The following is a 118,082-nucleotide window of genomic DNA, read 5'->3' as shown; positions in this document are numbered from 1 at the left end:
AGTGGGTCACTGTGGGGGGAGGGGCTTTGAGGTCTCTCTCTTTCAAGCTTCACTCAGTGTGACAGTCAGTCTACTTCCTGCTGCCTTCTGGTCAAGATGTAGCCAGCACCACACCTGCCTGCACGCCGCCATGCTCCCCGTCATGATGATAATGGACTGAACCTCTGAAACTGTAAGATGTTGCCTCATTTAAATGTTTTCTTTGTAAGAGTTGCTGAGGTCATGGTGTCTCCTCACTGCAATAAAACAAACAAACAAACAAACAAGACAGTGACCTTACTTTTAACAGCTGCTCTGAGGTCTTGAGACTGCTGCTCTCGGATCTGTGAACACGGCATTCTTCCCTCAACAAGCCAGTTGTCGCCTCTTACAATTCTGGCACCTTGCAGTATTGTCTTTTTTTTTTTTTTTTTTTTTTTTTTGGTTTTTCGAGACAGGGTTTCTCTGTGTAGCTTTGTGCCTTTCCTGGAACTCACTTGGTAGTCCAGGCTGGCCTCGAACTCAGAGATTCGCCTGCCTCTGCCTCCCGAGTGCTGGGATTAAAGGCGTGCGCCACCACCGCCCGGCTGCAGTATTGTCATTAAGGAACATGTTTCAGTGTCGTTTCAGGACGAGGCAAAACCATCTTTAAACCCTGATAGGAGCTGGGGGGTGGTGGCGCAAGTCTTTAATCCCAGCACTCGGGAGGCAGAGGCAGGTGGATCTTTGTGAGTTCGAGACCAGCCTGGTCTACAGAGGGAGATCCAGGAAAGGCACCAAAGCTACACAGAGAAACCCTGTCTTGAAAAACCAAAAAAAAAAAAAAAGCCCTGATAGGTAGGATCCCTGGGAGGAAGGGAGAGGGGAGGAGGGGGAGGGGGATAGGAGGAAGGGGGAGGAGAACTCACATCCAGAGCTGTAAGCCTAGAGCTGTGGGCCTTTCCAGGTAGGCATGGCGGGCTGGCTCACTCAGGCAAGGATAGGAGAAAGGGCTAGAAGGGAAGGGGTGGAGCCAGGACAGGGCAGTGCACAGGTGGGACCCTGCATCCAGACCTGGGACCCCATGACACTGGAAAGAGAGATTCTGATGAAGGAAAGAAGTCTACATTTTTTTCTTCATCTCAAAGACAGGTTAGCAGGCAATATGTGTGTGTGTGTGTGTGTGTGTGTGTGTACCACAGCTGAGTAAAACAGTATTGTTTGTTTGGTTGGTTTTGGTTTTCCGAGACAGGGTTTCTCTGTGTAGCCCTGGCTGTCCTGGAACTCACGTTGTAGACCAGGCTGGCCTCAAACTCACAGAGATCTGCCTGCCTCTGCCTCCCGAGTGCTAGGATTAAAGACATGCACCACCGCCCTTTGTCATGTATTTAAAACATGTCCCAGTCCCATAGCTGACCCTCTGAACATCACCTGTGAGATGCAGCTCATTATTGCAGAGATGAAGACACTTATATTTGGAGTGCCTCAGTTTCCCCACAGACACGCAACACTTTCTCTCAGGACAAATGGCCAGCTCCCCGAGTACTGAACCCTTTGGTGGGCTCTGCCTCAGACTGTCTCCCGCACTTCTCCTTTCTAGATAAAGAAGCCACAACACGATTTTTAAAAAGCACCCCAAATTACCGAGTGGGACTAGCTTATCGAGAATGCGCAAGGGCTTATGGGACGGTGGGCACCCACAAATTTACAGCAGGTGCGTTTTCCTGTTCCCTTCCCCTTAGCACAATAACATAATTGTGGCCGTCATTTTTTTTTTTTTTTTAATGCTTTTAATGTGTCCTACGCTTGCCTTAGAATTTAAATGCTATCTCATTAAATGAGAGGCAGGCCCTGTTTTTCTCAAGGACAGGAACCGGACCCACAGAGGTGAAGTGGCTTTCCCAGGGCACATCACTCCCAGAGATGTGCATTCTGGCATCAGAGCTGGTCTCGTCCACCAGCTGCTTCCATGGGTGCTACAACCATAACAGAAAAGCATAGCCTTTGTCTCTGTCACAACTAGCTTGCTGACTGACTGGGGGTGGGCCGGGGTAGGTCACCGCCGACTCTCTCACTTGAGCAGCCTTGGCTCCAGTCAGACATTGGTTAAGGTTGCAGCATTTTTCCTGGAAGAAACCTGTGTCTGTAGCCACAAAAAGCTTTTTGAGGCCTGGGAGCCTGAGGGGATATGGAACCAGATGGGGCTGTAGATTTCTTCCAGAAAGGGCTCATTTTCTTTGCGCTCCCTGGATAATTAATGTGTTAGGGGTCAAGAACATGGCTGGTATCTCCCACTGGCCTGTCGGGAGGATGGGAATAGAAGATGACCGTTTACTAATAACCCAGGGACTAGGAGGACCCCTGGCCTTTCCCAGCCCTGCTCAGGGTTCTCAGGGTTCTCATGGGTGTGGGTGACAGAATTAGAGAGGTGAATGAAAGATCGTCCCTGGAACCAGATGGCCAGTCTACCGTGGGGGCAAACCCGGCAGGTGGCTGCTGAGCCTCCAGTTAGAAAAGAGAGCCTGAGCTGGGTGGTGGTGGTGGCGCCCACCTTTAATCCCAGCACTCAGGAGGCAGGGCCAGCCTGGTCTACAGAGCGAGATCCAGGACAGGCACCAAAACCACACAGAGAAACCCTGTCTCGAAAAACAAACAAACAAAAAAGACAGCCTGGTTCTGCCAACTTTGTGGGGGGATGGGTAAGGAGAAAGCAGTGTGGGAAGACAGAGGCAAACGTAAAAAGTGACTGTTTTCTCTCCTTTGGGCCCACCCCGGGGCTCCCCGATCCTCAGTGTTGTGCTTACGGTGTGACACATACCCATTCATGGAAATCACCGTTGCCCAAAGCATGGAGATGGTGTTCCTCTTCTTCCTCTTGAGAGCTCCATGCGGAATAATCTTAACCTGTTATATGCCGTGCTAGAGTTAGCTAGGTTGTAAGATGCATTCCTGTGGCCTCTGTGGTGCTGGCTAGTTTTATGTCAACTCGGCACAAGCTAGAATCACTGGAGAAGAGGGAGCATCCGCTGGGAAAATGCCTCCGTGAGATCAGGCTGCAGGCGAGCCTGTAGGGCATTTTCTTAATTGGTCAATGGGGGAGGGCCCAGCCTATGGTGGGTGGTGCCATGACTGGGCTGGTGGCCCTGGGTTCTATAAGAAAGCAGGCTGAGCAAGCCATGAGGAGCAAGCCAGTAAGCAGCACCCCTCCATGGCCTCTGCATCAGCTCCTGCCTCCAGGTTCCTGCACTGTTTGAGTTCCTGTCCTGACTTCCTTCCCTGATGAGCAGTGATGTGGAAGTGTAAGCTGAATTAACCCTTTCCTCCTTGAGTTGCTTTTTGGTCATGGTGTTTTCATTGCAGCAATTGTAACCCTGACTAAGACACCTCCTAATTCTTCCTATTGAAAATCAAACTCCCATGAATATCTTTTTGCCTGAAACAGTCCTAACTCCTGCTGTCTCGTCTCTGGTGGTCTTTTCCTTTATATATTTCTATTTCTCGCCTTTCTTTTCTTTTCCTTTTCTTTCTTTCTTTCTTTTTTTTCTTTTTTCGGTTTTTCAAGACAGGGTTTCTCAGTGTAGTTTTGGTGCCTGTCCTGGATCGCACTCTGTAGCCCAGGCTGGCCTCAAACTCACAGAGATCCACCTGGCTCTGCCTCCCAAGTGTTGGAACTAAAGGCATGCACCACCACTACCTGGCTCTTCTTTTTCTTTGTGTGTGTGTGTGTTTTGTTTTGCTTTTGAGATAGGGTTTCAAGTAGCTCAGGCTAGCCTTGAATGTACTATGCAGCCAAGAATGACCTAGAGGTTCTAATCCTCCTGCCTCCACTTCCTAAGTGCTAGGATGACAGGTATTCACCATCATGCCTGGTTTATGTGGTCCTGGGAATCAAACCCAGGACTTCATGTGTGCTGAATAAATATCAACTGAGCCACATTCCCACCCCTCTGGTACCTTTACTAGGCAATAGTCTCAGAAATGGCAGCCTACTTTTTATTTTGTTTTGTTTTGTTTTTGTTTTTTCAAGACAGGGTTTCTGTGTGTAGCTTTGCGCCTTTCCTGGAACTCACTCTGTAGCCCAGGCTGGCCTCGAACTCACAGAGATCCGCCTGCCTCTGCCTCCCGAGTGCTGGGGTTAAAGGTGTGTGCCACCACTGCCCGGTGGCAGCCTACTTTTAAGAGGGCGTCAACAAGCTCTGCCCACTAACGTTCACTTCTAAGATATATGTTGTGTCTCCTGAAAATGCACCAGGTTAAAGTCCCAACCTCAGTGTGATGGATTTGGAGGTGGGACTTTGGCAAAGCAGTTTGGACAGGGTTCTGATGGTTAAGACCCTGTGATGGGATTATTGCCCCTGTAAGAAAATGAAGAGAACAGAGCACTCTCTCACTCCTCCGTGTGAGGATTCAGTGGGAAGGTAAATGTGTAAGCCAGGGTGCGTGCCCTCAGCAGAACCTGACTCTGGTGGCATCTGGTCTCCGTGTTCAAGCCACCCTCCTGTGGTACTCCCTTCAGCAGTTCCAGCTGACTGAGACACGTCCCTTGTGACGCCTTCCGTGTCGATCAAGGCTGGTCTGAGCACACGGCAGAGCTGACAGAACACTGCTGATGTGAGGTCATAAATGGTAGTGCAGCCTCCAGGTGCCGCCATTACAGGCATTCCCAGTCCCGCCCATCTCCCTTGGTCCCCTGAACCTCTCCACTTGGGAGAGGCCATGGGTCCCCATCAAGCCTCCAGCTGTCTACAGCCCCAGCTCTCAGCTGATGACAACCTCAGGAAAGACTTTACCAGAGACAAACCCATGAAGTAGATACTTCCTGATGATTCCCAACCACAGAAATAGAACATCGGCGTGCTGGTTTTCTGTCATGAAATGGTTCTAGTGGCGTCTTTTACAGCAATAGATAATGGATCAAAGACTGGAGTGCCTTTAAGATTTATGACCCAGCATTCCATAGTCTCCCCGCTTCAGTCACCAGATCGCTGCTTCCTGTTTTGTCCAGGGACTGGCCTATTTGTGACCTCGCATAACCTTCTGATAGGAGTTCCTGTGTCACAGGGCATGTTTGGACGTCACATCTGCAGCCAGGAGTTCCTGTGTCACGGGGTGTGTTTGGACGCCACATCTGCAGCCACTTGCCCTTTCTGCTCTGCCCCCTCTCGGAGATTGGGTTTTGATTTGCGGCCGTGAGCGTGTCCACAATAAGATGTTCACAGCTTGTTCCTCGTGCCCAGCTAAACCATCTAATAGACCATGCTGGGCAGCGAGCGAGCGAGCCCAGCCTGTTGTAAGTTAATGCTGCTTTTCTCTGCATCCTCTAGAGCAGAGTAAGCAAAAACATCTGGCTTCAGCAGCGGCCACATCGCTGGAATAAGCGTTACAGAAAGAAATAGATTTCCATTTCTCTGCCACTCACATTTGAGAGCTGCCCCTGTATGATGCACAGATCCAGGGCATTTAAAAACGTCCAGGACCTCGATTTGTCTCATCAGTGTGTTCCATGAATACTTATTCAGCATCCCAGGCACTGGAGGATTTGGAATATTTTAAAGGAGTGGAACTCATGTTGGTGTCTGACTTAAACTTGCTTACAGAAGCAGCAGATGGAATAAAACACCCACAGACACTGCACTTGGAACCGGGTTCAAATTCTAGCTGCACTACCTACAAGCTGTGTGACCCTGGGTCAGTTTTTGGACCTCTCTGACCCTTAGTTTCTTTGTCTAAAAGGAGACACTAATTGTAATTTTGTTTAAGTTTTTGTTTTTGTTGTTGTTGTTGTTTCAAGACAGGATCTCTCTCTGTAGCTTTGTGTGTCTGGAACTCACTCTGTAGACCAGGCTGGCCTTCAACTCACAGAGATCCGCCTGCCTCTGCCTCCTGAGTGCTGGGATTAAAGGTATGTGCCACTGTCACGCGGCTTTGTTTTAGATATCTTAGGTGGGATGCGCATGTTAGGACCTAGCCTAGCGTGTGCTAACACCTGCCCAGTTCCTAGACAATTCTTTGCTACTAGACAATCCCATGGCGCCTTGGCTATGTCACCAAATAAGACAGGCTCAATCTTTGAATCCATCTGTGGGGTGTGAATTAAAGGCCTTCACTCCTCAGAGCCTCAGTTTCTTCATCTGTAGAATAGGCCTGCTGTAAGGCACTCTGTTGAACCATGATACAGATTAATGAAGCAATGGATTCAGGTAGGTGCTGCACACTCAGGAGGTCCACAGTGCACACGATTTCTCTTTGTAGGGGAGGGCATCCAGGGATCATTTGCAGCCCAGTGTGATGCTTTAGCCTTGGCGAAGGCTTTGTGAGCTCTGAGTATTGATTCCGAACAGGGCAGGCAGCCATCCCCGGGGGGCACATGGGACCTTAAACAGCACATCCTCAACTTGACCACAGAGCAGGAACCCCCATTGGTCTGCAAGAAGTGTCCCTGGGTAGGAGGAAGGTCATCCTGGAACTTCCAGAAGGGATGAAGCTGTGGTTGTCTGTTAGAGAAGCTTCCAGAATTCCACCTCAGCATTGACTAATGAAACTAGTGGTTGAAGAAGTCATCTCCTGCATGCTCGGGCCGCTCCCGTGAATGACAGTGTTCACGGTAGGGACCAGCTGGCCCTTGTCTCAATTTCTTTCTCTTTTTAAAGGGTTTTGTTTGTTTATGGTCTAACGATGTAGCTTTGGATGGCCTGGAACTTGCTATGTAGATCAGGCTGCCTCATAGAGATTCACCTGCAGGGACTTAAAGAGGCCAGAGGCTTTGGATCCTCCCGGACTGGGGTCACAGTTGTGAGCCATCTGAAATGGGATTTGGTAACTGATTTCAGCCCTTCGGGAAGAGCAGACCACTCTCTTTTGTTGTTGTTGTTCTGAGACAGGGTTTCTCTGTGTCGTTTTGGTGCCTGTCCTGGATCTCGCTCTGTAGACCAGGCTGGCCTCGAACTCACAGAGACCCGCCTGGCTCTGCCTCCTGAGTTCTGGGATTAAAGGTGTGTGCCACCACCACCTGGCTCAGACCATTCTCTTAACAGCTGAACCATCTCTCCAGCCCCTTATGATTTTATATGGCTTTATTTTACTTGTAATCGTGTGCTGCGTGTGTGCATGTATTTGCCATGTATATGCAGGCTCCTGGATGCATGTGTCTGTGGAAGTCAGAGTCTTCAGATCATCCTGCACCTGGGATTACAGGTGGTTGTGAGCATCTTTCCTGCACCGAGTCTCTATGGATACATGAAGTCTTCCAGACAGCCCTGGACAGCCCCCTGGAGTAAGTGCAATTATGTCCCCATTTTACAGATGAGGACAGTGAGGTGACAGAAGGTAAGATGGAACACTGGTGAGTGAATGGCTGTAAGGATTTATAACCATGCATGCATGTAGATTATTATTATTATTATTATGTTTTTTTTTTTTGAGACAGGGTTTCTCTGTGTAGTTTTGGTGCCTCTCCTGGATCTCGCTCTGTAGACCAGGCTGGCTTTGAACTCACAGAGATCCGCCTGGCTCTGCTCTTGAGTGCTGGGACTAAAGGTGTGCACCACCACCGCCCGGCATAGAATATCATTTTAAGGTGTGTTGTTTTGTTTTTGTTGCGCTTGTTTAACTCTGTGAAGCTGTGTTACTGTGCCTGTGTAAAACACCTGATGGTCTAATAAAGACCTGAACAAACAGTAGCGAGGCAGGAGACAGGATAGGTGGGGCTGGCAGGCAGAGAGACGATATAGAAGGGGAAATCTGGGAGAAAGGGAAGAAAGAACAAGAAGAGAAGGAGGCGAACTCCAGGGACCAGCTACACAGCTACACAGCCAGGGCCACACAGGGAAACCCTGTCTGGAATAACAAAATAAAGAACAAAAAATCAAAAAGAATAGCCAGAATCGGGGGTGTTGTACAATGGCAGAGCATTGCCTAACTAACATGAGACCTTGGGTTCGATCCTCTACAACACAAACTACGCACACACACCATAGTATAAAAACAGCAAACATACCCGGTTCCTAATAACGTCTGAAACTTGCTACATGATCAGTGTGCCCAGGATCTCACAGATCATTTCTGGGAGAGCTGGGACTTGGGAGCCAGAGCAGCCTGATGGATTCCAACAAGCCACACCCACGGCTAGCCCTATGGCTTCCCAGTCCTTGTTGAAGTTCATTTCTAGCATGAGTAGGGGGAAGGAGAACCTCTGTCTGGGTCGCAAGCCCAGTCTGGTCTTGAACTTGTTATAGTCACGTTTTGGGTTTGTTTTTTTTTGTGTGTGTGTGTGTGTTGTGGTGGTGGTGGTGGTGGCGGTTTCTTTTGAGACAGGGTTTCTCTGTGTAGCCCTAGGTATCCTGGAACTCATTCTGTAGACCAGGCTGGCCTTTAATTCAGAAATCTGCCTGCCTGTGCCTCCCAAGTGCTGGGATTAAGGGTGTGAGACACCACTGCCCAGCTTCCATACTCACATCTTAAGAAAGTCTCACTACATAGCCCTACTTGACCTGGTACTCTTTATGTAGTTCAGGCTAGCCCTGAACTCAGAGTTCTACCTGTGTTAAAGGATATTTGATCACACTGTGAACCCCGAGATTGTGTTATTTACTGGAAAAAAAAACCTGTTTCTAGTTGTGGTGTGGTTTAGCCCTGGCACACACTTTCAATCCAAGAGCTTTCTGCTTGAATATTGTAAGCAGGATTAAATAAAGTCAGCCATAGGTCAAGAGACCAGTTGATAGGAAAAACCATAGGGAGTAAGAGGGAGTCAGGAGGATGGAGAGAGAAACACACAGGAAGTAGAAGGGAGGGACATTGAGTTCGAGAAGTTTTATTTCAGGTGGCACAGGAGAAGAGAAAGGCTTCTGGGGTGTCGGCTGAGGAGGAAGGTCAGCTGGGTGCTTTCTCTGCCTCTCTGAGCTAGCAGGCTTTCACCCCAGCATCTGGCTCCCAAGTCTTTATTGGTAACATCGAATGACTGAGATTTTGTTAAAAACAACATCCTGCTTCCCAGGCACTAGGGTTAAAGTCATGTACCACCATGCCTGGCAACACTTTCTTTTTTTTTAATTAATTATTTACTTTGGCTTGTATGTAAGCACAGGCTCATCCGTGCCACAGAACGTCGGTGGAAATCAGTTCTCTCTTGCTACCTTGGAGATCCTGGGATTGAACTCAGGTCTTCAGGCTTGTGTGCAAGCACCTCTGTGTGCTACGCCATCTTACCAGCTCTGCCATGTGATCCTTGATGGCACAAGATATACCAACTATATATTCTCAAGTCCTTTCCACGCTGGAAGCCTCTGTTTTCTTTTTCTGCCCCCCCCCCCCCCCGCCCCCACCAGAGGACCTCTGAGGACTGAACCCAGGGCCTTGCACTTGCTAGGCCAGCGCTCTACCACTGAGCTAAATCCCCAACCCCTCCTCTGTTTTCTGTACTGTAGGGTAGACATAACAGACCCCATCCCTAAGCATAGCTGGTGGGGGGAGGGGGTTAAAAATCTTTTCCTCAAAGTCCCTTACCCCGTAGGACTCAGTAAGGTTCCATACATCTGAATGGACAGGGTTCCTCAGTGTTTGGGGCCCAACACGTCTTTGTGGGGCAGTCCTTCACACTGTAGATTGTTTTGAAGAGCATTCCCAACTCTGCCCTCCAAAATCCAGGTCCACTTTTCTGCCTGCTGCAACCCAAAATGTCTCTAAATATCACAGGCTGTCCCTTGGGGGACACAGGGAGCAAGGCACCTGCAGTTGAGAGCCTTGGGCGGGCGGGCGCAAGCCTTTGCTGGATTAATTAGCATTAATACCCGTTTCACGGTGCCAGAGGCTTCCTATTTGAGTGGCGCTAGCCTGGCTGGGCTTTGGATGTGCCGCCGGCGGCGGGCACCATGACATAAAGCGTGGCCGTCTCAAGCTTTATTGTGGCCATAATGAGACTCTCGTGGTAAGCGAGCAATTTGGGCGACAAGACTCACATTCAAGTTCTTGGAAAATCTGGGGTACTGTCTCATCTGGAAATCCTCCCATCTGGCGCTCTGCTGGGGACTGTCAACTGGGCTTAGGGACCGTGGATTTATGGAATGCTGTTCCTGTAGGATGGCCAACCACTCGCTGAACAGGCTTGCGGGAAAATGAGAAAATACAGACCAGGAAGTAGGGACAGGAAGTTTACCCACCATCATGGTTGATCCTGGGTGTCTATTTGACGACACAATAGATGTCCAGGTAGCTGATTAAATATGATTTCTGGGTGTGTCTGGGAGTATGTGAGGGGGTTCCCAGAGGCAATGGGGGGGTTCAGGCTGCCCTGAAACTTATGAGCCAGCTGCCTCCCCAGTGTTGGGTGAAGAGTGTGAGCCACCAGCAAAAGATCAGCATTTAAATGGATGGACTAAGAGTGGATGATCTTCCCTACATAGGCACATATCCAGCCCACAAAGGACCTAAGCCAAAAGGCTGAGGAAGGTAAAATTTCTTCTCTATCTGCTTGTTTTTTGTTTGTTTGTGAGAAAGGGTCTCACATAGCCCAGGTTGACCTTATTATGTAGCGAAGACAACCCTCAGGTCTTTACCTCCCTTGGACTGGGATTATAGACCTGGGCCACCATGCTTGACTTCCTTCTGCTTCTTTGAGCTAGGACGCCTGTGCCTTTGACGCTTCTGATTCTCAGGACTTATCACTTGAACTTGAATCTGCTCCATTGGCTGGCTGGTTCTCAGGAGTGAGCTCTATCTCTTGCTTCCCCGAGTCTCCAAGGAGGGTGGCAGAGTGTAGGGCTTCTCAAGTTCCAAGATCAGGTGAGACAAACTTCATAAAAAAAAAAAAATCTATCCTGTCTGTCTATCTATCTATCTATCTATCTATCTATCTATCTATCTATCTATCTATCTATCTATCATCTACCTGTCTGTCTAGCTCATTGTTTCCCCCCTTAAGTGGAATACTGGCTAATATGCCCAAAATTCTATCCCTCAGAAATAATTGCCATTATTATTTTTTTTTCCAAGACAGGGTTTGTCTGTGTAGCTTTTGGAGCCTGTCCTGGAACTTGCTAGGTAGACCAGGCTGGCCTCAAACTCACAGAGATCCATATGTGCTGGGATTAAAGGTGTGCGCCACCAACACCCGTCTTATTTTGTCTTTTATAAAACAAGACTCACTCTTTCCTGACCCTCTTTTTATCTAGCACATCTGGAAGGTCTTTGTACATCATTAAGTAACAAATATTCCTCCACAAAATTATTTTGTTTCCTGCTTAAGAAACTTCCATAGCTTCTGGTAGCCTGGGACTACTTAATCTCCCTCACAAAGAGAGTAGCCTGAGACCACACTCCATGTTCCCACTGAGCCACAAGCCTTTCCAGGAGTTATGGACACTGGAAGGCCAGAGATATTGACTTCAAGAGGGGCTGAGCAGAGATTGGGTCCTGGGAGTTGTCTTTTGCCTCCGGGGTGAGGTGCCTCCAGCACCCAGCCACACCCTGTTCCTCTGATGACATCTCTAGCTGAGAGCACTGAGATGTATTTTCCTGTTTCCTCCTGTTGCACAGCGAAGGTGGTTTCCATGGCGGAAAGGAGTTTAATGTATGTACACACACACACACACACACACACACACACACACGTACACACGTGACTGATCCTCACTGTTCATGGACTCCACATCTGTGCATTCACATGCTAAGGTTCATGGCACAGTTGTGTAGGGGCTCAGTATAACTTTAAAAGGCAGGGGAGGTCTTAAGCCAGGTAATTAGGTCACGGAGGCATTGCCTATGGAGGAGTTAACACTGGTCTCTCTGAGTGAATTAGTTCACGTGAGTGTGAGCAGGGCCGGTCTTAGCTACATAGTGAGGCTAGCCCAGGCTGTGTGAGATCTTGTCTCAAAAATGCAACAAAACAGAGCTTCAGAGGTAGCTCAGTGGTTTAGGGCAGAGGACTTGAGTTCAGTTCCCAGGACCTACATCAGGAGGCTCAGAGGACCCGAGCACACATGTGCACATACTCTTACACACACATGCACACATACACATAATTTTATTTTATTTATTTATTTTCTATTTTTTTCAAGACAGGGTTTCTCTGTGTAGTATTGATGCCTTTCCTAGGTCTCGCTCTGTAGACCAGGCTGGCCTCGAACTCACAAAGATCTGCCTGCCTCTGCCTCCTGAGTGCTGGGATTAAAGGCCTGCACCACCATGCCTTTATGAATATGAATATATTTCTTAAAAACAGGCCAGAGAGATGACTTAGCGGTTAAGAGTATTGGCTGTTCTTCCAAAGGACCCAGGTGGCTCAAAACCATCTTTAACTCCAGTTCCAGGAGATCTGATACCCTCTGGTTCCTACATATACCAGGTATACAAGTGGTACACAGACATACATGTTTTCTTGAGACAGGGTTTTATGTAGCCCAGGTTGGCCTCAAAATTATTATGTAGTAAAGGCTGGCCTTGAACCTCAAGTACTGGGATTACAGGCTTGTGCCGCCATGCATAGTTTATTTACTTCTGGGACAGGATCTTGACAGGATGTAGCCCTAGTGGTCTGGAACTCCTATGTAGACCAGGGTAGCCTCAAACTCACAGGGATCCTCCTGCCTCTGCCTCTCAGTTGTTGGCATTATGTATGTGTCATCAACAGGCCGGGCTCCAATCTGTGTGTGGAGATCAGAAGCCGACCTCGGATGTCTTCCTCATTCTCCATTTTTTTTTATTGTTGTTGGTTATTTATTTATTTACTTACTTACAAGATCTCTCTATATAACACTGGATGTTCTGGAACTTTCTCTGTAGACCAGGCTAACCTCAAACTCACAGAGATCCACCTGCCTCTGGCCCCCAGGTGCTGGGACTAAAGGCACGTGCCACCACACCCAGCTTTTTTTTTTTTTTTTTTTTCCTGAGACAAGGTCTCTCACTGTGAACTGTTTTATTCCTGATTTCATAAATGGCAAGAACAAACCTCAGAGAGTTTAGGTAACTGGAATTAGAGATGGTTGTGAGGCACCCTGTGTGTGTTGGGAGTCGAACCCAGGTCCTCTGGAAGAGCAGCCAGTGTCCTCAATGGCTGAGGTATCTCTCCAGCCCCAGACTTAAATATATGTTTTTAACGTGCATGAATGTTTTGCCTGTGTGCATGTATATGTACCATTCATGTGCTTAATGCCCATGGAGGGCATCAGATATCCCGGAATTAGGGTTACAGGTGGTTGTGAGCCGCCATGTGGGTGCTGGGAACTGAACCCTGGTCCTCTGCAAGAACAGTTGATGCTCTTAACCACTGAGTCACCTCTCCAGCCCTCAAAACTAGAATGTTTTTAATATTTACACATTGAAATACATATATACAACAGAACACTACTCAACACTAAGAAGGGACACACTATTCATACATGCAAAGACTCATGTGTGCTTCGGAGATTTGTCCTGGGTGTAAAGGACCGGTTCCTAGGGGTTATGGATTATATAATTCCATTTCTATGATAGTATTGGAAAGCCAAAATTCTAGAAATGAGTGGTGGCCAGTGGTGAAGGGGGTGGGATGTAGGATGGATGTGGTTAAATGTGACAGAGGAGACCCTTTTGGGGATGAGAGTATTTTCTATCTTAATTATGTGGATATCAATGACAGATTCCTAATACTTTATTACAGTTTTGCCAGAAAACATCTGAAGGCTCCATGTGATTTGTTCATTTCATATTGGTTCTTACATCTACAAGTGACTCTATAATGCTCTACAAACTAATAAAAGAAAAGGATCTAGGGCTGAGTGTATAGTTACTGGTAGAATATAGAAGAATGCATATTTAACATGGGGATCAATCCCCAGCACTGGGGGTGGGGGAAGAAAGAAAAAACATCCTATGTTACTCATTCAGTGCTTTTTTTGTTTATGTTTTTGTTTTTTGCAGACAGGGTTTCTCTGTGTGGTTTTGGTGCCTGTTCTGGATCTGGCTCTGTAACCAGACTGGCCTCGAACTCACAGAGATCTGCCTGGCTCTGCCTCCTGAGTGCTGGGATAAAAGTGCGCCACTGCCTCCCCCCGCCCCTCCCCCCTGGCTGCTTTTCTTATTTTGCAGAGCAAAATACCCAAAGCAGAGATTTGGTCAATGTAGGGTGAATTTTAATAGACTGTAAGATCTTCTACTGAGAAATTAGAAAACATGAGCTCTGGGATTACTCAAACCTCTTGTCTTTCTGTCTGTCTGTCTGTAAATCATTATCATTATTATTATTTGGTAATGCTACCCGGGGCTAATCCATTAGCTTCCAGTTGCTCTGGCAACTTAAGACTCATGTCCCCATTTGGTAGAGAAAAATTATTTGCTAAGTCTCTGTATGCAGGTCCTGTGATTCTCCTTGGCCCATGAGCTGGCACCTGTCTATTTGTGGTTTGGGACTCACTCCTATCTTTTGTCATTTAAATATCTCTCAATTTGAGGTACCACCAGCTTTCAAGGGCAGCATCCTTACCTGGACCCAAGTCCCTTCGCACAGGGCTAGTAGGCACAGACTGAAGGTTTCTTCCAGGTCCCACGCAGGCCTTACTTTCAACTGAACCTCAGCGAGGTGGAAGAGTTCCCTCACAGCAAAGGGTTACACAGTTTTCTTTCTGTTCCTGATGGAGCAGCTGGCTGGCCACATGTGGGGCAGATGTGGAGGAAGGTGAGGTGGCACTGCATCTGGCTTTCCATGTTTCCATATGACAGTCCCCTCCCCACCAATCCAGGGACAAAACCAGGGACAGACATGGGCAGCGCGGAAGTGAAGTCCTCGAGACTGGTGCTGTGGTGGTATCTATCACCGGCAGGGATTTGCTGTTATCACATATCTTACTTCTAATTTCATCGTTCAAAGAATAGGGGGGAAGGGGAACAGATGGATTGCTAGCTCAGCAGGTAAAGTGCTCAAGCATGAGGGCTTGAGGTTGGATCCCCAACACCCACGCAAAACCCTAGGTTTGTGGCGTGCACCCAGAACCCCAGTGCTGGGGTATGAAGACAGGTAGACCCCCGGGGCTGGATGACCAGCCAGTCTAGCTTTTGTGTGACAGAACTTTTCCTGGGGAGGCACAGCACACATGTCTATGCACCCCAGATAGGGAACCCATGACATACCAAAGCACAGATACTGCCAAAGTCCAACTAATGAGTTTTATTGGGGTCACTTACAGGTGTATGGGTGAGGCATTGCTCACAGAAAAGGAAATGACTTAGACAGGTGTATCATCGAAGCCTGCCCCAGCACGGGTGACAGCTGATAAAGCTGGGACCTGGAGCACACTGCACAGCCTGCAGGCGGCTCAGCAGGTTGGAGGGTGTCCTTTCCAGGTGCCCCAGTTGGTCTAAAGCTCTTCCGGGCAGCTAGCTTGGTTTCTGTTTCTCCTAGGCAACTAGTCCACTCTCAGAGTCTCTCCTTTATAGCTCGGCTTCTCTGAGAACTCTCAGCTTTTATTGCCTACTCTGGCAGGGAGGGGCCAAGGGAATCTGGTAAGTTTCAGGGACTTCCTGAAACTATTTTGAGTTGTTTGTCTTCTTTCTTGAGGAGCATCCAGCAGAATGGAATGTTTCAATCTTGGGGGAAACTGTTACACAACAGTAGCCAATAATTGCTAAATTCCAAGTCTACTCAGAGACCTTGTCTCAAAAAACAAGACGAGCCGGGTGGAGATGGTGCACACCTTTAATTCCAGCACTCAGCAGGCAGAGACAGGCAGATCTCTGTGAGTTCCAGGCCAGCCTTGCAAGATCCAGGACAGGCACCAAAACTACACAGAGAAACCCTGTCTCAAAAAACCAAATCCCTCCCCCCCCCCAAAAAAAAACCCCCCAAAACAAAACAAAAACCCAAAGAAGAACCAAAATAAGACCGGGTGTGATCAAGACTCTTAGTGTTGTCCCCTGACACATACATATGAGCGCAACCCTCCCCCAACATGGGTGGGAGGGGTAATTAAATTGGGAGGGCTGAGGTGAACTCACTGGTAGAGGCCCTAGGTTAGATCTTCTGAGTCACAAACAAAACTCCAACCCTCCCACCCCCCCACCCACCCCCCTGAGACAGGGTTTCTCTGTGTAGTTTTGGAGCCTGTCCTGGAACTCAGTCGATCTGTAGACCAGCCTGGCTTCAAATTCACAGAGATCCACCAGCCTCTGCCTCCCGATTGCTGGGGTTAAAGGTGTGCGCCACCACCCCTTGTCATTTTTTTTTTTTTTCTGGACAAAATCCCAGACTCTTCCTTCCTCCAAATCACTTCCTGAAGTAAGCATTTGCATTTCCATATATAGTGTAGAAAAGAAGGAAATGGGACCATGGAAATGGCTCATCAGGGAAAAGCACTTGCTGTGCAGGAAGGACTTGAATTCAAATCCTTATACCCATGTCAAATGCTGGTGACAGCTGTGGTTTCCTATAACCCCAGCACTGTTAGAGCTGGAGGGAGAACAGCTGGGGATTTCTCAAGGTTGCCAGCCCAGTTTCAGGTTCAGTGAGATGCCTGTCTCAAGAGGATAAGGTGGAAATCGGTACTAGAGCGGTATACCTGGTGTCTTCTTTTGACTTCCCCATACACACACACCCTGCACATATAGGTGCATATATACCACACACACTCACACCAATAAATAAGATGAGGGGAAGTGATCTAATATCTGTCAGACGGTGACTAAATCTGTCTGTCAAAATCCAAAGTCCATATTTTTTCCCCGGTTTTGTCTACTGCCCCTGAGGCAGTTTGGGGTAATGACTAACCAGCTCCCAAGAGTGCAGAGGATGTAGTTAGAGTCATGTGGGTTTCACCTGGTCTGTGCTGGGCAACCTTAGGCAAGTTCATGTCTCCGATTCTCTGTGTCTTCACCTTTATAGCTGGATTTTGAGAATTCTTCCTATGGCCACAGGGTTGTTGGAAGAATTTCTGACAATTCTTCACGGCCAGGCACCCAGTGCCTGCTGTTGGAAGGGATGGGTAAGTGTTGGATAAGCGTCTGTTTCCAAAGGCGTGGTCAGTGTTCCCGGTACTTCTCAGTTCTCTTTCAAGCAGTCTGCTGCTCTTCATCCTCCCCGACCCACTCAGCCCCCAGAATCTATGCCCTCGTTTAACTAAATAAAGGATCATAACAAGAGCAACTGGTTTTTCCGCATCGCCATACTCCAGCGACTCTGATAGGAGCTTTACCACCTCTGTCTCACTTAAGTGGGGTGGCAAAGCTTGCTGGGTGTGGAATACTGAGTCCCCCCTGGTAGCATTGGCTGCTTAGAGACAAAACCCATTCTCCACACTATCAATGTCACCACACAGGTGCCACTTGGGTGTCACAAGTCAGAAACTAAGCACTGACCGGGAGGGGCCGTCATCATTTCCATGTCACGGATAAAGAAATCAAGCTTTGGGGCTGGAGAAGTGCTCAAGAGCGTTTCGCGGAGGACTCGAATTTGGTTCCCAGCACCCACCGTGGTTCTCCCACAACCCCCTGTAACTCCAGTTCCGGGCTCCTTGTCAGCCTCCTCTGACCTACCAGGTAATTGTAAACACGCACACAGGTGCACACGTGTAAAATAAATAAACGTCTTTAAAAGTACAGCATTGCAGAGTAAAAAAAACTTGCGGAGAAAGCTGTTTGGTTCTGGTAGACCTTGATTTACACAACACACACACACACTGCTTTTTTTTTTTAATTTTGATTTTTGTTTTTTTTGAGACAGGGTTTTTCTACATAGCCCTGGCTGTCCTGGAACTCACTCTGTAGACCAGGCTGGCCTCAAACTCCGAGAGATCCACCTGCCTCTGCCTCCCGAGTGCTGACTCTAAAAGCATGCTCCACCACACCGGGTCCCATTGCTTACTGTTTTGAGCTGGCAGTTTATTGCAGGTCCTGCAACAGGGAATTCAGGGCCTCTACCACTGAGCACCGACCCTAGCTAGATTCCTGGACATTTCTGAGGCTGAAACAAAGTGAAAATCCGTGCCCCCTGTGAATTGTAAAGATGCCTCGCTTTGGGAAAGAAACAACCCAACCCCTCGGCTGGCCCAGTTCCCTAGTCCCAGTTTCCTTAGACCTCGGTATTTCTGAAAGGCGTTGGCTAGGAATGGGATAACCTCACACTCAAGATTAGAAAACTGAGACCCAAGGAAGTGAGGAAACTGTCCCCTGGGCCGCTCCGTCCGATAGTAACAGGGTGGGACTGGAATCCGCCTACTCTTGACTTACGGAGGGACTTTAGCAGGGAGTCTCCACTGCCTCACCTGAGGACAGGAGTCATTAGCTCTCTCGGGTAAGGTGTGGCCGAGCCCAAGGGCGGCCACCCGGTCGGTCCTGGGCTGTGATTCAGGACAGTAGTGGGAGGAATGGGGCGTGGGTGAGAAGCGTGAGCCGGCCCTGACGGAGGCGGGGCTTCTAAGAATCTGGGGGCGGGGCGTCTAAGAATCTGGGGGCGGGGCTTGCAGTTTCAGGACCAGCAGGGCCGTGGGCGGGGCCTGGGGTGCAGCAAATAGGATGATGACGGGTTCCGGGACCGGGCTTTTGGATCTCCGAGCGGGGGATTGGCGGTGCTGAGCTTGGGGAAGTTAGGTTTGCGGGGGCCGGGCCTGGATCGCGGGCTCGATGGGCAGTTAGCGGCGCCAGAAGACCCAGGGCATAGGGAGGCGCCACAGGGCCGGTGGGCGGGGCTTAAGTACGCCCACTCAGGTTCTAAAGAACTGGGCGGGGCTCGAAGGAGCCCATGGGCGTGGCCGCCCGGCCATTCAAATGCCCAGGGAAGCGGGCGTGGGCTCGGAGCCTCCCTGCGCTGCCCCACGCTACCAGAGGGGGCGCGCTAAGGAGTCGCGGGGCCTCTTAACCCCGCACCTCCGGAAGTGGGCGTGGCGAGGCGCGTTTCGGCGGCGCTGATTGGGCGTGGCGCGGGGCTGGGGGGCGGGGCCTTGCGCGAGGAGGCCTGGGCAGCGGCGGGCGGCCGCGCCCCTCCCCCGCGCGGCGCTCAGTGCCAGGCGGGAGGCGGCAGCGGTTGGAGGCTTCGCGGGGCTTTGCAGCTGGGACTTCGGCGGGCGGCGGCGGCGGCGGCGGCGGCGGCGGCGGCAGCGCCTCGGGCACCCGGGCTCTGGTAAGCGGCGCGCGCCCAGGCGAGGCGGCTCGGGAGCGAGCCGGGGCGGGCGGGCGGGCCTTCGGGGGGCCGGCGTGTGAAGCTCCAGGGCTGACAGGAGCCGGCGGCGCGGAGTGTTGCGGCGGAGGGGGGGGGCGCACGCGCGTGCCCGGGTGCTGCGGCCGGGGAATGGCCGTCTGCGGGCGGTGGGCAGCGGGCAGCGGGCAGCGGGCGCTCGGCCTCGGGCCCGGCCACCGTGAGGCGGTAGCTGAGGGCTGCGGGGAGGCCCGGGGCTGGGCGCTCACGTGGGGCCGGGTGCGCGGGGCGAGGGCGCTCGCTCGCCCGCTCGCTCGCCCGCTCGCTCGCCCGCCCGCCCGGGGGCTCCGCCTGGCTCGGGGTGCATGGCCTTCCTGGACCCTGAAGAGCTGGGGCGGGGGCAGGCTGCAGCGGCGTGGCCCGGAGGACTAACCCTGGAGGGAGGCCGGGTGCGGAACCGAATGACCCGCGGGGCAGGTGGGGCTCATCCGCGCCGCGATGGCCAGGATGACATCAGAGGTGGAGGGTGGGGACGCCCAGCCCGGCTCCGCCGCCGGTCCCCCCGCGGGTGTACGCACAGCAGCCCCGTTCTTCAGGGATGTGAATGCGCTGGGGAGGGGGAAGTGGCCGGCTGCAGGGCTTGCCGAGAAGAAAGGGGCTTCCTCCCGGAGGGAGGTGCCGGCCCCGACGTCCTTTTTTGGGAGTGTTCAAAGGGTGTTTGGAGGCTGGAAAAGGAAATGCAAGCTTCGCTCCACCGTGGTTTAGAATCGCATCCTATATTTGGCCTTCATGTGGGCTGCCCTTGTTTTGTGGTGCCGGAACGGCTTGCTCTACACATTTCGGCCGTGGGATTCGGAGTGAGAAGCAAATTGCAAGTTGTTCCTCTCTCCCAGGATTGCAAGATCCTAAGGCCTTCCCTTCCTGTAAGCATTTAAAAAGAATTGACCGCAGAGCGTGTTGGTACACCGTGCCACATATGTTTAGTTTTGGGAATGGTTGGCACAAAATATTGTAAACCCCCCCTACCACGGCCCTCCTTGCCAGGATTATATTCTAAAACAGTACTTGGGAGGCTCTTAGTCACCCTATATAATAAAGCGTCTCATTGTCCTTGTCTGGCAGAACCCTGACACTGGGGCCTGCTAGTAGAGGCAGGAACACGATGAAGTACAAGCAGTTGCTTCCTGCCGCCTGTTCAGTTGTGAAGACAGATCGGTAGTTCATATTCCCTTCCGCAGCCTCCGAGGAGCTCCGAGGCCAAAGGCGGTTGAGTGTTTGGTTCTGCGTATGTCAGGAGACTGACCTAGGGAGCCTTGGAGGTGTGTTTCACACTCAGCAATGTTTGGGCAGACAGCCTGATATTAAACATCGGGTCTAAGAGGTTGCATATTGTACTGGGATAGTTTTATGTCAACTTGACACAAGCTAGAGTCACCAGAGAGGAGGGAGCCTCAGCTGAGAAAATGTCTCCATAAGATCCAGTTGTAGGCAAGCCTGTGGGGCTTTTTTTTGTGGTGATTCATGTGAGGAGGGCCCAGTCTATTATGGGTGAGGCCACCCCTGGGCTCCTAGCCCTGGGTTCTATAAGAAAACAGGCTGAGCAAGCCATGAAGAGCAAGCCAGTCAGCAGCACACTCCATGGCCTTTGCATCAGCTCCTGCCCCCGGGTTCCTGCCCTGTTTGAGTTCCTGTCCTGACTTCCTTTGATAATAAACTATGGTGTGGAAGTAAGTGTAAGCTGGATTAACCCTTTCCTCCCCAAGTTGCTTTGGTCATGGTGTTTCTTCACAGTAATAATAACCCTAAGACACATACATGAATAGAAAAAAAAAGATAAAGCAGACTTGCCTTGTACTATAGGTCTAGAAGTGCCCTGTCTTTTGGTAGTTGACAGACAGACTGTTATAAAGGTCAGATGCACACTGCTTTAAGAAATCAGAACATGGGGCTGGAGAGATGGCTCAGAGGTTAAGAGCACTGACTGCTCTTCCAAAGGACCAGGGTTCAATTCCCAGCACCCACATGGCAGCTCACAACTGTCTGTAACTCCAGTTCTAGGAGACCTGAAACCCTCACACAGACATACATGCAGGCAAAACACCAATGCACATAAAATAAAAATTAAATAAATAAATAAATAAATAAATAAAAGACACCAGAACAAGGTTTCTCTGTTTCTCTGTATGTATGTGTTACTTATGTTTTAAATGTGGACCATACATTAAAGCCTGATGAATTTAAGAGATCTTTATTATCATTTTAAGTTTTTTTTTTTTTTGGTGTGTGTGTGTGTGTGTGTGTGGTGGGTATGTGCATGAGTGCACCCAGAGACGTGGGATCCCCTTGTGCTGGGGTTACAGATGGTAGTGAGCCACCTGAGTGGGTGCTGAGAACTGAACCTAGGTCCTCTGGAAGAGCAGCAAGTGCTCTTAACATCTTAGCCATATCTCCAGTCTCCCAGTGTCATGAGTTTTAACATAATTATCGTGTAGAAATGTCACTGCGGGCGGCATTAAAGTTTTCATGGTTATTTGTTACTTTGACTAGATTATGTTAATCAGTATTTGTGTTTATATATAACTTTATATTCAGGATTGTTAAATACCTTTATTTATTTATTCATTCATTCATTCATTCATTCATTCATTCATTCATTTATTTAATATATATGAGTGATCTGTCTTCAGGGACACCAGAAGAGGGTGTCAGATCTCATTACAGATGGTTGTGAGCCATTATGTGGATGCTGGGAATTGAACTCAGGACCTCTGGAAGAGCAGCGCTTAACTGCTGAGCCATCTCTCCAGCCTGTTCAATAGCATTTTTAAACATTACTTCTGGGATCCACTCCAGCCGTGTGGGGAGTCGCTCTAATGCTTATGTGATAGAATGTTTGAAGGGGTAAGGTATTAGTTTCTTAGCTAAGTAAGTGGGGATGTGAAAAGCTCAGTTCTTTAGGAGAGCACGATGTTCATTTAACATTTTGATGTCACAAACTGGTGCTTTAGAAACAGTGATTGACCTCTCCTGGGTGGTGCAGTGAGAGCCACTTTGACACTCTGCCTACTGACCCATGTGGTCAAGGCTCTGGGGCTTGTGTTCCATTGGGTGACTTCCCTGCGTCAGCGTCTCCGAGTTATCAGAACTCTTCTGGTAGTTGCTTGTGTCTTTTAAACTAGAGACAGCCTTCTGTATTAAAACATGGAATTCTTCATGAATATTTCAGCATGGCCTAGTACCTAGATGTTGAGTAATGGAATCTCTTGGGTTTTCGTTGCCCTAGTTGAGGTTCTGAAGTTTACGGACAAGATTCTCTACTATTTTAGCACCTGCCTAGTCCTCTGACAGTGCACGGTGGGTTCTTTTTGTTTCATAGTGGCTTTATTGACTGTAATTCACATGCCATGCAGTTTAACTCACCTAAGGTACACAGTTCACCAGGGTGTAGGATTGTCACAGAGTAGTGCGGCCATTTAATCACTACACTCAATTTAAAGTATTTCATCACCCAGGAGAGAAGTCCCATGTGCATTCTCTGTTTCCAGTCCTAGCAACCACTAATCTACCTCCGTGTGGATTTGCCCTCCTTGGACATACTGTGTCTAGAACATTCAGAATGTGGATTTTGTTTCTCACTTTAAACATAGTATAAGATTTATGCCCTGGCAGTGGTGGCGGACACCTTTAGTCCCAGTACTTGGGAGGCAGAGGCAGGAGGATCTCTGTGAGTTTGAGGCCAGCCTGGTCTACAGAGTGAGATCCAGGACAGCCAGGGCTACACAACACAGTGAAAGCCTGTCTCAAACAAAACAAAACAAAACACCAACCAAACAAAAACATTTATGTATTCTGTAGTATATATGGGATATTTTTTTATGCTTGAATACTATTTCATTGTATGGACATACCATATTTTGTTTCTTCATTTGTAATTGGTGGATATTTGGGTGTTTGCCTTTTGGGCTAGTTACTGCAAGTAAGTCTGCTATGAGCATTCATTCATGTATAAGTGTCTTTGTGAAAATGTATTTTCTTTTCTCTTGAATATTGACCCGAGAATGGAATTGCCGGTTATCTGGTAAGCCTGTATTTAACTATTTGGAGGAATTGTCATGGTGTTTTCCAAAGCAGCTACAGTGTTTGACACTTGTAACCCACAATGAGTGAAGGCTACAGTTTTCTGCATCTTTACCAACACTTGTTATTCCCTGCCCCTTAGATTCTAGCCATCTTCTGAGTGTGAGTGGTACCGTGTGGGCCTGGTTTCTGTTGTAGGGCGATAGCGAGCATTGTTCTATGAGGTCCACCAGCACTTGCTTGTCTTCTTTGGAGACCTATTTATATTCTTTGTATATATATATTTTTTTTTTTTTTTGGTTTTTCGAGACAGGGTTTCTCTGTATAGCTTTGCGCCTTTCCTGGAACTCACTTGGTAGCCCAGGCTGGCCTCGAACTCACAGAGATCCGCCTGCCTCTGCCTCCCGAGTGCTGGGATTAAAGGCGTGCGCCACCACCGCCCGGCTGTATATTTTTAAAACTGATACTGTGTTTTAATTTAATTAAAAAAAATTTTTTTTTTTTTTGAGACAGGGTTTCTCTGTGTAGCCCTGGCTGTCCTGGAACTCACTTGGTAGACCAGGCTAGCCTTGAACTCACAGAGATCCACCTGCCTCTGCCTCCTGAGTGCTGGGATTAAAGGTGTGTGCCACCTCTGTCCAGCATGTTTTTATTTTTAAGGATATTTTTTTACACACCCTTTCAGTTACATTTGTGAGTTAGTTTTTTTTTTTTTAAATAGTGCCCATTGAAGCACCAGAACTAAAATTTTAAAGTAGTAAGTTCTTACAAACTAAAAATTACTTACTTAGACCGTAAACCACATTTTTATCTGTCTGTCTGTCTGGTTTGTTGTTTTCCTTTTTATTTTGTTTTGCAGCAGGGTTTCACTATAGCCCAGGCTAGCCTCAACCTCACACCAGTTCTCCTGCCGCAGCCTCCCAAGTGATCTGGCATTTTAGTTCTGTAAGTTAAAAGCCACATGTGAGAGAGTTGAGGAAAGAATTGAATTAATTCACTTTGAAGGGGCTGTAGAGCAAAAAGTGTTGCTTTTTCAGATATTGGAGCTGTCCACCCTCCAAAGTAAGTCCAGATTTATTTCTTTTAATTTTATTTATTGTGTACTAATGATGTTTGTGTGTCTGAATGATGTGTCTATATGAGTGGTGTACATGTGTGAATGATGTGTATGTATGAGTGAAATATGTGTGTATGAATGGTGTGCACATGTGTCTGCATGCATATGTATATGTAATGGTGGGCACATCTGCCACAGAATAAATACCTGAGGAGGTCAGAAGACAACTTCCAGCTTTGTGGGTTCTGAGGATCCAGCTCCGATTTGCAGGCTTGTTTTCTGAGTGTCTTCAACCACTGAGCTGTGTTGCCAGCTTCAGACTTCTTAATGTGGTTGTGGATGGAAATCGTTTCTGATGGCGTCCTGCCTTGTCCTCTCCAGGCTCCTCATTGACTTGTCAGTTCTCAAGTCTCCTGAGGAGCTTATTACTCCACTCCCTCCCGCTCTCTAGACTCTTCTTGTCTCGGGGGTGGGTGGGTGGGTGGTTGACTCCTTGGCAGGTTTCACACTCGCTGACATCGCTCCTGCCCTTAACTATCATAACAGATCACTGCTGTCTGATACAAGGATCTGGACATGGATTTGAGCAGGCAGTATGAAGCTGTCTTCCCGGTGAACGCAGAGGACGAAGAAGAGCCCCATGGAAGGCAGACTGATGTTCTGCTGTTCACAGCTTAGTCACTAGTGCCCACTGGGTATTTACTGGGTGAAGGACAATTTACAAGTTAGCTGGGATTATCCTGAAGACAGTAGGTTTCCTGATTGCTGACATCTTTATTGCCTTTATAGAGAGAGCATGAGGGACAGGTAATTCCTCTCTGCCTACTGGTATCAAATGCTCAGATGTCAAACTGAAGCTGGAGACCTTTCCCCGAGGCCAGGCCATACTTGTTTGGGCTCCTTCCATCTGATGAGCGGTAATGCTTAGGACACAGCCTCTTTCAGTGGGGCAAACGGTGTGATATGATTGAAGCACCAGGTGCATACAGGCTGGCCTTGATGGCACTGGTCAGTGGTAGCCACCACAAGTGCCAGAGTGTAGTGCACTTAGAGGAGTGGGTAGACCTCAAATCCTAAGGTGACATACTTGTTTGTTTTGAGACAGGGTCTTTCTATGAAGCCCTGGCATCCTGGAACTCACTGTGTAGACAGGTTGGCCTGGAACTCACAGAGTGCTGGGATTAAAGGTGTCTTCTCATCCTCTGTTTAATGCTCTAGCGTATCTTGCAGTGATCGGAGTGAATAGTCTCAGCTATGTTAGTTCCTGATACTCTAATTAAAAACAACTCCCTTACTGTCTTTCTGCAAAAGGATAAACCATTTGGGGATACATCTTCTCTCATTCACTGAAGCGGCAGGGTGGTGAGGAAGAGGAGGGCAGTTCCGAATCTCAGCCAGCGACCCAGGCTTGGTGAGCTCCAGGTCCTGTGGTAGAGCCTTGCTCTAAGACTGGGTGTAGTGGCTCCGAGGCCAGGGATCGTGCAGTGTAGACTTTCACAGCCAGACCGCCCAGGGTTTCGCCCTCAGTCGACTAGCTGTGGCTTGGTCACTTCCCTAGTCCCTCTGAGCAGTTTCCTCCACTGTAGTATTTTCACCCAGTCTTGCAGGGTTGTTGTCAGTCGAAAGGAAAGGTACATGAAGTGTGTAGGACAGTGTAGACATCAACCGCTTTCCTGTTCTCTCACTGTTAAATGTCTGTCAGAGAGTGCAGCTATGGAGAGGAGAATCTGTGAGCTAATGTACTTCTGCTAAACTGTTAAGTGATGGGTCCTCAGTCCCACCTTAGCCCGTGATCACACATGCTCATGTGTGTGTGTGTGTGTGTGTGTGTGTGTGTGTGTGTGTGCATGATGCATGTACATGAGTGTAGGTACCCACAGAAGCCCGAGGCATTCCATCCTGTCATGTTGTGAGTAGCCTGTCATAGCTTCTAGGAACTGAGCTTTAAGAGTACATATTGGGCTGGGCGGTGGTGGCGCACGCCTTTAATCCCAGCACTTGGGAAGCAGAGGCAGGTGGATCTCTGTGAGTTCGAGGCCAGCCTGGGCTAAAGAGTGAGTTCCAGGAAAGACACCAAAACTACACAGAGAAACCCTGTCTTGAAATACAAAACAAGCAAACAAAAAGATTTGTTAAAAACTGTGAATGACATTTCTTGCAGTATCAGGCAAAACAAAACAAACCAAAAAAGAGCACATATTGGGCTCATATACTGGTGTCATCTCTCCAGCCCTTGGCCTGAGCATTTTAGACATTGAGTTCAAGTTCAGTCTCTGAAGAGGGAAGAATGCTTAATTTTAGGAGCGGGGAGTGATGGGTCTGTGCTTTTGCACCTGTCAGGAGATGCCTGTTCAAATGTGTGTCCGTATTTCGGCCTTACGCTTGTGTTTGTTTGGTCTGTTTGCCTCTCCTTCTGTCTGTTTCAAGGACACACGGACTTAGTTCCAGGTACAAGACTGGTCTCTTCAGAGTTTGGAAAGGATTGCATTGTAATGTGGCTGACAGTGCTGTGGGAAGTGGAGTGCTCTCTGGGAGAAGAACCTCTGTAGCCTCAAACTTTGGATTCTCCTGCTTCACCATCCCGAGTGCTGGGATTATAGGTGTGCAATGACTGCCATGCCTGCCTTTGAACCTTTGAATTCACAACTAAGCTGAGGCTGAATGGAGCTCTAGGGCAGTGTGCTTGAGACCCAAGGTTTATTGTCAGTACTGGGGGGAGGAAAGGCAAGTTCTTCCTGTTTGCTGCAAAATAACACATGCAATTATCTGTTTTATAAAACCATGAATCAGAGGCTGAAGAAATGGTTCAGTGGTTAAGAGTGTGCACTGCTTTAGCAAAGAACCTGATTCAGTTCCCACTACCCACAGTGGACAGCTGATAGCTCTGTAACTCCACCTCTAGGGCATCAGAGGCCACTGGGCAGTTACAAACACTTCCTTTTAAGATAGCACTTGCTTTTAATCCCAGCACTCAGGAAGCAGAGGCAGGCTGATCTCTTGGTTTGAGGCCAGCCTGGTTTACAGAGTGAGTTCCAGGACAGCCAGGGCTACACAGAGAAACCCTATCTCGAAATACAAAACAAGCAAACAAAAAGATTTGTTAAAAACTGTGAATGACATTTCTTGCAGTATCAGGCTGTGTTTTAAGGAGTCTGTCCTTTTAGTAGAGAGAGTCCTCACTCTGGCTGCCTGGGAGGCACCACTGTTGACCTCCATGAATCCAGCTGCCTGTCTGGAGCTTCCTAGTAGCTCTATTCTTGGTCAGTGCTGGAGACACCAGCTGTTCTGCCTCTGGCTTTTTAGATTTTTGTCAGAGCTGTGCTCCAGGAGCCTTCGAGACTCATCTTTCCCCTGAATTTCATGTACAGTTTGAAGGTAAGATGGGTGTAGTACAGTATGAGTCCTTAAGTTAGAAACAGCATTTCCTTTTTGTAGTGAGCCCCTGCCAGCGTCAGGGTCTGGGCCAGTGTAATGCATCCCTTCTCCTAACTTCTGCTGTGGGCTTCTTTCTACCAGACCTACTGACTGAGACCAGGGACTGGGCTGGTCACTGCAGTGTACTGCTGCATGCTGGTTTCAGAGTCTGGTTGTGCCTGGATTAACACTGGTGAATTGGTCCATGTTTTCAGGACTATGGGTGCTTGCTAGAGAAATGTGACGGTATGGCAGGCCTTGGATAAGCTTTGGTAGACTTCACTTCCTAGGTTTTGTTTGTAACAGGGTCTTACTTTGTTGCCTAGGCCGACCAGGAACTTGCTCTGTAGTCCAGGATGGCCTTGAGCTAGAGGTCATTTCCTTTAGCCTCTGGAGTGCTGGGGTGACAGGTGTGTATCACCACATCTGGCAGATGTCCTGCTTTTAATTAATGAATTGATGGCACTGGGGATTGTGGACAGTATTACTCATTTTTATTTTTTCAATATGCTAAGCAGTGATCACAGTTTCTTTAACCGTTTTAAAGGCTAGTTAAAGGGACTTTATCTTGCTGGAGAAGGCACAGTCACCGTCAGCACGTGAAAACACCGAGTTACCATCCAGGGAAGCAGCACTTGCAGCTGTTGCTGAAGCCACAAGGATTCTGATAGGCCAAGTGAAGACCACTGCTTCCCATTGGGGTTGTCCCTGCCTCGGGGGAGCCAAGACAGCCTGTCACGTGACTAGACAGTCTAGTCACATGGTGGCTTGGCGGAGGAGCAACAGCCACATTGTGGAATTGAGTCCCCAGGTGCTAACAGCTGCTGAGGTCCCCCATCCCGGGTGAACAGAGCTGTAGCTGTTTCTGGATCAGCATGATGAGAGTGTTGAGGGGGGGGAGGGGGTGCTCCCCTGCTCTTGGCATTGGGGCGTGCTTGACAGTGTTCGTAAGCAGCTCTTCTGAGGAAGAAAGTTTAATCATTATTTGCTTACTTCACACAAGACACACTGAAATTCCTTTTCATAACCGTCAGCATTCTTTCCCAGTTAAAGATTCTGATTCCTGTCATTCTTAGAGACTTAAAGAATTGAGACCGATTTATTCATATGAAAGTGTGCATGCTGCCCAAGTGGTGCCTGGGGACACATGTGAACTTGAGCTGTCATCCCCACTAAGCAGAGAGATTTATTTTTAATTATTTGTATTTTTAAATTTTACATTGTTTCTATTTCAACATACATTTTATTGTAACATAGAGTAAGAAAAAATTAAGGCTTTATTAACATTTATAATGCTTACAAAGAAAAGGGATACTAGAAGCAGCATTGCTCCAATTTAAGAACAAGCTGCAATTAAACACTTGTACTAAGTCTATAGCCAAATATTTATTTTAGACCAAACTTGAAATCATTTGGTAAATATTTGTGCCTGCTGTTTATGTGCAGTATTTTTATGTAACCTCTAATTCTTGGACTGTCAGCTCATTTTCCTAACCCAGCAGGGAAGACAGGATCAGTTAAAGGAGGCAATGGAATTGGGGGTGCCCAGGGCACAGACGTGGGTACAGGCATTTACCTTTCCAGAATTAAGCATTTCTTCCATAAAGATAGTGAATGGCTATGGCTGGAGAGAGAATTGGTGGCTAACAGTACTGGCTGTTCTTCAGAGAGCCAGCTTTGATTCCCAGCTCCCACATGGTGGCTCACGACCATATGTAACTCTTGTTCCTGAAGCCTGGGACCCGAAGGGACCTGAAGGGATCTGAAGGGACCTGAAGGGATCTGAAGGGACCTGAAGCCTTTTTCTGACCTCCGAGGGCACGAGGCAAGCATGTAGGACACAAATAAACATGTAGACAAATACTCATACACATAAAATAAAAATAAGTAAATCTAAAAATATTTCTAGGAATTTATTAAATAGCCAAGCTCTATAGAACTAGAACATACTTCAAATGAAATTTCTATATTTAAAAAATAAAGGGCATAAAAAGAGTGGTGGTGGCAGATGCCTTTAATCCCAGCACTCAGGAGGCAGAGGCAGGCAGATCTTTGAGTTCGATGCCAGCCTGGTCTACAGAGCAAGTTCCAGGACAGCTAAGGCTACACAGAGAAACCCTGTCTCAAAAAAAAAAAAAAAAAAAACTAAAATAAATAAATAAATAAAGGGCATAAAGCATTTTGGGTGATATTTGTGCATTTTCACATAACGTTTTGTCTACATTAAGCAGAAGGATTTCAAATTTTATTTTTAAAATTTATATATGTATATATATGTATATATATATATAGTGTTTATGTGTATATGTCTGTGTGTGACAGAGGTGGAGGTGTACATATGATGTATGTATGTATGTCTCTCGGTGTGTGGGGTGTGCATATGAATGCAGGTGCCTGAGCTGAGATCCAAACTTGGGATTTATGAGAACAGTTGCTTTAAAGTGAGCCAGTGAGCTCATTCTGTGGTTAGTAGTATCTTTAGCTTAGCATTGTCATCTTAGTTTTTCTTGGCAAGCAAGAGAATGGCTGGAGCCAGCAAGGGCAGGCCGCTGCTCTTTGGATGATACTTGGTAAGATGTGTTGTCTGTTTTAAAATTTACTGTGTGTGAGTGCGCGTTGTGTGTGTGTCTCGGGGTGCCCGTGCCGTGGTGTGGGTGTAGAGTCAGAGGACAGCTGGTGGAATTGGTTCTCTCCTTCCTTCCACCTCTCCTCGACTCTAGAGACCGCACTCAGGTCAGCAGGCTCTCGTGGCAAGTGGCTTCCTCTCTGGGCTGTCTTGCTGGCCCGTTGTCTCTGAGGAATGGGGTAGCTGCCCTGGGTTCTCTCGTGCTGGACACTGCTACTCTACAGCAGAGCTTTGCTGGGAAAGCTGGAAGGCTTGAGTTTTTTCCTCCTTAAGACTGCCACTTTGGTTTCATGCAGTGTGAGGGTGTCTTGAATGCCCTGGACTGAGCTACATTGTCAGGAGAACTAGCTGTGACCATGGAGTCCTGAATGACCCCAAGCCCAGATGCCATTTCTGTCTGGAGATAGTGTTTGCAGTCCCTTATCAACTCAGGACTACCTGTAGTCCAGAGACTGACTTGTGTATTTGGGCGCAGATGGTTTTTGAAATATAAATTCAACATCATAACCTGTGAGCAAGTTCCCAGCCTACATGGAGAGAATCTGTTCAATGCTCAGTAGTATTAAACTGTTAATGGCGGTGGTGGAATCCTGGATCTTGCTTGCCAAGATTCATGTGGAAGAGAGGTAGGAGCCATGCTCCAGTCCCTAACTTGTCTCTGCAGGACATGCATCCCAAGGTCTCCTGCCTCAGTGACCAGTCCTCCATGTCTGCTCTGGCCTTCTAAGAGCTTCGTCTACCTTCATCTCCATCTTCCTGAAGCTCCTCTTCCCCTGGTTCAGCTGACCTTTGAATGGTGGGAGCCAAGCAGATGGCTTGAGTTAGGTCTCTTTTGTTCACTTGTTATCACAGACTATCCAGTGATTGACTGCTGTGACAGCTACAGGCTGTATCATTCCACTCACAGGTGCCCTGTGATTTTGAGATCAGTCTGGCTATAGAGGGAGACCCTGTCTCAAAACAAACAAATAAACAAAAACAAAAACCACACGACAACAAACAAAACCAAAAAGTAAAGTTTAGACATGGCGCTATAAAAGTAGATGCTAATTTGTGATGCTTGTTAGTAGCTTTTCTGCTAGCACTAATTAATTACTTTTTAGATTAAAGTAATAGAAATTAAATACTAAGTGAAGTTTGAGTTAGTTTCTATTTGGAGAATGGGAACATTGGTACCATTATATTCTGTATTTCTTGAAGGTTAAGGATGCTTAATATTTTTGTGTCTTTGTTTCTCAGCATAACTTAGCTTGCATGCAGCTGGTGCTCAATACATATTAGTTGAATAATTGAATAATTGTATGACACACTTGTGGGTAGAGACTTACTTGTATTTTCCTTTCTTCAAAAACTAGAAAGAAAAAAAAAAAAAGCCGGCCAGTGGTGGTGCATGCCTTTAATCCTAGCACTTGGGAGGCAGAGGCAGGTGGATCTCTGAGTTCCAGGCTAGCCTGGTCTACAGAATGAGTTCCAAGATAGCAGAGCTACACAGAGAAACCCTGTCTCAAAAAATCAAACAACAACAACAAAACCCCCAACAACCCATATTAATTTATTTAGCACATGGACCACTGAATACATATGGAGGTCAGAAGACAATTTATAGAAGTTGGTTCTCTCCTACCATGTGGGTCTGGAGGATGGGATTTAGAGCTCAGGTTATCAGGCTTAACCACAAGCACCTTTACTCTTACTGAGCCATCTCGCCAACTCACAGTTTGGTTATTGCAAATTTACTTGGTTGAGTTCTTGAATCGATTCTGAATATTTGCAGTATGTGATGGACATGAGTGTGCCAGAGTCAGAGTATTAGGAATCTTCCTCATCAGTCTCTGCATTACTGCGCTGAGACAGGGTCCTCGCTGAACCAGAAGCTGCCATTTCAGCTAGGCTTGCTGGCTAGAAGAAGTCTCTCAGAACTCGCCCATTGCAGCTCCACAGTGCTGGGGTTCCAGGCAGGTGTAGCTACCCCTGGGTGTTTTGTTTGTTTGTTTGTTTGTTTGTTTGTTTGTTTGGAGACAGGGTTTCTCTGGGTGGCCCTGGCTGTCCTGAAACTCACTCTGTAACCAGGCAGACATTGAACTCACAGAGATCCGCTTTTCTACCTCCTGAGTGCTGGGATTAAAGGTGTGTGCCCCCACCGCCTGGCCACCCCTGGATTTTTATGTGGGTGCTGGAGATCCGGAACTCATACCCACATTCTTGCAGAGCAGGTTGCTCCATCTCCCCAGCCCCTTGTTTTGTTTGGCTCTGAGCCCAGACTTGCCCCACACTCACTGTGTAGCCTCAGCTGGTCTTGCGGTTGATACTCTCCTGCCTCAGCCTCTGGGGTCTGACACCAAAGGCTACTGCGTCTTGCCCAGCTGGGGATGCTTACAGCTTGGTTTTGTAGTGAGTTTAGCTTTAAACAAGAACTCATCTCACTTCCGGGTGGAGGTTTGCGACCATCTGAAGTCACTGTCAAAGTGGATTCAGGAAAAGCCATGTGTGTATATCCAGGTAAGCATGCCCCTTCCTTCGACATGCTGGCCACCTTGCAAATGTCCTCACTGCCCTGGAGGAGTTGGTGCAGAGGAAGCCTTGGGGACTCCTGGTCCCCCCAGAGGAATTGGAGTGCAGGTTAGTGAGGTAGGGCGGAGCGTCACTGCTTCGTCTGTGCCGTCCCAGTCACTAAGAACTCATTTGTACACACTGTATGGAAAAACGGTGGGCCTCAGTGTTATAAATGGCAACAAAAATGAATTGTTTTGTAATTGCATTTGTGTATTCGTGGGTGTTTGTATGTCATTGTGGCAATTTTTAGCGCTTACTACATTTGTGAATCTGTAGGTGTTTGTTATTTGTGGTACTCTTTAGAGATTCCTCCAGACTGTAAATGTAGCTGCTTGTGAGAGTATGTATTGCTGTCACTTGTCACTGTGCTTCACGCTCTCCTCTGTCACTCCCCCCTCTCCCTTCCTCTCCCTCCCCCCGTGTTTGTATGTGTGGGATGGTTGACTGTTGAACCTGGGGCTTCCCACATGCTAGGCAGATGTTTCACCTCTGAGCATCCCTCAGCCCCAAGTACTCTAATTTTAAAGCAGCAGGCCCTGCTGTGGGGTGAGAGGTCATTGTTTTTGTCCTGGTTTTGAGCACCTGGCTGTGATGAGAAGGGTCTTGGGAGCAGCTGCTGAGGTGGGAGGAGGGGTGTGCTCTCAGCCATCTGTCTGTCTGTGTGGATCAAAAGTGGGACGGTTCATTGGGTGAAAGGGCCTGCCATGCAGCCTGGCCACTGAGTTCAGTCCTCAGAGCCCACAGGGTGGGAGGAGAAGATGTGGTTCCCACAGTTGTTCTTTGTCCTCCACACACATGCAGTAACGTGTCTGCCTCTGCACTCATAGTGAATGACTTCCTTTTAATGCCAGGATCAATTTTGATGCCCTTCTTATCAGTTAGGTGTTTGGAACCCAGTTGACTTTGTCCTGGTTCCACTGGGATTGCCACTTCCGGCCTGGTCAGGGCTCCCACCTGTATCCTTTCTCCATCTGTGTTCAGAAGGAGCTATTAAAATGCCACACTGATTACCCCATACACTGGACTTTCAACAGTGGTGTGTGAGTGTGTTGGGGCAGTGCATGTGCCTCCCAATGCTTTGCAGGGAAAGATGAAATCCATAACACGGTCTAAAGCCTGGTGTGACCCAAGCACGCTGGTGTCTTACCCTCTTTTTGCCTCATCGTTCTGCACTGCCACGTCTCAGGCTGTCTGAAGCCAGCCATGTTCAGACTGCTTGGCTCTTGATGCAGACTCCCATGCCATTGTCTGCCTCTTGTCCAGTTCACCTCTGCCCTTGCCCAGAGTTCAGCTCAAGGGCCACTTCTGTGACAGCAGGGGCTTGTCAGTCTCCCACAGTGTCCAACATGGTCCAGGCACATGGCTAGGGCTTAAAAGTGTTGTTGAAGAAATGAATGAGAGCTCTAAGGACCTACTCATCATTCACATTTAAGTGTGGCGTGTGGGACCCCGTGGATGCTAGAGATGAGTTTGTTCTCAGTGGCCTGCGTGTGTTTCCTAGGGAGGTGTGTATGAGTCTCAGTGACGGACAGTCTGTAGACTTGGACTTTGTATGATGATGAAGAAACAGTTCACCTTCGTTTCCTAGTTTATAGCTGAAGAAACAATAACCAGGCCACCAGAAGGACTTAGGCAGGTAGGTGGCAGTCAGGATAAACTCGTCTGTCACCAGAACCATAGTTTTTTGTGTTCACATACAGCTTCCTATGACACACCCTCAGGAGTGTGTATTCATGTATCCCTGCTGGCATAGGGTATCAAAAAGATGACCAGAAGTCTTCAGCTGAAGCTACGTTTTTGAAAAGCTGAGATAGTGTCTGACTGCTTCTCCAGGCCAGCCTACCACTCTGGCCTTCCCACCTCAGCATCCCTGGGCTAGGGTTACACCTGGCTAGGTTTTGTTTTGAGATGCTGCTAGTTTTATCTATGACTAGTCTTAAGAGGTTCTTTATAAACATGCCTTCTTATTTATCTTATTATTCAAATCAGAGAATTTAGTAATTTTATTTCTTGAAACAATGAAATTTCCAAAGAATTATTAAAACTTTATTGCAAGAGGAAAAACTCCATTGACTAAGTAGTGGAAAACAGACTTAGCAAGTTTGGACAGTCTATACAGCCCCCCCCCCCATTGTTGATAAGAAAAGTAGGTCATCAGTACAGCAGGAGTGTTTTGAAGCAGTCTGGGCTGTTCATGTGCACTCAGCCCAAGCACTTGTGGGGTTAATTTGGCTCTTTACAGAGGCCTCTGGGAGATGCCTGCAGCCATGGATGGTTTCTGGGCTGCCACTGTGTGTTCTCTGGGGTGGAGAGCGTCTGAGCTGTCTTCAGATGTGGCCCAGGGATGGGGGAGGCAGTTGTTATCCTAAGATGCTGGTGGTAAGCAGAGGAGGGAAGGATTCCGAACACTCGTCTGTGCATGCTAGCCCTGTGATAGGAGTGTGTACTTCTGACACTGGAGAGCTGGGGCTGTCAGGATCCTAACGCCCTGCTGTAAAAGTCACAGAATCTATTTGTCATCCTTACACATTCCACCTTGGGTGATTTACACTGTCTATGATGGCGCTTGTCAGAGGGTCTCTGGATGTAAGTGTGAGCATGAATTCTTGGTCTTCACAGTTGCATCATGCTCCTATCACCCACAGTTCATTTCTTGTCAGATGTGATGTGGAGCAGACACTTGCATGGCGTTACCATCTACTCTGAATTTTCAGTGAGTGCTCATGTTTCATGTCATGTTGTCTCTAAGTTTTTCCCCTAAAATGAGTACAAGTTGTGAAATGTGGAGGTTCTAGAAAGCTTCGAAACATGTAGAGAAATGCCAGCACATATTAGCCTTTAGGCATTGCAGTTTTGGTGCGTGCATGTGCCAGCACGTGTCAGTGTGCATGTACGTGCACAGGCGTGTGCATGTTCATGTCTGTTTCTCATGCTTTATGATCATCTCATGTTCTCACACAGTTGAATACAGTTACAGTGTTTAAAATCAGAAGTGAAGATTCACTTGGGTGTGGCTAATGCTTTCTTCACTTCATCCCAGTATAGTTCATCCATAACCATTTCTGTATCCTGGCTTTTCCATTTTTACTTATGCTTATAAAGTGTAGGCGCATCAAAGTTCCATATTTAAAAACCACACTGCCAGCAGCACCCAATGGAAGGGCTCTGAGGACAGTAGTGTTCTGATTCTGAGAAGCAGAAGGGTGCAGGTGTGGAATTTAGTGCTGAGAAGACAGGAAAGCTGACTGCCCATCCTTGGTGGCTCTGGGTTACTGCGGCTCTCGGTAACTCTCTCTCTCTCTCTGGACCAGTTGCATGATGTCTCTGAGAGAGGGTTGGAAAGTGCAGAGCCTGGGATCGAGAGCTTTGTAATTCCACTTGAGTGTCCTGTGGCCCGGGCCAGGCCCCTCAACCACAGTTTAATTCTATCTTCTTGTCTTCTTGTTTCTAGAAACATTTTAGAACCAAATTGTTTTGGGTTGTGGAATTGAAACATGCATCTGCACTGGGCATGCCAGTTTGTCCCCTGGGTGAAGGGCAGGTCCTGGGAGATTTTCATGAGTGTGAGCTGTTCTTGCCATTCTGTCATGGGAGGGTGATACACACCAAGCTTATCCTGGACCAGCAAGCAGCAGCATGCAGAGCCCCCCCCCCCAAAGCTGTGTCCCCCAAGATCTGGCTGTGTGACCTGCTGTGTGTGTGGTCTTCTTTCTAAAACAGTTTTTACCAGAGGCTCCGGGGTTAAGAGCACTTGTTGCTCTTGCGGAGGACCTGGGTTCGGTTCCCAGCACCCACATGGTGGCTCTCTAGCATCTGTAACTTCCACTCCAGGGGATCCTATATCCTCTTCTGACCTCGGGCACAAGGTGTGCATGTGGTGCGCAGACAGGTATGCAGACAGAACACCCATACACATAAAATAATGCATATTAAATTAGATAAGTCCTGTTTTCTTTAAACTACGTTTCATTGTGTGGCCCCGGCTGTCTTGGAACTTGCTTTGTAGACCAGGTTGGACCATGAGCTCACAGAAAACCACTTGTCTCTGTCTCCAGAGTGCCAAGATTAAAGATGTGAGCTACCACACGTAGCCTGTTTTTTCCTTTAAATGTGTCGGGTGAATCTGCTAGTGTTGACTGTGGTAAAAACGCGTGGTTTGTTAGGAGTCTTAGAACGTCACTGGTGGGCTTTAAGAGGAGTTGAAGAAGGTCGGCCTCCTCCTCCTCCTCCTCCTCAGTCCGTGTTTTAATCAGGAACCTTTCCACATCTGCTTTCTTCATCTGCTTTGTGAGTGTGTGATTTGTAGTGGACAAGTTACTACATCTTACTTCTTAAAAAGCAAACTCAGGGTTTAAGACATTTGCCTCAGTTGCTATTCTTCCTTTCTTTTTAGTTTATTTTAAAGAATTATGTGTTTGGCCTACATGTATATCATTGTACCGCATGTGTGCCGATGGCATTGGATCCCCAGGACTAGAGTTACAGACAACTGTGAGCCATCGTGTGGGCCCTGGTAGTTGAACCCAGGCCTCTGGGGCAGCAGTCAGTGCTGGGTATGCTAGCATGCACCTTTAATCCCAGCACTCAGGAGGCAGAGGCAGGAGGATCTCTAAGTTCGAGGACAGCCTGGTCTACAGAGCTAGTTCTCTCTACACAGAGAGACCCTGTCTTGAAAATCAAAAAGTGAAATAAAATATAAAATAACATATCCGGTCTCTGTTGAAACATGCCTGTTATAAAAACAGCTTCTTGGGTGTGGCCTTTCCCTCATGGAGGCTTTGGAGCCCTTCTGTGGTTGTTTCTGGCTGAGGGAATCCGAGAGGTCTGCTCTGATGTACTGGAATGGTGTCTGCAAACCTGCTGGCAGGTTTTCCCTAATGGGCTTTTCTGGATGTGTCTCGCAGGATGTGTTTCCTTTCATATGCAGCACAGAAATACACCTGCACCAGTCTTTAAACAGACACTTTCTCAGTAAACAGGAAAATGTCGAGATGGCCGTCCTTTGTTTATGAGATTGGTGGAGGTAGACCAAGAAAATAGAGAAACATTCGCTTGGGTGTTTGAGTGTACTTTATTCCATGCCTTGGCAGTTTAACAACTCTATCCTATCTGTATTTTCCTCAAGTACTTTATTGTACTTCCTGTGAAGTAACTGCAGGCCCCTGCGATGCCCATCAGCAGCCTTGGGAGTGGAGACCGTAAGAGCTGTTGCAGCCAAGTCAGCCCTTAGCCATGGGGGGTGCTGGCTGTCACTTCTGGTTAAGATGCTTACCCAAATTACAAGGAGATTTAAGGGTTTTTGTTTGTTGGGGTGTTGGGAATAATGAATAGTACTTTTCAGGGTTTAGGTTTTCTTTTTTTGGAGTCAAAAGCGGTGGTATATACTGTCTGCTGCTAACACCGTAGGAGGATGGTGGCACAGGCTGGGGTCCCAGCACTTGGGAAGTTGAAGCAGGAGACTGCAAGTTTGAGTCTAGCCTGGGCTACATAGAGAGGTCCTGTCTAAGAAACAAAACAAAAGCCTGGATTGCTGGATAAATCAGTGTTACCTAGAAACCAGGGCAAAGAGACAGATGGTTGTTTCTGAGATGCAAGCCAGCCCTCCCTAGAGAGGACATCATGTGGGCCTCAGGCTCACTCTCCACGACTGTTCAGGGGTCCCAGTCAAGGGCACTGTTGCTGTGGAGAAACACCGTGATCGAAGCAACTCAGGAGGAAAGGGGTTATTCATTTACACGTCCACATCGCTGTCCATCACCAAAGAATCAGGACAGGAACTCACACAGGGCAGGAGCCTGGAGACAGGAGCTGATGCAGAGGCCATGGAGAGGTGCTGCTTACTGGCTTGCTCCCCATGGCTTGCTCAGCCTGCTTTCTTATAGAACCCAGGACCAGCAGCCCAGGGATGGCTCCACCCACCGTGGGCTGGGCCCTCCCCCATCAGTCACTAATTAAGAAAATGCCTTACACTGGATCTTATGGAGGCATTTTCTCAGTTAAGGTTCTTTCCTCTCAAATGTCTATAGTTGATATAGAACTAGTTGGCACATTAGACAACCCAGGCTGCATTCAAACTTGCTATGTATATGTAGCCAAGGATAGTGTAATCTTGCCTCTGCCTTCCCGCTGCTGGGTCACAGGTGAGTGACATCACATCTGGCTCTGGTGGTTTTTATTGTTCTTCTTCCTCCTCTTCCACACAGCCACGGTGCCATCTGTGCTGGGTAGCCCAGGTTGGCCTCAGCACAAGTGCCTCCTCCCTCAGCCTGTTGAGTAGCTGATGATGGCATTCTGTTTTTTACTTTTTAAACTCATTGGAGTCTTGAGTGGCCTGGAAGTCACTGTGTAGCCCAGGCTAGCCTTGAACTCAGAGATCCACCTGCCTCTGCCTCTCAAGTGCTGGGAATAAAGGCGTGCGCCACCACATCCAGCTACATTTTGTGGAAATTAAGACATTTTCATTGCCTCCTACTGATTGGAATTTGTTGTGAAATCTGTTGAACATTTCCTTGATTTGCTCAATGACTTAACTACGCCATCATTTTAAACTGTTTTGGTTTGTGTGTTCCTGCGCGCATGCACGTCAGTAGACAGGTGCGTGTGTGTTTTCAGGGAGGCCAGAGGTCAGCCTTGGTGTTGTTCCTTGTCGTTTTTTGTTTTTTTTGAGACAGTCTCCCTGGGACCTGGGGCTGACCAGCCATTGATCCCTAGCACTGGGGTTACAGGTATGCCACTATGCACAGCTCTCGTGCATCAGTTTTGGGGATCAAATTCAGGTCCTATTCCTTATATGCCAAGTGCTATACGGACCAAGCTGTTCCTTGTCGCCCTGTTGTTTTGTTGATTTTTGGATCTGCTCCTGATCCCAGGCTGACTTTAAACTCTGATCCTCCTGCCTCAGTTCCCATCACGCCTGGCTCACTGCCCTCTCATTGCTGAAATGTTCTCAGCATTTGTAAAGAAAAGGTCTTGTGTAGGTGGGCGAGCTTATACCCGACAGACCTCATGAGCGGATTCCTCTCTGGCAGGGCAGGATTGTTTCATTAATTTGTTTTCATACAATTGAGAGTTGGGTTCTCTTAGAAAACATTTTAGTTTTCTAATTTATTGTTTGATCACTTTGAGACAATATAATTTAAATAATACCCAAATCTGATAAGACATTTTACCTTTTTTTTTTTTTTAAGTTTAGTTTTTGATATCTTAGTTCTCCAGCTGATCTTTTGAATGCCATTTGTCAATACTGGCAGCCCTTCGGAGTTCTAGTCTTTGGAATAGTTTCCAAATTTTTCTGTTTGAAAAGGATGCTAATGTTTCTGAGGTGGGAGAACACAGAATTTTGTAGAGTTCTTGGTTACCGATGTTCTTTTGTATGAAAATTATACTCATGTGCCCTCTCACTAGGGAATTGATTGGGATTTTCTCTTTGGGTAGGGAAGCTTGTTAGTGGACTCAAGTAACAGTTGCCAATGTTTACAAAACAGTGTGGAATACAGAGTCTATGCTGGGTGCTGTACAGATTAAAAACACACGCACACCTTTATAGAGATACTCACATGCCATGCATTTCATCTGCTTAAATCATAAGGTACGAAAAGTCAAAATAAAACCAAAGCCATGTGCAACCATTACCACAGTGGCTTGGGAACATTTTCATGACCCCTAAAAGAAGCCTATGGTGCTAGAGAGATGGCTCAGTAGTTAAGCACACCAGGTGCTCTTGAAGAGGGCTGGGCCCAGTGGAGGTTCACAACCCACCTGTAACTCCAGTTCCAGGGGATCCGATGCCCTCTTTTGGCCTCTGCAGGCACGTGCACATAAACATACACAAATAAGTCGTGCCCTCCTCCCCCCTTTTTGAGACAGGATTTCTCTGTGTAGCCCTGGCTGTCCTGGAACTCACTCTGTAGACCAGGCTGGCCTTGAACTCAGAGATCTATCTGCCTCTGCCTTCACACTGCTGGGATTAAAGGCATGGGCCACGACACCAGGCCAAATATATCTTAAAACAGCTTCAAAGCTAGGTGGTGGTAGCACACACCTTTAATCCCAGCACTCGGGAGGCAGAGGCAGGTGGATCTCTGTGAGTTCGAGGCCAGCCTGGGCTGCAGAGTGAGTTCCAGGAAAGGCTCCAAAGCTATACAGAGAAACCCTGTCTTCAAAAACAAAATAAAACAAACAAAAAAAGAGCTTCCTGTCTTTTGTCTTCAGTTCTTACCCCACATAGCCCCCAATCTGCTGCCTACATTTGCCTAGTTCAGGCTTCCTACAAATGAGTTAGGCTATGTGGGTCTCTGTGCCGTCTTTGTGTTACTATAATGTTGCAAAGGTCTCTCCATGCTATGGAATGTGCCAGTGCATTCACTGCTAAGCAGCACTCCTCTGTGGGTAACAGCATTCTATCCATTTGTCCAGTGAATAACAGGCACTCTGGTTGTGCGTGTCCTTTGGATGCTGGGATTCTGACTTTTGTTTTCAGTTCTCTGAAGTGCCGGGTCAGTTGCTAATTCTGGTAAGGTGTAAGGAACTATAAGGCTCTTCCAGAGCCCAAAGCACCCAACATATTTGAGATCTCAAGCAGCGCACATTTCCATCAGCTCTTCTCTGACTTTTGGATTCTCACCATTCTGGGTGGAGAAGGGGCATTTTGTTGAGGGTTTGGTTTTCATTTAACAAGTGACTCTTAATGCCTAGTACCTTTTCCTGTGCATACTGGACAGTGGTGTGTTTTCTTTGGGCCTTTAATCCATTTGTGCAATGGTTATATGTCCGGGGTCTTATATATGCTAGGCAAAAGCAAGATCTCCTGTAGCTGAGGCTGGCTTTGAATGCCTCATCTTCCTGCCTCTATCTCCTGATGGCGTGTACCCCATCACGCCAGGTGAGTCCATTTTTAAGTAGGATTAGTTGGTCATGTTTTGTTACCCCCCTTTTTTAATAAGTTCTTTGTATATTTAAGGTATGAGTGAGTGCCTTATCGGATTTAAGGTTTGTAACAATTGTCTGTGTATGTTTTTATTCATATAGTTAGTGTGTTTTTGCTATGATGGATGTACCATGGTGCGTGTGTGGAGGTTAGAGGCTAATGTGGAGAAGTCAGTTCTCCTTCATCTCTGAGCCATTGTGCAGGCCTTGAGGGGTCTGTGTGTCCCATTCTCTTTTGTTGCTTGTGGAGTTACTTAAGCTTCTTTTGCCATCCAGGGCCAGGGAGGTTTGCTTCTGGGAACTTTGTAGTTTCAGCTCTTGTGTCTGTGCCCTGGATCCACTTCATCATCATCATCATCTTTTGGTTGGTTGGTTGGTTGATTTTCCAAGACAGGATTTCTCTGTGTAGTCCTGGCTGTCCTGGAACTCGTTCTGTAGACCGGGCTGGCCTTGAACTCACTGAGATCCCCCTGTATCTGCCCCCCGTGGCTGGCCTATTGTTATCTTTTTGTTTGCTTGCTTTCAGGGCTGTCCAGTTGTTTTCAGCATCATTTGTTGATACTCCTTCCCCCGTGAGTGGTTTTGGTTCCTGTGTTGGAAGTCAGTCGGCCAAAGAGAGTATGGGTTTACTCTGGACTGGGAGCTCTTTTTAAAAAATGCGACGACGATGATGATTGTATGTATCTGTGTGTGTGTGGGGGGGCACAAGTGCAGGGCTCAGAGGACAGCACTGTGGAGTTGGCTCTCTCCTTCCATCTTCACATGGTTTGGGGCACAAGCTCAGGTCTGCAGGCTTGTGCGGCAAGTGTCCTTTCCCTCTGCGCCTGGCCCTGACTTACGTCTGTCTTGTCAGCTCTCACATGTCTTGATAACTATGTCCACTGTCCTGCTGTGTGTGTGTGTGCGTGTGTGTGTGTGTGTGTGTGTGTGTGTGTGTGTGTGTGTGTGTGTGTGGTTCTGACTGTCCTGGAACTCACTCTGTAGCCCAGGCTGGCCTCGAACTCATAGAGATCCACCTGCCTCTGCCTCCCGAGTGCTGGGATTAAAGGAGTGCGCCACCGCTGCCTGGCGCCGAGTCCTTTTTTAACGTTGTGATTGGAATTGTTTAATTTCATTTTGGATTACCTGTTGTGAGTGTGTAGAAACATGACTGGTTTTGGTGGGTTGCTCTTGGTTCTTGCACCCGGCTGCATTTGGTGTTGTCGTGCAGTCTGTAGAAGAGGCCAGAGCACAGCTTTGTTTCCTGTATGAACCAGAGAGAGTGCCTTTCAGCACTCAACACGTGTTAGCTGGGGCTTTCCTTCTCCATTGTGAGGAAATACCCTTTCCTTCCTCATCTGCTGAGTGCTTTATCGTGTTTTGTCAAACGCTTTGTGTCTGTGGTGCTCTTGTGAGTTTTATCTTTCTTCTGTTGGTGGTCGGTCCCACAAGCACTTTTCATATGTTGAACCAACTTTCCTTGCATCCCTGAGGGAACCCCACTTGGTTTTGGTGTGTAATTCTTTTTCAGGTGTTGCTGGGTTTGCTTTCTAACATTTTGCTGAGGGATTTTGTCTCCATAGTCATGAGAAGTGCTGGCTTGGAGCGTGTGAGATGTCTGTTTGGTATCAGTGTTAGGTCGCTTTGCCGCTTGCATTCTCAGGCACCGCTCTTCATTCTATACGTGAGGATGTTGGGGTCAGGGGGGGCGAAGTAATCTGCTGACAAGTGGCAGAGTTAGGGTTGAGTCTGGGTTGTTTTAGGCCAGTTACTAGGATGATGGCATTTATAGCGGATGCCGGAGCAGAGCCATCTCTTAGGACTGTCCCATCATGGGTGCTCAAGTAACCGTCACGTCAGCTCTACGTGTGTGTTTGTTCCTACTGTCGGGGAGACTGACACACGGTCTGTGGCTTCCCTAGTGAACTGTGGCCAGGCTCTGCCGTTCACGCAGATGCTCGCAGGTTCTGCAGCTTGCTCCTGGAACTGCTGTTCTCTGTCGTGTTTGAAGAGCCGGAGACTTTCTCTGCAGCTAGAGCAGCAGTGTCACGTGTGGACAGCGGCTTAGATTTGGCCCTGGGCATGAATGGGCTCACACTGCCCGTCAAGCCCCACTTCAGCATGGCTGAGTCAGCTCAGCCCGGGAAAGCTGGCTGCATCTTCACCCTGCCCTCTCAGCCAGCATTGTATCTCACTGTTGAATGTAAGAACCCGGGTATCCTTTTGCCCGGACATAATTAGAATGAATGTGAGCTTGACTCTGCGTGAGGTGGAGAGGACTGCTTGGTTTGTTAAGGTTCAGTGGCCCAGACTGGTCCCTTGACTTGCTAACTGAGGATGACCTTGAGGTCCTGTCCCCCTGCCTCTGCCTTCCCAGTGCTGGGATTAAAGATGTGTACCCCTACGCCTGGCTTGAGACATGCGTTCTTTCCTGCGGTGCTAGGGATTTACGGCACGCTTCAGTCCTGTGGGCGCCTCCCAAGATGCTCAGCTGAGTGTAGAGGATGCCCAGGGCAGCCGCTCAGTGACTCAGTGACACAGGCTTTTCTGAGCTGTCTGGTCAGGTGTGCTCTCTGGTGGGCTCCGTTCCTGTTCCAGTCCCATGTGTTTATATCCGTTTATCCCTTGTGTCATAGGTTCAGGGCTTGGCGGGGGGGTGGGGAGGGAGTGGTGTTAAGTTCTCTCTCTCTCAGTGGTACATTCTCTCTCTCTGTTACTTGTTGGTGTTGTTTGCCTACTTTTCTATTGTTTTTTTTTTGTTTTGTTTTTTTTCGTTTGTTTGTTTTTTGAGACAGGGTTTCTCTGTGTAACCATGGCTGTCCTAGAACTCGCTCTGTAGACCAGACTGGCCTCAAACTCACAGAGATATACTTGACTCTGCCTCCCAAGTGCTGGGATTAAAGGTGTGAGCCACAGGCTTTTTCTATTGGGTTTTAATGTTATCAGTTTGTAAACTATTTTAATACATGAAGAATATTGACTGACCTAGTACAGTCTTTTTCTCTTCTGTGTTAACTTTTTAAAAAGATTTATTTTTATATATGTGAATATGTGTTTGGGTGTCCATGGAGGCCAGAAGAGGGTGTTGGATTCTCTGGAGCAAGAGCCACAGGCAGATGGACGTGTGGGAGCCACATGTGAGGTCTCTGGAGAGTAGACACTAACTGCTGAGCCATCTCTCAGCCCCTTAACTGACTTTTGAGACACTCACTGGGAGATGCTGATGGGGACCCCAGCCTTAGAGACTTGTAGTACCGATGGCTGTGCGGGCGGGCGGTGGCTTCTAAGCGTGGCCAGTGTGGAGGTGCGCGCCTTTAGTTTGTGCCTCCGTGGAAGCTGTCTGACTTGTGCCTAAAGAGCCCACTCCTACAGTTCCACACTGAAGGCAGGCTGCTGGCTGAGTGTGCGTCCTTAGCGTCTCTACCGAGCGTTCAGAGCGTGCACCCCGGGAGTCAGCAGGGAAGGTCTGGCAGCAGCTGGGCTGCAGGACACAGGGCTCTGTGGCCGGCCACCGGGCGTTTGCCCCGGCATTGCAGAGAGGACACTTGGACACAAGCCTTGCAAAGGTCGGAGGCTCCGGCATAAGCAAACTCCTCTTCTGCTTCTAGCAGGGGGTTCAGGGCCACAGGAAGGCTGCTGGAGGACAAGAAAGAGCATTGCCCACCACATGTCCCACTTGGCACAAATGGACAGGTGCTGGCCTCTTCTGTTCACAGTGATCTGGTTTTCAACAAATTTGTCAGGGTTTGGCCACGTGCCAGTTCCACTTAGCTTTATCCTCGTTCCATTTGTCTTTTGAGCAGAATGTCATACAGAAGCAGACAGGAAAATTACATCAAGTGCCGGCTAGAAAACCTGAGGTGGGTGGGGCCTTAGCCTGAAGCACAAAGCTTCCTGTGTTCATGTCCATCTGGCAACCCAGTGGGATTTGTCTGAAATGACCCACGAGGAGTGCAGGACCTGTCGCCCACATTCCCCGTGCCCAGCTTTCTCTGCCAGAGGTTGAGTGGTCTGACACAAGACCCTCTTCATGTCTCCTGTTCTTCACACTGGCCTGTTCCCTTCCTTCTGTCCAGCTGCCACCAACATGTCATCAGGCTGTCTTCGACTGCCCTGGCTACTAGCCTAGTACCTGGCTCTTAACTTTTTCCTGCAGGATGGCACTGCCAGGCCCACTGTCTTGGGAAGGTGGCCCCCATCAGCCACTTCCCATTTAATTGCTTCTCCTTTTTCTAAGACCTGGCTCTTAACTTCACGGCAGCCTCAGGTCAGATTTCCCCTTCCTCACTGGGACACTTAGCAGCCAGCAGTTGGTTTGGGTTGCTCTGAAGGGCAAGCCTGTTTCAGGAGGATAGTAGCCGGCCCTTGGAGGCAGGGCAGCTGCTTCTGTCTCCTTAGTCTGCATAGTTGGTAATGTAGACTTGCTCTGGGGATGCCAGCACAGTGCTCAGACAGAGGAATGCTGATGTCAGGAGGAGGAGGGGGTGTGGAAACTGGGAAATGACCCTGCAGGCTGAGGAGAAAGCCACCAGATCAGAACTTATTTGGGGCCTTGGCTTCACACCTACAAGGTAACTTCACTTTGGCATTTTCCTGTCGCCAAAATAGGAAGGGTGGAGTGATTCCTCCCCCCCCCCCCCCGACAGACGCATTTTCCTTCATGATCTGTCTCAGTCTTTCTCCTGGAATGAAAACCCATGGACTGCTTCTGGATATTGTAAGTTTTTCCGACAGGTTTCTCAGTGCTCTCTCTGCTCTCTGTCTGCGCTGCAGAGGGAGCTGGGTTTGTAGTCTGGCTGCTCTTTAGGACAGTGGACAGAAGGCCGGGTGCTCTGTTTTTGCAGCTTGCCTATTGCAGATTTGGTGCAGCTTTGGTGGCCCATGGTTCTCATGTGGTTCTCTGCTTTTCACAGACACGATGCGGCGAGTGGTGCGGCAGAGCAAGTTCCGGCACGTCTTTGGACAGGCCGTGAAAAACGACCAGTGCTATGACGACATCCGAGTCTCCCGAGTGACCTGGGACAGTTCCTTTTGTGCTGTCAACCCCAGATTTGTCGCCATCATCATAGAAGCGAGTGGGGGAGGAGCCTTCCTGGTGCTCCCTCTGCACAAGGTGAGTGGCGCCCCATTCTGGAGCTGGAGGTGCAGGCGGTTGGTCTCTAAGTTGCCTCGTGGGTGCTGAGAACTGAGCTCAGGTCCTCTGCAGGGCCAGCAAGTACTCTAACCCACCGAGCCACCTCTTCAGCCCCTGGGTTTTGGTTTTTGAGTTGTAAATGGAACATGAGCTCAAGAAAACATTCTGAGGGATGAGCTCACTGTAGATGGTTGTATCTCGTTGTTTAGGGTGCACATGACCCTGGTTCCATCCCCGTTGTCAGGGCAAGAGTGTTGGAGGTGTCCACACAGACACACGGGATTCAAATTTATCCCAATTCTGGTAACATGTCGCAGCATAAGATTTAAACTGTTTAACAAGGGGCACAGTGACAGGCCCTGACTGAGTGGCTCCGTGTGCACTCCCCTCAGCCTGTCCCCACTGCTCCTCTCCTGACTGTCTCTCATTGAGCCCTGGCCCTGTCGGGCGTGAGGTGGAGCTTCTGTGCTCCTGTTCCCCTTAGCAGTAGGAGGAAGGGCTTTGGTGAGTCCCGAGCTCTAGAGGTAAGGTTGAGTGTCCTTACCACCCTATGAAGATGCAGATGTGGAGGACAGCTGTTTCCCTGCTGTGACTATCGGCAGGGGACTTTGTCCCCCCTGCATGTCTACTTCTGAGCCATGTGTACTAGGGCACATCTCACTGTGGATCATGGGCTCTGAAGGTCGACACAGTGAAGTCAACCTTTTGTTGACCAAGAGTACTACTGCTCCACATCAGGTGGATGTTTCCCCCTGGGGAAGCTTCCGGTTCTCCTGGAGTTCCCTTTCGGATGTTCATGGCCAGCTTATTTTGTTTTACGTCTGCGTTTGACTTCTATGGCTGGGTTGATTGTTATACAACTGCACCAGCTCTTGAAAGAATTAGGGAGACGGTGCTCAGGGAACAGAGCAACACTCATTTCCAATGCATCGTCCAGTCAGCAAATGTGAGTCTTACCGTTTGTTAACTGGACATTTCTGCTTTGATATTTTGTTTCTGATGACTGATGCCATGCCATTGTAACTTAGCCTGATTTTGGAATGGGGGTTTGAACTTAGTGATGTGTGTCACCCACACATCTGTTTAGTATGTTCCTTTACTTTTCTTCCTTCCTTCCTTCCTTCCTTCCTTCCTTCCTTCCTTCCTTCCTTCCTTCCTTCCTTCCTTCCTTCCTCCCTCCCTCCCTCCCTCCCTCCCTCCCTCCCTCCCTCCCTCCCTCCCTCTCTCTCTCTCTTTCTTTTTTTTTTTTTGGTTTTTCAAGACACGGTTTCTCTGTGTAGCTTTGCACCTTTCCTGGAACTCACTATGTGGCCCAGGCTGGCCTTGAACTCACAGAGATCCGCCTGCCTCTGCCTCCTGAGTACTGGGATTAAAGGCAGGCGCCGCCACTTTATTTTTCAAGGCTCTACTTTTAATTACATATAGATGTAGGCAGATTTTTCTGTCCTCCCTGCCAGCTCCCAAATAACCACATGGAGACTTCTTTTTTTTTTTTTTTTTTTTTGGTTTTTTGAGACAGGGTTTCTCTGTGTAGCTTTGCGCCTTTCCTGGAGCTCACTTGGTAGCCCAGGCTGGCCTCGAACTCACAGAGATCCGCCTGGCTCTGCCTCCCGAGTGCTGGGATTAAAGGCGTGCGCCACCAACTCCCGGCTCGAGACTTCTTATTAATTATGAAAGCTTGGCTGAAAGCTTAGGCTTGTTCTTAACTAGCTCTTATAACTTAACCCATATTTTTATTAATCTGCATTCTACTACTTGGCTTTTACCTCTATCCCATTTTGTGTGTCCAACTGGTTCTCCAACTGTCTGACTTCCCCCCTTTTTTCTTCTTCCCAGCATTCTCTCTGTACCGAAAATCCTGCCTAGCTATTGGCCATTTAGCTCTTTATTAAACTAATCATAGTGACATATCTTCACACAGTGTAAAGGAATTTTCCACAACATATAGGTTGTTTTGTGTACCTCTGTATGCATGTGTCTGTGGGTCTGTAAGCATCTGTATGCTCATGACACATGTGTATGCAGAAGCTAGAGGCATTGGACAGATAGTTGTGAGCCACCTGGTAGGCAGAGACTAGAACTCAGATCATCTGGAAGAGCAGCAAATTCTCGTAACCACTAGGCCATCTCTCCAGCTTTGTATTCCTTTATTAGTACCGAGGGACACTCAGGAAGTTGGCTTTTTATTACTAGGGCTCAGGGCGGCCATCTGAGAGGACAGCCACAGCCTGTCAGCCAGGTCAGGGACTCATGGTCTGTTTGGAGTTAAGGCATTTTTCTTTTTATAAACTGAGCGACAAATTCAAGACATTCTTTTCTTCAAAGAAATGGAACAAGCCAATTAAGAAGCCCAAAATAAACTCTGAATGGCTAATCTTCCGCTGAGTTCAGACAGTTCCTTCAGCTTCCACATCCACAGAAGGTTCTGTGAGTCCATCTTTGCTTTTGCAAATCACGGGAGACTTTGAACCTCACAGCACTGACTGGAGATCTGTTCAGTGTGGTTCTTATCTACATTAAGTGGCCTCCATTAGTCACTGGCCTGTTGTTCTGTAATCATCCTCACGGGAATGCGAATCGAGTGAGCCCTTTGAACATTGCTACGCTTCGGCTGGGAGATAGCTTAGTGGATAGTGTTAGCATGAGAACCTGAGTTCGGGTCTCCAGCATCATGTGATAAGCTAGGCTCAGTGATGTATGTCTATAACCCTGTCACTAGAAGGGCAGAGGAGGAGGAGCCCAGGGGCTGGCTCACTGGCTGGCAATCTATCCAAAATGGTGAGCTCCAGATTCACTGAGAGACATTGTCTCCAAAAATAAAGTAGAAAACAATATAAGACACCTCCCATGTGCACACACACAGGTGAGTGCAGCCATACATGTGTGCGTGCACACACGCACATATATCCCTCAGGCATTTCTTCCACAGCTGGAACACTGTCTGTAAGGCTCTGCCTTGACGGTCTTTTGGAGGAGGAGCTGACAGTGATGTAAACTTGGTGACAACATTGGAAGGTAGACCAGGGCTTGATGTTCCTGCCCTCTCTCATCGGAGGCTCCCGGTACTCGGTGCTTTCCATTAACATTGACAGCAGAGCAGCATTAAGTGCACCGTAAAGTCTCTGTGTCACAATGGCTCTGAGGAAAGAGTGAGGCTGGGAATGGAAAAGCTGTGAAACGGTCCTGGCTGGGTCCCCTTGTGGTGGGACATGGATCTGTCATTGTGTCCTTCCGTTTCTTTCTGTAACTTTATAAAAGTGACGTTCTCGGCCCTCGTAATTCTGTCTGCTCTCGGTGCGTCTCCTCTCCGGTGGCCATCAGCTCTGAGGCAGGTTCTGAGTGGGTTCAGTATTCAGAATCCATAAAGCAGATGGTGGTGGTGCGTGGTTTCCCCTTCCTGGTCTGACATAGAACTGCAAGGAGCAGATGCCAGGGCCCTGCCCAGCAAGAGAGGGTGGTGGTCAGTCCCGGGGCCTCAAGAGGCACCCCTGTGGCCCTGTGCTGTGGGAGCAAGGCCTGGCCATGAGATGGGGTGTCAGCCGACACTGGTGTTTCTGTTCTTGCTAGGGAGCTGCCTGGCTCCTGGGCGTCAGTAGCTGTAGAAAACAGGACTGTCCTCCATGTTGGCAGGAGGTGCCGACCTGTAATTTATGTCTAAGTGTCTGGGTCAGGATGTGGACTTGACACTGTTGCTGGTACTTGCCTGTCACTCTCCATTGTTGTCTGTTACAGGCGATGGGTGGTCAGTTGGTTCTAAACTCAGTGCCTGCCCAGCGCCAGCATTTCTGCCCTTCAAAGAAAACTTGCATCTAGTTTTTGTAGTGGTCACCCCCTCCCTGGTGGGGGAAGGATTGAACCTCAGGCCTGACTCATGCTAGTTAAGACCACTGTCACCAAGCTGCACCCTGACACACACACACACACACACACACACACACACACACCCGCCCCCAGCATTGAGGTCTGTTTTTTAACCTGTACCAGAAAGTATCAGATTGCGGCTACTGGCCCTGTGTGGTGGTACACACCTTTAATCTCGGCACTTGGGAGGCAGCCTAATAGTGAGTTCCAGGCCAGCCGCTGTCTCGGCACCCCCTCCTACCCGAAGAGAGCAAGGACTTGAGCTCTTGGTGAACACCGACTTACTGTACCTGCTACAGCCTGGGGTTACTCTAAAAGAAACGAGAGCTTGATATGGCTTTGATTTTATTTTTAAAAAATTACTTATTTTTATGTGTGTGCGTGTTTTGCCTGCATGCATATTTGTACAATGCCTGCAGAGGCCAGAAGAGGTTGTTGGATCCCCTGGAACTGGAGTGAGCCTCTGTGTGCATGCTGGTAATTGAACATGAGAGTCTCACATTTAAAAGCTAGTATCTGCCCACAATAAATCATTATTGTAATCTGAGAGTTTTGTGATTAGATCCTCAGAGAATATAAATGAGTTAGACGGTCTCTGTCTTCCAGGACTTAGGATCCAAAATGTTAATATTAATAGGGGCAAATATACCGAAATGTGTGTGTGTGTGTGTGTGTGTGTGTGTGTGTGTGTGTGTGTGTGTAAGTGTGTAAGTGTGTAAGCTCACGCATAAGAGCCAGCACACACATGAGCAGTCAACACGTTGGATCATGTTTAAGTATGTGATTTATGAGTTTTTTATGGGGATGATTTTATTAAAGTAATTGTTAGCAGTCCCTGCTTGAGGAATAAGGAGCGTTCCCAGCTAAGGTGTGGTGGCTTGGATTAGCCCCTGTGAACACCGGCTCTGCTGTAATGTTGCTCAAGCCGTGGCATGCCACTCTGCCATGACTTCTGCGGGTGTGGCTTGGTGTATCTCCCTGTTCTTCAGTCCTTCAGTGGATGAGTAAGACATGGCAGTCGTACCAAACACAAACAGGCTTTGTGGTCTTGACCAGCATGAGGAATAGTTTTTCCCTTGTCACAGTGTCTAAGCTGCTTCATCTCCAGCACGCAGGTTTTCAGTCCCCTGAGCAGTCTGCCAGGCTGGCAGGAACAATCTTTCTTCTGTGGAGTAGCCATCCTCGTGACACACAGCTGAAGCAGGCTTCCCCTCCCTGCTGTGAATCATGGAGACTCAAGCAGTCACGGCAAGCAGCACCTCCTGTTAGGCACACACACGAACTTCAGACCTCAGAGAGCCTGCCAGTCCTGCTGTATCAATGAGGGCGCCCTCAGAGCCGTGTGCGCTTGCTCGCTGAATACTCCCCAGGATGGAGGATGCACACGGCAGGCTCCTGTCTCCCTGGAGCCTCTCCTCCCCTTGACTGTTCTGTTGTAAAGGACCTCTGTGTCTTGGAGTGGCTGCCGATTTCCTGGGTGCAGTGACTGTCTAGAGAGGTATGGGCCACGATGGGATAGGTGTGGTTGGGGCTCTGTTAACCTTTGGGCCACTGTCTCTGTGTCCCTTCAGCGTTGCTGGGCAGCAGTACTTTTATTTATTTAAAATATATATCTATGGAGATATAGAGGGTGTGTGTGATTCATGGTGATCGTTCTTATGGAGGTCAGAGGACAACTTGTGGGAGTCAGTTCTCTCCTTGTACCATGTAGGTCTTGGGCATTAGTCTCCAGTTGTCAGACTTGGCCATAGAGCTGTATCTGCTGAGCAGTCTCTCTCACTGGCCCTGCACAGTACTTTGAACCCACAGTTAGATCCCCCATTACCTTGGGAACATGTAGGACTGACTGTAGGGATTTTGCTTTGTGGCTATGAACTCCAGTCTTAACTCATTTTGTAGTCTGTCTCAACTATCGATTTATAAAAAAAATTCAGCAAATGCTCCCAGGATGTACAGAAAACGGTAACTGATCGTTTTTCTTGGTTCTCGCAGGAATGGCCCTGAGCACCTGCTAGATGCCTGAGAGAACCTAGTTCCCTTCTCACAGTGACTGTGTTATGACCTTAAGACCCAAGTCTCAGATAGGACCAGGCTTGGCCAGGGACTACTCTAGAGTTTCTGTTGTGTTTTGGAGAAGAAAACTTGATTGATTCCAGTCAGTATTCCGAGAGTCTAATTGGTCTCTTCTTACTGGTCAGTACTCATGTCAAAATTACCTGTGACTTGCTGAGCAGAGAAAATTCCACTTTGGATTCTCTTAGTTGCTCACCACGCTGCGGTACCACAGGCTGCAGCATCACACTGTGTTGTGATTACTTTCTTGCCCACCATAGACGGGCTATCATTTGATCAGATTCGCTTGACTGGCTTGGGTAGAGGGTACAAACCAAATGACTATTTGCACAGGCCTCTCAAAGTCTCTCCAGACTGCGTTGTGGGATCATTCTCCAAGATGGCGTCTGGTGACTCTCACTCCTGGTGTTTATTTGTGCCATTGTGTGGGTCTCTGGATGTGGTGGAAATGTTGGAGCGTGGCTTCTGAGAGCAGGTCATAAAGCTTAATAGCTTCTTTGGAGCCGCCATATTGTAAGGACAGTCAAGCAGCTCTGAGGAGAGGCCCATGGACCCTGCAGCAGCCACATCAGTAGGTCCTGTGGTGTTGTAGCTCATTAGCTTATTCAGGACAGACCTTGACCTATGAGACCCTGACACAGAATACCACATAACCAGTTTTGAATTCCTGATATCAGAAACTTTGAGGTGATAAAGTATTCATTTTTAGGCAATTAAGATTTGGAGTACCTTGATAGGCCGGCAGCAGCCATAATCCAGATATTGTCAGACTATAGTCTTTGACATATAATGGTTGTTTATACTCCATATGTGAGTAATAAGAGTTGTACTGACTAGTTTTATGTTAACTTGACACAAGCTAGTTATCTGAAAGGAGAGAACCTCAGTTGAGAAGATGCCTCCATAAGATCCAGCTGTAGACTCAGGAGGCAGAGCCAGGCAGATCTCTGTGAGTTTGAGGCCAGCCTGGTCTATAGAGCTAGTTCCAGGAAAGGTGCAAAGCTACACAGAGAAACCCTGTCTCAAAAAAACCAAAAAACAAAGAAAACAACAACAACAACAACAACAACAACAACAACAACAAAAATCCAGCTGTAGGGCATTTTCTCAATTAGTGATTCTCAATTAGTGTTCACCCCATTGTGGGTAGAGCCATCCATGGGCTGGTGGACCTGGGTTCTGTAAGAAAGCAAGCTGAGCAAGCCATGGGGAACAAGCCAGTAAACAGCACCTCTCCATGGCCTCTGCATCAGCTCCTGCCTCCGGGTTCCTGCCCTGTTTGAGTTCCTGTCCTGACTTCCTCCATGAACAGCAGTGGAAGTGTAAGCCAGATAAACCCTTTCCTCTCAGTTACTCTAAGTCATGGTGCTTTGTCATAGCAATAGTAACCCCAGCATGATGGGCTGTCGTCAGCTACCACACCTGCTCTGGAAGTTCTGAGCATTCTTACCTTAAAAGAACTATAGATAGAGAATATAAATGCATAAACGTGTGTGTACGTGTGTGCGTGTGTTAATATACACAGTTTTTTGTTTGAGATAGGATCTTACAGTAGTGTAGCCCAGGCCCTTGAAACTTGTACTGGGTTATTACATCTATTTATTTATTTATTTATTTATTTATTTATTTATTTATTTATTTATTTATTTATTTATTTATTTTTAAATATCAAAACTGACCTTGTTGTTCACTCTATAGATTGGTAGGAAGCAAGTCTGCTTCCCTTGTAGGAGTGGTTTTTGTTGTTGTTTTGTTTTTTTTGAGACAGGGTTTCTCTGTGTAGTTTTGGTGCCTGTCCTGGATCTCACTCTGTAGACCAGGCTGGCCTTGAACTCATAGAGATCCACCTGGCTCTGCTTCCCAAGTACAGGGATTAAAAGCATGTGCCACCACCCCCTGGCCTGCAGTGTACTTAATGTGCACACAAAGAACAGAACAGAAAGAACAAGATGTCTGATGTCAGAGGTCTGGTCCCAGCAGAGGGTCATGACAGTGACAAGTCAGAACACATCTTGACTGAACTAGACACAGACAAATATCAAAACAAAAAAGAAGATCAAGAAAAACAAACAAACAAACAAGTAATGGGAAAATAGCCCTGTGCTAACCAGCTGTGTGCTGCTGTGGTGTGGCTTTGGGTTGCAGTCTGCTGGCCTCTGCTATGTCAGATCCCAGCACCACAGAGTTTAGTATTCCCAAGACTGAGACCCTCCTACCCAGGACGATGGTGTAAAATTCATTCAGAGCTGGACGTGCTGGCACACGCCTTTAATCCCAGCTCTTGGGAGGTAGAGGCAGGCGGTCTCTGTAAGTTGGAGGCCAGCCTGGTCTAGAGTGAGTTCCAGGACAGATGGGGCCATGTAGAGAGACTCTTAAAAAGGGAGAAAATCATTACTCATATCCAGAAAATGTTTTTCTTCCCCAAGGCTTAGGTCACGGACTCTAGGCATTCAAAACACAGCTACCTTACTCTTAAGTAGACTAGTTTGTGCCCAAGAATTCTGCTGGTTCTTTATTCTGCTTCTCCTGAGGAGAAACTGAGACCCCAGCCCTGGGCAGTGCTGAGCATCACCTGTCCTCATGGATGCCAGCTGCCAAGCACCAGGGATGATCAGACAACCCCTGCCGGCCTGCTCTGGAGAACCCCTGTTTGTAGAGTGCAGTACAGAAGGAGGTGGTCCAGAGCATCCTGAGGTCCCGTGGTGGCACGTGACACAGTGGACGCACACAGCTAGCTCATTTACGTGCTGCACTTTGCAGTCAGAGGCACACCCCCTTCACGATCCTGCCATACTCCTAATTTAATACTCATCACACCTGCCCTATCAGCTTGACATTTGAGACTCCAAAGACTGAGGCAGGAGGGTCTGAGTCTGAGACCAGTCTGAATTCTATGATGAGACCCTATTTAAAAACAAAAACAGTGCACAACCCAAAGAATATATGCCAGGTCAGAGCAAAGGCTCACAGTGAGTCTTGCAATGTGAGCCACAGCTAGTCTATCCACAGGCTCTCAGCCGGCATCTGCAACGAAAATACCATTAAACAGGGTGGTGCCTCCTAACTCCAGCATTCCTGTGGCCCTCAGAGATGGCAGCAGGTCTGCTGACAGAGGCTGCAGATGCAGACATTATCAAGGACTCTTCCCTCCACAGGGGAAGGGAAGAAGCTGTGCCCTTCACTGGTCTCTCAGCAAGGCCCTCGGAAGGGCCGCCTTTTCTACACACGGGCTGAGCTGTGAGGTTACCCTTCTGTTCTTGCCTTACTCTGCAGTGACCCATCAGCCCCAAACACTTTAACCAGGGCCCTTGTCTCCTTGCCCCACCTCTGGGACAGGGACCCTGTCTGTCACTCCTCAGCAGCACGTGTCGGGGCACCACAAGCACATGGTGAGGGGTCAAGAAAGCGCTTCCGGGAGGTGGCGTTCTCTTGGGGCAGCGTGGGAGAAGGGCCTGAGGATCAGAAGGCTTGGGAACTGGCTGCTGGCGGGGCTCCCCTCTGCTCCTTGCCGCAGTTGGGGTTGCTGAGTGCTCCCTACATCATCTATCTGCCTTCTGCCAGAGGCTGTCTTTGCATGTCACTGTGCCCCTGCACTTTCCAACAATCAGGAAATGTGTCACAAGTTGTTGAGAACACTTCCCACCCATGACCTGCTGAACACAGGTGGCATCAGGTGGGCTCCTCTGTCCCAGAAGGCTGCATCAGAGTCTCAACAGGAAGCCTGCCCTTGGGCCCTGTGTGCAGGAAGGCCACATCCTAGGTGACTAGCCCGTCTCCACCTAGGTATCTCCACAAGGTGGAAAGCGAATACCAGAAAGGCATGTTGATTTATCTTTTTCGGAAATCACCAGCCTCATTTAAAGCTGACCCTGTCGGGCTGTTCACCTGTGTGGGTCGTGGCTTTTCCATAACCACACTGAGCAGGTCCCGCTGGTCTTTTCAGTGATATGCCCACTCTTGTCCATCCAGGTGCTGGTCCTAAGTCTCCTGCAGGGGTTCTCTGAAGGTAGAGGAATGTGACCATTCAGCTCTGTAGATTTGTGAGCAGTGACCTGCACCTCAGGGAACAGTTGAGGTCTGGTCTGTGCAGAACAAGCTCCCAATGGAACTCAGTGTTGAAGAAAAAAAGTTTGGTTCCTTTCTTCCATCCTCTTCCTGTCCTTTTCCCACGGCTGCAAAACCAGCTGCAACTCATCGTCTCCATGAGCCTATATCTGTTCCAACAGCCCGGTCAGAGGTGCAGCCACCCCGTGTCTGTGGTCAGGTGTGCAGCCGCCCCGTGTCTGCGGTCAGGGGTGCTGCCCCATGTCTGTGGCCAGGGGTGCAGCCACCCCGTGTCTGTGGCCAGGTGTGCAGCCGCCCCGTGTCTGTGGTCAGTTGTGCAGCCGCCCCATGTCTGTGGTCAGGTGTGCAGCCACCCCGTGTCTGAATGTACTTCTTCATATTCATGGTTCTGACCTTGGACCACAGCTCAGGATGTGCCCACCAGCCAGTCAACTACACTTTAGCATGATGTCTGCCAGCTTATCGTATATGTCACCATCAAAATACAGCACTGGGGCTCCCTTCCATCCAGTGAGCTTCAGAAATAAATTCATGCAGACTGTTCTGTTTGTACATCTGGCCTCTATAACTTAAGGTTCAGCAGGGTCATTGCAGGCAGAAGAGGTCCCTGAACTGCTTTGGTGCTCCCGAACTCTTCCCATAGAGGTCATTCATGTACTTCAGAGGGTATGTGGCATCTCTTAGGGTGCCAGGCACTTCTTTATCAGGCACAACACTGAGGCCTCTGTGGACACTACCCAGTGTCAATCTTGACACTGTCCAGGAATCACAAAACTTGGGTCAGACTCATACTTTCTGGTTTCCACAAGACAGTGGTGATGGATCTGAGCAACGTTGAAGATGAGTGTGTGCAGGCCCTTCGAGAACAGCACCAGGGTGTAATTTTATCCAAAGCCATGGTTCTTGGTGTCCAACAGGCTTATCTCATCATCTGAGAAAATGTCATCTGGATTGAACACATTGCTCGTAGTGGGAGGAACTGATTGATTGGCACTTCTCTTTGTCTGCTGGTAGTGCACAGAGTAGGCTTCCCACCGCACACAAGCTCAGAGCACGGGCAGCGTGGGGAGGGCTGCCACTTCCACAGCCCGGCTGCTGCTCCCGAGGCCGTGTCCACTGCCGTGCGGGCTGACAGTGGCAGCAGGCCATCGCTTTGTCAGCCCCACCTGTGGGCAGGAGGGCTTTGTCCAGGGAGTTGTTTAAAGTTCCTAGAACAACTGCCCTGGGTCTGCCCTAGAGCTGGAAGATGAGGAAGACAGGGACGATTGTTTGCAAAGCCCATCACTGTACAGTCTAAGAATGGGCAAGTGTTCTGCCTCAGGAAGGCAATGATGGCCACATCTCTCTTTAGACCGAAAGTGTAGGTTGGCTTTCTTGGCATGGGGGAAATGGCATGCTAGAGGAAATGGATCTGGTCATTTGTGTGTCACATAACCCAACGCTGTAAGTCAGAAGTAGTTGAAAGCGGCTTTACGGTAGAAAATCACACACTGGTTGGCTTTTTTCCCTTCATTTCTAGTATGAATTGTTCAGAATTGTCATTTTCCTTGAGAGCATGTGAAGAACCAGACAAACGCTCGGGTCCTGTAACAGCTGCAGCAGCCAGATGTCTCCCTGTAACCACCTCAAGAGGAGGCAGGGACTCCATAGTCCCATCCAGCCGTGTTGGGAGGGTGTCCTCCATGACAGCGTGTCCTCCATGAGCTGTCCAGCTTTGCGCTTTGTTGGGTTGCTGTCTTTCCCCTGCCTTGCAGAGCTTGAGTCTGGGATGGAGTGTCCCAGGCTGCAGGCTTCTGGGTCTTCCTTTTTGTTGTTATTTTTCCTATTGTGTGTGAAGCACTGGGGAGTCTTAGGGGCTTGTTGTCTGGTTGACTCTGCACTATCCCTCCCTGGATGGAAAGCTTAACAAGACAGTAGCTTGGTGCCATTGGCCCATGAGAGCGTCAGGGGTTGGGTCTTGGTGTGTGCCATGCCTTGTGGTGGTGATGAGATCCCAGCAGCTCTGTCCTGAGGGCTTCCCTGAAGTGCTAGGCGCTGAGCTAATAAGTTCCTCTTTCACAGGCGGACTCAAAAGGAGCGCAGACTCCCATGATGCCTTTCTGTATGACCCACTGTGCCAGCACCTGCCAGATTTGCATTGGCTGCATTGCTGTGTCAGCTGAACATGCTGACAGGCGATTTTCATTTCTACAAAGAGGGATGCTGATTGTCCACTGTGTAGAGGTGGCTGTTGGCACTTCATAGCTTTTGGTGTTAATGGTAGAGGATTTTATGACGTGCCATTTCTTGGTGTATTGTGACCTTCCTGTCCATTGCCTCCTGAAATAGTCTGTCTGATTCCCCCAGCACCTACTCTGAAGTGTGTGGGCCTTGAAAGGCTAGGGGATGGGCTAGGGATGGGGGGGCACCAGGTGCAGAACAATGACTTCTAAATTGTGTCCTGAGCTGCCAGCCACATGAGTGCTGCGTGGCCTCATTACCACATGAAGTGCCACAGAAGGGCCCTTTCATTTCCTCCCAGTTCCTGTGTTTTCCAGGCTCACTGGAGGGAGCAAGGAGGAGGGGAGCTGTTTCCCCCCAGTTAACAATGAGGCACAAAGTCCTGGCAGAAGGAACCTCACAGTGTGCCCTGGGGCTATTTTTGATGACTGCAAGTGCCTGTGACTCACTAGAGTATGCCCAGCAGATGATGGTTTCCACCCTCCCCCACTCCTCCCGAGATGAGCAGGCAGCCTGTCCTTTGTGCATCCCCTTGCCTCATCTGCTGCTGCTGCTGCTGCAGTTCACTGATATGTCCCCAGCAGCCGGCCTGCAGGCCTGACAAGCTCTGACAGTGCTTTTTACCATATATGGCCATCAGTGCTCTGTGGCTGACAGCTGGCCAGGATAATTTCCTCCCTTTGCTTTGATTGGCTGCACAGCTGCTTGGAGAATGGTGGGATCTGGAAGTGTGTGGTGAGAAGCTACCTAGTCCAGTGCAGGGAATATTTAACTCTTTCCTGGGTTTCTGGAGGTCCTAAGTCCATGCTGAGCACACCGGCCACTGCTCCCAGCTGATGTCCTCAGTGTGGGAAATGAGTTGATTCCACGCTGGACCAGGCCAAGAGAGGGTTGCTCTAAAAGTCCACCCAGTGTGGAATGAACACATTTTTGCAATGTCATCTACACATGCAGCAAACCGCTCTTGCTAAGTTGAAGGTCCATGCCGCTTGGGTGTAGTAGAGTTCAGGAAAGACTGAGCTGGGAGGCAAGGGATGGGACATGTTTGCTGGTGGTGAGTGGGTTTCATCTGGCTGAGCTCTGAGTCCTGTGTAAGGGACATAGACCACTGAGTTGGGTCTGCACCCTGCTCCTCTAGCTTGTTCCCAAGACACACACTGTCCTGCTGTGCTCATTCACTCCCTGCCCACCAAAGCAGCATTGTTCTGTTTTTAAACCCACTTCAGAGTCCCGGTGATGCATCTCCATTTGCTCACTAGGGCGGATTAGACAGCCACTCACTCTTCTTAACGATGGAACGTTCCCTCTATATTGCACTTAGAGCCGTACTTGTGCTTTTAGTTTTAAGCTGAAAAGCTGGTTTTGACTATATTCTACCCTGCCATGGGTTCTTGAGTTTTGTTCTCAGCTCAGAAGTGTCATGTGGAATCATAATGATCAGAAATATTGAGTTTTCACTTTGTAAATTCTTTCTCAAGTCATTTAAGAAATACTGGGTTGGCCCTTATGGTTAGGGTTGGCCTACGTCTTTAATCTTAGCACTCAGAAACAGAGACAAAGGTAGGCAGATCTCTGAGTTTGAGGCCAGCCTGGTCTAAATAGTGAGTTCCAGCCAAACAATATTGATACCCTGTCTCAATAAACTAAACCCCTATCCCCCCCAAAAGGAAATATGTTTTTCAGGTTGCTATTTTGTATTTTTTGGAAGCAGGGGATGCTGATTGTTAGGGAAACATAGGAAAGAACTCCTGGGGGTGGGAGCTGATGGGGCTCCAGCAAGTTCACAGTGTGGGCCTTTTATTGTTCTGTTGCTACAGGGATTGAACTGAGGACTGTCTGTATTGGTCCAGTACTCTACCACTGAACTACGTCCCAGTGTGGCCTATTTGAATAAGCACATGTTAACTTTTTCACTTTTTTCCCCGCCTCTTGATGAAATAGTCATAGTTTTATAGTAAGTTCTCAATGGGCTTTATTTTAGGTCTGGTCCATATTAAATCCAGTACCTGGGCCAGCAGGATGGCTCAGTGGGCAAAGGTGATTGATTGCTGATTGATTGCTGCACCAGCCTGGTGATCTAAGTTTAATCCTGGAATATGTGTAAAGTAGAAAGAGCCAGGCTGTTCCGCAGACTTGCCCTCTGACCTCCACATGTGTGGTGTAGCGCGCGCGTGCGCGCGCGCACACACACACACACACACACACACACACACAGTAATACATTTAGAATTTATGTTGAAGGATGGGCATGGTGGCATACACCTTTAATCCCAGCACTTGGATGGTAGAGGCAGGCGGGTCTCTGAGTTCCAGGCCAGCCTGGACTATATAGAAGAGACCCTGCCTCACAGAAATAGAAAGGAAAAGAAAGTTGGTGAGCCCAGCTCTTGAGGGTACCTGTGATGCAAAGATTGCCAGTGTGCCATAGACAGTTCTCAGGGCCACACCTCCCCTGGCCGCCTCAGCTGCTGGTTTACCTTACCTCACAGAGTAAGTAACTCAGTCTGATGTTTTACTCCAGAACACACCCACACCCAAAGGCTGGTGTTTCTGTTCCCTTAAAGCAAAACTTCTCCATGTGTTTCATCAAAACGTCGCACATGGTGTGCATCTCCATGGCTACATCCACCCCGTCATCCCAGGTCACCATGGCTCCTCCCTGTGGAGCAACTGAGGCTCCCAGATCCCAGCAGAACAAGTACTCACATACATAATTCTCTCATAGACACAGGAGCTGGAGAAAGACGCAGCCTCAGTAGACGCCCTTTCCTGACTCCTTTGAACCCTGCTCATGTGAATGGAGCCCTTATGCTTGGCTGAAGCTTTGCTCCGCTTCCGAGCCTGTCTGTGCTTCCATTCTCCCTGCCGGCCTGCGCCCACCAGTTCTCAGTCTGTCGCCCCAGAGCCAGAAATGAACTGATCTGAAACAAGGGCGCATGAGATGGGTTTGTCCTGTTCTTCCCTTGAAAAGCAAGCATTCGGAAAAACTGAGCTGCACTTCCCTCTTCCTAGAGTTACAGGACCTGAGGCCTTCGGCTTACCTTCTCTAGTCCGGAGTGGAGGCTCTGAACCCTCACATTCGCCTGGCCGTACCCAGTGTGGGACAGAGGCATAGCTGGGAAGTTGGAAGGGACGGAAATGAGGCAGCCGCCCAGCTTGATAATCGACAGACAGAAAGCAGAGGTTGGGGTTATGTGGGGAATTTCAGGATAGAAGCTAGGAAGAAATGGACGACTGTCTCCAGCATCTCCAGGGGGTGTCATTGGCGTCATTACTGACTTTGCAAAAGTATGTGCTCCTTAGGGAAAGGTGACACTCTGGAGGGCCGTGACTGCTTGCTGGTCCCTTGTAGCACCGGTTTCATTGTGGTAATTGACTGACTGTGGGACACACAGTGTGAAGATCTGCTCCATTCTGCATGGCCTTGTAGAAGCCACACAGGGCACCGTTAGCCTTGGAGTTTGAGAGTCCGTGAGGGTGAAAACACTCCAGGTCCATCTCTCCACAGAGTGGCATCCTGTGTAATAGAGTCTGTGGAAAATTCGCTGTGTGTTGTGTACATTTATAGTTTGATCACACAGTGTGGGCTCAGCACACGTAGCACAAACTGCCTGAGATGGAGTGTGAGACAGATGCACCACATGCTTAGACCTAGACGAAAGCCGCGTGGTTTTCTCTCAAAATTGATGGGAATATCATTGTAACCAGAGATTTACTTGCTGTGTAGACCAGACTGGCCTTGAACTCAGAGATCCACCTGCCTCTGCTTCCCAAGTGCTGGGATTAAAGGTGTGCACTACCACTGCCCGGCAAAACATTCCTTTTTGAAAGGTCTATTAGATAGTTTTATGTTTACTGATGCTTCCATTTCCCCCCATTTCTTCCACCCTCCCTTCGCCTGTGGCAGGACACGCTGCCTAATTGACTGGGTTTTGTTGAGAGATACGAGCTCTCTCCAGAGGCTTATACTGGCTTGGAAGTTTCAGGTCTTCCCCAAACCCAAAGCACGGGACAGTGCTGGCGCTGGCTTTCTGCTAGGCTGGGGGTTGCTGGCTGGGATGTGCTCAAAGTTGTCACTCTCGGCTCGGGCCAGCCACGTGGAAACTGTGCCCTTACACCTCTGCCTTGTGCCAGCTCTCTGCATGCCTCAGAGGCTGAATTTTCCCTTGGGTTCATGTTGCTTGGCTCGGAACAGGCTACTGGATCTGTCAGGTACTAAGGAAAGTGTGCCAGGGTCCTGACCTATTTCACCACTGTCCCGGGAGTTTATGAAGCAGGGCTGCAGCAGGGCCTCCAGGAACCTGGGTGCTGGTTTTGACAGTTACTGAGTTTACTCCGGGTAATCTCAACCACTTGGGGTTGTGGGTGGGGAGGCACAATGAAGCCAATCCGTGACACGTGACCAGACAACTAAGTAGGAAGTGAGTGAATTAAAACCTTATTGAAGGCTCAGAACACAAATGGCTGCAGTTTCTGTGCGAGAAAAGCAGTGATGCTGGGTGGTGTGGTGGTGCATGCCTGGGCTGCAGTGAGCTCCAAGCCGGCCAGCTACACAGTGAGACACTATCTCAAAGAAACAAGCAAATAAAACATACAACATTAGTGATATTTGATATTTGGGTCGATGAAATGGCCGGGGGAAAGCATTCATTGTGCAAGCCTGGCTACCTGAGGTAAGTCCCCGGAACCCACAGTGCTGTTCTCTGACCTCCGGCATGCACACCCACTCATAATAAATAATAATAAATACAATTGTAGAAAGAAAAATAGGGATGCTCAGCGACATTAGTAAAATGAAGTCATTCTGTAGAGAACATTGGAAAATTGGAGAGAGGCCTTTAAAATGTCATTGTTTAGTCAGAAAAAGACATTGAAAAATTGGCATTAAATTTGTAAGCTTTCCAGTTTTGCTGTTAGTTACATGTAATGCTGAGGGGCAGGCAAGCTGTGGCGTCCTGGGGTATGTAACAGACCCACCGTGTAGACACAGTTGTTCACTGGATGACGAATGGTGTGCACTGAGCCCTCCCTCGGTGTCTTTCCCAGGGATGTCTGCTCATCCTTACGAGTTAGTCCGTTGTTAGAATGCCCAGAGTGCCCCACTCTACAGTATTTTGTTTGTTTGGGGGGCAACATGTACCAAGTGCACATGTGGAGGTCTGGAGGGGGGTTCCCTGAACCTAAGTCCCTGTTCACCTTTTGAAGGGTTCCCATGAGAAGGAGAGAGGTATAAGAAACTTTTAGATAGAAAGATATCGGAGAGGAGACAGAAACACAGGATAGCTTCGGGAGGACCTGGATCAAAATCCACCGGCCCCTTCTCTCATCAAAAGGACTTTTTATAACAATGCCAAAGGGCGGGGCAAAAGACCTCCCCCTTGCTAGATCGAAGTACCGCACAGCCAAGTGCAGACCCTCCAAACACCTGGTAACCATGCCTCTGGTCAGATCATCCCCTGTGCAGCCCTGCTGGGTAAAGCAAGCTCGGATCTCACTAGGACACCACTGTGGAGGCAGTTGGTAGATAGCTTGCTGGAGGGAGTCAGCTCCATTTGGGTTCTAGGAGTTGAACTCAGGTCCTCAGGCTTGGCATCAAGTACCTTTGCCCATTGAACCATCTTGCCGGGCCCCACCATCACAATCTTAATAAATGGTGTACACTCTTTAGTAAAAAGTGTGGCTTGCTTCAGCTTTAATTTGATTTTGTTACGGGTAGGAAGGTCTTTGGAGGTTATAAACCATGAGAACGAGCTAGCTGCCATTCTGTAAGCATTCAGTGTGTCAGATTGTCGGTGTGCACCCAGAATGCCGTTCCCTGGTTCTAGTCATGCCTGTGCTGGTCTCACTGTGTGTAGTCAGTTTCCTCTGTGTGGTGCTACAGTGTGACGCTCCTTCATTGTTAGAAGGATTGGTGGTGACATCACAGCCAGAAGAAGCAGCTGCTCACAGAGTATCCATTTTTATTAACTCCCAGGTTTCTGGTGGCAGCCGCCAGGGATTGCAGGGTTACTGTTGCAACCTTTGCACAGCCCATGTCCTGGTGGGAACTTTCTTTCCCTATCCAAGTCTAGTAGGGATGGCCAGTGACGTTTTAGATAACTGCCTCTTGGGTGCTGTGCCTCCATTTATTTAGAGTGGGAATAACTAATGGACCATCAATGGTCCTGTTCGTACCACGAAAGCATTCACTGTCACCATTACCTGTTGGTGTTTATCTTAGTTGGTGTTTCTGTTGGCTAGCCAGAACTCATTCTGATGACCAGGCTGGCCTTGAACTCACAGAGATCCACTCACCTCTGACTCCCAAGTGCTGGGATTAAGGTGTGCACCACCGTGTTCTGCTTATTGTTGTTACTGGTTTCAGTAGACAGGAAGCTGCCCTTTTAGCAGTAGGCAGGTTCCTGGGAAAATATAACATGATGTTCTGATACTGTGGGCTGTTGTGACTCAGAGGGAATGGCGGGAATGCTGCTTGTCTCCGAGATCACACTTAGGTAAAGAATACACATGGTACCTACCTGCAAACTTGTAGCTGGTACTTTCAGCTGGCGTAGTTAGACAGGCTTCTTGTGTGTAGTTAGTGGCCCTCCTTCTCCCAGACCACACACCGCCCGTTGTTCTGGAGAGTCCAGTTCAGCACTGTGCTCGCTGTCACGGTGCCAGGTGAGGCTTGGGTCCAGAAGCCCTGGGAGAAGACAATTCAGCAGAAAAACTTTTGCTAAGGAAAAAAATATTAATGGTTGGTGACCAGTGAAATGGCTTGGTGGCTGGAGGCTTCTGCCACCAAGCCCGACATCTTGAGTTTCTGTCCTTAAGACCCACATGCTGGAAGGAGAGACCTGACTCCCAAAAGTTGTCCTGTGACCTCCACACCTATGTGCTGCCAGGACTCACTTTGTGTGTGCATGCACAAATAAACAATGGGATTTAAAATCTTAATGTAAAATTCATAGCAGTATATTGAGATGCTTGAGGTTTTTTATTTTTTATAGGAAGCATCCAATAAAATGGGATATGTACTCACCCACGAGGTTGAGCAGCTGTTAGAATTTTGCCATATTGGTTTCATCTCTCTTGAAAGGAAAGTCCAACAGCTGTGGCTGGAAAGCCACCCTTGTCCTTTCCTTCACCGGGGAGGATCTTCTCAAATCTGCTCACTCGTCTCTATTCTAAGTTGATTTCTTTTTAGTCCACGAGCAACCTCAGCAGTGTTAACATCACAGATCGACTGGACGTGAGCACACATGCTTCTGGTTTTTTTTTTTTGTTTGTTTTTTTTTTTTTTTTTTGGTTTTTTCGAGATAGGGTTTCTCTGTGTAGCTTTGCACCTTTCCTGGGACTCACTTGGTAGCCCAGGCTGGCCTCGAACTCGCAGAGATCCTCCTGGCTCTGCCTCCCGAGTGCTGGGATTAAAGGCGTGTGCCACCACCGCCCGGCTATCTGTTTTTATATGTATGTTTGTGGGCATGAAACGTTCACGCAAGTGTTGGTTCCCATGGTTGAGGACAGTGAGATGGTCTTACCTCTGCCGCTGTTGGCAACGCTGTCGCAGGGAATCTTCCTCATATAAAAACATAGGAACGTTTCCCTCACCAAGACCGTTTAGAAAGTGACACTTCTGGGGAGTGGCATCACTGTGGCTGTCCTTCCTTAAAATGTTATGTATTTATTTTTATGTGTATGAGGATTTTGCCTGCATACATGCCTGCCTGGTGCCCTTAGAGGCCAGAAGACGGTACTAGATCCTCCGGATCTGGAGTCACAGATGGTTGTGGGCTGCCATGTCAGTGGTGGGAACCAGACCCAGGTCCTCTGGAGGAGCCAGCTGGTGTGAGTGGGGGTTTGAACCTCATGTTTCCTGCTGCCCTTTGTCTGTACTGCCCTCTCCTCATGTCCTGAGGCCATCTCAGTGGCGTTCCCCGCTCTGTTCTTTGGAAAGCTGTTTCAGGCAATCTTTTGACGGGATCTTACTGTGTAGTCCCTGCTGGCCTGGAACTCCCTTTCCAGTGGTATTTCAAGTTGTCTTGTTTTGTTTTCATCGAGTAAGTTTTGACCAGTTACATCCTTTGTGTGTAAGCTTGTTTCACGTGGAGATGTCAGATGGTTGGTTTCTCTGCTGTGGCTCCTGGGTTCCCACCCTGTGCACGGCCAGCTTGTTGTCAGCCCTCTTCCTCCTGACGGTCTGGTGTTTGCTGTGCCTTCTTTGATTTCCTGACCCGTCTGACTTTGCTTTCTTGTTTCTGTTGTTATTGTTGCGTACTGTTTCATCTCTGCCCTGTTTTGGTCTGTACTCTGCTAGCCGTCCTCACTGCCTTTTTGCACAGTTAATTCATACCAAATTTACCATATTGACCACTTTTTTTGGTCTTTTTTTAAAAAACTCTTCTGAACAAAGATCCATTTGTGGTATTATTTTTGTTGAATGTCTTTTTTTGTTGTTGTTTGTTTTTTAAAAAGGATCACTCTTGAATGATGGTTTATTTGGACATAGGATACAAGGGTGACCTTTTCCAAAGCCCGGGTTTAATACAGCCCATCTCACTACTCTGTCCATGGATAAATATGCTCTTCTCTCTCAGGGGCGGCTTCTGAGGTGTGTGTGTGTGTGTGTGTGTGTGTGTGTGTGTGTGTGTGTGTGTGTGTGTGTGTGTGTCAGAGACAGAGAGACAGAGAGAGAAGCCCATGCACATACTATATTACATGAGACTTGTGCCTGTTGAGTCTAAAGACTCTTAGGCCTGTGCTGAAACCTGGAAAGTTTGTTTTTTGTTTGTTTTGGTTTTTGGTTTTGTTTAGACAGGGTTTCTTTGTGTAGCCCTGGCTGTCCTGGAGCTCACTTTGTAGACCAGGCCAGGCTCGAACCCACAGAGATCCGCCTGCCTCTGCCTCCCAAGTGCTGGGATTAAAGGCGTGTGCCGCCGCCGCCGCCGCCTCCACCACCACCACCACCACCACCTGGCTGAAACCTGAAAAATTCTTAGCCATTATCTACATATCTGTTTAGTTTTTGTCTGTCTTCTGTTCTGCAGGATTGTCTATTGACATGGGAACCAGACGCCATTCTGGTCTTCCTGTCTTAGGAGGTTTTAGGCGATGAACTATCACACATTCAAAAGGACAACTTTAAAACCACGGTGAGATGGAAGTTAGAAATGTTTATAGTGTCACACAGAGCAACACCGTGGAGCCCACCTGCACTAAACAATAGCACTTACCCAGGGGACAAGTCAGCTAGGTGTCCATCTCCTGTGGCTTTTGTAGGACTACAGTGAGAACTGGTGAACCCATCTCCTCCTCCTTTAGGGAGGAGAGACGTTCTGGAGATGTGCTGCGGGTCTCTGACACAAGAGGCAGGAAGGCGGTTCCGTTCAGCATGATGAATGGCTGGTGTTGGCTCAGACTTTGGGAGTCTGACCCCAAACAGTTTATTATAGCCATATTAGGCACAGCGCAATTTGGTGAAAACTTTGCTGGTGATAATTAACTCAGTCCCGTGCGCACAATAAAGCTAAGACACGACTGTATCGAAACTCTCTGTAAAGGACCCGTGACCTCTTCCATAAAGATGGGTTGGTAGATTGAGTACATGTGACACCCTCCGTGAAGATAGATTTTATAGATTGGCAAGCTCATGATAAGGGTATAGTGGAGGGTAGTGCAAAGGTCACCAGGCTATTAACCGTGTCTGTTCCCAGCCTTCTGGGTGGATAACAGGTTGTGCATCCCTTCCTTTGAAGGAACAACCCTGTGTGTTTAACATTCCTGGTTCCCCTTGTGCTTGTCCATGAGCACAAGAGCCTCCGGGCCTCCCACATTATGATAGGGTGGATCCCAGTGTTTGCTGAATTCTGCAGTGTGTCACGTCCTAGGACACTAACAAACGTCCAGGGACCTTGTTTGGCTTGCTTAATGTCACATCTGCTGGTAAAGACTAAACTGTCAGCACTCCGTTACAGGTGAAGAACTGGGAAGGGTTCCACAGCTAAGCCCGTACTTGGGAAATGGATGTCACTCTGGCCTGGCCGTCTTGGTTCTGAATGCTGTGCTTTGCCAGATTCTTTAATGATGTGGTGTCCACTGGCATTTCCTGTTTTTCCTTTTCTTTTTGTTGCAATGCTGGGGACTGAACCCCAGGTCTTGTGTATGCTAGGTGAGCATTCTGCCACTGAGCCAGATCCCCAGCCCGTGTTTAGTGACTTCTGCAGGGAAAGGGGAATCTCTGAAGGAACTGCAGGTCTGGGCATCTTTAAGCCTCATCATAGATCACGTCTTCTTAGCAACCCTTGGCCATGCTGTGACAATGCACACTGTCGCTGGAGCCTTCGTGGATGCCCTCTTGACCTCCACTCCTTGGTGAGCACAGGGCTGCCCCTTCCACATCGAGGCTCCAGCACTCAGTGTCGTGTCTGTCAGTAAAAATGTACAGGTAATTAAAGAATGTATTGGTTAATTCTTAGTGGTGGGGTAATGTAAATAAACTACCGACAGTAGCCGTTTTATGACGTGCCTGTTACGTCCCAGGTATTGTAAGTCATCTTGACATATTTTACCCAGACCACCATTAACACAGTTGTCTTGATTGGCCCCAATTGTTAGATTGGCTTGTTAGATTCTAACACATAACACAGGCACTTTGTGGTAACTTCGAACAACATCTTCTTAGTGGAATATGGAACTGGGTGAGAAAGTCCAGCCCAGTGTGGAACCAACTGGAAAGGTCCAGCATGGTGTGAACTGGACCGTGAAACCAGATGGAAAGGTCCATCGTGGTGTGAACTACTGGACTGTGGAACCAGGTGGGAAGGTCCAGCCCGGTATGAGCTGGATTGTGGAACTCTCTGGAAAGGTCCAGCATGCTGTGAGCTGGACTGTGGAACTGGGTGGGAAGGTTCTGCCTGGTGTGAACTGGACTTTGTAACCAGGTGGAAAGGTCCAGCATGCTGTGAGCTGGACTGACTGGCGTCTCTGTTGATGGAGGTGTCACAGCCCCACCCCTTAGCGCTGTGCAGTAGCTCCAGCTTTCCTTTAGACTGAACAGTCAGTCATTTCTGAAGCAGTCACCACATCTACCGCCAGCTTGTTCTCTTAAGCTCAGGTGGGCTGGAGAAGTGGATCAGCAGTTGAAAGTTGATACTGCTCTCACAGAGGACCCAAGTTCACTTTCCAGCTCAGAGCTGCCTATAACTCCAGCTCCAAGTGGATCAGCACCCCTGGTCTCCACAGGCACGGCACTCCTGTACACACAGATCACATAATTTAGAATAAAGTCAACTTTTAAAAAGGGAATTATATTTTACATTTTAAGTAATACCAAAGCCCCCCTTAACCCAGCAAAACCTGTCTACAACAATATGACTGCTATAGAACTGTATATTAGGGAAGACATGCATTCTCTTTGCTATTTTGTCTTTGTTTGTTTGTTGTTTTTCAAGACAGGGTCTTCTCTGTGTGGCCCTGCCTGTCTTGGAACTCACTTTGTAGACCAGGCTGGTCTCAAATTCAGAAATCCACCTGCCTCTGCCTCCCAAGTGCTGAGATTAAATGTGTGCACCACTACTGCCTGGCTGTCTTTGCTGTTTTTAATGCAGACAAAATATTTTGGTTCTAGAACTTTGGGTCCTTGTAATGTGGTGGAGTGCCATTAGTAACTGTTCTAGAGTGAAAATGGACGGTTCCTCCTGTTGGCCCCGAGGAAGAGGAACATGATCAAACAGACTGCGGCACCTGGGGTGGGGATGAGGAGGAAGTGCTGGTGGTGTTACATGATTGGTTTGTCTCTTCTTTCAGACGGGGCGAATTGACAAATCCTACCCCACAGTATGTGGCCACACAGGACCAGTGCTGGACATAGACTGGTGTCCACACAACGATCAGGTTATTGCCAGCGGCTCAGAGGACTGCACCGTTATGGTAAGTGCCTAGGGTGTGGCATGATGACGCATCCTAGCCTTGTGGAGCCCATTGGCTTATACATTACGGCTGAACGACAAGCCTTGTGTCAATGAGTTGTATGTTCTCCGTTCTGTTCTGTTCTGTCTGGGGGTGACGACCTGCCCATTGATAGTTGATATCTGTAGGGAAGATCTGAGTGCAAGTAAGACAAGCACCCTACCAAAAAATAAATAGAGCGAAGAAGACTGTTGTCCTAAACTGTGTGCTCCATGGCAGCAGATAAAGTCGACTAACAGCAAGTGTTGGGGTCAATGGGAGCATGGCAAGGGCTGCTTTCCACGCTGATGGTGGAAAGTATTTCCACCTGCTGCTGAAGAGGTGTGTTAGGTTTTGTTTTAACTTTTATTTGTGTTGTGTGTGTATGGGTGTTTGGCCTATGTGCATCCCTATCTGTGCACCCTGTAAATGTAGCACCCACATTGGCCAGAAGCGGGCATTGGAACTGGAGTTAACAAATCATGAGCTGCCACGTGGGAGCTTGAACCCAGGTCCTTTGTAAGAGCAGTGAGTGTTCTTAACCACTGAGCCATCTCTCTGGCCTCAAAAAGTTTGTTTTGAAAAGATCTTTCTTGCTAGGTGGCCCATGCTGCTGTTGAAACTCCTCTGATGATCTTCCTACTTCAGTTTCCCAGTTATTTCCTCAAGGCACCTTTCAGGAGACAGCATCCTGCTCCTGAGTGTACACTTTGAACAGGACTACTGACTTGGATCAATTTTCAGTGTGCGCTGGTAGTTTACATCAGCTAAACACCAGCTAGAATCATTTAGGAAGAGAGGATATCTATCAGTTGAGAAAATGCTCCCACTAGATTGGCTTCTGGGCAAGCCTTTGGGGCGTTTTCTTAACTAATGATAGATGGGAGAGGGCCCAGCTCACTGCGGGCAGTGACCACCCTGGACTGGTGGCCCTGGGTTCTATAAGAACACAGGCTGAGCAGGCCAGTAAGCAGCACCCTCCATGGCCTCTGCATCAGCTCCCGCCTCCAGGACTGTGCCCTGTTGGAGTTCCTGCCCTCCCTCCCTCAGTGATGGACAGTGATGTGGAAGTATGAGGCTGAGGTAAGCTCTGTCCTCCCCAGCTTGCTTTTTGTCATGGTGTTTATCACAGCATTAGGAACCCTGGCTCAGACACAACACTTTCCCAAAATATGTCAACAAGGTCAGGTGGGAGCAGGGCGGGCAGGGCTGCTGTTGATTACCTCAGAATGGGCTGTCTGTCGTCTACCTTAGGCAGAGCTCAGAGAACCACAGTCCTTCCATTTTCTTTCTGTTGTCTATGGACCAAAACATTGTTTAAGGTGCTTTGTTACTAAAATGTGCATCGACGAATTAGTTCCTGAACTGCATTATTTAAACATTTCCCCACCTTCCTCCCTCGTGGGCTTTTGGCAGCTGAAAGCAAAGCGTATTGAATGTGCTGCCAGTAAAGGAGTCCTTCTGTGTGTGTGCTGGCTGGACTGACGGCCAGTGACCGTGGATGTGTTTGCTGTGGAAGGGAACACAGGTTAGACCTGATGCCAGAACCTACAGCTGAGAGTCCTGACTGCTGTGAGAAGCCGGTCGGATCTGTTTCCTCATTGCCAGCCTTACTGATCACAGTACCCCTTAAAACAACGTCCATAAAACACCAGTATTTAAAGAATGTCGAGGTGAAGTGAATGGAGTGGGCGGGTGATTTCTTACTCTGCCGCCCTCCATGCCCTCCCCACACCCTCTACTCTGTGAGTGTCTCTTTCTCTAGGATGCTGCTCGCTCACCTGTGCCTCTCTAAATGCCAACTGTGCACAGCAGCGGATGTGTCTTCCCCGTCTGTCAGTTTCTTACAGGACGCCTGTTGTAGAATGCCGATGTTTTGATCTGTACTTTGCAACTGTCTGGATTTTGCTGGCTGTCCTTCTGGAGCAGGTCAGGGGCTCCGGCCTGAATTTCCTGCAGATGTGAAGCTAGATCCCAGAGTTGATGTAGGTCCAGCCCCTGAGGCCAGGCTCCTGAGGTTCTCTCCTGTTGGGTTTGCACAGCTATCAGAGCTTCATTCGTCCCTACAGCTCGTGACTCTTTGAGGAGCCCAGACTGGCTCCATAGCTGCTGCTGCTCTCTCGCTTTCTCCTCAGTTGCCTGGTGTTCGGATTGCATAGGAAGGGGACAGGGTGAGCACCTGATTCTCAGCTTACCCTGTTTCCACGGTGACACGTTAGCACACCATCATCCTCAGAAAAGGAAGTTTTCCCTTCACTTTATCTGAACATATTTGATCAGTTTCAAAAATATCGTGTCTCCAAGCTCAGCCTGCCCTGTCTTCCCCCCTGAGACCCAAAGTGGCTGTGTAATCTTTGATCACTTTCCTGGCTGTGATTCATTCAAGGGTCTCAGGCTCACCTTGGGCATCTCTGGCAGACTGTGATTGGCCATTTCTGTTACACCCTGATTTCTCTGAGTGGAAAGTGATGTTTCTGTATCATGGTCTGGGTGTGAGGGTAATTGTGATCACTGTGTCGTTGTTGCCCATTCTTAGTCATCTGAGAGCAGCGGTTCTCAGCCTTCCTAACACTGTGACCCTTGGACACAGTTCCTCCTCAGGGTGTGGTGACCCCAACCACAAAATCATCTTCGTTGCTACTTCATTACTGTAATTCTGCTATTGTTATGATTGTAATGTAAATAGTGTAGTTTTTAAAATAAAAATTTTATGTGTATGAGTGTTTTACCTACATGTATGTATGTGTACCATGTGTATGAATGGAGCCTATAGAGCCCAGAAGTGGGTGTTGGATCTTTTGGAACTGGATTTATATAGATAGTTGTGGGCTGCCTTGTGAATGCAGGGAATTGAACCCTGCTCCTCTGGAAAAGGAGCCAGTGCTCTAACTGAGGAGCCACCTCTCCAGCCCTGACCATAGTTTATAAGGAGGACAATAGCTTTTACACCCATGCTGTTGCTTTTCTCCATCCACTACTGAAGTTGTTCAAGCTTGGTATGGATCTAGCTTGACACCTGTTACCACAGCACTCTGGAGACTGAGACAGGAAGAGCACAAGTTTGAGAACATCCTGGGTAGCCCTGTCAATAAAAAGTAGTCATCCCTCAGGACCACTGACCCAGAATCTAGAACGCACGCACGCATGTTCCAATGTTCCAGTCATGTGTATTGAATGTCTGGTGTTGTGTATAACCTATGTGTCCATTATACACAGATCATCTGTACAGATATGTGTTACAGAGATCTGTAGATTACTTACAATCCCCAGTACAATGTAAGTGCCCTATAACTGGTTCTTAAGTTGTATTGGTTAGGAAATAACAAGTCTATACAAGTTCAGTACATCTTTATCTCCCCCAGCCACAAACACACACCAATCTGCCGTTGACAAAGTCATGACCCACAGATGAAGATCTGACTGGCTATTGTTTGATTTTCTTTTGGCAAATGGCATTGCTGTGAAAGTCAGAAAATTAGCTTTCTTTTACTTATCAGGCATTCCTTTTGCTTAGTTACAGGTTTTTTTTTTCAAACTGTTACATTGTTGGTAATTCAGAAATCAGTGCTCTACCAGGTGGTAGTGGTACATGCCTTTAATCCCAGCATTTGGGAAGAAGAGCCAGGCAGATCTCTGTGAGTTCGAGGACAGGCAGGGCTACACAGAGAAACCCTGTCTCAAAAAATAAACCAAAACAAAACAAAAACAAACAAACAAACAAAAAAAGAATCAGTGTTCCTAAATACATGGTGTGGTATATTAATATAGTCTTTAAAAAATTTTTAGATTTGTGTGTTTTATGTGTATGCATGTTTGGTCTGCATGCATATATGTTCACTACATGTATGCCTGGTGCCCAAAGAGGCCAGAAGAGGACATAGGATCCCTTGGAACTAGAGCTACAGATGTTTATGTTATGAGCTGCCACATGGGTGCTGGGAGCCGAACCCAGGTCCTCTATAAGAGCAGCCAGTGGTCTTAACCGCTAAGCCATCTCTCCGGCCCCCTAGTTTCAAGTCATTCCCCCACCCCGGAAAATTATCCCAAATCATCAGGGGATTTTTTTGTTGTTGTTCTCTTGTGAAATAGGGTCTTGTATTATAACCCAGAATGACCTCAAGCACACAGTGTCCTTGCCTTGGCTGAGACTGTAGGTGTGCCCTACCATGCACAGTTTGGGGGCTCCTGTGACCTTTCCTGTCTTCAGTATTTGTCAGTTTGTTCCAGACCTTGTTGTATTCTGAGACACTCGCCACGTAGCCCTGTGGCCCGGAACTTCTGTGTAGGCCAGGCTGGCCTGGAGTTCCCAGCTCCACTTGCTCTGTCTCCTGGGTGAGATTTGCATACATGGGTTTGCTCCAGGCCTGTCTTCTTTCTGTAGACTGTAGGTCTTGTTGATGCGTCTTCCGTTTCTTTACCTTGGAGAACTTCTCCGTTCGTGTACAGTGCCCATTTGACTTGGTTCAGTGCCAAGTCCTACAGCCTTTGCCTTTTTCGGCCTGGCAGTCGAGCTGTAGACTTTGGACGAGGAGCGTGGCCCTCCAGTGCCAGTGACCTCCTCGAGGCTTGTCTGCCCGGTGGCCCGAGTGAAGGCAGTGGTGGTACAAGGCTCCTGGTGGACCAGAGTCCGACAGCTCTTCCCCTTGACACTGCACTTAGAAGGCCGCGCCCATCTGTGGCGGTCAGCAGGAAGACAGCACAGGTGCTGTGCAGGTAGCCGGGTGGTCTCCTGTGGAGACATCCACTTTACAAGCAGCTCTCTCTTCATCCGGGACCAGCTTAAGCACTTGGGTGGACTGATGACCACGGCAGGAGGTGTTTCCAGTGATTATAGAGATCAGCTCTCTAGATGCTGCAGCCCACACAGCGGGAGGTGGGGGAGGTGCCTTGGGCTGACGAGCTCTCCAGTGCCAGTGCTCCCCAGTGCCAGTGCTCCCCAGTGCCAGTGCTCCCCAGTGCCAGCGCTCCCCAGTGCCAGCGCTCCCCAGTGCCAGCGCTCCCCAGTGCCAGTGCTCTTAGGCCTTCCTCAGGTGGCCGGCCTCCCCCCTCGTTACTGCCGTCTTCATGGACCTTTGCTCCTCTTAGCCACTTGGGTGGCTACTTCTTATTTGGAGTTCATTAATGTTTTGTTTGTTTATTTTATTTTATGTGTCTGTACGCTCACATGAGTTTACGTGCACCGTGAGCATGCTAGAGCCGCAGAGACCAGAGGACAGCATTGGGTTCTTGGGGGCTGGAGTTGTTAAAGAGGGTTGTGAGCCACCTTGTGGGCGCTGGGGATTGAACCCAGCTTTGCTGCAAGGGTAGCCAGTGCTCGGTTGAACCATCTCCAGTGTGCCCAAGCCTTGATTTTTAAAGCGATTTTTAAAATTTCTAATTTTTTTATTTGTCTTTTAAAATTTCAGTTCTGATTTATGTTTCTTTTCTTAATGTCTTTTTAATCTCATTTTGAAATAGCATGCTAGTTTTTTTATTAACTTTTGAAGCATGTCTTTTTAGCATACTTTAAAATTTTTTTTTAGATTTATGTATTTTATGTGTGGGGGTGTTTTATCTGTGTCTGTCTATGCACTACATGTGTGCTTGTTGCCCATGTAGGTCAGAAGAGGGCCCTGGATCCCCCAGAACTGGAGTTGTAGAAGTTTGTGACCCACTCTGTGGGTGCTGGGACTAGAACCTGGATCCTCCAGCAACAAGAGCCCTTACCTGCTGGCCATCTCCCTCACTCCACCCTGTCATGTGGGAGTGCACATGTGTGCCTGAGTGCTCCCACCGAAGTTTTGTGTGAGTTCAGTTTGAAGTTTCCAGAAGGTGGCTTGCTTTGGCTTTCTGCTCTCACAGAGTGTGTTATGTAGTGTTTAGAAATGTGGAGGCTTGCTCTCCCGGCCCGCCTTTTGTCTGGCCTTTCTCATTCCCATGCCTGTCCATGTCGTTGTCCCGTCCCGTCCCCCACCCACCCCCATTTCCTGCCTGCTCCAGCGGGATCAACCCTTCCCTCAGGGCTCTCTTCCATTGGCCCCTTGCTGGGGGTCTGAGACCACTAGGCCCAGGGCGGATCTGCCTCTGCAGTCCTCGGGGTGGGGGTAGGGAAGGTGGCCAGAGTGTCAGTCACCGCTCTGCCGGGTCAGGGAAGTAGTGCCCCGTGACTTGGATTTTGGGTTCTTGTCTGCCCCTGAGTGCTTTGGTCTGCTACCTGCTCTGTTGTACTTGAGGTGTGGGCAAATCCCCAAACCAGCTGTCATTCAGACCTCGCTCTTCCCAGAATCCTCTGCCGCTGCCCCTGTCCTGGCAGAGCAAACACTTTGTTAGTTAAGTAGTGCTCTGGGCTAAATCTTCCTAATTTCCCTAAACTCTTAAGTATGGGCCTGGCACTTCGATCACACTTTAATCACTCAGTGGCTCTAAATTGTGTGTTCTGACAGACGTGTTGAAGCTTTCAGAGCTGAGCAGCTGAAGGGAACTTCACAGGCACGCCTGCTCATCTCCCTGTCTGTCCTGAGGGCAGTAGATTGTAGACTTACACACACACACACACACACACACACACACACACACACACACACACACCCCTCTTCATTTTAAACAGAAGAGCTCTTCGTGGGCTACTGGCAGGGGCAGTGGCCCCAGAGCCTCGGGTGATAGACAACGTGCTGGGGTCTCAGGCCAGCTGAGAAGTTCCCAGACTCTCAGCCACCGCCTCACGTAGACAGTGGGGCGCTGACAGAAAGCCAGGCCTGTGGAGAGGGTCGGGCGGAACTGGAAGTTCATAAGGACTGCAAGACCACCTTCAATACATTCCGTAGGAGAGTACGCAGAGCCAGTGCGTCACATGGCTGTGAGAGGGTCCGCTCCACTTTAAAAACTGCTTTTGAATTATTGAAGCCCTTTGGGTTGTAAACGTGAATCTGTTCATTGTATCGGCTGACTCGGTTGAAGTGGCATCTCCAGTGTTAGGCCAGAAAAGGCCAATCCCCACTATTTATCTGCAGCTTTAATTTAGGCCTCCCTTGCTTCCTCTTCCAGATGCTAGATGATAGGTGTGCTCACCAAGCTGGCGTCTCCATCTTGATTGTTTTTTGCATTTTACTTGGTGTGGTGGGGGAAGTTCGTGGAGGTCAGAAGGGCGCCTTTCGGGGAATTGGTTCTCTTTCTGCCTTGCTGAGGCTGGGTCCCCGTCTGTGCCGCTGTGGAGTCAGGGTTAGGTGGCCCATGAGCTCCAGGCAGCCCTCCTGCCTCCTCCTCCTCCTCCTGGGGGAGGCAGGTGTTGCAGCTGGCACCACGGTGTCCATCTTTCACGGACTTCAGGGCTTGAACCCTGCTGTCAGCAGTCACCTCTACCCACTGAGCCGCCTTGCCAGCCCCGCCTCCCCATCTTTTAAGGGTTTTTCTGTCTGTGTATATATTGGTTTTTCAAGACACAGTTTCTCCGTGTAGCCTTGGCTGTCACTCAGTAGACCAGGCTACCTTGAACTCACAGAGAGATCTGCGTGCCTCCACCTCCGCCTCCCGAGTGCTGGATTTAAAGGCGTGTGCACTAAGCACACCTAGCAAAACTGTGCATTTTTGAAATGTGCCTTGGTGTTTTGTCTGCACGTGTGTGGGTGTCAGATCCCCTGGCACTGGAGTTACAGACAGTTGTGAGCTGCCATGTGGGTGCTGGGAATCAAACCTGGGTCCTCTGGAAGAGCATCCAGTGCTCTTAACTGCTGAACCATCTCTCCAGCCCTTAAAGGCCTGAAAGTGGAGTCAGGTGGACCCCTTGCATTTTAGGTCCTGCTGTTGGAACAGTGTTTGACACTAACGAGCAGCAGGTAAGTTCTCCTCCCAGAGCTTGCTTGTTGCCTTTGGCCAGTCCAGGGTTCTGTGGTGTGCCTTCTGTTCTTTGGCGATGGCTTCATATGGAGAGTTTTTGAGATTGTGGTTTCTAAATATTTTACTTGGAGAAATTTTAGCCCTTGTAAATGGCAGGGACTGAAATACTTCCAAGAACAGTCAAGTTAGGTCCATGACTGCTGTTGGCCACCCTTGTTGTCTGGAGAGCAGTGGTCAGACATAAATGCCGAAGCTGTAGTTGAGGCCGGGGAGGGAGGTGCAAAGCGATGTCTCCAGAGTCTGCGAGATGGAAAGAGAGCCCTTAGCTGTCTTCAGCCGTCACATCTAAGCAGTAGCAAATTATTTATTTTTGGTGAATGCTTTCACTCACCCCTCTTCTCAAATTAGTCTTTAGCCTATAGAAGTAAACAAAAATAAACACTGGACCGTGTTTCCTTGTGCTTTTATCATGGGTTTTTCCAGCAAACTTTATTCCTTACCGTAGAAGTGGAAGCTGTGCTGTAGTGTGTCCCGGGGTGTGTCTTGTGTACAGATTGCCTCTGGGATGTTGATCGTTTGCCTTTGGCGGATCCACACTTAGTTCCAGGCTCAGCTTGCTCTCCAGAAAATTCTCAGGCACCACATCTGCCTCATGGGGCCTCCAGGCTGCTCTACAGCAAATCCCTCACCTGGTGTCTTGAGAGACTTCTCTGAGTCCCTCTGAAATCAGTGCCTTTGGCTTTTTAAAAACAGGACCTTTTGCAAAGAAAGCACTCCGAGCCTGTAATTGTAGTGCCTCCTCCAGTAGCGAGTTCCCAGAGGGTGGTCAAGATAGGAGAGTGGGGTCTGGAAACAGTTTGTGCGCTTTCAATTTGTGCTGTGTTTGGAAAATAAAACCATTAAAGCAACTGCATTCATACTTAAGAGGAGCCCAGTTTCTCCCTGCCCTGTCTCCATTGGAGGGGCTCCCTGTCCTCTTCCCTGGGCAGGCTTTCACACGCACAAAGGACACTGTCATTCGGTTGTCCCAAACACAAGCTTGAGAAGCTTTTTCAGAACCTTGCTGGGTTTTCAGTATTGATACCCTCTTTCGTCTGGAAGCCCTTTGGGGCTCATTGTTTTCCTTTCTTTCAGAACAAAACATGCTGTAGTAATGTGTTGTCCAATAGAACGTCTAAGGGACTTGAAGGCTTTTGTTTGTGTTTTCCTTTTAATAGTTGGGTGGTGACTTGTCCATGATGTGCTGAGGCACCCTCTGTGGAAGATATTTCTGCTGTTTGCCTCCCAGCTCACTCAATGTTTGTGAGAAAGCAGGTTGGTGTTGGGGTACCAGTCTGTAGACACAGCAGAGAACAGCTCACCAGCCTGCCAGACAGCATCAGCACTAAGTGTCCCGGGCATAAACCAGGGCTTTCACACGCAGGGCATGTTGGGTGTAAGTGGGCACCAGTTAGTTCAGTTTAAGACAAGATTCCTTTCAGAAGTCCCAGTGTTCAAACCTAAAAGTGTGTGTGGCCACAGGAGGGAAGAGGTGCGGTCAGGAACCGCCGCAAGTGCCTTGTGCATGGCGGGTCGATGTACATGCTTGTGTTCGATCACTGAAGTGGCTGGCATAGGGGAGGCAGGGACCGCACCCGTCATGTGACATGGAAACTCAGGCTCACATGAGCACGCTTTGTCTGAGGTGTCAGAAGCTGAGGAGGGCAGTGTCCAGGACACAGGCTTTCCAGCTCCAGAGCCATTGTCCCTCCCCATGAGCAGTTTCCTATTAGGGTAATACTGTGCAGAGCCTCAGCTCAGTTGACCTTTCCAGAACCCTCTGTAAGCACAGCCCATGCTCCCTCAGGATAAACAAGGAGTTTGGCTCCCAGCAGCGAAGAGTTTAGTGCTAACATGGCTAATTAGTATCCTAGCCCCAGAGGCCCAGGCCAGAGCGCCAGCTTGTGCGTAAGACTCAGGCATAGAGTGGCACTTATGCTCTTTGTCCCCGGGAAGCAAGACCTTCACTCCACATTGACAGGCCATTACCAGAAGTAGCAGGCACCCTCTGGGCAGAGAGCCAGATAATGACAGCCGTGAGCAGGGCCTGCAGCGCCAGCCAGAGGGTGTGCTGAGTGTGGGAAGACACGCAGCTCTTTCCCACAGTGCACGGCGAGAGCAGTGTTTATTCTCATCAAGGCACTGGTCCCGGTGCCGTTGCATTTTGTTTCCCAGACTTTCCCAGACACTCCTCAGCTGACAGCCTGTGCCATTACCGTCTTGACTAGCTCCTTTCTCTGCCGGCCCTCGGCCAGCCTCTCCAGGGCATTGTTTAGATGCTTTTTAGAAAACTGCTGTGTGCATTTGTGCTGTTTCTTTTGGAACTGGCCACTTGATCTCCTTTGTTCTTCCCGTTCGCCTGCTCCTTTTCATTCTTGGAGGTCATCTCTTCAGCAGCTCCTGGATGGACCAGCTTGTGTGGTACTGGTGACGCTTGCATTTGCAGTCAGCACCTACTTATGGCAGCACAGCACCGGTCACACTGGGCTCTGTGAATGATGTGAGGGACGAACCGATGTTACAGCGTTTCTGCATCATCCTAAATGTCACCATACCCACCCTCCACCATCACCCTGGGTCAGTGCAAACCTCAGGGTCACGTTAGTGGACACCCTCAGTCCAGCTGGAGCCCACTGTGGTGGGCAGTCTACATTTGTAGCATGTTCATGTGATTTGAACTCATCTATCTAGCTCCAGCGACTTCCGTATCCTACCACTTCCGTTTGCTGTCTCTGGTTGTCTGTCCATTGGAAAGCTCAGTTTCCTGTTCAGCCATTGAATCCTAGAGTGGGGCCCATGAAATCATCGGTACCAGACCTGCTTTGTGGTGGCTCCTCAGTAAATGCTGCATGTGTGTGGACCGGGAGTAAAAGGTGCCTGGTCTAGTGCATATCCTGCCTGGTGGAGAGCCATGAGTCTGCCCAAAGTCCAGTGCAGACAGCTTTAAGACTCTGTCATATAACTGACGTTTTGTTTTCATTGTTGACATCTCCTCTCCACTCAAGCAAGAGATGGTGAAGGAGAAGTGGAGAGAGCGAAGGCCCATGCTGAACCTGGCCGCTCCTGTATGCCAGGGTGGAAATGCTAGTGATACCCAGAGCCTGCCATGCATCAGGATTTATGAAGCTCACTGCTGCAGACCCTGGGAATCCCAGCAGGCTGAGGCGAGGGTGCCATCTGGAGCTAGTACATGGTGTGACCACACTTGCAATTACTTAGAAGCTTGGGTCAGATTCATCTTGAAAAAATGAGTACCCTTTGAATAACCAGTTTTCATGTCTGTCTCTGCCAACTTCATGCTTTCATTCAAGTAACAACCATTGTTTCCTGTGTGTTCTGTTAACGGTTCCAATCCTGATTACACTCAGACGACCAGGTTCAACCCAGAGCTGTTTGGCTAATCATAAACCTTTTAGTTTTATTAAAATAAAAATTGTGTATTAGAACGAAAGCACACTGTCCTACTGGAGAGTAAACAGTTGCCCCCACACCCCAAAGGAGCAGACCTGTCTGGCCAGGGAGGGGTGAGGCGAGGCATGCTGTTACCCTGCCTTCTCTGCGGGCCTCAGCTGCCTGCGTAAGCTTGGCTAAGTGGTGGGAGCCGGGGTAGAACATTAGGTGACCTCTAGGCTTGAGCCTCAAGGGGTTGGTTTATTTTCCTGTGATCTCCAGGAGAGGTTATGTTTATGAGTGGAACCAGCTATGACAGTGAGTGAATCACCCACTACATTTGCTCATCTTCCAGGGTGGCAAACTGTTGTTGGCATTTTTGTAAGGCAGCAGCTGAGCTGAACTTCATACACTCACCTACCCCAGCTCTCTCCTGGTGCCACACAACTGAAACCAGACAGTTGTCTGTCCCTAAGGCCACCCTTCCTCACACTTGCTCCACTGCAAATGTAAAGTGTCCCTAAAAGCTCCAGCTTTCCTGAACTGTGCCCTCCAAGTCTTTTCAGGATGGTAAGTTTGCTCCTTTCAGTCTTCACTGTAAATTCGAGGTGGCTGCAGAGATGGCTGGCCAGGAGAGTGCAGGCTGCTCTCAGAGCATCTGGGTTTTGAAAGGATCAGCGCTCCAAACTTCACTCTGATGGAGTAGATGCCCTCTGACAGTGCTCTCCTGGGCTTTAAACCTCCTTCTTCACCTGCTGTCCTGTGGCTCAGGCTTGTGACCTTGGCACTCGGAGGCTCAGGTGGGGAGGATGGTTTGGAATTTGATGCCAGGCTGGGCTACATAGCAAGACTCTAAAACAGGACAGAGCTCCCTCCCTTCCTGTTTTACATCGAGTCTTCTCTCTCTCTCTGCTGCGTCCCTCCTCCTCCTCTACCTGTGACGGTCAGCCAGTGGGTGTGGGTATGTGTGCCTGTGTGTAGTGAAGACACTTTGCCCAGTACTGTTGACCAGGGCAAGAACGCAGGCGCCCTCTTCTGTTGCTGTCCATGTCACCACCTTCTGACTCAGTGTCCTCACTGAGTCAGAGCTCACAGGTGTGTCGGGGCCAAGTGACTGGCCCATGAGCTCTCAGAGTCCTCTTCTCCATGCCCCACCCCGACCAATCCTGGAATTCTAGGCCTGCCCAGTCATGCCTGGCCCAAACTCAAGATTCCCCTGCTGGCTAGCACTCTCACTCACAGGGCCGGCTCCAGCACCCAGAGGGTTGTTTTTTTTTTTGTTTTTTTTTTGTTTTTTTTTAAACGTATATCTTGTTACAATATAATTAATGGGGCCAACAGGATAGCTCAGCAGGTAACGAACGGCACTTGCCATGTGAGCCTAATGATGTGAGTTCAGTCCCTGGAACCCACACAAGGTGGAAGAAAAGAAGCAACTCTAGAAAGGTGTCCTCTGACCTCCACATGCACCATAGCTGGCATGCATGCACGCATGCGTACACACACACAACGGCAGCAGCTGCAAATAAGGTTTCTTTTAAAGATATAGTTTATACAGAATTTGCTCATTTAAAATGTGCAATGCAACCAGGCAGTGATATTGTGCACCTTTTTTTTTTTTTTTTTTTTTCCGAGACGGTTTCTCTGTGTAGCTTTGCGCCTTTCCTGGAACTCGCTCTGTAGACCAGGCTGGCCTCGAACTCACAGAGATCTGCCTGGCTCTGCCTCCTGAGTGCTGGAATTAAAGGCATGCACCACCACCGCCAGGCATATCATGCTCCTTTAATCCCAGCACATTGGAGGCAGAGGCAGGTGGATCTCTGTGAGTTTGAGGCCAGCCTGGTCTACAGAGCAAGTTCCAGGTCAGCCAGGGCTACACAGAGAAACCCTGTCTCAGATGGGGAAGTGTGTGTGTGTGTGGGGGGGGGGGAATCCAATTCAGTGATTTTTCTTTTTTCTTTTTTGGTTTTTCAAGACAGGGTTTCTCTGAGTGCTGGGATTAAAGGTGGTGCCACCAGGCCTGGCTCAGTGATTTTTAATATGTTCATGAATCCATACAGCCACCAACATAGACTTTAGAATAGTTTCACCATTTCAGAAAGGAATGTGAGCCTGGACGTGGTGACCCCCATGACCTTTAGTATATGATAGTTAAACTACACAGTGGGTAGCAGGTGAGCTATGGAGAGAAGAGGACAAAGTGACTGACCCCCCAAAGAAGCACCGAGGAAGCCCTCTGCTGGATGAATGGTGTAAACACAGGCTCTGTGCTTCACACTGGAGTGGTGGAAATACCTCTACCACACTACAGAAAGAAAATCTCACTTGAAGAGAAAAGAGAACAGGATTCAGTCAGAACGAACAACCTGTGCTTCTGAGGACCCCATCGGCTGGCAGGTCCCAAACGAAGAAACACAAGGTTATCATCCTTAGTATAGCCACATCCTTAAAACCATTTGCTTGTTTGTTTTATGTGGATGAGTGTTCTGTCTGCATGTAAGCCTCCATGCCAGAAGAGGGCACCAGACCCCACTATAGATGGCTGTGAGCCACCATGTGGGTGCTGGGAATGGAACCCAGGTCCTCTGGAAGAGCAGCCAGTGCTCTTGACCACTGAGCCATCTCTCCAGACCCATATATGTCCATTTTTTAGACTGTCACTTCCTTGTGCCTTTTACCCCAGTGCCACTGGGTGGCCACAGTGACCTAGTGAAGTGTGACAGGTGGCTTTCAGACCAATAATCTCCTTCCTTCTCCAACAGGTTTGGCAGATCCCAGAAAATGGACTGACCCTTTCCCTGACCGAACCTGTGGTGATTTTAGAAGGTCACTCGAAAAGAGTTGGCATCGTCGCCTGGCATCCGACAGCCCGCAACGTGCTTCTTAGCGCAGGTAGGCGCCAGCGGGCTGGCTCGCCTGTGTGTGGGGGAGTGACAGGTGTGCGTCCACTGAAGCAGAGCACCGAGGAGCGTGGCGGACTGTCTCAGTGTGGGTGGGTTCGTACACTTGGTGTGGTGCCCTGTGGTCTTTCCACACACCTGTCCCTCACTCCTGCTGGCAAAGCCCGGTCTGTCTGCTCAGCCCCAGCTCTGGACACTGGTGCTGCTTCTGACCCTTCAGTTAGTCTACACTGCAGGGAGCCTGGCTCCTTCTGTCTCAGGGTGGAGTGTGGGAGTGTCTAGCCTCATCTCTGCTGGCTTCTTGCCTGATTTCCAGGTCCAGCTTACAGGAATGTTTGCCTTTGCCCAGATTTTAGATTTTTTTTTTCTTCCCCTCCCTCCCTCCCTGCACCCCTGCCTGCCTGCCTCCTTTCCTTCCTTTTTCTAAAGCAATGCATAACTGGATGTGATGGTGCAGAAGTTCAAGGCTAGCCTGCTGGGGAGGTGACTTGTTCAGTAAAGTGCGTCTGCACCTTGTTAGGGAAGCCGGCTGTGGTCAGGTGTGGTGCCAGGGTTTGTGGTCCCAGTGCTGGAGAGGCAGAGGGAAAACAGTCCCCTGGGACAAAACTTTGACAGGCCAGCCTCGCCGGTGGCAAATTCCTGGCCTCTATACAGTGCAGGTGCACATGCACACACACACGGGAATATAGATGGCTGTAGTTAAGCTTTTGGGGTGACAGAAGTAAGCTATTTCTTGGTTATAGGCATTTGTCAGAACCTTCGTTAGGTGTATGTAATGGATATGTATGAATTATACCTTAATCCATACTGGATTATTTTAAAACATGTATTCTTTTGAGTTGGGCAGGTCAGTTTTTAACCAAGGAGATGTTTATTTGTGGTGAGTGAAGTTAAAACTTTAATGCCAGGTACCTACTGAAACCAAAGGCCTCTTCACAGAAGACACTGTAAGGCATCAACCTTTATAGTCATGATTGACCACACCTGAGCCCTTCTGATGATCTAGGGACCAAAGCCAGGGAGAGAGGGGAGAGAGAGAGAGAGAGGGAGAGAGAGAGAGGGGGGGGGAGAGAGAGAGAGAGAGGGAGAGGGAGAGAGAGAGAGGGGGAGAGGGAGAGGGAGAGGGAGAGAGAGGGAGAGAGCGAGTGCCGAGGGGCCACGTGGTGGAAGGGACCTGCTGTCCCCTGGTTACTTGGGACCATGCAGGCGTACCCCGTTTTCCTGTTTGCCTTGTGCAAGCAGAGGAGACTGTCCCTTCAGACTGTGTGAGCACCCTGTGCTGGCCCTCCCCAGAGGTCAGGCTTCCTGGGGAGCCGCTGCAGGAAGGCAGGGCTCTCACCCAGACATCAGCTGCAGCACTTGATATTGTTGTACAGGTTTCAACACGAGGTTCCTGCTCTAGTTCTTGGTTCTCAGGTATCTTCTAAGCACTTAGAGCAGCGGTTCCCAGCCTTCCTAACTCTGCGACCCGTTAACACAGTTCTCATGCTGTGGTGACCCCCCCAACCACAAGACTATTTTCATTGCTACTTCATAACTGTAATTTTGCTACTGTTATGAATCATAAATAAATATTTTGAAGATAGAGGTTTGCCAAAGGGTTTGAGACCCACAGGTTGAGAACCACAGGCTTAGAAGATACTTTCGAAGCAAGGACGGGCCTGACTATCTAGGGGACTGTAGGCCTCTCTGGGGAACAGTTTCTACCTCCACATGTCAGTGTGATTTCACTTTAGCCTTCTCACCATGGACAGATCACTCTGGCCCCACCTCCCCCTTTTAAAGATAAAGATCTCGGTGAGCAATAGCCCAGTCCCATCTCCCTTCCGGTACTGTAATTTACCCTGATTTCACAGACAGGAAGGACCCTGGCTCACAGCGTCACAAACTGAAGTCATGTGCCGCCCAGGTTCTGAGGAGCAGAAGTGATGTCCGTTCTGATTTACCTTTCTGGAAAAGGGTACTTACTTGAAACCCTGGTTCCGTTAGTCCAGCTGACTCGAAACAGCGAGGCTTTGGCTTCCGTGTGGCTCCGTTTAGGTTGACTGGTGGTTTCAGTGTTCCTTTAAAAGTGTTTCTTTACACAAACCCGCCACCCCGGCCTCCTGCTGGGGAGGCCCTTGTCCCCCGCACCTCCCTCCCCGCCTTCTGTCCCGCGGGGCTTGCAGCTTTCTGTGGTAAGCTGTGCGGGCCCTTCTCATCTTGTGGTCGATCTGCTTGGCGCAGGATGCGATAACGCCATTATCATCTGGAACGTGGGCACGGGGGAGGCCCTCATCAACTTGGACGATATGCATTCAGATATGATTTACAACGTGAGCTGGAACCGCAACGGTAGCCTCATTTGTACCGCGTCCAAAGACAAGAAAGTGAGAGTCATCGACCCCAGGAAACAGGAGATCGTGGCGGTGAGTGGCCTCAGCACAGCCCTGGTAGCCGATCAATAACCGGACTCTGCTTCGAGGCCTGCTGCTGTCAGACCTCGGGGCCCTTGTGGCGTGCAGGCACCAGATGAGCAGGGAGGTGACTGCCCAGTCTCTCCTCTCTCCAGTCACTTCAGCCTTGGCTCAGCTCTGTCCCTTCGTGGCAGTTAGAATCCCGCTGTATAACCCTGGCTAGCCTGGAACTCACAGAGATGTGCCAGGCCCTGCCTCCTGAGTGCTGGTACCACGGGTACGGAACAGCTCATGATGCCCTTAGGAGTTTTCAGGTCTGGGTGAGCTCAGACAAACTGTGACCTGTCTGGGGATCTCACTGGTGCTCCCTAGTTGATACCCACGCCATCTCAGAACAGTGTCCAGCTGCCCTGCAGACCTGCAGCAGGCCCTGCCGTCAGCTTAGTGCCCGGCCTCTGCCACCCAGCAGGGCTTCCACAAAGTCACATAGCCTGCCTGAAGGTGTACATGCCAGGGCTGCAGCTGCAGGTGAGAAGTCCAACAAGAGCTCACCTTAGCCGTGTTCTGAGGCTGCCTGAGATGTGGTGATGTTTATCGGCGCCGTCTAGGGCTGGGCAGCAATCATGTCTGGTGCTTACGCACCACAGGGACTTTCCAGCCCTCTGTTTGTCTACCCAGTATCTTCAGGGGTGGCTCCTCAGCCACTCTCATCCACCAGACATTGCTAGGACAGTTTTCCTTGTGTCCTGTGATGTTGGAGACAGCAAGAGACAGGCCACCCTCTTGAGAAACATGTATGGCAGAGCCTTGCATGAGCTTTGTGGCTGCGGCGTGTGGGCTGGGGCAGCAGCAGACTGTGGTAGGAGCGGGGCTCCTCAGTCTGTCTGGGGCTCTGCTTGCTGCTGTGACCAGGTCACTGAGTGTCACTTCCTCCTCATATGGGGGCGGTGGTTAACCATGGCCTTGAGTCCTGCTCAGGGAACATGGAATGGCCTGCTGGGCTTTTGGGCGGGGGACGCTGGCTCCCAGTGTGGGCTTCCCACTCAGCCTTCCCACGTTGCTGTCTGATTGTATCCCATCTGCATCTGCTCCCTCCCCAGGAGAAGGAGAAAGCACACGAGGGAGCCCGGCCCATGCGCGCCATCTTCCTGGCCGACGGCAATGTCTTCACTACTGGCTTTAGCCGCATGAGTGAGCGGCAGTTGGCACTCTGGAACCCGGTAGGCCCCTTCCCAGCTTTCCCTTGTTCTGAGCGGGGCTTTGGGCTGGCAGGGTCTTAGGTTGTTCTCAGTGTGGTCTTGAAGCTATTGCTGCCCTGAGTTAGCAGGAGGCTCTCGTCCTCAGCAGAGCATGGGTGAGTACACCTTAGCCGTGCACTTATGAAGCTCCCGAGGATTCCACCGCCTGCTGGATCTGGGAAGTGAGTTCTGTGTTGTTGAGTTCATGCAGACTGAGCGGTCTGCTTAGGGGAGTGTTCAGAGCTGGATAATCTGTTTACACACCCTCAGCTGCGTGGGTGGAACACTGAGTGTGCGAAGGAAGCCGGCCACAGTGGCAGCAGGGCTGCAGGGTACAGGGTGGCTTCTCTAGTCTTTCGCTTTTCTCTATCTGTGCATCCTTTAGTAAGGAGTGGCTGGACAGATGGCTCGGGCAAGAGCATTTGCTGGCTGCAGCACCTGTGTCCCCTGTGCTCACACCAGTTCCAGGGGCTCTGATGCCCTCTTCTGGCCCCAGCAGGCAACTGCACTCATGCACAGGGGCTCACCACATGGCCCTGGCTGGCCTGGAACTCGCTGTGTGGACCAGGTTGGCCTTTAAAAACAAAAATCTTTTTAGAAAACAGCTGCAAAGGAGAAAGGCTTCTTTGTCTTTATTGTAGAGCCATGCTGTGTGCATTGATTGTGCATGGTCAGACCAACCCGCTTGTCGGAGAGTTGGTCCCTGGTGTCACGTGTGTGAGGATATACCTGTGTTGTTCAGACTCTAGATTCTCTGGGAAAATGGATTCTGTCAAAGAATGTATAACAAGGTTACGAGAATTTGTCTTTTAAACACGTGCCTACGCGTGTCTATATATTGTTTTTGGATTTATTTTCAGAAAAACATGCAGGAACCAATTGCTCTTCATGAGATGGACACTAGCAACGGGGTGCTGCTGCCTTTCTACGACCCAGACACCAGTATCATTTACTTGTGCGGGAAGGTAAGCGGGAGCGGGTGCCTGACGTGACATCAACCCTAGAAGAGGCAGGGCTCATCCTCCAGAGACCTAGAAGCCAGTGTGACTAACGTATTTAAATGTTTCTAACTGAGGTGTGTGCGTGTGCGTGCGCGTGTGCACATGTTCTCTTTCAGACCAGGTTGTAGTCGTTGGTCACACTGGCGTATTTCACTTGTTCTTAGCCCAGCTAGCACTGCCTTGGGTAGCTTACCAAAAAAATAGCTGACCTCTCCAGACGAGATGACCGTGGGGTTTTACACACTTTGATCTTCCTCGGGTTGTCGGTTGTTGCCCTGGCCAGGGAGTGAACACACAAGCAGGCGGTTGTGCTCTCAGCCTCATCCTCTGCTCGCTTGACTTGGAAGCTTATGCTGGGGCAGTTGTGTGGGCCAGTGACATTTTTGCCCTGACCTGCTTTCTAGGCCTAGGAGAGGAGCCTTCGAAAGGACATGCTAGAGGATTCTAAGTAGGAAGGACTTACCTTGGTGGAGACACACATGTTTTCTATTTTAGGCAAATGTCTTTGGAGAGAGCAGTGGTCAGCTACTGAAATTAGACTCCCATGAATTCTGGGGTGGTGTGGGGTACCACCCTTTTAAACAAAATGTTTCTTTTAGGGTGACAGCAGTATCCGCTATTTTGAAATCACGGACGAATCCCCATATGTCCACTACCTCAACACATTCAGCAGCAAGGAGCCTCAGCGAGGGATGGGCTACATGTCTAAGCGGGGACTTGATGTCAACAAATGTGAGATCGCTAGGTAAATAATTGAACCCTAAGTGTCCAGTTGTTCATGACAGAGCAGGCCGACTCCAAGACTACCTTGGGGTGTTTGGAGTTGATTATAGCTTGTAACCTGTCCTTGCTGTGGGCAGTGTTTCCTGGTAGCAGGTGGGTAAGAGCCTTGTGCCTTCATCTCCCAAGTGCTAGAGTTACAGACCTGCACCATCGTGTCTGGCTTCTTTTTTAAAAGTTACATTAAGCTGGGCAGTGGTGGTGCACGCCTTTAATCCCAGTACTTGGGAGGCAGAGTCAAGCGGATCTCTGAGTTTGAGGCCAGCCTGGTCTGCAGAGTAAGTTCAGGACAGCCAGGGCTACACAGAGAAACCCTGTCTCAAAAACAAAAACAAAACTGACCAAAAGAGTAGATGGTTGTAATCTGACCCGAATCCTGTCTTGACCACCTGGTCCCAAATAACCAACTTAGGCTGAATATGAATTATAAATGCTCGGCCAATAGCTCAGGCTTGTTACTAACTAGTTCTTACAACTTAAATTAACCCATTTCTGTTCATCTGTGTATTACCATGTGGCTTGTGGCTTCATCTGTCCTCTAGCACGTCTTGCTTCCTGGGCGGCTGGCTGGTGTCTCCTTCACTGCCTCCTTCTTCCTACCATTCTGAGTTTGGCTTTCCTGCCCAGCTTCTGGCCTGCCAGCTTCTCACTTATTTATTTACTTATTTTCTTAATTCTGTTTGTTTGGTTGGTTGGTTTGGTTTTTCAAAACAGGGTTTCTCTGTGTAGTCCTGACTGTCTTGGAACTCACTCTGTAGACCAGGCTGGATTTGAACTCACAGAGATCTGCCTGCCTCTGCCTCCCAAGTGCTGGGATTAAAGGCGGGCGCTACCACTGCCCGGCCTGTCACCTTTTTATTAGCCAATGAGAGTAATACATACTCGTAGTGTAGAAAAGGATTGTTCCACAGCACATGCAGTTGCTAAAGCTCTGGTCTCTTGGGCGTAAGTTGAGCTTATGTCTCCAGAACCTATGTTTATGCCCTGCGGTGCGTGCGCACCTGTAATCCCAGCAATAGTGAGAAGAAGTGGGAGGACACGGATCCCTGGAAAGAAGCTCCAGAGTCAGCTCAGCTGGCCTGTGTGGCAGTGGCCAGGCCAGTGTGGGGCCTGCCGCACACGAAAGGTAGAAGGCAGGGCCAGCAGCATGCTTAGTGGGTGAAGACGCTCGCCACATGGCCTGCCGGCCCGAGAGTGACCCTGAGAACTGTGAAGTGGAAGAGGGAGCCGGCTCCATGGTTGTCCTCTGCCCTGCACATGTGTGCTGTGCACGCGCACCCACATACTAACACACACAGAAATAATAGTGGACTGTGAAAGTGACAAGTGAAAGGTGCCTGCAGACCAGCACCAGCAGTTGTCCCCTGAGCTCCACACGTGTGCCATGTGTGTAGAAACACAAGACACACACGAGAACCCAAAGAAAAACGTTCCGGTCGTGTGTCACGTGTCCAGTACACGTACTGGCAGAGGACTCAGCACCCAGGGCACAGATGCTGCCTCCCGTGAGTCTGTGCTCTCGTGTCTGGGGACGTGGTGAGTCACCGTGGCCTGGCTATGCCGTCCACCAGCACCTGACACTTGGCATTGCTGCGGCCACCTCTCCCAGGCCTCCCACACCTGCCGTCTGCACTGCGTGGATGCGCTCAGTCTGTTTTCTCCTGTAACAGGAGCACACAGCATGCTTGGGCCTGGGCAGCAGATGCGGTGGTCAGTGACGTGAGGCTGGGATGCCAGGGGGCACCGCAGAGAGTCGTGTGTGAGTGTCACTCACATGTCATTCACTGCAGCTTTGCCTTATCTCTCCTCAAAGGTTCTTCAAGCTCCATGAGAGGAAGTGTGAGCCTATCATCATGACTGTCCCCAGGAAGGTAAGTGTCCGGGGTGAGGGTTTGGTTGTGGGTGCTTTGCCTGCGTGTGTGTCTGCACTGTCTGTGTGCCTGCCTCATGCTTGAGATCCGAAGACGCTGTCAGAGCCCCTGGAACTCCAGGGCCGTGTGGGTGCTGGGAATCAGGCCTAGGTCCACTGCAAGACCACAAATGCCTATAAGCACTGAGCCACCCATCAGTTATGGTTTCTGTTGCTGGGATAAAGCATCGTGACTGTAAACAGCTGGAGGAGAAAGCTTTTATTTACCTTTACAACTCTCCAGTCACACTCCATTGCTGACCTCGGTGTCAGGGTCGGAGCCTGGAGCAGGAATTGGTGCAGTAGCCATGGAGGAGCCCTGCTTGCTGGTCTGTTCTGTGACTGCTCAGTCCGCTTTCTGACAGCACTCAGGACCACCTGCCCAGGGTGGCTCCCCTCACAGTGAGTGTGCCCCCCACATGAACCGTCAGCTGAGAAAATGCACTGTATGTAGACTTGCCCACAGCGCGCTCTGGTGGGGGCGTTTCACAGTTGGGGTTCCCTCTTCCAAAACGACATAAAACTAGTCAGCACACCATCAGTCTCTCCAGCTCCAGGCAGCCAGTTTTTAAGTGACTCGTGTTTCCAAAGAGAGCTCAGATCAGTGTGATGGCGCGTGCCTGTGATCCCCGCTCTCCACACGGTAGGAGAGGGAGTCAAGGGTGAGACAGACAGCTCGTGGTGGAACACTTGCCCTGCACACATGCACACATGCATGCACGCACGCACACACGCACACACGCACACACGCACACGGGACATAGTCCTCAGCACGCAGAAAGACGAGCAGCTCAGGAGAACCCCGCCCCCCGCTCACCGATGCTGCCCAAATGCCTGTTGCAGTCCGACCTCTTCCAAGACGACCTGTACCCTGACACGGCGGGGCCGGAGGCGGCGCTGGAGGCAGAGGAGTGGTTCGAGGGGAAGAACGCCGACCCGGTCCTCATCTCCCTGAAGCACGGCTACATTCCCGGCAAGAACAGGGATCTCAAGGTGGTCAAGAAGAACATCCTGGACAGCAAGCCGGCCGCAAACAAGAAGGGCGATCTCATCAGTGCTCCCAAGAAGACCACAGACACGGCCAGTGTGGTAAGGAGTGTGTGCTGGGGCTGGGCTTGGCCTGTGTCCCCTGGAAAGCTCCCTGGTCCAGGCAGTGCCCGGGGACTGGTGACTCTGGTCTGCTCGGCTAGCCAGCACTGGCTTGGAAATGCCTGCTGCGCTCGCTGTCTTGAGAGTGGACAGGATCCCTGCGGGGTTTTCCTAAGTGCCTTTCCCTGGTAAAGCATCATGGGAGTTCAGGTCACAGGGAGTGTTGCAGGCGAAGGCAAGAGTGTGTGTGGGTGTCAGCGGTGTGGTGCCTGTGGGGCTAGCAGTAAGGATGACCTTGACTAGAGCCATGGGGGTTGGGGGCAGCCCGGCCTACCACCAGAGGGCACTGCCACCACAGCAAAGGACAGGCGTCTGTCCAGGACGCGGACCAGAGTGCCTGCAGCACTGGTGGGTTAGTGCTCTGGGCCCTGACAGGAAGCCAGCACCAGGATTGGAGCCATAAGGTTCCCACTGAGTACGCGGGGTGGGGGTGGGGGTGGGGGTGTCGGGACTGACAGGCAGAGGGGTGAGTGGGCTGTGGGCTGTAGGTGCTCTGGTCTGGAGGCTTTGTGCACCCAGGTGTGCAGGGGGGGACTGGGAGCCAGGCTGAGGCTGTCCCAGGAAGTCCTGCTGTCCTGGTGGGGTCGGGGTTTGCTGTCCCAGAGGAAATGCCGGGCTGAGGGTCCCCTCTGCACGGTTAGACTTTGTTGATGCTCCCGGTCACCACCTTTTTCTGTTTGTTTTCTTAGCAAAACGAAGCCAAGTTGGATGAGATTTTAAAAGAGATCAAATCCATAAAAGACACAATCTGCAGTCAAGACGAGCGCATTTCCAAGTTAGAGCAGCAGCTGGCCAAGATGGTGGCCTGAGGCCCGGCCCCTCCGCAGACGGCGGCTGCTCGTTGGCTCCTCCGAGGGAGGGCGGACGGGGAGGCACTGCCATTGGAGACATTCCATTTCAGATCTGTCCGCCAGCGATAGGCCACATTCCAGCAGGAACGCAACTCCTCTCCCAGATTGGCGAAAAATGAAAGCTGAGCTTTTATCAGGAAGCTGGCGGGTGTTTGACAGGCCCAGGGACTTGTTGAACTTGACTACATTAAAACGCCAGGTGTTCTGAATTTTAGAAACAAACCCACCCGACCCAGTGTCCCGCCCTCACACCTTTTGATGAGTGGGGCCGGTGCCACCTTCGCTCTGTGTATTTCTTCCTTTTGAATGTTGCCAAAACCAAAAGTAGCTTTTGTTCTTTGTATTTTGCTACTTTGCAGTATTTGTGTGGTTGGTTCTTTTGGGTTCTCTTCCTCCTTAATTTGAAAGGGACAGCACTGTGTGTGTTTATAAACTCAAGGAAGATGGGATGATTATTTTGTATAGTCTCACAGGAACAATCGGTGTGGCCACACGGTGCTGGCTTACTCACAGCACAAGTCTGGTCATCTAATGACTGCCCAGCAGGACGACTTGAGGACCCACACGCCACCCTCCATTCCCCTGAGTCTGCGATCAAACAGCTCTCACCCCCCTCTCTCCCCCTAGGAGTGGGTGGTTGTTCAGATGGATTTAGCGCCTTGATGCGTCACGTGATTATAATCTAACCCAAACTAGCACACGTTTCTGCAGTTTTGTTCCACGCAGACTCTGTCGCGTCCATCCCCTCCAGCATTTTGGTTCGGTTCTGGTCCATATTGGACAAGGGCACCCAAGACCAGGGGATGCACAGGTGTTGAGTGTTCTTGTCCATCGAAGCAGCTCACCTGGCCTCTGGGCATGGTGTGGGGCTTGAACCCAGGAGCTGTGAGCAGAGCCTCTGCCTGGCGGTCCTCTGCTCCTCTCTCTGCTGCCTCCTCTTCCCAGGCGCCTAGCCAGTCCTATCTGTCTACTGCCTGTCAGGCCTAATCAGTCCACAGGATGTGACCTGAGGGCTCTGGAACATTGAGGCTGAGGGAAGAGTCCAGAAAAAAGGAGAAAGGGGGTGTGGAGACAGGCTGTAGCTCCCCATGCACAGGCACGGTCCACTGTGCCACACAAATCAGGCTGCTGTTCCCCGGCGTTGACCATGGCTGTGTGTGGCACAGCAGTTCCCTGGACCTGCGGAAGACAGGCTGAACCGTCCCTGCCTCCCAGGGCGGCTGGAGCTCAGCTCCATTTCACACCCTTGTGTTGATGTTTGTGAAGGCAGACGACCAGATAGCGTCCTAGGGATGGTGGAAGGCAGGCCTTGGCATGTGTTCGTGCTGGTGTGGGCACAGTGCTGGATGCAGGCAGATCCACAGGGTATCAGGACGGGCAGAGCGTGGTGGTAGCTGCCTGGAGTGTGGACTGACTGGGCACTGTGATAGGAAAAGGCTCTCAGCCACCCACACAGGCTTGCTCGCTCCACAGCTCCAGGGCATCTGAACCTTTGTGGTTTGTGTGTGTGTCCTGTGTTTTTAATGTCGAAGTGGATGATGGGATGTAAAGAAAACATTAGTGACTTGCAGACACACCGACACTGTGTACCAGTGTGTTCTGCTGGGGGCCTTTGTTTCGAGATTCAGAAATGCTCTGGAGTCTGGTCGGATTAATTACGTAGCAGTTGTTGGCGCTGGTGATGAAGCGCCAGAGGGAAGGTGGTTCAGAGAGAGGAAGGAACGAGGAGAAGCCGGGGACCACAGTGTGTGCCAGGCTCAGAGTCGGCGCCTGGCCCCTCGTGGTGGGTTCCTTTTCCCTGTTTTGTCGCCGTCTTCTTAAGCCGTGACACCAGAGGGCAGTGAACTGCTCCCAGGTCCGCTCTTATAGAGTGGCCCTAGCGCTCTGTCAAACACTCGCTTCCATTTTCAAAGATAAAAGACCTTGATTACACCCGTGTGCTGTGTTTCTTCCCCGCCTCCATCGTCTCTGAGGCAGCCGCACCTCTGCTGGACACAGGTGTGCTGTGCGGGCGGGCGGGCGGCAGTGCTCTGAGAGTGAGGACGGGGGGCGGGGGCGGGGGGCTCAGAGGCTGGAGCTGTGTCCAGATCCTCCAGACCTGCCTGGCAGATCTGCCTCCAACCTCGGTGGCCAGTGTGACCTGAAGCCAAGCTCATCTTCTCCCAGTTTCTTCCCTGGTTTGGGGAAAGGATGGTAATCCCATGTGCTTTGGAGTAGAGAAACAACCTGACTACTGGGCCTCTTGCAGGGACACCACAGCCAGATTGTGGGGGGGGGGAGCTGCTCCCTAGATTTTTGAGACGGGTTGTCATGTAGCCCAGGCTGACCTCAACTCTCTCTGCCTCCACCTTCCAATGCCTGGGGTCACAGGTGTGCTGTACCATGCACGCCTGGTTCATGTGGTGCTGAGGTTCCAACGAGGGGCTTTGTGTATGTTCAACAAGCACTCCACCTACGGAGCCACATCCTGGCTTCTGTTTGTTTAATTGTTTAAGACAACATCTCTGCACCAGGAGGAGTGGGACATACCTATAATCACAGCCCTCAGAGCCGAAGCAGGGCCATCCTGGTCTACATAGTGAGTTCCAGGACAGCTAGGGCTACAGAGAGAGACCTTGTCTCAAAAAGAAGAAAGACAGGGTCTCAGGTACCCCAGGCTATCTTTGAGCTTTGCTGAGTGCTAGATAGCCCTGAGCCTCTTGCCTCTGTAGCATGAGTAACTGGGTTGCACACTCAGCCCCCCTCCCCCCCAGAAGGGGGGGAGATTTCAAAGCAGGGTTTTCAGTAGAAGGGAACTATGCCTGCGCACTGTGTTCCAGCAGGTTCTCGGTGTCTTCACCGCACCTTCCGACTTCTCCTTTTCTATTACTCCATCCCCGATGACATTTCAGTATTTGCAGGGAAGAAACCCCCTGTTTACCTTTTCTTGGTGCTTATGATGTGACGGGCAAGTGACAGGAAGCTGTCCTCCCCCCAGCCCTTCCTCCTAAGCAGCGGGATCAGCAGCTGGTTCTTGCACCCGCGGGGAGAGGGGGGAGTTGGCAGACCTCTCCCCGAGGACCCTGGCTGCATGGGGAGGCCTAGTGGTCTGTTTCCAACTGGCCTGTGGTCTGGTTTGGGCCACCTTGATCCTTTGCCAGGAGACCTGGCAGTTGTGTGTCCCTCGCTCGCCCGCCGACGGCCAGCCAGACGTCGTCTGGACAGAACTTACTTTTTAGGGCTACTTCCCCACTGTAGTTAGTGCTCTGTATCCAGAAAAGCTTGCTGCTGGGTCTTCAGCTGTTAACTCTAAGCGGCCCTTCTTCCTTCCAGCATAGTCAGGAATCCTGAAGTTGTCACTGGCTCGTGGACATGAGTCTTGGTCAATGGCAGTTTTCATTTGGTGGGGCGGGAGGGGGGGGGCATATTTGTTGCTCGGGTTAGACTGCGCCCTCTAAAGAACACTGGAAAGGTGAGTCCTCTACCCCACTGCTAGAGGTCATGGTGCACAAAGACAGCCCCTTTCTTGAAGGTAGGTCCACTGCGGGGCCAGACTTAGCATGCATAGCTTCTCACTCACACTTTTCACCTGAGAGCTCTGCCCCTAAACACCAATGGGATATAAATCGAAGACTAGGGGGTGAGAATTGGCCCCACAGTTACTGGTCACATTCCTGTAGTCATTTAAGAAGGATATTGAGTAAGAAACATTAAAAAAAATAGGCTGTAGCTGGGGCACAGCAGTTAGGAGTGTGTGTCTAGTCACATTGGGTGGCTCCATTCCAGGCAATCTGATGTACTTGTCTGGCCTTCGAGGGCACCTACACATGTGTGCATAGTGGTACACAGACACACAAGTATACTTAAAAATAAACCTTAGAAAGAGGTAGAATACAGTTGCTTCTGACTTTTGCCTTTAATATACAATATTGTATATGTACATAACTGGCTGGATATGGTGAGGAGTGTTGCTTACTGCCCTGCTCAGTTTGTTATACACCCTAGGACCAGCTGCCCAGCCATGGCAACACCCTTGGTGGGCTGGCCCTTTCCCCATCAATCACCAATCAAGAAAATGCCCCCATACTTGCCTACAGGCCAATCTTACAGCGTCATTTTTCTCAGCTGAGTGTCTCCCTTCCCAAATAACACTCACTTGTGTCAAGTTGACAAAACTAGCTAGCGTAACTGACCCCTTGTCAACCTGACACACAAGCACATCACTATTCAACTAGAACCTTCCCTTTCTCATTTGTCCCCAAGATGGCATGTTAATACCGTAATATAAAACATTCCAACTTTTTTATAAGTCCCACATCCGTTAAAGATTCAAAGGCTAGGTCTCTAAAACATACAAAGTTGAGCTGAGATGTAGCTCAGCCAGGAGTCAAGGGCGTTTATTTTCACAGAGGAGTTGGAGTCAATTCCCAGCATCCATGTGTTGACTCACAACCATCTCTTGACTCCAGTCCCAGGGGATCCAATGCCCTCTTCTGACCTCTGGACACCAGACATGCATGTGGTACACAACCATACTTGCAGGCAAAACACTTGTACACACAAAACAATAAGAGCCTTTAAAAATTAGAAAAACAAGACAAAAAAGCACTCAAAGCCTCCTTCAAAGTTCAAAGCCTCTCTAAAATACCCAAAACCTCTAAAATTTCCAAAGTGTCTGTAAAATTCCAAAGTCTATAAAACTCTGTGGGCCCCTGTAAAATCAAAACAAGTTAAATACTTTCTCACTCCCAAGAGGGTAGAGCCAGAGCACAGTTGTGATGAAATCAAAGCAAAACCAAAGCATGAAGAGTTCAGTGCTCGACCTCTGGGGACCCACTCACCAGCCTCTGGGCTCCAAAGGACCCAGGGCGCTCGTCAGCTCTGCCCTCTGTGACAGGCGACAGCTTGTCTCCTAGGCCCTGACCAGCTCCACGCCGCAGCTGCTGCTGTCCGTGGTGGTGGTGGTGGTTCCACGGTACTGGCGTCTCCAAGATGTCATGTCCTTACTGCAGGGTTGCACCTCCAATAGCCTCTCCCAGGCTCTATGGAGGGAGCCGGACCCTGCCACATGGTGCCAAGCCTCAGCTGTTCTCCATGACCCTTTCATGCTTGAGAACCAGTACCACCTGGGAAAGTCTGACACGTTACCAAGTTTGGCTGCCAGCATGAGATGCAGCCTTAGCTGCCTGTAGATAGCTTCTGTGTGCTGACTTGAGGAAATAATCCAAATTTACAATCCACAGTGGTGCTGATTTCTCGTTAATCATGGCTGAGTCTTCTGCCCCGGCTCACCAGAAGCACACATTCTTAAATCACACATTCAATAGATGGAGTGGCCCCAATAAGAGTGTTTAAGGGACTCTCAAACTTCCCCCTGAAACTTCACAAGCCAGGGGAGCAGGCATTCAAGACACAAACCTGGAGGGGACTTTCAGAGTCAGACCTCCTGCACCCATGATGATTGGATGTGCAGCCAAGACCCTGGTGGGTCTTCAGAGAAGGGCTGTCTCCATCAGCTGGTCTGGAAGGGGGTGCCTTTTGAGATCTGCAGTCTGCAGGGTGCCCTGCCAGGCACAGACTCCAAACTCCAGCCGGTGCCTCAGGGAGGTTATGGGAGGTGTGGATTGCTCAAGCTTTTTTTTTTTTTTTTTAGACAACCTTTATAGTCCATGACGTCCTCATCCTCCTCTTGCCGGGTTTATAGTACATATCAGCATGCTTGGCTTTGGCGTATCAGCCAGCACACCACAGCTTCAGGTGTGGGGAGAGACACTGTTGGCCACTTTCTGCTGCCTAAGGCACCCAGTGAGCTGGAGAAGGGATAGCCTCTGAGGCTACACTTCGGTCTCCAATGTGGAAACAGCTTCAGGTGCTGCCCAGGCAGGCATCCAGAATCTGGGCTTGAAAATGAACACAGAGCGGGGAGGTGAGGGTGCACTCCGGAGGCAAACGGAGGCCAGCCTGGTCTACAGAGTTCCAGGACAGGGCTATGCAGAGAAATACCAGCCCCTTCCCCCGCAAAAGAAAGTGATACCCTGTTCCTGTTTGAGGAGGGGAATCGAATCTGGTGGGAAGGAGGGGGGCAGTAGCTATTTCCCCTTCAGAGGAGTCAGAGAGGCAAACCTACCGGCCCCCTGGAGTGGGAGACCCAGCCGGGCCTTTCAGAGGGAAGCGGCCCTGTCTTTGCCTCCAGTAGGTGGAGAATCTTGGAAAGGTGTAGATGGCCAAGACTGTATCTGACAAGGCCAGGTTCCAACGTTTTGAGATTTATTTTTATTTTTTAATTTTAATTGTTTGTGTACGAATGCTTTGCCTGCATGTCTGTCTGTCTGTGTACCATGGTCTTGCCCAGTGTCCACAGAGGCCAGAAGAGTTCACTGGATCCCCTGAAACTGGAGACAGTTGTGAGCTGCCATATGGGAACTGGCAACTGAACTCAGGTCCTTATAACCTGTGTTCAGCAAAGCCAATGGGTGCTGGAGCTCAGCAGTGGTCTAGCCTGGGAACCAAAGGCTGTTATAGGCCTGCTGAGAGAAATATTATTTATCCCTCTCCAAGGTGCTTGTCTTGTGTAATCCTAAACACAAAAAAACATGGGGGAGATGTCCTACCAAGAATCCTGTCTGCCCCCCCAGGACAGTCGTTTTTCCTTTCCGAAAGACGACATTCTGGGGACAGTATGGGTGTGTTTGAGCCTGAGGCTATCTCCTAGGCTGAGTGGAGTCCAGCCTGTTTCTTTGGGGCTAGAGAGAGGGGTCAGTTTGTGAAGTGCTTGATGGCCAAGCTTGGGGGCCTGGTTTGGATCCCTGGCCTCCACAGCAAGGTTGGGCCTAGCAGTGTATGCCTGGGGGGTGGTGGGGGAGACAGGAGGGTCCCTGGGGCTGGCTGGTCAGTTAGCCTAGCAGAAGTTAGCCTTGGTCCGGGTTCTATGAGACTCCATCTCCCAATAACTAAAGAAGATGGTGAAGCCTTTGAGGAAGAGGCCAGGGCACCTGTGATGCACAGACAACAGGCAGGTGAGACACTCATACATTTTGTTTGTTTGTTTGCTTGCTCTTGTTTTTTGAATCAGGGTTTCTCTGTCTAACAGCCCTGGCTGTCCCGGGACTCCTGTAGACCAAGCTGGTCTCAAACTCACAGAGATCCACCTGCCTCTGCCTCCCGAGTGCTGGGATTAAAGGTGTGCGCTGCCGCTGCCGTCACCGTCGCCACCGCCACCACCACCACCACCCAGCTCCAAAATTTTAAAAATCAAAAGAAAAATTTTAAAGTTTCAGGTTGTACTGGGATGGACAGACTCAGCCATTGCCCATCTACACATTTCCACGATTCCCTTAATAACTGGATGTGTATCTGCCCATCATGATCCTGGCCGGTTGAAGCTCGGGCCGGCTTTGGTCACCCCAGGCTGCCTCCCTGTTTAATGAAGTTACTGGGTTTCAGTTTCCCCTTCCCAAGCCCCACTCAGAAATAACTGGCACAAAGTGCAATAAAAGGCACCAGGCAGGCACAGCCACGAGGCCATGATGGTGTCTGTCCCTGGAACTGTGTGGCCAGGATCCTGGGGAGCCCTTCCCCCAAAAATCAGCTGAAACAAGACTGGGTTCAGGGCAGGGACGGTTGTTCAGGAGGCTGGGGGTTGCTCACAGCCTTACTTGTCTGCCAATCAGAAGGCACAGTCTCACTTTTGAGATGGGGCTGTGTCAACAATGACTAGTACTTACCACCCAAGAGCACATTCTCCCCCGCAGGCCCAGGCCCAGACCTCAGTGCCCAGGCTAGCTGTCCACTGGGTCCCAGCACCCGTCAGCATTGTTGATTGTAATTCCTGCCCCACCCTCTAGGAGCTCTCAACTTGTGAGGGGCATGGGAACATTGCATCCTCCCAGACTGGTCACAGCAGGCTGGGACGCAGAGATGTGACGGGAGCCATAAGCCTAAGTGACCTTGGACACACGTGCCGCCATATTTGGGTTTCTCTCCTCTTTTTCTAGATCTAGGCCTTGCTTAAGTCTCCATGGCACCAGAACCTCTTCTCACAGATACCAGAACCTCTTCTCAGAAATCAGGCGACCACGCTGCAGTTAGGCAAGACTAGATAATCCCCATAGCAACATTCCCTGTTGGCGGAACAACCCATGATTAAAGTCCCCTCCCTGCTTGCACCCCCTTTTGCCCCTGCCTATATATGCCTTAAGAGGAAAATAAAATTTTGGAGCTTGATCAGACGTCCTGTCTTGCTCTCATTCTTTGTGTCTCTTGTCCCTCTCATTCGCCGGCCCTCCCTTCAGGTCCCTGTTGAAGACCCCGCTGGCCGGGACAGAGATGAGCCGAGGCACAGGCTCTAATAGGCGCCTTTTGTATCCACTCTAGCTTTGCCACCTACCAGCAGATCACCCTGGGCAGGATACTTCCCTCCCCTGGACCTGGTCTTTCTCATCGATAAAATGGGGGCCGCAATAGTACCTACCTCGTGGGACAATTATAACAGTTAACGAGCCCAGGACAGCACCTGGGAAACCCGAGCAGCAACTATTTCTTAATGCTAAGGTACTGTGCTAGGACAAGGAGGTGTCACACTGAGCAAAACAGACATGGCTTTCCTCCTGAAGCTTCCAGGGAGACAGGCATACATGAAGCAGGGGCAGGGCTGAGGGATCTGAAATGACAGGGGAGGCTGCAGTGAGCTGGAAAGGCTTGAGGAGGCACAGGAACTAGAGTCCGGTGAGTGAGAGGCAGTTGTTGATTAAAAGAAAATTTAAAAAAAGTACTCCAGGTAGAAGGAACACAACCTACAGGCCAAAGAGACAAATCTGGCCCTCTGCCTGTTCTTGTAAATAAAGTTTTATTGAAACACAGTCCACCATTTGTTTACATACCATAGGTGCTCTTACAACTTAACAGAGCCCCAAAACAGGAAAGATTTACTATCTGGTCCTCTCTAGAAAAAGCTCTCTTGTGGGTAATGAGTTGCCCTCTGGGAGTTCATTCTGTAATATCTGAAGAGGCTGTCAGGCCCTTCCAGAGAATCCTCCACAGAGATCTGGAAACCAATAGGATTGGTGCCACTTGTGGCCTTGGGAAGGAACTATGTTTGGAAAAGAGCCATGACTATGCAGCAGACAGACATGAAGGAAACTCACCCCCATGGACCCCAGAAAAAAAGGCAAGTACTGTGTCAGTGTACAGAATGTCCATAAAGTCCTTGTCCCTTCAAGATCTCTGTTTCCTAATTATATCTGAATTCACAGACGGAGCTCTGTGAGTTCAAAGCCACCCTGGACTACATGAGATTGACTCAGTCTAGGAGAGAAACAGAGCCAGGTGGTGGTGGCACACACCTTTAATCTCAGTACTTGGGAATCACATGCCTTTGATCCCAGCAGTAGGAAGGTTGAGACAGGAAGTGATATGGCTGGGCAGAGAAAGGAATTTCAGGTGGGAAGAGACAGGAGTTCAGGTACTTTTCAGCTGAGGACTCAGGGCATTCAGTCTGAGGACTCGTGGAGACAGCATCTTCTCCTTTCAGCTGAGGAGTTGGCGAGGTAAGAGGTGGTGGCTGTGGCTTGCTCTGCTTCTCTGATCTTTCAGCATTTACCCCAATATCTGGCTCCGGGTTTTTATTATAAGACCGTTTAGGATTCGTGCTACAGGGTCAAGCCCTTGGCACTCACACGATTGAGCTTTGCTGTTCACTGTGTCTGTGTCCTGCTTTTCCCTTGATGGGCAGGACATGCTTTATAGGCACCACATGAGCCTGGCATCAATGCCTGCATTACACATGACCTTCAATTGCCCCACAAATCAATCTCCTCCATCCCTCCTTCTCTTGTGTTTTGAAGCAGGGGCTCACTCTGTAGACCAGGCTGTCCTCAAACTCACAGGCATCCACCTGCCTCTCCCTTTTGAAAGCTGGGGCTAAAGGTGTGCGTCACCATGCCTGACCCTGTTTATTTGTTGACATAGAGCTTTGATCCCTAGCCCTGGCTGGCCTGGATCTCCATTTGAGGTTCAAGTTGAACTTGAACTTACTGTAATCCTCCTGCCTCAGCCTGCAGAATGCTAGAATTACATGTGTGTGCCACTACAGCCAGCTCCTCAGATCTCTTTTATGCAAATCATCATTGCTGTGGTCTAGGAGGGATTTTGAATCTTTCCAGTCTCCATTTCTAAACAGCAGAGCAGGAACTGGTGGCAGAGGCGCCAGATATTGGTGAAATTATTAAGGCCACTCCACGTAGTTAAAAGGGAGGTTGATTTTGTGGGGTAACTTACAAGAGAATGGATAGTTTACAGGGTCTGGGAAAGGCATGGCGCAGTCCGGCGGTGTTCTCTGGAGAACTCTGCGCTGTCTACCTCCAGTAACCAGGGTCCAGGAACCAAGAGATCCGGCACATCCCAATCGGGTCTTCAGGGCCCTCTCTTGGCCCCGCCTTGTAGGCGTGACAGTTACCGAAGCTTCAATGGGGCTTGGAACTTCCAGATCAAGGCTGGAATGGCTGCCCACTACACCTGCAGTCCAAGCTCCCGTGGGAAGCAGGGATCATGAGTTCAAGGATTGCCTGGGCCGCAAAGTGAGTTCAAAGCCAACCTTGGGAATTTAGCAAGCTCCTGCCTCAACAAAAGGCCTGGGAGGTGGAGTGTTTGCCCAGCATGCATGTTTGATAACCAATGCCTGTGCACTTTGAATGCCCTCGAGTGTGCTAAGAGGTAAACTGAGACAAAAGAAAAAAATTTTTGGAAAATTTACTTAACAATGATACATAAATTATGAAGCTCGGGGCTTGACAAGATGGCTAAAGGGGCTTGCCAACAGGCCTCACGGCCCGGGTTCAATCCCCAGAGCCCCACAGGCCTCACGGCCCGGGTTCAATCCCCAGAGCCCAACAAGCCTCACGGCCCGGTTCAATCCCCAGAGCCCACACAGGAGAAGACTCTTACAGCTGCCCTTTGTCTTGTACACAGACACACACACACACACACACACACACACACACACACACACACGATGCAATAAAAATTAGTAAATCTAGAAGCTTCAAGCCAGCGAGGTTCAGGAGTCATGCCAAGGGTACTCAGGAGACCCAATAGGTGAACAGAGATCTGATTGGTTTGGAAAATTCCTAGTGATCAATTATAACTGTACTGGCTACTTATGATTGGTTGGTTATAACTGTACTGGCTACCTCTGATTGGTTGATTTTAACTGTACTGTCTACTTCTGATTGGTTGATTATAACTGTACTGGCTACCTCTGATTGGTTGATTATAACTGTACTGGCTACTTCTGATTGGTTGACTATAACTGTATAGTCTGTGTCTGTTTGCAAATCTAGCCAGGTCTGTCTGTCTGTAACTGCCTGTCTGTCTGCTCCGGGTCCCTCCATCTGCTTCCTTTTAAATCTGCTTTAACAAGCACAGACATGATGTTCAGCTCCTGCGTTGTAGTCCAGCAAGGGACAGATTTCCCTGGTGTGGGAGTTGTGGGTTTCCCCAAACGTTCTCTCATGCTGAGTCCCATTGCTTTGGTCCCGGAGGGTGGAGGGGAGTCTTCTGGGCTCCATTCCTAGAGGCACAAACAAGGCTGCTCACTGTGACCGCTCGCCTCGCAGGTGTCAGGTGCAGGAGGATGTGGCTTCATGGTCCCCACACAGAAAGCACGAACTGGAATCCACTCGGCAGTGTGTGCACCTCTAGAAAGCAAGTGTCCCTGCTCAGTGGACCTCAATAGGGCTGAACGGCTGCTGTCTCCCGCCACATGAGCTGGCTGGGGTGGATCTGGGTGGAAGGTGCGGCGAGCTCCTCGGCCAGCGAGGAAGAACGACCACCACTCGAGGATTCTTCTCAGATCACACTTTATTGGAGCGCCTCTTGATTAAGGGAGAGCTGGAGGTGAGGGGCCCTAAGAACTAAATTGCAGCTGCTTATATGAGGATTCAAGCACACGGGTCAGTCCGTGATTGGATCCCGCCAGAATGCGAGCACGGGGAGCCACGGGATAGGCTGAGGACATGGAGTCAATTACCATACTCGCGCATGCGTGGACCTTAGGACACGTAGTCCTAGGAGCATAGCCAATTATGGAGTTGTTTACAGCTGGGCTACCAGGAAGTCACACCATCTTAGAATGGCGGCTCCCTACATCTCCCCCCTCTTTATTAATTAAGCAGCAGGAGAGAATATAGGTCTGATTTCTGCAACACAAGTATTTCATCCAATCAGGTCCCCACCTCATGATGTGTCGACCGATCAAAGATGAATAACACAGCCATTTCACCCAATCAGGTCCCCACCTCATGATGTGTTGACCGATCGAAGGTGAGTAACTGTGATAATTGTCCACATACCTTCCCAAGTGCAATGGACTAACCAGTCCTAAGGGTGCAAAGGCTATGTGACTCCATATGCAGTCAGACTTGCTCTCCTTGAAGGAAGGAAAATGTCCTACACTTCAAGTGCAGTGCACGAGCCTGGCATCCTGTGCTCAATACAAGTAATATGTGAAAGCTGTCCACATACCTTCCCGAGTGCAATGGACTGCCAGTCCCAGGGGTGCAAAGGCTATGTGGATGATTATGTGCTCTTTAAGGCAGAAAGCCAGATCTGAGGGGAGGAGCCACACTCCAAAGCGGCTAATGCTTGAGTGATAATGACCTTGTCCTTTTTTGTACGTGCTCGCAAACGGCAGACCAACCACAGACAAAACACGCATCCTCCAAGGCAGCATGCCAAAAATAAATTCTATCTCCCTTAAACCATCCATACCTAGCCTTAGTCAGGGGGATACTGATCTAACTGGAAACATAAAGATCCTCTCTCGGGAAAGATATGGCTTTCTCCTAAGGTCGCTTGTACCATATCCAAATTTAACAAAAAAGGAAGATTAATTGCGCTATTGAAAGTAAAAAATCTGGGAAAAACTTTTGCATTATGTTGTATCGGCATCAGCTTCGGGAACACAGACAGTATCCCCCATCTCTGTTCCATCATCCCTGGCTGCAGGCTCAGCAGAAGCCTCAGCAGGCCCAACCACGGAGGCATTTTTGATGATTCGCGTCAATCGACTCGGTACCCAAATTGGATCCTCCTTGTCCTGTGGAAGAACACAAACAGCTCCCCTGGATCTCACTATTATGGGATCCGGTCCATGCCATTTGTTATTTAATACATTTTTCCACATCACTTTTTCTTCCTGACAAGGAGGTACCACAGTGTATCTGTCAGCCGCTGAATCGCCAGCATCATTCAAGATTAAAAAATTAAGAGTGCGAGAGATATTTTCTCTCTGGGGGAAGCATGCTCTGCTATCCCCCGTTTTTGTTTTTGAATCAGTTCTTTAATATTTTTGTTGACTCTTTCAACAACGCCTTAGCCCTGAGGATTATAGGGCAGGCCTAACGTGTGCGCTACTTGAAGTTGCGCACAGAAGGCACGGAATCCGCGAGATGTGTACGCGGGGCCATTGTCTGTTTTTATACGCTGAGGCTTTCCCCAGGCTGCCCATGCTTCTAGGCAATGAGTCTTGACATGAGTTAACTTTTCTCCCGTTAAGGGTGTGGCATGAATGACTCCAGAATAAGTGTCAACGGATACATGAAGATATTTTAACTTTCCAAATTCAGGAATATGAGTAACATCCATTTGTCATAATGCATTCGGTTTGAGTCCTTTACGATTCACACCCACATGAGGTGGATGGAGGAAAGTGACATAGGAAGAACAGGATTTTACAATATCTCTTGCCAGATGTCTGGGAATGGAAAATTTCTGTCTTAACGTGTTTGCTGGCACATGATAAAGTTTATGGAATTCTCTAGCAGACTCTACGGGATCCGTCACCACCAAGGCCAAGGATCGAGTAGCACGATCAACCAGATCATTAGCCTGGGACATAGGCCCTGGGAGCAAGGTATGAGCTCGAATGTGCCCAATGAAGAATGGATGCTCCCTCTGCAATATACAAGTCTGTATCTGGTGAAGGATGTTAGACACCGTGCTAGTATGCTTAATAGATGCTGCTACCTCAAGGGAAGCAACTGCATTCACCACATACTGCGAGTCTGAAAACAAATTAAAAGGTTCTGGGAATCTTTTAAAGACTTCCAAGACAGTCTGGCACTCAGTAATTTGCGGGGCATCAGGCCGAAAATGAAAAATAACAGGTTTTTGCCCTTGAACGACAAAAGCACCTTTACTAGTCTTAGATCCATCAGTAAATATTGTTAATGCAGAAATTATTGGCACCTTGGAGGTGATCTTTGGAAAATAAACCACATTGTTCTTAACAAAAGTAATCAACTCATGTTTTGAGAAATGGTTATCAATAACATTAGGGAAGGCACAAGTAAGTATTGCCCAATCATCTACTGTACCAGCCAAAATTTTCACTTGATCCTTTGTATAAGGAATAACTAATTTATCAGGCATTTTGGAAAAATGTGTTAAGCTATATTTCAGACCAGTCAATGCCTGAGTAGCAACCAAGGTAGGATAATGCTGGATAGCTTTTGCACCCAAGGAATTACCATGCAGCCACCATAAAGGGCCATCTTGCCACAGCACACCTGTAGGATAATTTTTCGTCTGTAATAGACACAGAAGCAAAGGCTGAGCAGGGTCAAACCTGCACAATTGAGCCTTCATCATAGCCTTCTCCATCTTTTCCAGAGCTGCCTTAGCCATGGGAGTTAATTCCCTTGGAGAGTTTATATCTGGATTACCTTCTAAGACTGTATATAGTGGTAATAATTCTGCTCGAGTGACATGTAAATATCCTCAAACCCAGTTAATATCTCCCAGCAGCTGCTGAAAATCATTAAGTGTCTTTAAGTGGCTGGTTCGAATAGAAACCTTTTGAGGTGCTATGGTCAAGGGATGGATAATTGCCCCCAGGAACTTTACCACCGTAGATTGCTGAATCTTATCTGGAGCAACAAACAGTCCCTTCTTCTCTAAGGTGGTAATGGTCGCCTGAAACGCCTTTTCAAGAATTTGTTGTGAGGAGGTGGCCAACAAAATGTCATCCATATAATGATGATCCTCAGCATAGGAAACTGTTCCCTAATAGGTTGTAGGGCCATGTCAACATATAACTGACACATAGTGGGGCTATTAGCCATTCCTTGGGGGAGGACCCTCCATTGGAAACGCTCATCAGGTTGCTCATGATTGACAGATGGTAAGGTAAATGCGAATCTCTATCATTAAGATGTAACGGAATAGAGAAGAAACAATCCTTAATATCTAATACCATAATGGGCCATGCCCGGGGAAGGGCGGACAACAGAGGTAGTCCCCTCTGTATGGCTCCCATAACTTTCATTTGATTATTCACTGCTCTTAAATCATGTAGTAACCTCCACTTTTCTGATTTCTTCTTGATTACAAATATAGGAGTATTCCCTGGGGATACAGAGGGCTCCACATGTCCTAATTGCAACTGTTCTAACACTGTTTTGCTGCTCCTAATTTTTTTTTGTGATAAGGGCCACTGAGGAACCCACACTGCCTTTTCCGTCAGCCATGGTATTAAGATTGCATCCTCAGTGGCCCCTAGAAAAAACCCAACCCCTTCCTATCTTTCTTAATAACGGGCTCTACAGGGACTTGTCTACCTTGTAAATGCTTTTCTAATCCTTTTGAGGGAACATATCCTTGCAGCTTCATGATATTTTTGCTTGCCTCTGAATAATCATTAGTTAACCTTAATTGTAATTGTTGCTGAATATCTCTGCCCCATAAATTAATGGGGATATATGCTACAAAAGGTTGAACAGTTCCTTGCTGATCCTCCGTCCTCCAAATCAACTCTTTTGCACTGATGGAGGGAGTATGAGCATAGCCTAGTCCCTGCAATGTTTGAGAGGAGCTCTGTAAAGGCCAATGCTTAGGCCAGGCACTGGACTGGATAATACTTCGGTCTGCACCTGTATCTAATAGTCCTGAGAATGCCTTTCCTTCTATCTCTAATTCCAGCATGGGTCTTTTGATCTAAATCCATGGATAAACATGCCAAATCTACTCCTGTGGAACCAAAACCACCATCTTTCCTCTCTTTGTCCTTGGACTGAAACCGCTCATGCATGGAGGGCAAGACAAGCAATTGAGCAATTCTATCTCCTGGAGCTATGGATATAATACCGTGGGGAGAATGGCACAGTCCTTTAATTACTCCTGTATAATCTGAATCTATAACCCCAGGAAATACAAACAATCCTCTCATGGTGGAGGAAGACCGTCCCAGTACTATTCCTACAGTTCCCTTTTCTAATGGTCCGGACATATCGGTTTCAATTGCTTGTACTCCCATCTTGTGAGTCAGTACCAGCCCGGTGGTGGCACGGATGTCCAACCCTGCGGAGCCTGGGGTTGCTCTCCTTGCTGAGGAGGGGGCCTCATGTTGGGACCCTGTATTGCCCCAAAAACTTTCGGGCCCTGGGGACGTGGGCCCCTCACCCCGTTTTTTGGCTCTTGGTCAGTAGACTGAGGGATGGGTCGACCATTGATGTCCTTGACCGACCTACATTCATTTGCCCCATGTTTTCCCTTTTTGCACTTAGGGCACAGGCCAGGCTGCCTCTGAGGTGCGGACAGGCGTTCCCTAGTCTTAGGGCATTGCCTCTTAAAGTGTCCCTTCTGGCCGCAGCTAAAACATCCCTCATTCTTGCTCATTCGTGCAGCTCGTGTGGCCGCGAGAACTGCCGCTGCTAGGCCAGCATTACTTAACGGTCCCCCAATTTTCCGACAGGCTTTTAGCCAAGCTTCCAATCCCTTTCCTTTCCACGGGGTAATAGCTCTTTGACATTTTTTAGTGCTTTGTTCATACACTAGTTGTTGAACCAGAGGCATAGCTGTTTCTACATCACCAAATATCTTTCCTGCTGCCTCCATCATTCTAGCTACAAAATCTGAAAAAGGTTCATTAGGTCCCTGAATGATCTTAGTCAAATTCCCTGATACTTCTCCTTTATTTGGTAATGATTTCCAAGCCTTAGAATAAATCTCATTTATTTGTTGATAAACCTCAATAGGATATGCCGTCTGATTCACAGTCCATTGTCCTTGACCCAGTAGCATGTCAGCCGTCCACTGTGGTCGATTATTCTGGAGGTTAATTCTAGCTTGTGCCTGGGCTCTATCTGTAACTATAGATTTGAAGTCCAGATACTGTCCTGTTGTTAAACATGCTCTAGCTATTTCAAACCAATCTGCTGGGGTCATAGCCTGAGTAGTGAGCCTAGTCAATAATGTTAAGGTATAACTGGCTGTTACTCCATAAGCTCGAGCAGCCTCTACCAGATCTTTTAATTGATTATAAGGCACAGGTTCATGATATCTATTGTTTGATTGCGGATCTTCAAAAACTGGAAACTCTGATGCTAGCCGTGCCCAGGTGTCCCTCCTGATAAAATGACAACCTCCACCTGTTCGCAGATACGAAGGTGATGCCGGGGGTGGATGTGGTCCCGAAGGCGCCGTTGGTTCCACATTCACCCCAGCAGAAACATTATAAGGAGGGGGCCGCCGCCGCCCATATCTCTCTTCCTCATATTTAGGGGCGGCTTCCTCTAAATTTTTCTCCTCATCTGAATCTAATTCATTATCAGATAAATCAAGTTTTGCAAATTCCCCTAATACTGGATACAAAGGGTTCCCTTTCTTTTCTGAATTTTCTTTCTTCTCTGGTTTATTTTCTTTAATTTCCTTTTCTTTATTCTTTTCTTTGTTCTTTTTAGGCCTACTTAAGTTCTCTCCTTTAGAGTCTGACTCTGATAGACTATCCTGGTGCTTAATTAATGCCTTGCGTCCCTCTCTAATGATTTCTACATTACGTCCTTCCTTAAGACATGCATGTAAAAAACAGCAAAGAAGAACAACAATTGTCATAAGAATGAACACAAGAGCAAACACAAGCGGATTAATCCCAGCAATCAGCATACCTGGAGAACTTACCGACGTGGCCGCTCCGCGTGTTGAGTTCTGAATCCTCTTCGACCCCTCACCTGGTGTCCGAAGATTCCCGGGTTTCGGCACCAGTTGTGGGAGCTCCTCGGCCAGCGAGGAAGAACGACCACCACTCGAGGATTCTTCTCAGATCACACTTTATTGGAGCGCCTCTTGATTAAGGGAGAGCTGGAGGTGAGGGGCCCCGAGGACTAAATTGCAGCTGCTTATATGAGGATTCAAGTCAGTCCGTGATTGGATCCCGCCAGAATGTGAGCACGGGGAGCCAGGGGATAGGCTGAGGACATGGAGTCAATTACCATACTCGCGCATGCTCGGACCTCAGGACACGTAGTCCTAGGAGCATAGTCAAATATGGAGTTGTTTACAGCTGGGCTACCAGGAAGTCGGCGCCATCTTAGAATGGCGGCTCCCTACAGGAAGGGCACTTGCCGGGACAAAGAACAGCCATTGTTCTTTTCCACGTTGCCCACATCACAGCCCAGATTTGAGTCCCGCCGCCACCGCCATGGCAGCTTATCTGTCTATCAGGTGGGGTCAGCTTCGGGCCTCAGTGCTGGCTTCCAAAGGCGGCTGAAAGATCCTGTCACCTGACCATGAAGCCTTGGGTCTGTCTGTCTGTCTTTCTTTTTTGTTTTGTGTGTTTGCTTGCTTTATTTTTATTTATTTATTTTTTTTGGTTTTTCGAGACAGGGTTTCTCTGTGTAGCTTTGCGCCTTTCCTGGAGCTCACTTGGTAGTCCAGGCTGGCCTCGAACTCCCAGAGATCCGCCTGCCTCTGCCTCCCGAGTGCTGGGATTAAAGGCGTGCGCCACCACCGCCCGGCTGCTTGCTTTATTTTAAACACTTTTATTTCATTTATTTATTTTGTGTGTGAATATATGCATACACATTCATGCCATGAGGGGTGTGTGTGTGTGTGTGTGTGTGTTTGAGAGAGAGAGAGACAGACAGACAGACAGCGAACAACTTTCAGGAGTCAGTTCTACTAGGTAGATTCCAGGACTTGAACTCAGGTTATCAGGGTTTGGTGGCGGGCACCTTTATACACAGCCCTGTTTTGTTTTTTGAGATATGCTGTGGGACCCTGGTCACCTGATATTCATTATATAACCCAGACTGGCCTCAGCCTCTCAAGTGCTGGGATGTGACCGGCATGAACTACCATCCCTGGCTCTTCTTTTACTTTATTGGGACGGGCCTCATTTTGTCCCTCGGGCTGACCTCAAACCCCTGTTCTTCTTGTCGACGTTTGAGTGCTGGCGTTCCAAGCGTGCACCACCTCGCCCTGCTGGCTTCTGTTTTTAAACAATCTATGTGCTAGGCAGCGAATTCCTTCTCTTTAGAGGGGTCCTGAGCCTGGCCTTGCAAAACTGCGGGGCAGACCTTGGAGGCTAATCTCTCTCTCCCAGTCCAGATCGGGGCCGTGCCGTCAGCCTGGGCCTGGGCCGTGCCGTCAGCCTGGCTACTCACCCCGGTTGTCACCCTCTCCTGCCTGACTCTACAGCCCACCCTGGAGCGACACATTGACTGGAGGTGGTGGGGTGTGGGGAACGGAACAGTCTACTGACCTGTTGACCAGCTGGCCTCACCATCCCATGAAGAACCACCCGAGGAACAGCATGAGACCATGGCTGGTGTCCAACCTGAGATGTAGGGCTGGCCCAAGGAACCAATTAGGGAGGAGAAATCCACTGGGGAATTGGGGGCGTCGCTGCCCGGGGAGTTCCTGAGTGCTGCTAGAGGACCTGCTGAATTATTTGTGGAGTGATGAAGACAGGCTCTTACTCTTTAGTCCAGGTTGGCCTCAAAGCCATGGCACTCTTCCCGCCTTGGCCTCCCCGGTGCCGGGATTGTGAGTGAGAACCACTGTACCTGGTTATGTAGAACCCGTGAGAAGAGAAGCATCCTATTGCCCCGGAGAAAGGAGGATCCTGAGGCCAAGCTGAACTATAGAGATGGGGGTGGGGTGTACACACACACACACACACACACACACACACACACACACACACACACAGCATGAAAGCTGCTCTATGCACAACCCCCAGAGAGGTGTGTACTTTGTGCTTCCTGTCTGTCCCTCTGCCTCCATTTTCCATCTTGAATGGAACCGAGACTTGACCTCCTTTTCACCTGGCCCCAGCCTCCCATGGCGGGGTTCTTTCAGCCACCCCTCTCCATTGCCCGGGGATATACACGGTGACTCGTCTCCAATGTCTCATCCAGAGGTCCCCTCACCTGTAAGGTCCCGTACCTTCCTCGTATTTTCAGGAGTGGTAGCGGGCCAAGCCCGCCGTCACTGTCCCACTGCCCACCCGATTTTAATCAGACTTGTCAAACCAAAGCTGTCACAAACAAGGGGGTGTGGGGCGTCACGTGACCAGCCTGAGTAACCGCGTTCTCACTTCCTCCTTCCACACCCTGCCGTTGGGGGGTTGGCAGATTGGGACCACAAGTGTCTGGCAGTGTGGGCTGGGGCCTTGTCACTGAGGCAGAGCCGTTTCAGGGCCCTGAAGCAACTGCCCCATGCTCTGCTGAGCACAGTAAGGTAAGTACTGATTTGCAAAGCTTTGGGGAGGGGCTGGGGACCCAGGGGACAAGAAGGCTGCCTTTCCATTGCGAGCGCACAGGCCAGGACCTTCCCCGTGGCACCGCCGCTGCCGCCCAGGCTCTGGACCGAGGTCTCCGTGGAGATGGGTCTTCTCCAGCCTGAGCGGTGGGTCTCTCCCGACCCTGACTAACTGCTGTCTGCTCACCGGGCCATGGCTGCTGCTGAGTCTCTGCATGGAAACTCCGAGAAGTCTGGGCCCTCTCCCTAGATACTCTCCCATCCCCTCTTTACATGAGTGGTTCGTTCGGAACTTAAGGCCAGGGCTGAGGCTGAGTCTGGAAGAGTCCAGAAAGGATGGTGTGAAATTTCTCTTGAGGTTGTTCAGGCATGAAAATATTCCTTGGGATTCATTCTCTCTCTCTCTCTCTCTCTCTCTCTCTCTCTCTCTCTCTCTCTCTCTCTCTCTCTCTCCTCCCTCCCTCCCTCTCTCTTTCAAATTATAGTTTCTATTTGTTCATTAGGCTAGCCTGGGACTCTATGTAGCCCAGGCTAGCCTCTTGCCTTGGTCTAGTGCTGGGGTTCCAGGCATGCACCACCATACCAGCCTTCTTTGATCATTTTAAATTTTTATTTGTATATTATTAGTGTGTGCATGTGTGTGTGTGTGTGTGTGCGCGCGTGTGCGCGTGTGTGTTGTGCATATGAACTTGTGTGCACGAACAGGCATTTGAGTGTCAAGCAGCCTGTATGGAGCACGTCTTAACTTGAGGGAGAAAACAGAGCTTGTTCATGGGAAATTGTTTTTAAATTAGTCTTAATTTTTTTAAAAAAAAAAAGTTATGTGTACGGGTGTTTTGATTGCATGTACGTCTGTACATCGTATGTATACAGTGCCCTCGTAGGCCAGCAGACGGTGTCGGGTCCTTTGAAATCGGAGTTAAAGATGGCTGTGAGTCTCTCCATGTGGGTGCTGGAGAGCAGACCTGGCCCTGTGGACGAACAGCCAATGCTCATAAACTGCTGAGCCATCTCCCCAGACTCCGTGTTTTGAGACGACAACCTCATCTAGCCAAGGCTGGCCTCAAGCTTACTACATAGCCGAGGAGGACCTTAAATTCTGTGCCTGCGTGTCTCACGTGCTGTGATTACAGGCATGGACCTCTCTCTCACCCGGTTCGCTGAGGCTGGAATCAGACTCAGGGCCTCAGGCGTCCTGGGCTGGCATGCTGCCCACTGGAGACTGGCAGGGGCTGAAAACCCAGGCAGATCCCATCCCCCACGCCTACAGACCTGTGTTGTCTTCACTGAAGGATGTTGGGGTTTGAGCCCAGGCCCTTCGGCAAGCTTGGCAAGTGCTCTACCACGGAGTCCTCCAGCCCTCCACCCTGTAGACAGAAACTGGTTCCTGTTGTCTAACTACTCTTTTTTTGTTTTGTTTTGTTTTTTGCCTCATTTTACCTCCTTTCCCCATAACTAACTTCCATGTACAAGGGCCTGGCTTCTTGGAGGCCAAGGGTTAGGGAGGTGGTTCTTCTGGGTGCCTCTGGTGGTGCCACACCCTGTGGGGATGTTCCTTCCTTGCCACTTTGGCCAACAGCCAAAGAGCTGAAACTGGGGACCGGAAGGGACTCGGCCACCCTGCCAAGTTCTCCAGGAAACCTGGGCTAGGTCCCTATTGGGCCACCAGACGGGCTTTGGTGTTTTGGGGTCACCTGAGGGTTCCTGATGGATGGTGCTGCTGTTTATAGGCGGGAAATCCGGGCTCTGAGCGGGGAGGCAAGACATATGACGTCATGGGCAAGCAGGCACTGAGTTAGGATGTCACACAGGCCTTCTGGCCGCAGGCCCCTGGACCCGTGGTGACCAGGTCTGTCGGTCCCCTCTGCTGCATAGTGCAGGAAGTGGGGTGTGGAGGATGATGCACTGGGGGAGCCCGGCTGGCTGGGCTCTGTGCTGTTTATGCCTCTTCAGAAAGCCAGATGAAGCTCTCCTTGAATTAACTTGGGCCAAACCTCAAGGCTAATCTGTAGCTGGGCGGTGCCTTGGGGTTCCAACAAGCCACGCTGGGTTCCTGGGGTTAACGAGCCCCCACGTTATCTAACACCATGCTTGTGGCCTTGCAAGGGGCCATCAGATATTAATTAGACACACAGGATGTTTACCACTAAAGAGTTACAGGGGCCAGGAGTGGAGGTGCACGCCTTTAATCTCAGCATTTTCTGGAAGCAGAAGCAGGCAGGCAGACCTCTATGAGTTTGAGGCCAGCCTGGGCCACATAGTGAGACTCTGTCTCAAAATACATGAATGAATGAGTGAATGAATGAATGAATGAATGATAGGGGCTGAGTGTTGAGGCACACAGCTGTAATCTCAGCACTCAGGAGGCAGAGACTGGAAACTCAGTAATTCAAGGTCATTTTCAGCTACAGGGCCAGTTGTGGGCCAGCCTGGGCTACATGAGACTGCCTCAGAACAAACAAAAAGTGTATAGGGTGGGAATGGGAATTAGAAAAAAGGGTCCTTGATAGGTTGACCAAAAAGGTAGGATGTGCCAGTGGGCAGATACAAGAAAGCTGGAATCAGCATGTCTGTGCAGTTCAGGGGTTGGAATGCCCCCACCTGGGGATGCCCGGCCTGTTGGTCCTGAGGACCGCAGAGTCTCTGCCCTCTGTGAGCTTCTGGGCTGGTGGGGTGGCACAGAGCAGGATTATCACCGTGCCCGTGAGCCTGTGAGACCCGAGTCACGGGAGGTGCGTTTGTGAAGACCCCAGCTGTGTGCCTGCCCGTTGCTAGATCCTGGTCACGTGACACTGTCTCCAGGTGGCTGTCGTGTTGAGCTTCTGGAGTTCAGGGGTCGACCTGAACGGAAGTTTAGGAGGCAGACTTCTGGAAGGTGCTGGGACAAACCGGAGACAATCTGAATGGCTCCAAGAACAGGTGTCTGGGGCCAAGATGGGCTCTGCGGAGGGGCGGCCTGCCCTCGAGCTCCTGCTTCTGGCCTGCGTGACTCTAGGTGCCCAGTGGGTCTCAGAACGATGGTTCCCATCCTTCACTGGGGTGCAAGCTGAGGATTCTCAGGCAGGTCTTAGAGCAGTGTCCAGGACGCCGGCCACACTCAGAACACATGACTCATGCGCCTGAGGAGGTCGAAACAG

At 49.4% G+C, this 118,082-nt stretch overlaps 2 protein-coding genes and 1 long non-coding RNA gene across 3 annotated transcripts in view; 2 read left to right on the top strand and 1 right to left on the bottom strand.

The window, feature by feature from the left end:
- Positions 1–18,913: 18,913 nt before the first annotated feature.
- Coro1c (coronin 1C) lies at positions 18,914–96,363 on the top strand. Its single transcript, XM_076559936.1, has 11 exons — positions 18,914–19,039; positions 46,599–46,798; positions 70,826–70,948; positions 84,970–85,099; positions 87,334–87,515; positions 88,604–88,723; positions 89,602–89,706; positions 90,342–90,487; positions 92,336–92,393; positions 93,275–93,520; positions 94,270–96,363. Exons 2-11 carry the CDS (start codon positions 46,604–46,606, stop codon positions 94,387–94,389), a joined length of 1,425 nt encoding a protein of 474 aa, XP_076416051.1. The 5' UTR covers positions 18,914–19,039; positions 46,599–46,603; the 3' UTR covers positions 94,390–96,363.
- Positions 96,364–106,250: 9,887 nt separating this feature from the next.
- The window catches only part of LOC143270619 (uncharacterized), a 155,378-nt gene continuing 143,546 nt past the window's right edge, over positions 106,251–118,082 (bottom strand). Inside the window, exon 3 of the long non-coding RNA XR_013047845.1 lies at positions 106,251–106,554. This is a non-coding gene — a long non-coding RNA (uncharacterized LOC143270619). The remainder of the gene's footprint in view (positions 106,555–118,082) is intronic.
- Selplg (selectin P ligand) overlaps positions 114,807–118,082 on the top strand; it is an 11,171-nt gene continuing 7,895 nt past the window's right edge. The window contains exon 1 of the mRNA XM_076561261.1: positions 114,807–114,924. The gene's annotated coding sequence lies outside the window, so the exon portion shown is untranslated. The remainder of the gene's footprint in view (positions 114,925–118,082) is intronic.

The sequence above is a fragment of the Peromyscus maniculatus genome, chromosome 23 (genome assembly GCF_049852395.1).
Source record: "Peromyscus maniculatus bairdii isolate BWxNUB_F1_BW_parent chromosome 23, HU_Pman_BW_mat_3.1, whole genome shotgun sequence".
Classification (NCBI taxonomy): domain Eukaryota; kingdom Metazoa; phylum Chordata; class Mammalia; order Rodentia; family Cricetidae; genus Peromyscus; species Peromyscus maniculatus.
This window is presented reverse-complemented; position numbering and strand designations above follow the sequence as displayed.

Excerpts from the sequence above, each read along its gene's own strand:
- Coro1c (XM_076559936.1), top strand. The coding sequence starts at position 46,604 with ATGCGGCGAGTGGTGCGGCAGAGCAAGTTCCGGCACGTCTTTGGACAG. Across the intron at positions 46,799-70,825 it reads TGGTGCTCCCTCTGCACAAG|ACGGGGCGAATTGACAAATC; the intron begins GTGAGTGGCGCC and ends CTCTTCTTTCAG. Across the intron at positions 85,100-87,333 it reads CAACGTGCTTCTTAGCGCAG|GATGCGATAACGCCATTATC; the intron begins GTAGGCGCCAGC and ends TGCTTGGCGCAG.